The sequence below is a fragment of the Eutrigla gurnardus genome, assembly GCF_963514095.1.
Source record: "Eutrigla gurnardus genome assembly, chromosome: 4".
Classification (NCBI taxonomy): Eukaryota; Metazoa; Chordata; class Actinopteri; order Perciformes; family Triglidae; genus Eutrigla; species Eutrigla gurnardus.
The window spans coordinates 2638086-2782264 of NC_139918.1; the positions used below are offsets into that span (position 1 = coordinate 2638086).

The following is a 144179-nucleotide window of genomic DNA, read 5'->3' on the forward strand; positions in this document are numbered from 1 at the left end:
ACACTCACAATATGATGCCATGTATGAATTTCCAGGATCATAGTGAATATCGTCACGAGTTCTCTATCATAGAGAAGTGAAAAATAGAGTGATTTAAAAAGCAGGCCTCCAGGAATGCTCAGAAAAAGAAAAGACTCACACTATGTTGCTATTTCTAAAATTATATTTAGGGCCCGAGCGCCGACAACGTCGGGCTGCGAAGCCCTATTGTTATTCGAATGTTTTTTCTTATTATTATTTTTTCACATGTTCGAGCTGCGTTTTGGGAGTCTTCGCCTGAAAAAAAACTAACGCAAATTGGAGTGTCTATAGGGCCTGGCGAAAAATTTGAGAATTTGGCGTCTTCGCATTCACCCACGAAAAAGTTGCTCGCTAGCGCCACCTAGAGTGGAGAATCGCCAGCCCCGCCGCACCGTAACTCCGATTGACATGAAACTTTGCACACATGTGCAAACATGTCTCCTCTACAAAAAATCCTCTTGGAGTACCAAAGTCCGCCTAGAAAAATTTTCCGCCATCTTGGATTTTATGAAAAACAGGACGTTGCGCATTTCTCGGACACCGCAGGTCCGATTTGGACGAAATTCGGTACGCATACTCTTTAGACCTAGCTATGGTTATGGTCCCAAAAGGTTTTGGAAATATGCATTTAATCAGGAGATATCGGCCAATGAACATTAGAGGGTGTGGCTACCAAAATGCAATTAGCATAACTCTATAACCTTTGCCCCTAAAATTACCAAACTCGAAATCTATGTTGACATCGCTTGAAAGAACATGTATGTCAAGTTTCATCTAAATCGACTCATATTTGCCACTTCCAAAAAATCCCAAATATTGCCAGTTATGCCCGTTTTTGGCTGTTTTTGGCCTTTCACAGGGGTCACGCTAAATCAAAAACTGATTATACCGTTGATCCGATCGATACCAAAATTGGATATGTTGTTGGAAAGGCCTTACGGACAAAAAGTATGCCAAAGATGTCCAGAATATTTAGGGGCGTGGCCACGGCGACGCCTTGACTGCGCTACTATTTTTAACTTTCGCCATAGGCATTAAAGCTGTTATAACTTCACCGTTTCTTCTCCGATCTGCTCCAAAATATTCATGCTTGTTAACAATCACGTCCTGAACACAACTGCACTGCAATTTTAACTGACAGGTAGAGCGCCACCTAATGGCAAAATGAAATGTGACCGATTTTATGCCCATCTTCTGAGCAACAGCCCCCCCTCTAGGTAGGGCGTACACGCATGAAACATTTTTTCCTAGATAGCCCAAGTGCAGTAGTACAAAAAAGCCTCTTGGACCCACCGCCTCAAGTCATGATAAAGTAGGTAAAAAAAATGTTTTTAGCCAAGTGTGTAAATCAGCCAGGTTTTCACTCAATCTTCACTCGGGGAGCATAGAGGGGAGAGACACAGGCGCACAGCGACCACCAGATGGAGTCAGAGATCTATCAGTGACACATGGAGATCTGTGAATCTCACATGCAGCTCAATCTGCCTCACAGCAGATCAACAGCCATGCCACTTTTAATTCCTTTTTTTTAATTCCTCTCATTACAGCCTGGACACAAAGGGAGGAGGAGAGATGACACACATCTCCACATGCACCTCACACAGCTGTCAGTTGAACTCTGCCATAAACATAATAACTTCAGTGTTTCTTCTCTGATCTGCTCCAAACTTTGCACACTTGATTAGAGTTCCTTCCTGAACACATCTGCACTTTGATATTCACTCACAGTCAGAGCGCCACCTACTGGCCACAGGAAATGTCATTGATTTAGTCACTTTTCCCAAGTTAAAGCCACACCTGATTTTTTTTATAACTAATTCCTCTCATTTCAGCTTGCAAGGAGGACACAGGGGGAGGAGGAGAGGTCACACAGGGGGAGGAGGAGAGATGTCATGAAGGCAGAGACATGTGTGTGAGCTCTGTGACTGAAATGTAGTTTCACTTTGGATCACAGCAGATCAACAGCCATGCCACTTTTAATTCCTCTAATTTCAGCCTGGACACAAAGGGAGGAGGAGAGATGGCACACATCTCCACATGCATCTCACACAGCTGTCACTTGAACTCTGCCATAAACATAATAACTTCAGTGTTTCTTCTCTGATCTGCTCCAAACTGTGCACACTTGATTAGAGTTCCTTCCTGAACACATCTGCACTTTGATATACACTCACAGTCAGAGCGCCACCTACTGGCGACAGGAAATGTCATTGATTTTGTGAATTTTTCCAAGTTAAAGCCACACCTGATTCTTTTTAACTAATTCCTCTCATTTCAGCTTGCAAGGAGGACACAGGGGGAGGAGGAGAGGTCACACTAGGTGGAGGAGGAGAGATGTCAGGAAGGCATGAACATGTGTGTGAGCTCTGTGACTGAAATGTAGTTTCACTTTGGATCACACCAGATCAACAGTCATGCCACTTTTAATTCCTTTTTTTAAATTCCTGTACTTTCAGCCTGGACACAAAGGGAGGAGGAGAGATGGCACACATCTCCACATGCATCTCACACAGCTGTCACTTGAACTCTGCCATAAACATAATAACTTCAGTGTTTCTTCTCTGATCTGCTCCAAACTTTGCACACTTGATTAGAGTTCCTTCCTGAACACATCTGCACTTTGATATTCACTCACAGTCAGAGCGCCACCTACTGGCCACAGGAAATGTCATTGATTTTGTGAATTTTTCCAAGTTAAAGCCACACCTGATTTTTTTTATAACTAATTCCTCTCATTTCAGCTTGCAAGGAGGACACAGGGGGAGGAGGAGAGGTCACACTTCACATGCACCACACACAGCTGTCAGTTGAACTCTGCCATGAACATTATAACTTCAGTGTTTCTTCTCTGATCTGCTCCAAACTTTGCACACCTGATAAGAGTTCCTTCCTGAACACATCTGCACTGTGATATTCACGCACAGTCAGAGCGCCACCTACTGGTGACAGGAAATGTCATTGATTTAGTCATTTTTTCCAAGTTAAAGCCACACCTGATTTTTTTTTATAGCTAATTCCTCTCATTTCAGCTTGCAGGGAGGAGGAGAGGTCACACTAGGTGGAGGAGGAGAGATGTCAGGAAGGCATGAACATGTGTGTGAGCTCTGTGACTGAAATGTAGTTTCACTTTGGATCACACCAGATCAACAGCCATGCCACTTTTGATTCCTTTTTTTAAATTCCTCTCATTTCAGCCTGGACACAGAGAGGAGGACAGATGACACACTTTACATGCATCTCACACTGCTGTCAGCTGAACTCTGTCATTAACATCCATAATATTATAACTTCAGTGTTTGTTCTCTGATCTGCTCCAAACTTTGCACACTTGATTACAGTTCCTTCCTGAACACATCTGCACTTTCACATTCACTCTGTCAGAGCGCCACCTACTGGTGACAGGAAATGTCATTGATTTTGTGATTTTTTCCAAGTTAAAGCCACACCTGATTTTTTTTATAACTAATTCCTCTCATCTCACCTTGCAAGGAGGACACAGGGAGAGGAGGAGAGGTCACACTAGGGGGAGGAGGAAAGATGTCAGGAAGGCATGAACATGTGTGTATGTGACAGACAGATGGCTTTAAATGTCAATCGCTTGTGTCTAAACTCGCGCCACGAGGAGGTGGCTGCTGCACAGGTAGGCGGCTGCCACGCGTGTGAATGCAGGCACTCCACGACCGCACGTGACAGACGGATGCCTTTCGGTGTCAAATCGCTTGTGTCTCGACTTGCGCCAGGAGAGGCGGCCGCGCCAAGGGCAGCGTCCACGACACTGCCCTGTGACCGCAGGCACTCCACGACCGCATATAAGCTCGGGCCCGTCACGATACTGCTCGCAGTTTTAATTATACATTATTTTTTTGCCAACTGTGATGAAGTGAAGTCATTCCAGTATATTATGATGATTATCAGAATTGTGATTATTGCAATTTTTTTTGGCAGCATAATCGTGACATGACATATTCATATCATCCCATTCCTACAGGTTCTTGTTCAGACAAGCGGTTTATTTTCCATTTGGAAAGCCTTTAGAAGAAAATCATCAGCAGGGAAACTTTCTTTGCATGTGGTCATTGCTGTGTCAAATAACCTAAGAAGTCAAAGGAACACTGTTATTACTACAACAAATGAGTAAGATACAAGCGTGGAAGATGTATTCAAAAAGTTTACTTCAAATCAAAGTCCTGAATTCAAAATATTTATCTCATCCCCAATTTAACCACGTTATTAAGATGCTCTCAATCAACATACCATCAACTATTTCAAAGCAAGTTGGCGATATAATGAAAGATTAGTGGAAATGGCCAAAGATTAAATTGAGTAATTTATGAGCCCACAAGGAGAAAGGAGGGTTGGGTCTCACCGACCCTATAGTTAATCATTTAACTCAATGTTGAACATTCTTTTCCACCTAAGTCTGAACTCGAATGTACAAAGATACTCCTTATTGCGTCACAAGCCCAGCATCTGGATTGGTAACATTTTGGAAACAGTCTCGTTCTATTGCTGACTTGTTAGAAAACGGCGTGTTCCCGACATCCAATCATCTAGTACCTGGTAAGAGAAGAACCTGTCTGGAAGTACTCACAGATCAAAAGTGGTATTAAGTCAAACTCTTATCAAGTCATAAACATACTCCTCCTGGATAATGGCTGTTCATGTGAAAAGGATCTGGTATGGGTCGAAAACCGGCTGGGTGTTTCAAATATGTGAAAGAAGGGATGGACAACAGTAGAGAGGTATTTTTCAAGTCCAGAAAATCACAGTTTCATTGTATCATTCAGTTTGTTGTGAAAGCGCTCTGTGAACATGTCTCCTCTCCAGGGGCGGATTAGGGACGGGGGTGGTCCCACAAAAGGAGGCAACGTAAAAGCATCAGCATCGTCCGTCTGTATCTGTTTGCACCGCTTTCTTCATATTGTCTGGTGAATACAAGAACCTACGAAGTGCATCTGGGTGAACGATCACTGAGGCTACAAAGTGCTGTATCAAGAAGAGGCCAGAAGAACTCACGGTTGAACCCTTCTCCATGGGTGGACTGCTGCATCACCAATAGCCAGAGTTGGGTGTGGCTGCCACGGGGCCTCCTCCTCCTCCTGGTGGTGCTCCCCCAGCATGCTACTCCTGCTACTATTGGTGTATGGGCGGCAGCAAAACCCACAAAATGCTCCTCAATGGAAGCACCGATATTTGTTTCATGAACAGCTGCTCCGTATGGCATTTGCCTTTTCCCTTCTTGTTCTTTCGTAAATCTTCTTGTTGCATGTTTTGGGGGAAGCTTTTCATTTGCATGGGCCCTTTTTCTTAACAATTTAAATTGGCTTTGCATCCGTTCATTTCTCTGGCCATAATGGAGGGTCTCCACAAATCCACACTAACATTGCTGCTCTGGCTAGCAGGTTATCTGATATGACTCTGCTGGAGGGTGGTGGTCTTACTAGCAAGTGTCTATGTGTTTATTGAGGTGGTGAGCTGACTGTCGGTGTCCTTGCCCCAAACTGTTTCTAGTGGACATGGCTGATCAGCTGATGACTGTAAGTAGTGCTGGGCGGATCCATCCAAATATCGATAATATCAATACCAACGTTGGTATTGATATTGATCGACACTAGTGTAATGAGATCCATACTTTAGTTTCAGTTTGTTACAATTAGCCAAACTCACATTATCTAGTGGTACTTCCTGTTGTTCCTCCGTGGTGACTGGGTTAAAGTATTTAGTCACCAGATGGATCCAGATCCAGTAAGGTTGCTACTGGGGATGCCGCTCCAGATCCACAGTCCAAATATGGTCACTTCTTTCACTGGTTGCAAAAATTCCAAGATGGCAACGGCTGAAATGCCGAAACTCGAGGCTTCAAAACCGTAGTCCACAAACCAACAGGTCACGTCAGGATGAAAACGTCCAACTTCACCAAATGCCACTAAATGACTACGGGCTATGAGCTATGGCTCTGATGTTTAGATGCAGCTAAAGTTACAGTCATTGAATTCCAGCCTACCAGAGTTGTTCTTCGTCATCTTGTGTCTTTGTCATAGTCTTTCTCGATGTCTCTACTTGTTGGTCCTGTAGAACAATGTGGCCTATGCACGCTCTCTTTTCTTTTTTATCTTTCAATATATCATTTGCAATATAACTTTTCATTGATTTTCATTATCCTTGGCAATATTGCTTTTCAATTTTAGTTGACTTATTCTACTAAATGTATCCTGTTTCTAGAGGTACTGTTAGTCACTGGTGTTAGTGTTACCTCTTAAACACTCTATATTTGTATTCTAGTCTCATGTTTTGTGTTTTAAATGTTCTTTCTTATTCTATTTTAGTTTACTTATTTCACTTAATGTATATTACTCTGACTACTTTTTTATTTTGCACTGGTGTTACTTCTTATACACCTTATATGTATTACTTTATTGTTTGTAGTTAGAGGTTTGTTTTTTCTTATTCTTGTGTTGTAATGTTTGATCAATCAGGATATATAAAGTTCTATCTTCTCTTAAAGGCTGATGTTACCACTTATACTTCATCTACTAACAATACCCTCAGCAGGGGCTGTGATCTTAATTGTACTTCTACTGGTAATACTATTACTGCTTCGTCCTTACCTCTCCCAAAAATACTTTCATTCCAACTGGCACTACTGTCACTGTTATCAGCGCTACTACAACTATTTTGTATTGTCGTCGTCCAATTGTTTTTTTTACGCATTATTATGCGGGAAAAAAAATAAAGAAATAACATAAAGAAGATGTGTTTATCATTCTTTAATTTGAAATAAACAAAAAACAAACACTGTAGAGATGCTATGTATCTTTGGACACTAGAGGGTGGTGTTAATCTGTTTATCCTGAAGATAATGCTGAAGTGTTTCTTCGATGCCATTCTTAATATTACTTATCTATGCTCTATGGTGATCACTGTATTGTTCATCTTTGTTCTTTGTGTGACTAAAGATATTTAATGACATAAATGTATTCATGTTCAGTGTAACAGATAAACACTGAAAGGCAATGAGACAGATGGGGAAAGATATAAGGATGACATTGTCCCGTAATGACTACTCCCAATATATCATAGACATCTTTTAATTTACTTCAGACAATCTATTCAAGGTGTGAGAGTACATTTATTCATAGTGGCTTGATAATAGAATTGGTTGTAGATCGGTTAGTTTAGCCAGAAAATAAACAAATCATGGCTTTTTTTAAATTACTTTAAGAAAACGTATGAGGTATTATGTTTGTTAGAAATCTATGGAGCACCACATCTATAAGCTATGTTGGTTAGTAAAAGCATGCCAGAGATTTCAGGGTCACCGTGGTTACAGGAAGATGTTTGAATCATTAGCAACATAAAAAGTGACAAAAGCCTACAGTTCAGTTTAGACTTTTACCTGAGCCTAGACATTTAAAACACAACACAGCACAACACAACACAACACAACACAACACAACACAACACAACACAGCACAACACAACACAACACAACACAACACAACACAACACAACACAGCACAACACAACACAGCACAACACAACACAACACAACACAGCACAACACAACACAACACAACACAGCACAACACAACACAACACAGCACAACACAACACAGCACAACACAACACAACACAGCACAACACAACACAACACAACACAACACAACACAGCACAACACAACACAACACAACACAACACAGCACAGCACAACACAACACAACACAGCACAACACAACACAACACAGCACAGCACAACACAACACAACACAACACAACACAACATAGCACAACACAACACAACACAGCACAACACAACACAGCACAACACAACACAACACAGCATAACACAACACAGCACAACACAACACAACACAACACAGCACAACACAACACAGCACAACACAACACAACACAGCATAACACAACACAACACAACACAACACAGCACAACACAACACAACACAACACAGCACAACACAACACAGCACAACACAACACAACACAGCACAACACAACACAACACAACACAGCACAACACAACACAACACAGCACAACACAACACAACACAGCACAACACAACACAACACAACACAACACAACACAACACAACACAGCACAACACAACACAACACAACACAACACAACACAGCACAACACAACACAACACAACACAGCATAACACAACACAGCACAACACAACACAACACAACACAGCACAACACAACACAGCACAACACAACACAACACAGTTGTTCTTCCTAGTGTGAGTAACGTTACACATTTGAATGTGGCACCATTAGAATGACGTAGTCTTATATGTCAACAGTTATACTACAAAATGTGACTTTCTCAGCGTGTAAAATAAACTCTTAAACATCCATCCATCATCAATCACTTCTCCTGTATTCAGAGTCACGGGGGGCTGGAGACAGACAGGTCACCAGTCTATTACAGGGCCGACATGTAGAGACAGACAGGTCACCAGTCTATCACAGGGAGACATGTAGAGACAGACAGGTAACCAGTCTATCACAGGGCTGACATGTAGAGACAGACAGGTCACCAGTCTATCACAGGGAGACATGTAGAGACAGACAGGTCACCAGTCTATTACAGGGCCGACATGTAGAGACAGACAGGTCACCAGTCTATCACAGGGCTGACATGTAGAGACAGACAGGTCACCAGTCTATCACAGGGAGACATGTAGAGACAGACAGGTCACCAGTCTATCACAGGGAGACATGTAGAGACAGACAGGTAACCAGTCTATCACAGGGCTGACATGTAGAGACAGACAGGTCACCAGTCTATCACAGGGAGACATGTAGAGACAGACAGGTCACCACTCTATTACAGGGCCGACATGTAGAGACAGACAGGTCACCAGTCTATTACAGGGCCGACATGTAGAGACAGACAGGTCACCAGTTTATCACAGGGAGACATGTAGAGACAGACAGGTCACCAGTCTATTACAGGGCCGACATGTAGAGACAGACAGGTCACCAGTCTATCACAGGGCTGACATGTAGAGACAGACAGGTAACCAGTCTATCACAGGGAGACATGTAGAGACAGACAGGTAACCAGTCTATCACAGGCTGACATGTAGAGACAGACAGGTAACCAGTCTATCACAGGGCTGACATGTAGAGACAGACAGGTAACCAGTCTATCACAGGCTGACATGTAGAGACAGACAGGTAACCAGTCTATCACAGGGAGACATGTAGAGACAGACAGGTAACCAGTCTATCACAGGGAGACATGTAGAGACAGACAGGTAACCAGTCTATCACAGGGCTGACATGTAGAGACAGACAGGTAACCAGTCTATCACAGGGAGACATGTAGAGACAGACAGGTAACCAGTCTATCACAGGGCTGACATAGAGACAGACAGGTAACCAGTCTATCACAGGGCTGACATAGAGACAGACAGGTAACCAGTCTATCACAGGGCTGACATAGAGACAGACAGGTGTCTTGCCCTCCTCACTGTCTACCTGTATCCTGAACCTGAACTGTTCATTACAGTTTTCCTTGATTGTTTGCACACATTTTCTGAACGCATGCCTCATACTCTCAGAACTCTACACACAAATCAACAAACACACACACAATGGGCAAAACCCCTCAATTCTCCTGCAAAATGAAACTTTACATTCAAAACAATGTTATTTCTTCTCAAAATGGTATTTTGTTGTCAAATGACACACAAACCATCATATGAATAGACATTTATAAGAACCAGCTGAACACTGATGTGTTCAATGTAAAACACGATGAACACTTCTTCTCCATTTACCATAATGACTTAGGCCTTTTTTTGTTCAGTGTTCAGTAACACTCACTACAGACAGTACATACATACAGTTGCGTCTTCCATAGCTTGGAGAAGGGGAATACGTGTTTGTGGATTGCGGTCATACACTTTCCATCTCCAGGCAATCTAATTTAATTATAATTTATACAGTGTATAACATCAATTGTGGGATTGTATGGGACTTACTTGCACAGTTATATCGCAATTCTTTGACGCTTTCTGAATTGCGCTAAAATGGCACCGTGTAGACCTGCTTCATCCTGAGATTGTTTCTGCGCAAGACACGGTCCAGCGTTGATAAGCTTATCCTATAAATATTTTTAAATATCTCATTGTTTTCTATTATTTTCCTTTGAATTTGCTGTAATGTTATGGCGTTATTTTCTAGGACCATGTTGATGATAACAGTTTCCTGTTCAGGAGACAGAAGACGTTGCCGACCACCTTGTGTTGGTAATCTTTCAGTTCTGCAATACAAATAGTAAAATACTGTAAACACTGTGTAGGAATACAAAGTAGGAATACATTTCCCAAATACTTGAAACATACTTTATTTTTACAGTCCTACAGAATAGTCCACAGGCAATACTGTACAACTGTACTCATTGAGTACTGTATTGATATTGCGATTTTCTAGTGAGAGTAGATTTCTTACCTATTCTCATTTCGGAAAGCCAAGATGATGGATGCTCAAATTTGGCTGTACTCTTTGTACAGCCTCTCTCGTTGTTAGACCATGGTTGACCACATGGTCAACCAAAGTGGCTCGGATCTCATCAGAAATTACTGTCCTTGGCCTTCCTTGTCCTCGTCCTCGTCCTCATCCTCCCCGTCCTCCTCCTCGTACTCTCACTCCTCCTGCTCTGCCTCTGTTGCAAATGTTGGCATCCATTGCTCCAAAACAGGCTGGAGCCGATCCCAGCTTTCATTGGGCGAAGGCAGGGTTCACCCTGGACAGGTAACCAGTCCATCAAAGGGCCGACATGTAGAGACAGACAACCATTCACACTCACATTCACACCTACGGGACATTTAGAGTCATCAATGAACCTATCCCCATCCTGCATGTCTTTGGACTGTCGGAGGAAGCCGGAGAACCCGGAGAGAACCCACGCTTACACGGGGAGAACATGCAAACTCCACACAGAAGGAACCCGGGCTGACCTTTTTTTCATATCTTTAGCAATGTCCTTCCTTGCATGCAGTTTTTTTTACTTTCCTCTATAAGGCTTTGAATATACAATGGATGCTACCATTTACCCACTGGGTATACATCATTCTGCTACTTGTTATTTTGCTTTTTTTCTTCTGCCTTTTCATTACTTTATTCAGACAGTGTGGAAACAGGAAGAAGACATGCGGGAAACTGATCCCGGCCGGGAGTCGAACACAGAACCATCACGTCGAGGACGTTGAACCTCTGTACATTGGGCGGCTGCCCTAAACACTGCACCACCGGCCACCCCTGACATTTACTTTGTTGGCTGGAAACACAGTCAGAGCAGAGTTATGCGATGGTAACTTTACATTTGAAATGACTCACTCAACAAAAAGACAATCTGCCTCTACTTCATCTTCTCTCAAAGGTGACTAGCAGCCTCACACTGTGTGACATTTAGGTATCACCAGAATATAGGCCAACAGCAATGGCAGGGTTTGTTCACTGAGATGTTTGCTATAAACAGATTGGGATTAAATTGGGAACTCACAAAGATGATTAGGCTTGCAAATCTCATTCACATTTTGTCAAACTGAATAGGAGTCTCAGGAAGCAGCTGCGCCAGGGCACTGTGACTGAGGATACGTTCAACACATCAAGGAAAATATGTCGTTATCAAAGGCAAAAATAACAGTAGCGTCTCCCCTTCCACCGTCTGGCCTGACGTTTAAAAACGACTATTCGTGGTGTGATGACGCTTCCTGAAGGATGGTTGGGCCACACCTCGTTACACCCATCAACACATTCATATGCACTCACCATTGGGTTGTTCTAATATTTCCAACTGCACCTGAAGGCAGCGGGAGACAGGAGGTGGAGAGAGAGCGAGAGAGGCTGAACAACAGGGGGAGAGAAGGGGGAGATAGCAAGACGTAGCTGCTAGCGCCAGTTCAGTGGGCTTATTTACTAGAACCTAACCGCTAGTTTGCGGTTTTGGCGCAGCAGATACAACCGCACTGAGCCATGTTCTTCACTAAGATGTAACTCCACCAGCACTTCGTCGACTGTGTCCCGCAAACGGCAGGAATGTGCGGCGGCAGCTAGCTAGGTTAACGTGAAGATAAAAAGGGCATCGCTGTCTTTGACTGTGCCGCCCGATCGAAATCCTCGGATGACAGTTTCTCCGTAAACGTTGTAAACCAGCTCGGCAACCCCCCGCTGCTCAACGAGCCCACCGGCCCTGGTTACACAGCAAACGGGAGAGGTGAAACCACTAAACCGTCAAAATGAAATTCACAGAGCATCTTTCGGCCCACATCACCCCGGAGTGGAGGAAACAGTACATTCAGTATGAGGTGAGTTAGCTTCATATTAACATGTACTCTGCTAGCCACTAGCTAGCTAACTGGCAGCCAGTGACTTGTATACATATCTGCCCAGTTTCATACCGGCTATTTCTGCCCAGCACCATTTGAATATTGCTGGAGCTTCCTTGTATCTTGTCGGTCAGAAAGAGAGCAACTGCTCGGATTCCTGCTGCCGCAAACAGTCAGCTAGTTAGCTAACTAGCGAACTAGACAAGCTACGGTTGTTTGTTGCTCTGCAGGTTACCAGCTCGGTCGCATCCAGCAGCACTGAGCTGTTATCTGCACCAGCAGAGCCGTGGATGTCTGAGGTCTAAGCTGCTTGGAATGTGTTTTGGAGACAAAGGGCATTTATTTGGCTGAGTCATCATTTATTGAGCTAACGTCAGTTAATCTTGTGAACCAACCCAAATGCTGACCACGCTAAGCAGCCTTGCTGTGTTGCATTATGAGGGTGGACGGGGTCACTCTGACAGAGAGGTGCTGATAGCTCAATATGCAACCTTTGACCCATTAATGTTATTGAAATGTGCAATTCAACTCTCATCTCCATGTCGCATTGTTCGTGTAATGGGCTGTGAAGTAAACAAGAAAGCTTTTACATGTGTGCCAGTGTATTTACATTGGCATTCCAAGCATAGTTGTTAAGGTGGTATATGTGTTTGCAGTAGTTGTACAGTATACAGCAGGAACTTAATAATGAAGATAATAGCTTTATTTATATATCACACTTAAAACTAAAAGTAATAAAGTGCAGATAAATCAACATGCAGGGCAATATTACAAGAAAAAGAAAGAAAAGCCAGACGGTACTGTCGATGAATCAAGCTATCAACAATGTTATCTGGTTTTTATGTGACATTCAAAGCTGTAACCCAACTGGTCTGTGTGCTGCACAACGTTCCTTAGCAATAATCGATTTGTGATCTGCTGATAAAGTGGGTAATGTACTGTTACACAGTCAGTTGGTTAGTCGTAGGTTCAAGTGCCACACAAATGACACGCGGTCCGTACATCAGTGGGCATGAATTAGGTCAACCTAGTGTTGGGGTTTGACAGCATTTTATCCAATATCAATCCAACGGTCAGCATTTGTTTTGTTGAGCTTTAAGGATTTGGTACTTAAGTAACTAAAATAACTAACTAAAACAGAAGACAGAAAGACTACAGGTTCCAGTGGCAGCGTACTATCTGCAATTACAAGCTGTAAAGATGGGAGATCTGAATACAGGACAGTTACGTTGATACTCCTGAATACGTTTGTATGATAAGACGTAACATTTGAGAAATCCATCTATAAGATTTGACTAGAGAGCAAAACCACACAGTTCAGTTGTGATTCTAAGTATTGTTAAATAAAAACACTCCTACCCGTGTCCACGAGGGACCACAACTAAGGTCTCCATCCAAAATTCATAAGTGAAGCCATCCTTGCCTGTAGGCGCCCAGTATTATTACAGATCACACAGAGTAGTCTTTCTTTTACTTTAGTCTTTTGTTGAGTACAGACACAGGTTTGCAGAGAGCACATTGTCAGCAGACAACAGCCAAGTGTTTCTTTCACTCTTTGGAAGGTTAATTCCAGAATTAACTTTAATGAGCTAAAGCTTCTGGTGATGTTTGTCATTTCAACTGATAAACGACAGTCACGACCAGTTTAATCCCCAAAGTCTTAATACAATGCACTCAAATAGCAAAAACAACCAAAAGCAGGACTGCAGTGAAACTAAAGTGTTATTTTCTTGTTTATAAGATTGGTCTGTAAAATGTAAGTTTCTCAGAATCCAAGGTCATATCATCAAATTTCCTGGTTCGTCTGAGCAACCATCATAAAAGCAGTAAACTGAGACTTTGCTTAAAAAGATATTCATTAAAAAAACCATCATTAAAATATGCAATTATTGAGATGAGTGTACATTGTGCAGTGTTTCCCCTAGACTGTTCCAGGCCTGGTGGTTCCCACTTAGAATGGCATGTTGGGGTCGGCTTTGGTCAGAGGTGCAGCAGGCAGTCGATGTGTATTTGCGTTCAATGATTTGTTGCTCTATATATTCAAGAGAGGATGACTTATTATGCATAGGCATTTATTGCATAAAAATAAGGGAAACCTTGCAAATGATTAATGATTTCCCAATGGATATCTGGTAAGATGCACCGATAACACTTTTTATCAGACCTACAAGTACTTTCATTTCAGGTATGGCTGATACGGAGTATAGATATGATGCTTAATAATACCATTACATTACATAATAATAATTACCCGTTTAATCAGTTATACACTTAAAAGAAATATTAAAGATAAAAAAAAGCTAAGAGACCCAGAGGAGCAGCTCGTCACTTAAAGGAGACTAGTGCTGGTCCACCTTAAAGGTCAGCCCACCTTAAGTGAGCTGGAGCAGCCAGAGTGGTTGCTAACTTCGAGGCTGACCTCCTTCACATCAATTATCAGTTGGATGACAACAAGACAGGAACTTAGCTTGAGTCTAGTTGTAGCATTTATTCCCTGGCAAACACGCGGGACACACACTGACCTGCTACATTCACACTGTAATGTTACTGCTGACTTCATATTCACCTTCTCTCTCTCTCTCTCTCTTGAGCAGACATTTGCTAATGCTATGTGCTAACGGCTGTAGTACATCAGTGACATCCTGAGAGGTTCTAGCAGCAGACACACAGCTGACAACTTCCCAGCTAAATGGTGTGTGATGTGGTGGAGTCGTGGTATCAGTCCATATCACGATAATACATCAATTTTTTTCTTAAAATCTTTCTTGATATCTATCAAGACTAAAGTTTCCCTTTGGTTTAAATAGGATTTCTCTCTTAAGTTCTAATCATTATCATTATAAAGCTGAATTTCAAATAAATAAAATGACTATATATTATCAACTAAAATCTGGATTCTGACCAGTCAAGTGTTACAGAAACCATCTCACTATATACATTCCTTTGTCTAGATTAAATCTGTTTTAATTGTTGGGGAAAATAACCGTCAATAAATCAATAAATAAACAAAACCATTCTGTATATATCCTCAGTACAAATTCAAGCCATTAAAAATAATAATTGTTGACAGATTAATATTTTGATTCTATTTTGGAATTAGGAAGATTTATATTTGCTTAATGTAGGTTGTATTCATGTTAAGATGTATTTTTTGGGCATATTTAACTTCTTTTTCTTCCAAAAACGTAAAGACCCCGAGGGGGCCTGCACCCCCTGTTGAAGAGCTCTGGTCTAGAGGGACCAGGCTTTGGTCTGGGACAAACAGATTGGAGGTGTGAACCTAACTTGACGAGGCTGTCACTCTTTTCCAGCCACATGATTGGTTCGGCACAGCGCTGTTCTCCTTATCACTGGCTGTTTGTGTTGTCTCTCAAAACATGGAAGGAATGCGTTCTATCGACCCATCTTATATTTCTATTGAGGAAAAGTTATATTGCGATAATTATCTCTTAACTTTTTATTGCCCAGCCCTACTCCAGGCCTAACAGGGCTACTACAATGTTGTTCCTTAGTTAGCTCAGATGTTGGGCTTTGTAGCATACATCGGTCCTCTGCACATACCCTCTCATAGGGATTGCTCATATCGTAGCACTCCAACAATTCTGTATTCTCTTCTGTCATCCATGTGTGTCATTTTCCAGTAGCCTATTTCTCATCAAGTTGCCCTGGTTCCCCAACACCTGATTGACCTGGGAGACGTCAGAGCTGACCAAATGTACTGATAAAATCAGACTCACCATCTTTTCTCAATCTGTCCAATCATATCCTGTAATTTATCAAACACAGGCAGCAATTCTGAATCCAAGCCCTTTTCAAGCTCAACAGAAGGAAACGGCTCAATAGCCAAAAATCCAAGCCACAGGCAGCAGCAAGCAGGTTTCAGGATCCCCAAAGCTGACAAAGTCCCTTCAGCTGGTTTAATTCTGCCTCAACAAGGACTGAGACCGATCACACACTTGTATGGTTTAGGAGGAGTTGTCAACCCCAATGGCTGCACAGCACCATAGCCCTTTAAATACAAATGAAAAACCTTGAGAGCAAGTTCAGCATACAGCTCTGTTAATATAACTGCCCTGCTAAGCGTCTGACCCATACACAGCTGCTATGAGAAAACATGACATGCATGTAGCGCCCTGGTCAGCATGGCTCTGCAAACCTCCCAGGCCTGGTCTCACATCTTCACAGGACTAAAACCAACTGGGCCCAGGGCCAGATCTACAGCTGGGTGGAACAACAAGCTACATCTGGTCTGCATCCAAACACTGCAAGAGCAGGAAGACAACCAGAGTCCATTTGAAACTGCTGTGGAAATAAGCATCTAGGGATGTAATAATGAACCATTAACCCACTCGTTCTATATTATTAAACAAACACTATATTATAAAATAAACACTTTCTCATTACCCTTACGTGTTGTGCATTTAACAATAAACAAGTATTTCCTTTTTTTAAACTGTCATCTTTGTAATTTAAAAGGAAACAACATAGCTAATGATAGCCTATCAATAAGGCTTATTTAAATAGCACTTAAATCATGATAAAGTGATAAGTAATTTGCACACACACAAAAAAAACGCATATCAAACTGTTCAGCCAATCATTATCACTGTGTTATTTGAACCTTTCATTTGACCTCCATGTACTCTCTTGTCATCACAGTTTAGATTTGAACTAAGTACGAACATATCCACACTTGATAATCGACGTTCATGAACGGGATAACATAAAAGGCCGACATCGAATCAAAATGATGACAGGAGTTTTAGAGAGTTTTCCCTGATCCAAGAGGCCTCTGGAATGTGTGATTTCTATATGAAATGTGATTTAATTGAATATTTGTATAAATTATATTTTTCATTTAAATTGTATTATTTGGACAGTATTTTATGTTGTATGTCTCATATTTCATAAAAAATACAAATATTTCAGAGATTCCTCTGCATACCACTAAAGGGAGCTAGTTTGAGAATCAGTCTGCGGTCAAAGTCTTTTTCTCTTTGGGAGGTTGCTAGAGGAATAAATGACCTGGAAGTAAACAAGTGTCAGCCGCACTGAAGCGGGTCAGTGAACCAGCTGTTTATAGAACAACAACATGGGGAGAAGTGAACGATGCGCTTTTTGTAGTCCATTATTGTAGTTTCTCCACCACAGACTCACGTCACTCACTGTGTGATCATCAGTGGTCATTATAAGAGCCTACCGGCTGGTCTGCATTTCAGAGACTTTCTGATTTACCCAAGGCTATTTGGTTTAGTAATTACTGAAGCTGATTTGGTTGTCGTTTGGATCTCTGGAGCTGACCTAAGCTGGGGGAATATGAAACAGTTGGCTGACATCACACTGAACCGCACTGCTGAAGCTGCTCAACTGCATTTCTATCTGCAAAAAAGACCATAGACTCAAAGCTGAATGTCACAATGCTGGAATACAGCGCTAAAACAATGCATCTGTGCAGGGGGTGAGATCTTCTCACCTTGAGCCAGAAAACTGCTTCATACTGGCTGGGAAAACAGACAAATAATCAGTCTACATCAATAGGTGCCGCGTATAGAAATGCCAGACCTTGTTATGGCCATAACATGTCAGGTTTTGGTATGGTGACAATCTCAGTAGGGCTGAAAGAATGTCCTGCATTCACAATACGCTGGAGCAATATATGACTTTGCAGAGAAGCGGTGAGGACTTATGAGAATACTGCAACCACCAAACAATGCAGATACTGCTGCTACAGGGAGGGGGCTGGGGTGTGTGTTCCTGCTATCTGTCCACATGGCAGAGAAATAGTGTAGAATATAAGCTCTGGGTTGTGTTGAAATGGTGTTCGTGGAGTGGAACGACTGCTTTTCCTTTCAGTCCCCTTCATGTTACTGAGAAACACCATCAAATATTACTTTACAGTGTGCTCTTTGGTGAATTATGTCTTTGATATTAGGGGTGGGGGGAAAATCAATTGTCATATTAGTAAGCACGTGTATTGTTTAATGCTTTCTGTTCACTTATCCACATAGTGAACAGCAAATTAGTTTTAAAATAGTCAGGAGCTGCCATTTGGGTGCTCAGTCCTACTTGGAAAAATAACCGAGCTAACAGCTAATGATGTTCACGGAGGCTGTATTGAGTTACGTTATGATGCATTCAGGCTCCTTTCATTGACACATAGTATTGGGCAAAATAACTGTAGGAGCCAAAATGAGCTTTGCTGTGTTATTGTTTGTTCATCCTATCCATGCTCTTTTGGTGATTAACACCTGGGTGTGGTTTTCCCTTCATTTACCTGTTCAGGTGAGTGGGGCTTTTTGTTGACCATGGTGATTTTGTTTACATATACAAACATTTTCCTCATTAAATACTTGAATGAATTGATACAAGCTTGTAACAGTCAAGAGGCCGCTGAGCCTCTTAGCGGCTTTAAAAATGTAATAATAGTCACTACAATAACTTTCTCATGATGTGTTGATATGTAATCTTGCAAAATTAAGTTTTGTGGCAAGAAACTTGAATATGAAATAGATATGTAGAGGGAATGAATGAGAAAAAGTTGTGTGGAAGCATCACTAAAAATAATATTGACCAGTAGACTGATGAAGGGAGGAACTATAAAAAAGGACTGAGGACCAGAAAACAGTCTTCTTTCAAATGAGGGTTGGTCCGTTTGTGTGTAACGTAAGGTTTCTTTCCCCACCGGCTTACAGAGAAGCAGAAATACCACAGCGTGAGCCAATCAGAGGCATCGGGCCGGTCCTTAGATTCAGTCCTGGTTAGCGCTGGGTGTTAATCCACCGACTCAGTGAATGAACTCTGTTCAAAGAAGCGTCATCTCTACCAACCAGAGGCCACCACATCCAAACAGGCCAACGTACAGTATGTGTGTTCAGAAATGACCAGTGAATATGGGAACCATAAAGAACAGGTGCAGTGAAAAACGTAAATGATGTGCGTGTGCACCTCATTGGAAAAGTAAGGCGTACCAGTACGTGAAAGGTTAGTGTGGAGCCCTGGTGTGAGTTTATGGAAAGAGGGCAGTAACTATATTTCCATACTGGCCTGGGGGGTTGAAGCATGTCTTCCTACAGCTTGTATCTTTAGCTCAGATTATTGACATTTTAAGAGTGTGAAACTTGAGTTTTATCTGCAAATATGTGAGATATCATGAATCAGTCTGGACAACTGAACAGACTTTGTTTACACACCGACAGACTAGCTGCATTTCTAAATCAAAGTAGATGGCTGAAGCCTCCTTTATCAGATTCCGAGCACGATTACTTGGCAGGAACTATGACAATAAAAGTCCTGACTCTTCACTGTTCTGGTGCCTCAGTGGTAGATTGAACTCCCGACCAATGTCAGGACAGCAGGGTCACTGCTGTCTTCCACAGAAGACTTGAGACTCACCTGTTCAGACCTCACCTCCACTCTGCATAGCATGACTCACCTCCACAAAAGAAATGCACTTCTATGTTCTTACCTATAGCACTTCGATCATAGCAGTCAGATGAGGACCTAACACTTGTTTCTATTTTTTCGCTCTTACCTTTTACTTGTTTGGACAAAAGCCTTTGATAAATGACCTAAATGTAAATGTACAGAGTGGTTGTCTGTATGACTAAATGGACTCATTGACTGGATGACTGCACGTTTGCAGTCTGGCTCTGGGAGGGGTTTTAGCAGGAAGGACAGGACTTGTAGATGATGAGAATGGGGAAGGGGTGAGAACAGAAGTGTTGTTACCAACTCTTTTTTTCATTATCATTTAATTTTGCTATTATCTTCTTGCTGAATCAGTTGATTGTTTGGTCTAAAATGTGGAGAGAAAATAGAGAGAGGTGACTTCCGGGTACGAGCTACGAGCTGACAGCACTTTGACTCAAAAGTCTCGACAATACCAAGCGTTATCTTGAACTTGATCCAAGATGGTTGGTCCTGAAATAGCTTAAGGAAAGAAATCATTTGAAGAACATGGAGTCATCCATTGTGTGGAGGCTTACAATATGCCAACTTCCCAGCAGGCAATGTGAACTTGGGCCTCATACTGAATTAAGGGAGTTTAGGAATGACTAAGGCTCTGAGCTGTTTGCACCAGGAACCGGTGATTCTAAAGCCTTGGTTATGCTTCCGCGTAGTGATCACGCAATGGCCACGCAACGGCCACGCATTTGCTTGGAGACTGTGATGGTTCTGCGTTGGGTTTACGTGTTGAAATGCAATTCAATGCCACACCGGTAAAGGGCGCTATGTTTTTTGTAAAGACTGACCGACCGGCCGAGACTCTTGACGTACATCGTCGTTAGTCTCGTTATAGCCTATTTGTTTACCTTCCGGCTTTAAACAGCCACAATTTTTCAGTGTTTTATTTCTTTGTGCAAAAGCGACAAGGTGCAAATAATAAAAGTATTACAAGTTTAAATGGCGGTGTTCAGGGCTGTAAACTAGCGGTCGCCACTCGCCAAATGCGACTAAAATATTCCCCTGGCGACTTAATTTTGGAGGGATACATGCCACTGGGGCGGGTAAATGTTTGTCCCGATGGTCGTGCTCTTGCAATAAATTATGCATGATATAACAAAACATTGTAGTAGCTGTAAACTGATAAATTATGACGGTAGCAAACGTCAAGCTAAACCGGTGATTTGTTGTGTGTCACACTGAAGTAGCTCCCCCGACGTCACCGCTGTAGAAAATAGTTCCCCTGAAGCAACGTAGCGTGCGCGTCACCGCTCTTTAAAAGTTTGGCGCAGTGAGTGACGCCTGGTTCACACCGGCCGCGGAAGCGCCGCGAATAGGCGCCGCCGTCCCGCGCCGTGAAGCGATCGTTTCGGCATCTGCTCTATTTTTTACGCGTGCCGCGAGCGAACGCGCAATTCTGGCAGTAAATCACACAAAGAAACACGAGACAATCCGGTCAATCAAAATAAAAGATATTTTCAAATAAAATACTGCGATTGACAAATGCGATCATATTTGTGTATCTAAACTCGCACTGGGAAACAGGAAGAGAAAATACATTTAATAAATGTGAAGAGTAGATAAACAAATATAACGGTATATCTGCATTACCATTCTCTCTCTCTCTCTCTCTCTCTCTCTCTCTCTCTCTCTCTCTCTCTCTCTCTCTCTCTCTCTCACAGAAGAAGGTTACAGAAACATGGCGTATTAATTTTATGGGGTAATTAACTCCATAATGAACAAATAGCTCTGAATGAAAAACAGCTGAGCAGAAGCGCTTGTCGACCGTCGCGGAGAAATACGCGTCTGGTGTGAACAGGGGGGCAGATGTTTCATGTTTGAGATGAAATGAATGAAATTCAATTAATAATATTAAAATGTATTTCTTAATAATACTTTGGCCTCTTTTTGAAGCATGTACTGCTCTATAATACTGTTATCTCAATGAAAAGTACTGAAACAGATGTATATGCAACAAAAAGAGGCAATTTACTATTTGGCCGGTAAAAAATTTACTTGGCCGGTAGATTCGTTCATCTACCGGTCCCCTTGGCAGGTGAGCCAAAAAGTTAGTTTACAGCCCTGGCGGTGTTTATGAGTGGAAACCGGAAAAGCGGTCTCCAGCGGATGTAGTTAGCGGACCAATCGCAGCCAATGCCGCTGCGTCGGTGTTGCGTCGCCTCGACGCACGTCTAGGATTTTTGAGAGGTGCACGTCAGGCATGTGCGGTGGGTCCGCAAGGACGTAAAGGATCCGTAAGCCCCCTTGCGTTGTGTCAACGCGGAAGCATAACTTGGGCTTAAAGGAAAACACCACCGCATTTCCATACTGAACTATGTTCTGCTCTGATCTTAGACGAGGTGATACATACCTCCCTCTCCTCTGTGCGTGCACTCAATGGCTCTTGCGCGCACTCCGCGCAGCGCTAATTTGCTAGCATGTAGCTTGTCCCAGTATATTCCTTAGGATCCAAAGGGGGGTGAAGTTAGAAGCGACCAAGCACTTCCACGTTGTCCCTATTTAAATACGGTTACGTGAGTAGTTACACGACCCAAGTTTGGTTACACAAAATGAAACATGCCAATTTTTCTAAGCGGATAACAAGGATAACTATATAGTATGGCGGAATAACAACTGGAAGAACTTCGACGTCGGCGCAGTAATATCATCACTCAAAACATGACGGGACTATATACCTTCTGCTTGTTTTCACAACCCTGTACGATGCACGTTATAACCACGATGTTTGATTGTTCACAAACTATCTTACTACAACCTGATGCTTCCTCAACTGTGCACAAACTACTACAGGTAGTGCAGGCGACGGCGTGCAGGTCACGTAGGTTCTATTGACGGAAGTAAGAGGGGAAGCGGAGTGATGATATTACTGCGCCGACGTCGAAGTTCTTCCAGTTGTTATTCCGCCATACTATATAGTTATCCTTGTTATCCGCTTAGAAAAATTGGCACGTTTCATTTTGTGTAACCAAACTTGGGTCGTGTAACTACTCACGTAACCGTATTTAAATAGGGACAACGTGGAAGTGCTTGGTCGCTTCTAACTTCACCCCCCTTTGGATCCTAAGGAATATACTGGGACAAGCTACATGCTAGCAAATTAGCGCTGCGCGGAGTGCGCGCAAGAGCCATTGAGTGCACGCACAGAGGAGAGGGAGGTATGTATCACCTCGTCTAAGATCAGAGCAGAACATAGTTCAGTATGGAAATGCGGTGGTGTTTTCCTTTAAGTCTAGCGATGCATCTCCCCATTAATTTTCATCGTGTTCGTGACCACTTGGGTGTGTTGTTTTGTTGTGAAGTGGCGTGTATGTGGCTATCTTCCTGAACCTAACATTTGTTTTGCTGTCTAAATCTGAAGTTGTTCTGAGGGCTTTTTTTTTTACGACATTTGTTTATTGTGTTTTTCTACACAAATCAACAAATCAATACAGTGCTCATACGTGGCAGTGTCAAGAAATAACATGTAAAATAGAACAATACAATCAACAGTCAGCCTTTATGTCTGAATAAAAATTAAAAAAAAATTAAGATTGAATCTTAGCAATTAAATAAACAAAACAACAAAACGGAAAGGAAGACATGTCTCAAATTGAACAACTTCCTTTTTAGAAAAATATCTACATTTTTATTGCTATTAAATTGCATATTCTAATATTATATATTAATATTATTATAATCAAAACTAAACCCATTCAAAGCATTTAAGTGCCATATTACATTCTGGATTTTAAAGAAATCATTTTCACAAATGCAAAAAGTGTGTGTGAGTGAGCGAGTGTGTGTGCGTGTGTGCGTGTGTATGCGTGTGCGTGTGTATATGGCGTCAGAATCGTTTCATATTACTTGCGCAACTATCAACTGAACGCGTCACACCCGCGTGCTTTGACGCCTGTGCAGCACACAGCGCCTGACGTGTAATGTAGTTTCCTCATTGACTTATAATGGTCACGCGTTCACGCGTGATGGCTGCTGCACGCCTGTGATCACATTACGCGGAGTAACTACGCGTAACATTCATGCGTTTTTTAGCGAACGCACGCATTAACGCTCGCATGAAGATAATTGAACATTTTTGTCAGGCGCTCACATGTACGCGGAAACGACGTGCGCAGACTCTGTCACGCGTAACAAGAAGCGGCGTACATATGAAGCAGCGTGCGCACGTCTGTCTCTCACTGTTTGACAAATGTTTTTACGCGTTCACACGCACGTGCGGTCGCAGATTCTGATGCTGCGCGGCCGGAAGTTGATCTGCTGTGCGCACCTACTCCGCGTAACATCAGCGTGTAATGTAGTTGCCTCCCCTGGTTGACTGAAATGAACAGGCCAACTACATTACGCGTTCAAGTTACGCGGAGTAGGTGCGCACAGCAGATCAATTCCGGCCGCGCAGCATCAGAATCTGCGACCGCACGTGCGTGTGAACGCGTAACAACATTTGTCAAACAGTGAGAGACAGACGTGCGCACGCTGCTTCATATGTACGCAGCTTCTTGTTACGCGTGACATACAACCTGCGCACGACAACGCACGCACGCACGCACGCATAACAAATAACCATGCGTTCACACACACGCTGCTGCGCGTCTTTCTAAGTGTTTTGACATCGATTTACCTTCATACTGTGTGTGTGTGTGTGTGTGTGCGCGTGTGCGTGTGCGTGTCCTCAGTTCATGGGAAGTTAGTTTGCTGACCGTAGCTGGTTTCAGTTGGAGCGGGTAAGAGTATCTGACAGAAAAATAAGGGCAAATCAACAATTCTGCTTTTAGTCACTGTCCAAGTCAGCAAATATTTGGAGAAGGGTGTCTGAAACATCTACTTGACTTATTTAGTCCATTGTCATATTAAGTTGTGTAGGATTATTGTTTGTCTGTGCCCACAGAGGGTGGTTTTCTGACACCCTCAGGGTGCTGGGGCGTTTCATCTCACCACCGTTATATAATAGACTACACTGTTGTAATACATTTCAAGTTATAAATAATGTTAATCATGCTGGCATTTGGTTGATGAATTGACATAAATGAATAATCTTCAAATGACTAAACTCTCAGAAGGCGGAGTCTATGATCCGGATTGAAATAAACGTAGCTTGGCAGCAAAATCCAAAACGCAGGTTTAGAACCTGCATTCTAGTTTTCTTTTTATATATTTCAATAATATTTTCAACCTATAATACAATATAATTGGGCCTAAATCCCCAAATAGTTTAAAGAATAGCTGTCAGGTGTCAAGAATAAGTCACACCATTGTTTAGCTTTTAGTTCGCATCATATCGGTCCTTACAGGATTATGGGCCACCGACACTAAAACACTTAAACTATTATTCAAATCACCAGAAACACAAAAATAAGGAAAACCCTAGAAAAACTTGGTAGGTGTCTATAAGACACAAATGCAAGCATAATCCAGGTATGACTCATATAATCCTTCTGACGTTTGGTGTGGAGATTTAAGTGTTTGTGTCCTCGTGGGTGGTGGAGAGGGAGCAGAGAGGGGCTGAGACGGAGGGGAAGGAACGTATAAACCACAGTGAGTGGGCAGAGAGGGAGGTCGGTGTCGGTAATATTCTAACAATATAATGGAAATGAATGCAAAGGGAAGGAGAAGGAATAAAAAGAAAAGATGTGGATGAAAAAAGGAGAATAAAAGCTCAAACAGCGATGATCAGGCCCCAACATTAGGTAGAAGTCTTCCTTTACCAGTTAAGGCACTTAAATACTGCTGTTTACCTTCCACCCCTAATAAATGATGGTGATAATAATATTTGACCTTCTCCTCTGACTTTGTCTGTACTCAGCAGCTAATGAGGGAAACATTAGGAGATAATTTGTAGTTAACGATGTTGGTGCAACGATCTGAGCCTCGGGTCACAAGTCTGGATCAAGACGGCGTGTGTGAAAGTGAAGAGAAAATGCCATAACGAAGCTAACAAGCCAGCAAGGTTAAAGCTGAGAGCACAGAGAGGGGATGTCAGAGTAAGTGTGAGAGAAGAGACACAAGTAGGCTAATCTGTGAGGATAAGAGCGCTGCCCTCCTTCCTGTTGAGCTCTGGGTGTGTTTTGTTTTGGAAACTTGTGCCTGAGCACATGCTGAGCCTGCTTCTGACCACACACACACACACACACACACACACACCATGGGCCTCAGGAGGGGTGTGGGAACGCATGAACCGTTGTTGCAGTTCTCACTGGTGTGTGTGTGTGTGTGAGAGAGAGAGAGAGAGAGAGAGAGAGAGAGAGAGAGAGAGAGAGAGAGAGAGAGAGAGAGAGAGAGAGAGAGAGAGAGAGAGAGAGAGAGAGAGAGAGAGAGAGAGAGAGAGAGAGAGAGAGTGTCGGTTCAGACACCGGGCCGATACAACACACACCACATCTACACTGACCGGCTACTTTATTAGGTAAACCTTGCTAGTACCGGGTTGGACCCCCTTTTGCCTTCAGAACTGCCTTAATCCTTCGTGGCATAGATTCAACAAGGTACTGGAAACATTCCTCAGAGAGTTTGGTCCATATTGACATGATAGCATCACGCAGTTGCTGCAGATTTGTCGGCTGCACATCCATGATGGGAATCTCCCGTTCCACCACATCCCAAAGGTGCTCTATTGGATTGAGATCTGGGGACTGTGGAGGCCATTTGAGTACAGTGAACTCATTGTCATGTTCAAGAAACCAGTCTGAGATGATTCATGCTTTATGACATGATGCGTTATCCTGCTGGAAGTAGCCATCAGAAGATGGGTACACTGTGGTCATAAAAGGATGGACATGGTCAGCAACAATACTCAGGTAGGCTGTGGCGTTGACATGATGCTCAATTGGTACTAATGGGCCCAAAGTGTGCCAAGAAAATATCCCCCACACCATTACACCACCACCACCAGCCTGAACCGTTGATACAAGGCAGGATGGATCCATGCTTTCATGTTCTTGACGCCAAATTCTGACCCTACCATCCGAATGTCGCAGCAGAAATCCAGACTCATCAGACCAGGCAACGTTTTTCCAATCTTCTATTGTCCAATTTTGGTGAGCCTGTGCGAATCGTAGCCTCAGTTTCCTGTTCATAGCTGACAGGAGTGGCACCCGGTGTGGTCTTCTGCTGCTGTAGCCCATCCGCCTCAAGGTTCCACGTGTTGTGCGTTCAGAGATGCTCTTCTGCATACCTCGGTTGTAACGAGTGGTTATTTGAGTTACTGTTGCCTTTCTATCAGCTCGAACCAGTCTGGCCATTCTCCTCTGACCTCTGGCATCAACAAGGCATTTGCGCCCACAGAACTGCCGCTCACTGGATATTTTCTCTTTTTCGGACCATTCTCTGTAAACCCTAGAGATGGTTGTGCGTGAAAATCCCAGTAGATCAGCAGTTTCTGAAATACTCAGACCAGCCCGTCTGGCACCAACAACCATGCCACGTTCAAAGTCACTTAAATCACCTTTCTTCCCCATTCTGATGCTCGGTTTGAACTGCAGCAGATCCTCTTGACCATGTCTACATGCCTAAATGCATTGAGTTGCTGCCATGTGATTGGCTGATTAGACATTTGCGTTAAGGAGCAGTTGGACAGGTGTACCTAATAAAGTGGCCGGTGAGTGTATGTTTTATTCCTCACACAGCATCAGGCTGAAACCAGCCTGTACTCTTCACATGTTCCTGCTACCTGGGAATCCACTGAATCTACGTAACTCTCTGTGATAACGAAAATGTAATTTATTTTAGAGACGAAGAAGATAAATCCAAACTTTAATGTTTTTTTTAATTATATTATATATTATATTATTATATATTATTTCGAGCATTTAACACACCAGACAAAGCACACCTCTTCCCATACCCTTTAAGTTGACGAACATCATGTGTGTAATTCATGGTACAATTCAAACATAATCAAAGAATAAATCAAATGCATAATTGTAATTTCCGCTCCCCTGCTTCCAGTGAAAATGTTTATTGATTTGATAACCCTGACAGTTCTGCATGTTTATCAGCCTGTGTGGAAATTCACAACTCTTGGTTTTCGTTTTAATGTGAAAAAGACGATCACGTTCCTTTCTTTCCAGCATGTGGTGTCCCTTTCACAAAGAAATATCTTTTGACAGAAACTCCCCTGCTGAGTGCTTGATCTCTCATGTTACACTGGAAACAGTTTTGTATTGATCCTGGATTCTTTCCTCAAATTGTAACTCTATTTCTACAGTCAAAAGAAATGACGATGTATTATTATTACACAAGTTTCTCTCTGCGTCTGGGTAAAAAGTTTCCGCTGTCCCTATTTGTCCACTTTGTCACATGAATATCAGAAAAAACACAACAAACTAGAGTAGGCAAGTTCTGAAGTTGCGATTGTGAACGCTCCCTGTTGACAAGCTGAAGCCAAATGCGGATTGCTGCCTTTGAAAACTTTAAATAATGTCCAGAACACTATGAAATAATGTAGGGTTTGTTGAAAAGCTAAGTGGCCAATATTTGAACTGCGACTGTCACAGCATTCATATCATCTTTTGGCACAAAGTTGAATGAATGTGTGAAAGTCCTAGTGCGCAAGGCTGCGCTGGTCGAAACTTGCATTGCGGCGGCTCCGCCACCCTGCGCCACCCTGCGCTGCGCCACGAAACTAGGGCCCATAATCTTTGTGAATGTTACACAGTTTGAATGTTTGTATCTGGAAGTGAGAATGACTAGATGAGCTTTGAAAATGCTTGGAAAAGTGTGAATATTGAGAATTTTTTGAAGATGAATGTGGAAAAAATGGCTGAAAACGTCAAAACGTCTGAAATAATTAATGGTATCAATTAAAAAAAATAGATGCGATAGATTCCCAATTGAGATGAATATTCTGTTTGAATGGAGTTGAAAATTGTTAAGAGCCAAACTTTGTGACCAGGAAGATATAATAAGTAGAAACATAAATAAGAACACATGTTGTGAATGCCTCCTGCATTCACAACCAACAAGTTCTATTTCTAGGTGGTTGTAGTTTTCGGTCTAGTGGGCCCATGTAACTCCAGGATGGGAGTCCTCTTACTGCCCGCTCATCTCTGCTGCCATGTGTTTTGCTGTTTGTTGTCTGCGGTGTTGTTGTTGTTGACATTGGCGGTACAGTGAGTACAGCCCGGCTGTGTGGGCTGCACCATGACCTTGATATGCTCTGCTGTTTGCTGCAGAAGCTAGCTCTCTGCTAGCGGTCTGGCACACAGTGATGCCATTGTGGTCTTGTTTCGGGGTTGAAACACTGACTGACTGATCACTCTACTGTCACACCCTTGAGCGAGACCGTATGAAAGAGGGCGACTGTCTGCTCTCCTGCTAGTCCTCTGAGACTGAATGACTGTTCCACAGCAGCTCTACAGAGCATGAAGCAGACTGACTGATTACAGCACGGAGGCACAGCAACACAGGCCAAATGATACTGTTATATCCATGCAATAGAGCCCAAGTCATGTTACCCATGGGGCCCTATTTCAGAAAAAATGTGGACTGTAGTCAGTGTTGCCACAGTTACTTTGAAAAAGTAACCTGACTACTGACTACTGACTACTCCTTTAAAAAGTAACTTAGTTAAGTTACTGACGACTTGATTTAAAAAGTAACTAAGTTAGATTACAAGTTACTTTATTAGTTACATTCAACAGCTGCCAACTACCGATTTTGCCAATACTCACTTTATTGATGTGCTTTTTTAACAGTAACATCAACAATGTATCCACTGACATTTTAAGTTGCACTTGAAAACTATGTTCTGATAGAAAATACATGTTTTTATATAAAAAAATAAAGACAGTCTTTCTTGACTTCACTTAACTTAAATAATTGTTTGCATATTGTAATGGCAGCAACATCATGAATGAACATTTTATGAATATTGAACCAGCATTAGAGCAGCAAGGATTGGTTTTATGAAACAAATGAACACACAGTCCTCAAGTATGAGCGGCGTGATGACGAAGGGAGGGGGCGGGGCCAGCAAGCAGCGACACATTTCTCCACTAAACACTCTCAAGAGAGACTCCGCTCGCATTTCAGCACAGACTGAGTTAGCAGGAGCTCCGTGAAATCCAGAACTCGTCTTGTTTATTCACACGCTGCGCCTTTTCACCGTCACCGGGCGGGACCTGCTCGTTTAATGTGGTTGTGCCATGCTGTGACTCTAAATGTTTTTTCAAGTTTGACGTTGTATTCTTGAAAGTAGACAACACTTTGTTGTTAACACAGAGTGTACAACGAACCTTTATGTTGCCATCTTTTGCTGAGATGAAGTCGAAATAATGCTTGTATTTCCAGCTGGAAAATGCGTATCTCTCCCCCTCCATTGTTTACGTTTCTGCCGGTATAGCGACTACACGCGACCGTCCGTGAAGGTGTCGGCTAACCTACGTCACCCCCGAGATGCAAGAAGAAAGCAGATCCTTTTTTTTTTACTGACAAAAATAGTAACGCACCGTGTATTTGGATAAGTAACTTTAATCTGACTACTGGTTTGGCAATAGTAGCGCGTTAGACTACTCGTTACTGAAAAAAGTAGTCCAACTACAGTAACGCGTTACTAAGTAGCGCGTTAGACTACTCATTACTGAAAAAAGTAGTCCGACTACAGTAACGCGTTACTAAGTAGTAGTAGTAGTATCACTGACTGTAGTCAATGGCAACCGACATACACATTTTTGATCCTGTTCCAATTATGCCATGAATTGGTTGTGAATGCAGGGAGACATTCACACCATGTGTTCTTCTTTGTTTCAACTTATTATATCTTCCTGGTCACAAAGTTTGGCTCTTAACTCCTTCAACAGTTTTCAACATGTTCACGCCATTCAAACACAAAATATTCATCTCAATTGGGAATCAACTATCTTTAGGGCCCGAGCGCCGACACCGTCGGGCTGCGAAGCCCTATTGAAATTGTATCGTTTTTTTCTTCTTTTTCTTTCACGACTTCCGTTGCCTTTTTGGAGGCCTCATCATATTCAGAAGTTGAAAAAAATGGTCATGCACATGGGGACTGGCGAAAATTGCGACATTTTAAAGGTTTCATAATCGGCCACAAAAAAGTGGCTCTCTAGCGCCACCTAACGCGTTTTAGGCCAAAGGACACACCGTAACTCCAATTGACACAAGATTTTGCACACATGTGCAGGCAAGTGTGTTCTACAAAATTGCCATTGGGACTACTAAAGTCCGCCTACCACAATTGTCCGCCATTTTGAATTTTGTGAAAAACAAGTTTTTGCTAACGTCTCCTAAAGCGTAGATCCGATTCTCACATAAATTTCTGTGAATCGTCATTAGACCTAGCTGGTCAAGTGCTATCAAAAGCTTTGTGAAATATGGTTGCGTTCAGAAGTTATTAGCCAATGAACATCAGAGGGGCGGGGCTCTAGAAATCAATAGACATAACTCCACAAAATTTAACTCAATCATCACGAAACTTGCAGGATATGTTAACATATCTCCCTGGAACATATCCTGAAAGTAAAAAAAAAACTTAAATAGACTGGTTACCTGTCTGTCTCTACATGTCAGCCCTGTGATAGACTGGTTACCTGTCTGTCTCTACATGTCAGCCCTGTGATAGACTGGTTACCTGTCTGTCTCTACATGTCAGCCCTGTGATAGACTGGTTACCTGTCTGTCTCTACATGTCTCCCTGTGATAGACTGGTTACCTGTCTGTCTCTACATGTCAGCCCTGTGATAGACTGGTTACCTGTCTGTCTCTACATGTCTCCCTGTGATAGACTGGTTACCTGTCTGTCTCTACATGTCAGCCCTGTGATAGACTGGTTACCTGTCTGTCTCTACATGTCTCCCTGTGATAGACTGGTTACCTGTCTGTCTCTACATGTCAGCCCTGTGATAGACTGGTTACCTGTCTGTCTCTACATGTCTCCCTGTGATAGACTGGTTACCTGTCTGTCTCTACCTGTCAGCCCTGTGATAGACTGGTTACCTGTCTGTCTCTACATGTCAGCCCTGTGATAGACTGGTTACCTGTCTGTCTCTACATGTCTCCCTGTGATAGACTGGTTACCTGTCTGTCTCTACATGTCTCCCTGTGATAGACTGGTTACCTGTCTGTCTCTACCTGTCAGCCCTGTGATAGACTGATTACCTGTCTGTCTCTACATGTCTCCCTGTGATAGACTGGTTACCTGTCTGTCTCTACCTGTCAGCCCTGTGATAGACTGGTTACCTGTCTGTCTCTACATGTCTCCCTGTGATAGACTGGTTACCTGTCTGTCTCTACATGTCTCCCTGTGATAGACTGGTTACCTGTCTGTCTCTACATGTCAGCCCTGTGATAGACTGGTTACCTGTCTGTCTCTACATGTCTCCCTGTGATAGACTGGTTACCTGTCTGTCTCTACCTGTCAGCCCTGTGATAGACTGATTACCTGTCTGTCTCTACATGTCTCCCTGTGATAGACTGGTTACCTGTCTGTCTCTACCTGTCAGCCCTGTGATAGACTGGTTACCTGTCTGTCTCTACATGTCTCCCTGTGATAGACTGGTGACCTGTCCAATATTGTTTGATATGAAAAAACATTAATCCAATGGGCAAATAGTGATGGTAGATAAATAGCACACACATTTTAAACATTGTGGAGATATAATTGTTTAATATTGAATTTGAATTATCATTTCTGTCGTGTCTGCAGGCTTTCAAAGAGATGCTGTATGCTGCTCAGGACCAGGCCCCATCTATTGAAGGTATTAATTACGCACGCACGCACGCACGCACGCACGCACACACACACACACACACACACACACACACACACACACACACACACACACACACACACACACACACTCTCTCTCTCTCTCTCTCTCTCTCTCTCTCTCTCTCTCTCTCTCTCTCTCTCTCTCTCTCTCTCTCTCTCTCTCTCTCTCTCTCTCTCTCTCTCTCTCTCTCTCACACACACACACACACACACTCACATCACTATGGTCTGCTCCATTATTATTATTGTGACCTCTGAGAGCCTAAAAAGAACAAAGAATGTGCCGTTGGGGTTAGATACAGGAGTTTGGAAGGAAGCCCTATGAATGTGAAATAAATGTAAATATGCATCCTTTACCAGTGGTTTTGCCCACTAAATTCTCTCTGCTTACAAAATTTCTTTTAAGTTTCTCCTCCCTTTGTTCATTTGTCTCTAAATAGACCATCATTTACTAAATGAACATCGTGCTGGATTGGAGAAGACTTGAAACTAGTGACTGAGAGCTTAAAGTCATGGGGTTTACAATGTTTACTGAGACAATACATTCCATCCAATCTTCTAAACTTAAACTTATCTTAGCAACCAGAGGAGTCGCCGCCCAATGGCCAGTCGAGACAGCAACAAGTGTGTGTGTGTGTGTGTAGTGTGTGTAGTGTGTGTAGTGTGATGTTGCTTGCAGGTGAATGTTGTCTCCTTTTCTCTGCTTCTAGGCAACAGAGCATCTACTGTAAAGCACTGAGATGTGGTACCATTTTATTTTAGGACTTACATCATTTGTTTGGTGCCTGTTGGCACCATTTAACGATACCCATCCCTAAAAGTGGTATGTAGTTATTGTTGTAGTAGTAGTAGTGTAAAGGGCTTTGATTGGTCAAAGACTAGAAAGGCAAAATATTAGTTATTTCTGTGCACTACAGTTAGGAAATACAAATCTCAGGTCTCTAACAATGCTCATGAAATATGTTTTTAAAAAAAAGACAAATCATCAGACAAAAAATATTACAAAGTTAATATCTTGGGTTGGCATATAGATGTATAAAGTGTGATTGAAATAATATACATTTGTGGTAGAAAGGTGGGTAGTAATATGAAGAAACTGAACGTTAACAGGAATGTATAGGTCAAGTGTACATTATATCTTTTGCTATCAGAATATGCATAGGCAGTTCTTAACCTCCAGTTCCTCAATTACTGTTTATGTGGAGCTACCTCATCCTGCATCATTGCTTAATTATGTGTCTTTGCAAAAATACATGAACAACAGCCACGGTATGACCAAAATGTAAACCCTCAAAGAGTCTTGAAATGTCTTAAAAGCAGTTATTTTTCATCATATAATGACAGGCCTCTTTGTGCCCCTGCACTACACACTAGAAGCAATACAAAACAGTATGTCAACACAATATGTCTGTTCCTGGTATCTTTCACCACCAAAGGGGCCTATTTTCAGTCAGAAATATGACGCAGCAGAACAAATCAAGATCAGCCACAAAACAGTATAATTTGTAAGGTAGAGCTTCTCACAGCATCAAAACGGACAGAAGCCTAGCACACGAGCCAAACCCACGCATAAAGCTCATACTATTCAGTTGTATACACTAGGGATGCAACGGTACAGTTTTCCCACGGTTCGGTATGCATCACGGTTTTTGGGCTACGATAACGATACGGTTTCGATATTTTAATATACAACTACTCAGACTAGCAAAGGCAATATTGCAATGTAAAAATAATTAAAAGCAGCACAGATATAATCAAACCACAAACTTTATTAAAAAACAGTGATCAGATCAAATTAAACAGCAAACATAAAACCACACAAATTAAATATTAAGTTAAGTACTAAACACTACAAATACAATTAAATGTAAACATGACAAATTGTAGCATCCATTCAAAATACTTGAACAAACCTTTTACAACCTGCACACTTGAAGGCAGTACTTGCCTTGGCCTCTTGTTATGAATAATACAAAATGTAAACAACAATGTAAAGTGCAGCATCAAAAATAATTGAGCAAGAGGACTTATTACAACCTCAAAAACAGTACTTGCCTTGACCAGTTATGAAAAATATAAAATGTTAACAACAATGTAAAGTGCAGCATCCAAAATAATTGAACAAGAGGACTTAATACAACCTGCACAAGGGAAGTGCTATCCCTCAGTTATAAATAGGTAATGTGTAAACAATGTAAACAAACATTACACAAAGTGCAACATCAAGTGCACCATGAAGGTACAGACACACCAACTCCGGCAACAGACGTCAAATCAACGGATCCCATTCATTGTCTATGTAGAGCAGGAGCTCCGCATGATGGATACGGCACGTTGAGTTGGCGGCCCTGTCGCCGTATGTGAATTTGCATAAAGTTCGATAGATTGAACTTTATGCAAATGACGTCCGTCCAACGCAATGCCGCCGGCTCCAGAAACTTCGTTCAAACTATCAAACTAGGCAGTGTTGATCAAATATGAATCCAGATTCTGTTACTGCACTACACATTTCCCGCCTCAAATGTTTTCAGAAACATGCTTTAGCGTGTAGTTTAACTGTAAAATGAGATCGTTTGTGGCCCGGCCGCCATGTTGGAAACGGCAGAGCAAAACTCAAGTCCCGCCCACTTGAACACAGACCTGCCCACTCGCCGGTGCGTTCGACGGTCCGTTGCGTCCGTATCCGTCGCTGCCGGAGTTGGTGAGCCAATCAGAAGGTCCCAGGAGCCAGCCAGCGCTCCTCAGCGTTCAACATTTGCATGCAGAGCACTGATTGGCTCCTAGGGAATTCAGGGACGTTCTGATTGGCTCTGAGGCGGCATGACCAGTGCATGGCACTGAGCCTGCTTTGGCCTGAACAATGTGCTGCGGCTGCTCTCAGTGCTCCCGAGGGACAGACACAGCATGCGCGGCTGCACAATGTTTTGAAAGTTTTTTGCCAGGGAAACGTACCGAAAATACCGTTGTTTGCCGTTGTGCATTGAACCGAACAGGGCGTATTGAACGGTTCGGTAAAATACCGAATATTGTTGCATCCCTAGTATACACACTATATTGCCAAAAGTATTCACTCCCCTGCCTTGACTCGCATATGAACTTAAGTGACCTCCATTCTTAATCCATAGGGTTTAATGTGACGTCGGTCCACCCTTTGCAGCTATAACAGCTTCAACTCTTCTGGAAGGCTTTCCACACGGTTTAGGAGTGTGTTTATGGGACTTTTTGACCATTCTTACAGAAGTGTATTTGTGAGGTCACACACTGATGTTGGAGGGAAGGCCTGGCTCTCAGTCTCCACTCTAATTCATCCCAAAGGTGTTCTATCGGGTTGAGGTCAGGACTCTGTGCAGGCCAGTCAAGTTCTTTGTGCACTGGTGCACAGTCATGTTGGAACAGAAAGGGGCCGTCCCCAAACTGGTCCACAAAGTTGGGAGCATGGACTTGTCCAACATCTCTTGGTACGCTGAAGCATTCAGAGTTCCTTTCACTGGAACTAAGGGGCCAAGCCCAGCTCCTGAAAAACACCCCACACCATAATCCCCCTCCCCCAAACTTTACACGTGGCACAATGCAGCCAGACAAGTACCGTTGTACTGGCAACCACCAAACCCAGACTCGTCCATCAGATTGCCAGATGGAGAAGCGTGATTGGTCCCTCCAGAGAACGTCTCCACTGCTCTGGAGTCCAGTGGCGGCATGCTTTACACCACTGCATCTGATGTAGAGCTTAGTTCGGGCCCAGAACATCAAGCCTGACCCTACCCGAGCCTGTGCGCGTTCTGTCCGAACCCGGACTGGCCCGACACATTAACTGTTATTAAGAGCCCGAGCCCGATTTCAACCCGACAATTATTTTTCTTGCATGAGGCTGTTGTATGTGCATATCCGTGGGAAGTGGGGGTGCGGCTGCACCACTACTCAGTCACAAAGATATAGGCTACAAATAATTTTATAGGCTACGTTAGTGCCGCGATTCGGATATGACTGGACAAAGCCGACACATATGTTAGCGCCTTCTCCCACTACTCACTTGAAATGATCCCGTACCTCGGACTTTCCTGATGACTTGCTCAACTTTAATTGTCCTGTTTTTAATTCATCCTTTATGTCTCCAAGTTCCATGTTGCACTTTAGCCTAACTCCTTTATTCTTTGATTTAGCTGCACAGAGCGTTATGAATTGGTTGTGAATGCAGGTTATGAATGATGCGTGCGCACTATGTGTAGCGTCTTTTTACTTTGTACACATATCTTACGTAGACCTACTCTGCTAAACATATAACCAATAATATTTAATGTTTATGCCTAGCCTTCTCCTCAGATTAGGCCAATAGAGCAATGATAGAAAAAAAAAACACAAACGCTTGTTTAAAGGCCCGACCCGAACCGGGTCGGGCTCGGGCAGAGAAGCTAAACTCTAATCTGATGCTTTGCATTGCACTTGCTGATGTATGGCTTGGATGCAGCTGATCGCCATGGAAACCCATTCCATGAAGCTCTCTACACTGTTCTTGAGCTAATCTGAAGGCCACATGAAGTTTGGAGGTCTGTAGTGATGACTCTGCAGAAAGTTGGTGACCTCTGTGCACTATGTGCCTCAGCATCCGCTGACCCCGCTCCATTTTACGTGGTCGACCACTTGTTGGCTGAGTTACTGTCGTTCCCAATCACTTCCACTTTGTTCTAATCCCATTGACAGAGGGAGGACATTTCACGACTGGACTTGTTGCACAGGTGGCATCCTATCACAGTACCAGGATATATATATATATATATATATATTAGCGATTAATCGCAAAATAATCGCATTTTTTGGCACATTTTTTTTCTTCTTCTAAATGTACCTTAATGTATTTTTTTCATATTCTTAATACTTTTAACAACATAAGGGCAAATATACTTGATTTATGAAAATGTTTATTTAACACTTCAAATATCCCCTTACCAAAACATGGGATCAAAACAGGGTTATAAGAATATATCACAAACAATTAAAGTGAACATGTCACAGGAGATAGTGTAACAGGAGATAAGTACAGTTAGGATATAAGTGCATTGGCTTGCAAGTGATATCTCAGACTGGACGTACTTCTATGGTAGCTCATTTCATACCCACAGTACGCGCAGATGACTTTGGTCTTATCGACTGAACCATCTGGCAGTCTTTTGAAGGTGAATTTGCCGTTCACAAATCGATTTTAAACGCGTGTGGACGCGCCGCTTCCCAGTATTGCACGCTTGGTGGGCTGCCACTAGAGGATGATTGACAGGCGCTCTCCTTTAAACAACAACTTTTTGCGAGCGTTCGCGAGCGTTCCCGAGGCGGCGAGTCGAGCCCGGCGCCTCTGATTAGCATAAAGTAGATTCGACTTATACTTTAGGCAAATGAGGAGCGGCCAACTCGCGCGCCGTCTCTCGACATTCGCCGCAACGCCACCAGAATGCATTGCACGGCTTTTCACATAGACAATGAATGGGACGCGGGGAAACACCGCTGCCTGTGGACAGGCACCTTCCCTCTGGATCAAGACTACACCGACGGCCATAAATAATACAATGCGCGTTTTTTTTTTTTTTAAATACAGAGCGTTAATCGCGTGTTAAAAAAATTAACGGCGTTAAGAGGATGTTGTGTTGACAGCCCTAATATATATATATATATATATATATATATATATATATATATATATATATATATATATATGATTTTAATGATGTCCTATCCTATCACAGTACCACGCTGGAAGTCACTGAGCTCCTGAGAGCGACCCAATTCAATTCAATTCAATTTTATTTATAGTGTCAAATCACAACAGAAGTCATCTCAGGACACTTAACACATTGAGTAGGACTAGAATACGCTCAAAATTTCAAGAGTCAACACAATTTCAAATTCCCAACATCAGCCAGGGGCAAGCGTTACAGCGACAGTGGCGAGAAAAAACTGCCATACTTTGACATACTGACCCATACTTTCACAAATGTTTGTAGGAACAGCCTGCATGCCTAGGTGCTGCTTTTATACACCTGTGGCCATGGAAGTGATTGGATCACCTGATTTCAATTATTTGGAAGGGTGACTGAACACTTGGCAATATAGTGTGTATATGTGTTATTTGCTGTTAACAATGAAATGGAGGTTGCATTAGAAAACACTCAAGTTGTTAACCATGCTAGCCAGCCTGACTTCTCTTGACATCACAGGGTAAACATTGATTACCATTTAATATGGCCCAGGCATTCGTCTTTCCTTCGGGGTGAATTTAAATAACTTTGTACTAAGATGGCTCCTATACCGCCGTCATCAGGTCAGAATATTGATTTATCCACCACATTAGTTCATAACCAAACACCTGCAGACCTAATAACATTCTTATCAGCCTTAGATGTGCTTTGTATGTATTGCTAATTATTAAATGCTAGAATTATTTCATACCTGCTAAAATAAGGCTATGGAATTGTATGTATTTTATCCATATAGTGTAAGTATGTCTAGTGACTGACTAATTTGCAGCATGGCCAATAGGTTGGACACTATCCCCATCTCTGGATCTGTGTCCTACAGAAGTCTAGTCACATGTTCCCACCTCCTGTGATTCACAGCTTCCATTCTCATCGTCTGGCTCATGATTAAATCTCACACTCTTCAGCTTATTTTAAGAACCTTTCTGTGACTTGTCTTAGGGCTGAGATGTATGTGCCATGTACGTGATGTGTCATGCAGGCGGGGGAGGGCTTTGTACCATAAAGTGCAGTTGGTTATGTCAGGTTCAGTGTTGGCTATATTAACTGGTACTGAAATAATAAACTGGATTATTTTAACTACAGGATCATGGATAGACTTTCATTAGATTTTTGTGTCACCATGCCTTTGGTAGAGCTGGGTGATTCTATCGATTTTCTTTTTAAAATATCAATATATTTTCAAACACAATATAGGATAAGACAATATCTTGTGTATCAAGATTTATGTCACGTTAAAATATAAGTTTCTTTGGTGGAGCCGCCAATTGGCCTGTTTCTCCCCGTGTCCCTCACACGACTCCGCCTCGCCCCGCCTCTCTTCCTCTGTGAAACCAGTACCAGCCCCTCCCCTACCTGCTCACTCACACACAAGTCCTGCATGCAGCAACAACATGGCAGACACAGTATGGCTTGATGTTGTTTTCAGTCATCACATGAGAGAAAAACACAGAGAACACAACTGAAACTTTTCTGATGAGTCGTGTCACCGCCTATTTCTACTCGGCCTGCATCAGAGCTTTTGAGCTGAGTGTGTGCAGAGTTTTTACTATACAAGTACCGGTCGGGTTCTGCTCCGGTACTGCCGACACCACGAGCCCGCAAGCCTGGCCCAGAATCCACCTCTTCCAAGCGTGCCGGGGCCGAGGAAGCGTACCGTTGGAGCGTTCACACTAGTCAAACAATCCGGACTTTAGGCTCCATCGTGCACCCTTGTGTGCACCCTTAAACCCTCTGTCAAATATTCAGGTGCTTGGATTTTTTCTAAGTTCCTCTAAAAGCTGGCTTTTCAATTTGGAGCTGAACATAGCCTGCAGCCTGCCTCATCAAATGGCCAAGATAGGAGAAGGCCAAAGTTTAAGGAAGGAGTTTAAGTTAATATTATTTATTTTTATTTAAAAAGCAAGTCAGGGTCCGACGTTAAGGTTTTTTCCTACTTGCCCGTCGGGCAAGTACTTTTCAAATCTACTTGCCCTGCCTAAATTCTTACTTGCCCTGCCTAAATTCTTACTTGCCCTGCCTAAGAGGTTCTTTTTGTGGTGCCGCGGTGTTGTGCAAATTTTCTTCAAGACTTATATCTTACTAAAATCCATTATCTGTTGACTGTAGACGACACTACACAACACTTCTTCTGTCAGAAAGCTGTTTTTATTTTTCATTTGTCATTACATTTCATATGAAACTTCTCCCTGCTCTCTTCCAACCAATGAAAGAAATGTTGTGACATTGTATCTTGACCCGACGTCCACTCCATTTGTCGTCTGGAGATTTAGAAGAGATGCATACTGCGTGAACGGCTGCTCCGTTTTGGCGACATGATAAGCTGTCGTTAGACATTTTTTTATCTGGTTGTGGCTCTCCAGGTAGAGTCTTTGGACACAACGGTCCATCGGTCCGGGAACATTTCGGTGTTTTTTAGCCTGTACGCAGGCCAGGTGAGGAAGTGACTTGCTATGGCTGTCTAAATTTTGTTTGCGATAGCTGTCATTCCCGCGGAAGTGAAACAACGTCACCGTACGTCTGCGTCGGTACATCAATAGTCAGCACGTCAGCACAGAGGCTCGTACAGACACACCAACTCCGGCAGCAGACGTCAAGTCAACGGATCCCATTCATTGTCTATGTAGAGCAGGAGCTCCGCATGATGGATACGGCACGTCGAATTGGCTGCCCTGTCGCCGTACGTGAATTTGCATAAAGTTCGATGGATTGAACTTTATGCAAATGCCGTCCGTCGAACGCAATGCCGCCGGCTCCAGAAACTTCGTTCAAACTATCAAACTAGGCAGTGTTGATCAAATATGAATCCAGATTCTGTTACTGCACTACACATTTCCCGCCTCAAATGTTTTCAGAAACATGCTTTAGCGTGTAGTTTAACTGTAAAATGAGATCGTTTGTGGCCCGGCCGCCATGTTGGAAACGGCAGAGCAAAACTCAAGTCCCGCCCACTTCGCAGGACGTCTATCCAATTGATCCAACTTGAACACAGAACTGCCCACTCGCCGGTGCGTTCGACGGTCCGTTGCGTCGCTGCCGGAGTTGGTGTGTCTGTACCATTAGCCAATCGAAGCACACACACAAAAAAAAAAGCAGCACACTGCAACTGCCGCCGCCACAGCAGCAGACAGATGATACGAATTTGTCGGAGTTTGTGCTTGCCCGACCGGGCAAGTCTGAACAGGTTCTACCTGCCCGCCGGTTATTTTTACTTGCCCCGGGCAATCGGGCAACCGTTATTGTCGAACCCTGCAAGTACATGTTGATATTGTGTAGCCTGTTTAATAAAAGTGCCTCTGTTATATTTGGCACATTTAATAATTAATTAGTTAATTTGACTTGGATCTGACCTTGTTTTTGTTATTTCTTTATGGGAAATAATATTAAGTTATGGTTTTTGGTCCATATCAGACTGCAGCTTCGAACCGCCGATCTTCCCATTGGAGGAAGACTCTCTCCACAGCTGAGCCACAGCCGGAAAGCGGAATATGAAAATCTCCTGTAGGTGTGGCAATCAGTTAAATCTCTTGACCGAAACCGAAAACCGAAAATGAGGAAACCAAGGCCCGAAAACCGAAACACCGAAATAAATTAATATTCCAATTATTAGAACCATTGCATTTATGGCTATGACTGTGTACTAACCTCACTAAAATCAAGGCATTGCAATTCAAAGAATAAATCAATTACAAAAGTCTGAAAATATTTATTTAGCACTGACATTACAAGATTGCACAGTATATAATACAAATCAAAATAAAATGTTTAATGTCTCATCTAACAGACAACGTGGGTATATGCTAGGGCTGAACGATTTTGGGAAAAGATCTAATTGCGAGTTTTCTGACAGATATTGCGATTTCGATTTGATTCACGATTTCCTTCAAATCAAGCTTCAGTGCAATATTCACAATGGACAGTATAGTAACATTAAAACATTGAATGCTTTTACTCTAATGCAAGGACTAAAGTTAAAAATTGCTTCCAAATGAATTTATTAACAAGAAACATGCATGTTCATTCTTTAAAGTCCTTGACCAATGGCAGTTATTACAAATGAACTAAAAGAGCCATCTTTGACTGTCTTAAAATGTGCAAAAATCCTTAACTGTAATAATTTAATTGTAAATCAAATACAAAAACTGTTATTGAAATAAAATGACCCTTATAAAAAATATGTCAGACATTAAAATAGGTGGGTCATTCATTTATGGCTTACCACTTTTTCTTTACACTCCGCGTATAGCTGTGGGTCGGCAACCTGTTAGAAGTCGGTGCGGGAGGGAATCGTATATCTGTCCAGCGTGCGGAGGAGGTTTTTAAATCCGTCTTTCTGGTGTCTTCCGCTGCTCTTATCGTACGGAGTTACACTGGCAAAAGATGCTGTAATTGTAGTCTGTTTGCTACAGTGGGCCTGATCATCATAGTCACCGGACTTTTCACCGGACTTTTTCGTCATGCACGCGTCATGCAAATGTCTGAGGTGATTTTTCAAGTGCCGGTGTTGTGCCGTAATCAGCGCCCCTGCCGTGAAATGCACCCTCTCGCGGGAGATTATATCACCGGTATATATTGGTTGTGTTTCTGCTGGATGTTGCAACTTTAGCGCGACAGGTTTTGCACAGTACCCGTTTCTGGTGCACGTCTGCAGCCTCAAACCCAAAATACTCCCAAATGACGGACGTGCTGTTTTTCTTGGCGATTAAATCCCCTAACTCCGCTTCTGGTCCAGTTGAAGTAATTTCTGACTAATTACAAATACGGAGCAGGTTAATACTGATTGGTTAGCGTGACCTGTTCACGAGTAGTCTGATTGGTGAGCTTGGCAGGATGGTCGGAGGACGGCATGTATGTGTAAAATAGTTGACAACAGATCCTGGGTGAGTCAGGAGCACTGCAAAAACCGCAGCTTTGGCGATCACATGATCGCGTTGTCTGAAATCGCAATTTCGGTCAGAAAACGATAAATCGTTCAGCCCTAGTATATGCCCCTCATCTGGCGCAGAGACACGTTTTTTCTGCGCTCTGCTCTCCTTCTCCTGCACTGTGTCCACACATCCATGGCATACTGGATCACTTCTCGTGTGCGCTGCTTCAACCCAACATCCAAGTAATGATCTTTATAACATGGATCAAGCACAGTCCCGAGGAAGTGCAGAGGATCGAATAGATCTCAGTGAAACGTCAACACCACAGACATGTTGGCACTTATCCAGACAAGCGTGCGCTGGCCGCGGTTTATGTTTGCATCATTACAACTTTGTGTTTCGGCTGTGTTGTTTCGGTGATAAAAGTATTTTGGCCGAAAACCCAAAAATGCGCTGAATTTCGGCCGAAAATTTTTGGTGGCCGAATATTCGGTGCATCCCTAATGTGTGGTTCTGTAAAGAAAAGATACAGGATACAGAGAGACACTTGGCTATACCTATTAACAAATAAACCGTCCCTACATCAGGATAGGAACAATCACTCTAGCGCCCACCAGAGGTGGCGACAGCCAACATGCCCAACTCAAGGCTTCAAAGCTGTAGTCCAATAAGCAATGGTTGCATCACGATATTACACCCACTTCTGTATACAGCCAATGGGTTGCGCATGCAGCTCTGCTCCACAGGTTGATCAGCTGTTCTGCCTGATGCACTTGGCCATGGGCGCGTGTGAAGCAGCCACAGCTGTTGTAACATGTCTCAGTGTGATCGGGGTCTTTGACAGCCTAGTCTTTGTCCCAGGAGGATGACATTTAGGATGGAGGCCAAGTTTGTGGCATTGTGTGAAGGTGTGTTGATATCACGAAAATTGGCAAAAAGGGGGTGTGGCATTGAAAGTGGATTCATGTACCACGGCTAAACTCGTAGACCGTTTATTTATTTAGCTATAGTTACTTTGATTTAGATTTTCAGTTCAGCTGTTATCCAGTTTGTACCGTCTGAAGTAAAATGACAGATTGTTCATTCTGTAGATGTTTTTTCTTTGGTCTGTTTTTCAACAGGGGAGGATTATTGGTTGCTTCAGCTTTCTCCTCCCCCCGAACTACTTATTATTTTGGCCTTCAAAAGTTCTCTATCAGTCGACCTAGAACCAACTTGAATGAAATGACAATGTATGCTGTTCGCTCCCTCAAGCTACTGAACAGAATTAGAATGAGAATCTTTCATCTTTATTGGCCAAGTATGCATACAAGGAATTTCCCCCTTTACTCATCTCTTTACTCATGTACCAAACAGGTAAAGAAGTAGAACAATCTCTATCTGGAAGTCAAGTGATCTGTAAACTGTAAAGAAAACAAATTGTGTGAAAAATACATACTGAATGGAAACATTGTTATTTACAATTATAAAATATGGTTTTAATTTAGAAAACAGCAGTGGATGTTTGGTGTTAGAAGGTTATTCACAATGAACGTCGAGTGTTCATCACAGTGGAAGGTTACTGTGTTTAGGCGTACAGTGTTCGGTCGTGGTTCAAGTGCTTTTGAGCAAGACACAGAGGCCTGTTTACCTGACTGCCTTCTGAGTGTGAATGCATTTGTGTGAGAGAAAAGCAGGTTGCTGCTGAAAACTAGAGTTTAAAACATCAATTGTCAATGAAAAGTATAGCCTATTACTGGGAGACGGACATGTCATAATGATAATAATGATAATAATCATGATGACATGAGAGAAAAGAGCAGAATAAGGCCAAAAATGGATAAGGAGATTACTCTCGTGGTTGGGACACTCCAATTTAGGTAATTTGGTGTCTTGTCTGAAAGCAGTCAGTCTGAAAGCCAGTGAATCACTGAGTCTGCAGAGTCTGACTCAAAACCACCTGCCCTGTCTGTTGTTGGCTTGTTGTTGGCGTGACAGTGGCTACACGTTAGTGGTCGGACACACAGGTTCCCTCTTCCCTATTTTGATGGAAATTACAGGATGCTGTTCTGGTAAAACTATGTTTAAAAACACACAGACACATTTGACTTAATGACAGGAACAGGAATGAAACCTTTTGGCATGGTATTTAGGATACAATTAAATACACCGTTGATATCAACATAATTCTCCAACGGAGTACCAACCAGATGCCGTCACAAAAACAATCCGTAAACAGAATTGGTCCTGTGCAATTTTTTAAAAGGGGGGCAGCTTTGGTTCAGGAGGAAGTGTGTACCTTCCACTAATCAGCGGTTTGATCCCCGACCGGTTTGATCCCTGACTGGATCCTCCAGTCCACATGTCAAAGTGTCCTTGGGCAAAATATTGAACCTCAATTGTGAGTAGGTGACTGAAGTTGCACCATTGGTCAGTCGAGTGTACTACGCAACCAAGGGGCATTGTGGGAGTCCGCAGAAACAGTTGCAAGTACACGTACAGTCGTACATCACTGCTGCAGTGTTTGTAATGTGAAATGTAAAGCTGGAGAAGTCAACACGTCTGGAACTCACAGAATACGGAGGATCTACAAGCTAAAGAGTTCACGTTATCAGCACATGGAAGCCTGCAGATAGCGTTAGCATGTCTGCAGATAGCGTTAGCATGCCTGCAGATAGCGTTAGCATGCCTGCAGATAGCGTTAGCATCCCTGCAGATAGCGTTAGCATGCCTGCAGATAACGTTATCAAGCCTGCAGATAACGTCTAAACAATCTAACTTAACCCCTGTGGAGTGGAGTGGAGTGAAGTAAAGTGAAGTGTAGTGAATAAATTGGCTCGTTGGAGATTAGCATTTCTACTAGCATTAGCCAACATTCAACCACTGGCTGCACCTGAAACTCCTCACCAACATATGTAGTCCCCACTGTGTGTGTGTGTGTGTGTGTGTTTGTGTGTGTCTGACACCTTAGTATGAAACCAGTTTTCATGAATTATAGACTATTAAGGGGGAGATATTACAGTATGATGTACAGAGGTGCTAACGCAGGCGGCGGTGCTCACTGCGATCCTAACGTCATCAACGACAGAGTTGCCCCGGAGACTGACTGACAGGCTGCAGATTGTAGATGTTTGAGCCAAGAGAGACGGATTTTATTTATATTTTGGGTGGTGTTTAATCCTCAACATAGTGTTTATGTCAATACATTTTGTTGGTTTGTTTTCCAAAAGGAACATCCTACTATGTATATTGTTACACACTATTAATATGTATTCTTTTACCACACGCTCCAATGAAAAAACAGGAAATGCTTTCAGCTTCATGAGCTCATATCTTTGAACTTCATATAAACTTCATATAAACCGTATATGTAAAATATTGACTAATGAATGAACCACCATATAATGAGTGTTATTTGCTTCATTCTTAAATAAAACATCTTAAGATAGGAGTATGAAGTTTTAATCTTGTAAGTGCATTTATAACATTTGACTCAAATGGAGCTTAATCATGTCATGTGATCTGCAGTTAAACAGATGACGACATGATGTCCAGCCAGACAGCAGGTTTCACCTACTCATGTTGACAGACACCAGAAGGTTCTAATGAATGGGTGTTTATCTCACACAGTGTGATGTGAAACAAATGTACACAATCTTTGTTATTAAAAAGTTTAGTCCATCAGGTCAGTCAGGATTGGCCATTAGACTTCCCTCTGTATTTAACACATCCTAAGCAAACCATTAAACCTGTGATTTATATACATTAGAAGAATGAACGTTTCAGTCATAGATGAGGGTGGAGAAATCCAAGTGTTCATAGAAACCACAAAGGATCCAGCTTTTGAAAACTGAACCTGTGCTGTCTCACTGCTCCATCTGCTGGTCAGAGCAGAGCAGTACGGAGCTTTGATAAACAAAAGATGGAATACTTCATTCACACTTTAATCTTCTATCACCACATCTGCCTTTGCTGTCCTCTCTTCACCTGCCCTTCATCCTCTCCTCTTTGTTTCTATCTTCTTCTATCTACAGGTCCATTAAGGTGATTTAATCGTGCTATGAGACAAATACTCTTCACATAATCTAACTACTCATATCTTCTTGCAGTCACAGATGAGGACACTGTTAAGAGGTACTACGCTAAGTTTGAGGAGAAGTTCTTCCAGACATGTGAAAAAGAACTGGCCAAGATCAACACCTTCTACTCTGGTAATGACTACAACTAAAACACACAGTCGTATACTTGAGAGATAGAAACCTTTAACATCCTCTTCATCTCTTCACCCCTCCAGAAAAGCTGGCTGAGGCTCAGCGCAGGTTCGCCACGTTGCAGAACGAGCTGCAGTCGTCGCTGGACGCTCAGAGGGAGAGCTGGGCTAATGGGCGGGGCCTGAGGCGGAGGAAGACGGTGTTCGCCCTGTCGCAGCAGGAGCGATGCAAACACAGAAACATAAAGGACCTGCAGCTAGCCTTCTCCGAGTTCTACCTCAGCCTCATACTGCTGCAGAACTATCAGGTGCATGTCCAAACACGTTTTCATTTTACTGTTTACTTATTACTTTATTTGACAGGGGCAATGCTTGTGTTCTCTTCTGTTCTCCACCTGCACTGTATTTTATTTGTGTAGCAAATGGGCCTACAGACAAAATGTCATTTTGTACATTTTACAGTGACCATTACATTTCTCGGATTGAATAGCCAGCATGCTTTTTATGTTCTGTAACTGTAAGAAATTGGCAAGCTAGCTCACAGTGTCACGGTGTAGGAAAGCACATTTTTATCAGCATAATCAGTCCAGAGATGGGGGACTCTAGTCTAGTGACTTGACTCGAGTCAGACTTAAGTCGCCAGATTGAGGACTTGTGACTTGCTTGATCAACAGTGAGAAAAGACTTGACTTGACTTGGACTTGCTATCCATGACTTGAGACTTGACTTAGACTTGCATGAAATGACTCGACAAGTCATTGCTGTCTTGGTTATTTGGGAAATAATAATAAAAAATATATTTTCGATTTGATGTTTCCTGTTGCATGTGGGCGAACCTGGCAACCGGTAATCTATCTACTACGTGATGCGCCCGCCCATCTAACAGTAGAGCGGCCGGGGTTTGAAGGATGGAAGGAGGCTGTGCTACCAGTTCTGCTGCTGTCTGCACCCCCACTTTGAAACTTGTTCCGGTGCCACTCTGTCACAGCCAATGTTCCCAAAATTATAAAATTTCGATCTAAAGATATTTAACTCAACAAAACATGTAGTATATAACATTGGTCTGTGTTAAACATGTGGTCAGGGAATACATCCAATAAAAACAACAGAGGGTCCATGGGGAGGTCCATGGTCAGAATTTTTTCCAGTTCTTCTTTGGCCTTTTTCCAAAATGTTTTTATTTTCGGGCAGTCCCAGAATATGAGTATGGTCACCGATCATACCACAGTTCCTCCAGCATTTGTTGCTGGGGTTGTTTTTGGAGGCAAAAGTTGTTATCGGTGTCCTGAAGAACCTGGTTTTGACCTTCCAGTCAAATTCTTTATAGAATGGCTTCCAACCCCTCCATGCATTTAGCTCCAGTTCCCATTGCTGTTTGATATGTAGTGTATTATCCGACATATCTATCCTTAATTTATTGTACATGTGAGATATTTGTTTTTTTGTCGAGGAACCGTGTTCAGACAGGTGTATAAAATGGCTTTCTATATTTGTAGGTTCCTTTTGTAGGTGTTCCCAGTCTGTATTCTTCGTAACATAATGTCTGATTTGAAAATACCTGTATAGATCACTCGAAGGCAGGGCAAACTTATCTCTAAGTTGTGAGAAAGTTTGGAATATTTGTCCATCCAAGAGTTGGTTAATTATTATCAGACCATTCTCCGCCCATCTTTTATAGGTCCTGTCTGACATGGATGGTAAAAACTCTATGTTCCCGACTATAGGCATGGCCCGTGACAGGGTTACAACTCCTTTTAGTTGTTTTTGGACTAAATTCCAGACTTTCAGTGTATGCATGCAAGTTTTTTCTGAGATTGCTGGCTAAGAAATGGAAGACTAGACAGGGGTACCCCTGGTATGGAGTTTTGTTCAATAGAAACCCATCCGGTCTCCAGGTCCCCGACAACCCATGCCACCATCGCTCGCAGCTGAGCTGCCCAGTAATACAATTTTAGATTAGGCAGGTTTAAGCCTCCTTTCTCTTTTGCTGACATCAATACTTTCAACCGTATTCTTGGTCTTTGATTTTGCCAAATTAATTTTGATATGAATTTTTCTAATAACTTAAATATGGATTGTGGTACTAAGATAGGGAGGGACTGAAACAAGAATAGTAGTCTTGGCAGAACATTCGTTCTCACGGACTCTATTCTGCCAAAGAGTGACAAGGGGAGCACATCTATTAAAGTCCTTTTTAATTTCCCTGATCAGCTTATCGTAGTTAGAGGAGAAGAGTTGTGTGGTTTTAGGTGTAATAAAAACACCAAGATATCTGAATCCCTGATTGGATCTTCTAAAAGAGACCAGGTCATCCAACTGGGAGGGCCAGCCCCCAACAATCATCATGGCTTCAGATTTGTTCGTATTCACCTTGTACCCCGACACCTTACTGTACTCATTGAGATTATATAGAAGAGCAGGGACAGAAGTTATAGGATTTTCCAAAAATATTAATATATCGTCTGCGAAAAGTGCCAATTTATGCTGATTATTTCCTTCATCAGGTATTCCCTGAATAAGGGGGTTGGATCTTATTAATTCAACGGTTCAATGCTGAGAGCAAACAAAGAGGGTGAAAAAATTCAGAGCAGTGCCCATTTACTCTAACCCTGGATCTGGGTTTTCTATAGGAAGTTTTAATCCACCTCACAAAAATATCACTGAAGCCCATTTTACTGAGAGTCTGTTCTAAGAAGGTTCAGTCGACTCTGTCAAATGCCTTCTCAGCATCTAAGCTGAGAAGCATTGATGGCGTGTCCCTATTGGCTGCTAGTGATCGTAGGTTCAAAGCTCTTCTTACATTATCGGTTCCCTGTCTGTTGTTAATGAAACCTGTCTGATCGTGTTTTATACGTTTTCTAATATATTTTTGTATTCTATTTGCTATAATGGAGGTCAGGATTTTAAAATCTACACATAAGAGGCTGATTGGGCGATAGGATGTACATAGAGTGGGATCTTTATTGTCCTTATGAATAACACTTATCACTGCATCTGACCATGATGCAGGGGGGTGTCCTTCTGCTAGAACGTAACTATAGACTCTACACAAAACTGGAGTTAACTCATTTAGTAAGGTTTTATAATATTCTCCAGGAAGGTCGTCTACTCCTGGGGATTTGTTATTTTTAAGTCTGAGAATATTGTCTTTGATTTCTTCTTCTGTGATTGTATCTGCTTCATCCGCTGTTAATCTAGTTAAGTTGATTGAATTAAGAAAGGATTCAATCTTTTCTTTTTTATGAGGTTGGTCTTCCTCTGTACACTCTTAGAAATAAAAGTGCTAAGTAGAACCATATAAGGTTCTTCGGCTTGTCCTCATAGGAGAACCCTTTTTGGCTCCAGGTAGAACCTTTTTATAAAGGTTCCACCTGGAACCCTTTTGGAAGGTTCTACCGAGAACCCCACATAAAGGGTTATACCTAGAACTGTGTGTGTAAGGTTTCACCCAGAACCCCCCATGAGAGGTTCTACAAAGAACCCATACTGGGGGTTCCACCAAGAACCCTTTCATTTTCCAAGGGTTTCATCTAGAACCCAAACAGGGAGTTCCACCCAGAACCCCTCATTAGAGGTTCTACAAAGAACCCACGCAGGGAGTTCCACTAAGAACCCTTTCCTATTTCAAGGGTTTCATGTAGAACCTGCACAGGGAGTTCCACTAAGAACCCTTTCGTTTTTCAAGGGTTATGTCTAGAACCTACACAGGGAGTTCCACTAAGAACCCTTTCGTTTTTCAAGGGTTTTATCTAGAACCCACATAAGGAGTTCCACTAAGAACCCTTTCATATTTCAAGGGTTTCATCTAGAACCCACACAGGGAATTCCACTAAGAACCCTTTCGTTTTTCAAGGGTTTTATCTAGAACCCACACAAGGAGTTCCACTAAGAACCCTTTCATATTTCAAGGGTTTCATCTAGAACCCACACAGGGAATTCCACTAAGAACCCTCTCGTTTTTCAAGGGTTTCATCTAGAACCTACAAAAGGAGTTCCACCAAGAACCCTTTCATGTTTCAAGGGTTTCATCTAGACCTCACACAGGGGGATCTAAAAACATCCCTTTTCAAAGGTTTTCACAAATAACTGTCTTGTCCTCTGAGGGTTCTATAAAGAACCATATTGTATTCTACAGATAAGTTTAGTTCATATTATATTGTGTTCATTTATCATGTTGACATTGAACAAACATTCAAAACATTTTAATGAGAAAAACATTTATTTAAACATAGTCCAACAGAACAGGCTGTGTAGGTCCCAGGGGAGAACAGGTCAAAAGTCAGCATAGGTCCAGTGGAATCAGCAACATGACAGGCCAGACACATCATGCTGTCCTCAGTCGTGGATTTGTGTAATCTCCAGCAACGGTGACATGGCAGAAAGGGGAGACAAAAAAGAGTTTTAGTTCCATCAATCCAAGGTGCATTTACTGTGCCTTATTGTACAAACAATAAAATAATGCATGGTCCAATGAAAGGAATCAGAGTACATACTGTACGTAGTAATCGTGACAGTGGAACAGAATCATGAGAAAGTGAGGGAACCCCACAAAGTTTTCACATTGATTTAAATAATGTTAAAATACTTTTCAGTGTTATGTAACAAGTACTCAAAATGTTACGTATTGTAACAATAATGGAAATCTCAGCAAAACCCTCTTTTTCAAGCCAATGGCACACTTCGGCTTTCGTCCAAGCTGTGTAAGTCATTTCTACAAGAAAACAAACAAACAAGCAAACGAACAAAACATAACAAGAAACAAATGCTTAGTCCACCTTTCACCATAAAAGTCCTAGCTAGGGTCAAGCATGCTGAAATAAGATATTCTATTTAGCTCACCTTGATTCTCTGAAGTTTCTTCTGTTCTCTCTCTCTTCTGTTCTTCTTTGTTCTGTTCTGTTCACAGTAATCACTATTGGTATGTCACACCTGGTTTGTAAAGGGGGAGGACCAGACTATATGGTGCAATCCATGGGGCAACCAGCTCTTAACTCAGACATGACAGCCACCATTGTGCCAGCTCACAGGCCCAACACACCAAACCTCACCCTTTCCCCTGGGAGATCAAGGTTCAATTCCCGGCATCAACAAACCCTGATGTAGTAGCCCCAAAGTCAGTGTTACAATATGATTTTCTCATCAGTTAAGGCTTGGCCTCTGACATCAAAGACCTTCCTCTATCACTGAACTTATGTGCAGCTTCACAACTTGACTAAGCCAGTAAGCAGGGTACAGCAGCCATGGGATGAGGCCGATCATGGAAAAGTATGAGGAGGAGACAAATACATGAGTAAAATTGTCTGTAAAAATAAGTGTTTAATTGTCTGTCACTAATCCACACATCACCTCAGTAGGCATTAACATGGTCACTCTGTATCAACCAGGCCTTGAACTCACAACCTCAAACTGTATCTCTAGATCACGTGACTTGTAACAAACTTTCAAAAGCCTTTGTCCAGTGAGTAGTATAGCTCACTTACATGCCTAGGAAAGAGGGGTTATATCCTTGCTGTAGGGACCCAGGGTTCAATTCCCTTGGCTGCTTCCTTGCTGTGTGTCAATTTCCTCCTGAAGAAGGCAGTAGTGTAACTAAACTTTAAAAAATAAACACAATTATAGCTGCTGCGCAGCAATGGGTCGGGTCCGGACTATTTTTGGCAACTTTAGGCAATTCTGAGCAACAAACAGGAGAATAGGAAGGCAAGACAGTTGACATTGTAATGTTGTACATTTTGCAAGACAGTTGACATTGTAATGTTGCACATTTTGCACCAGTTGAGGCTGAAATCCACAATTTCTGGAACCAAAGACCATTGTCTATCACACTGAGCTAATTGGCAAATTGCAACTCAACTGTGGCTTCACAAATTGAGTAAGCCATTCACTGTCGCGCAGGCAGATTTGAAACCACTGTAAAAAAAAAAAAAAAAAAAAATCTGTTTTTGGGATAAAAATTCTGATATGTTTTGTCAAACATCATCTACCATGACTCTAAAATGTTGTACATTTGTTACACAAAGACTACCAGGTATTTTAATGTATTACCATTATCACCCTTGCTGGGGCTTGAACCCACATCGTCTGGCACCAAGAACCAGCTCCTAGCCAACTGAGCTAATTGTCTGGAAGTGCAATCAGTAAGGTATGATATCTGTCAACATGGGAATTGAACCTGCAACCTAAAAGCAGAAGTCTCACATTGTACAGACAGAGCTAAACAGACACAAGATCAGCTCCCTCTGTCAGACCACTGACATGAAGGACAACCTGGCTGTGTGAGTGAGTGTGGCGAGTCAGAGGAGTCCCTCATCTACACATTCTGCTGGATAGCTCAGTGGGTAATGGTACAGACTTTAGATTTGGAGGGTGGGGGTTAAAATCCCAGTCACAGCTAATCTTTGCCTGGGTCAACAGGATTTGCTGATGAAGGTCTTGCTTTCTTATAATTAATGGTTGTGAAAATAAATTGGTAACAGAACATTTCAGTTTCATTATTTGTATGTCTGATCAGAATGTGTAAGGTAATAGACTAGTATGGTGGACCTGATGACTCCACCCAGCTAGCAGGTTAGCTCAGTCACTACTGCCAGTGACTTTAGACTGGGTGGCAGGTGTTCAAATCCCAAGATGGGCAATTATGTTGCAGTTTGATCAACAGGATCTGGAGAAGAACAAATAAACAAAAAAAATGGATATGAAAAGTATTTGTATCAGTAGTCACAAGGAATTGTATTTTGCACCATTATTGGTAAGTGTTATCAGGAAGTATGTTCCTGGTGACACAGGATCTTATACCCATGCTTTCAACAATCCCTGAAGAACTCTTTCTTCCAAAAACGGTTCTCTGGATCAAAATAGTTCTTACTGGAACCCTTAGCGTTACCAAGAACCCTTTTAAAACCTTTTATTCAGGAAAGGGGTTTTAAAGGGTTCTCTCGATCAAAATGGTTCTTACGGGAACCATTAGTGTTACCAAGAACCCTTGAAAAACCCTTATTTCGGGAAAGGGTTTTTCAGAAGCAAATGGTTCCAGGTAGAACCTCAGCCCTTGTGAAAGAACCCTATTGGAACCCTTATTTCTAAGAATGTATACAGCTTTTGGTAATAATTAGCAAATGCCTCCGAAATATCTTTTGGTTGGGTTAGCACCTGGTTAGTATTTGGGCATTTTATTTTATGCACTACTCTATTAGATTGAGCTTTACGCAGCTTGAAGGCCAGCAAACGGCTTGCTCTATTACCGAATTCGTAGTACTTCCTATTTATAAATCGCATCGCTCCCTCTGCCTTATAAGTCAACAGATCATCCAATTTCTGTCTCTGCTCCTTTAACAATACCAAAACTTGATGTGTTTTTGATTGTTGATACTGTGTCTCTAACTTCTTAATTTCCCTTTCTAATTCAACTTGCTGAGCTAGTCTTTGCTTTTTTAATCTGGACGAAATAGCAATAATGTTGCCCCTCATCACCACCTTGGCTGCCTCCCAGAGAGTAGAAGGGGAGACTGTCATTATCATTACATTTCAAATAGTCTGTTAAGTTTTTACGGATTTCCTGTTGTATTGCTTCATCGTTCAATAATGATACATTGAGTCTCCAGTATTTAAACTGTTTCTTCGGTCCTATCTGTATCTTTACAGTGACAGGGGCATGTTCTGATATAGTTATTGGTTCTATATTGCATTCACTAGCTCTGTAAATATCCGTTCCTGATATCAACAATAAAAAGATCATACAGGTCACTAGTCTATAGATTGCAAATGGAAAACTGTTTGTGATCTTAGCCTAGCCTACTTATATTTTTACTTAGGCTATTCATTTTTAATAATAATATTAGGAATAGGCTACTATACAATTTCCCATTCATGATCTCTCATGCTGTAATGTGGGCCTTCAAACACTGTGCGTGTCCATGCTCCACCTCGACATGTCCAATTAACATGTTGACCGGCCTCCCTTTATGCAAAATGCTTCAGTAGACAATAACGCACTCCTTCGTAGAGACGTCTGTGTCGCCGTCAGTCATGAATGACGTGTACGTGGCGTTTCCAACCTCCTGTCTTGTTCTTTAGTGTCGGCATTTTTTTCATCAGAATAATTTCTGACTTAAATTTAGTGAACGGCAACTCCTCCGTTGCAATATTGTATGCAACGTTGAATTTTATAATAATTTTAGATTCCTCAGCGGACGTGATTGATACAGCCTGACGCTGAAATGCAGCTGGATGAGGGGCCACTTTATTAACACACTTATCACGGCATGTAGTATGCTTTTTGGACATATTGCGCTTTTTCAACGTCTCGATGCGAAATGTTGTTGACTCCTCCACAAACGCACTATTACCGGCCAAATTCTGACCGCACTCCCGAACAATAAATGCAGTGCATTGAGTCCCTTTCTTTATCGTACATCAGCCAGGGAAATTGCTTCAACCAGTTCTGTCTGAAGGCATATTTTTGGGCTTTTTAATTAGTCTCGGGGCGAGGCTTTATGCCTCTCTTCATTTTCAAAGAGAATCGAAGCGCTCAGAGTACCTGCTCTGCTCGCTCGCATTTTTCAAACTGACCCAATTTACAGCAGTGAAAAGGACCACAGCCAATCAGAGGCAAGGACCCGCCCGAGCTCTGTCTCTTATTGGTTTAGACCACGATACCGTCAGGAGAACACAAAGAGATGCTGCGCTTATGATTTTTTTTTTCACCCGAGCAGCATTAGGTGCACCAGTGCAACCTAAAAAAAATTTCAGTCGCACTCGTAAAAATTTTGGTCGCATATGCGACCAAAATTGTCGCACTCTGGAGCCCTGAAGAGCTATATACAGTGCGTTGAAAAAGTATTCATACCCCTTGAACTTTTTCACATTTTGTCACTCTACAACCACAAACTTAAATGTATTTTATTGAGATTTTATGTGATAGACCAACACAAAGTAACACATAATTGTGAAGTGGAACGAAAATGATACATGGTTTACAAAAATTTAAGCAAATAAAAATCTGAAAAGTGTGGTGTGCATTTGTATTCAGCCCCCCTGTGTCAATACTTTGTAAAGCCACCTTTCGCTGCAATTACAGCTGCAAGTCTTTTGGGGTATGTCTCTACCAGCTTTGCACATCTAGAGACTGAATTTTTTGCCCATTCTTCTTTGCAAAATAGCTCAAGCTCAACCAGATTGGATGGAGAGCGTCTGTGAACAGAAACTTTCAAGTCTTGCAGAGATTCTCAATTGGATTTAGGTCTGGACTTTGACCTGGCCATTCTAACACATGAATATTCTTTGATCTAAACCATTCCATTGTAGCTCTGGCTGTATGTTTAGGGTCATTGTCTTGCTGGAAGGTGAATCTCCTTCCCAGTCTCAAGTCTTTTGCAGCCTCCAACAGGTTTTCTTCCAGGATAGCCCTGTATTTAGCTCCATCCATCCTCCCATCAACTCTGACCAGCTTCCCTGTCCCTGCTGAAGAAAAGCATCCCCACAGCATGAGGCTGCCACCACCATGTTTCACAGTGGGGATGGTGTGTTCAGGGTGATGAGCAGTGTTACTTTTCCGCCACACATAGCGCTTTGCATTCAGGCCAAAAAGTTCAACTTTGGTCTCGTCTGACCAGAGCACCTTCTTCCACATGTTTGCTGTGTCCCCAACATGGCTTGTGGCGGGACTTCTTATGTCTGTTTTTCAACAATGGCTTTCTTCTTGCTACTCTTCCATAAAGGCCAGATTTGTGGAGTACACGACTTATAGTTGTCCTGTGGACAGATTCTCCCACCTGAGCTGTGGATTTCTGCAACTCCTCGAGAGTGACCATGGGCCTCTTGGCAGCTTCTCTCACCAGTGCTCTCCTCGCTCGGTCTGTCAGTTTAGGTGGACGGCCATGTCTTGGTAGGTTAGCAGTTGTGGCATACTTCTTCCATTTTTGGATGATGGATTGAACAGTGCTCCTTGAGATGTTCAAAGCTTTGGATATTTTTTTATAACCTAACCCTGCTTTAAACTTCTCCACAACTTTTTCCCTGACCTGTCTGGTGAGTTCCTTGGTCTTCATGAAGCTCTTTGTTGACTAGTGTTCTCTTACAAAGCACTGAGGCCTTCACAGAACAGTTGTATTTATACTGATACTAAATTACACACAGGTGGACTCTATTAACTAATTAGGTGACTTCTGAAGGCAACTGATTGGACTGCATTTTATTTAGGGGTATCAGAGTAGAGGGGGCTGAATACAAATGCACACCACACTTTTCAGATTTTTATTTGCTTACATTTTTGTAAACCATGTATCATTTTCGTTCCACTTCACAATTATGTGTTACTTTGTGTTGGTCTATCACATAAAATCTCAATAAAATACATTTAAGTTTGTGGTTGTAGAGTGACAAAATGTGAAAAAGTTCAAGGGGTATGAATACTTTTTCAAGGCACTGTACCTGGTCCACCCATTCTCTCCTTAATTTTAGATGCTCCTTTTGTGACAAGTGAGTCTCCTGTATCATTGCTATAGAGCAATGTAGTTTTTTAAGTTGGTTGAATATTTTTTTTCTCTTAATTATATTACAATAAATATATTATAACTAATACAGTTTAAACTATCCATATATCATTGATTTGCGTTTGTTAGTATGCTCTCCTCTCAGCAGTTTCCAAGTACACATAAAATCAAGATCAACTGAAATGATGCATAATAACAGTGACTCAAGTCCAATCTCAAGGCAGAACAGAACAAACATGAAGAAAAGAATAGAACAAAGTGGGCTTCCAAATACCCAACTGGGCTTTTCAGTGTTATTTTGTTGTTTAACTACTTCAAACCTGAACATGAACCAGTCCCTGGTGTAGCCTGGGCTGAGGAGGGTGACTGCTCCTCTGTGGGGAACACACACACAGCATCGGAGCTGCTGACGTCCGGCTGGTGAAACGGTCGTTGCTGCTCGGTATGCGGGTATTACTCGCATCTTACTGAACTCCGTCCATTGTAGTAGAACTTGATATACATCCTAACGTTGGTTGTTTTAAGCTCCCTGAAGTGAAACTCGGCATTATTCATCTCCATTGAGGAGAGCCTTGACATCCATAGCTGGTAACACCGCCAGGTCTCTCCCTCGTCCCCCTCCCGCAGTGCTCCACCTGTAGCGGGACATCTCGCTCTCCATCCGCTCCCTCTCATCCATCCGAATATGAATCCCGTGTTGCTGTAGCGCTAGGAGAGCCTGTGTTAGCGTCGAGTACGTCTTTTCACCATCACCAGTGATGATCCTTAGCTGTGCTGGGTAGATGCATTTGGCGCTGATGTTTTTCTGTTTTAACTGTTTGATAGCACCCCACACCTGGGTTCTCTTCTTTTGCAACTCTGGGGAATAATCATGGTCAAATAATATCGGTTCTGTTTTGTAGAGTAGCGGCCTTTGGCTCCAGGCTTGTCGCAGAATAGCGTCTTTTACGGAGTAGTCCAGAAACTTGACAATCAGTGATCTCGGAGCAGCAGTGGGGTTTTTCGGCTTAGCTGTCAGGGATCGGTGGGCTATTTGTAGATTTGTATCCTTTCCTTCACTCCCTTCGGGTACCCGGTAGATTCTTAAATTATTTCGTCTTGACCTGTTCTGCAGGTCTTCACACCTGGCCGTCAGGTCCATCTCCCGGTGTAGCAGGTATCGTATTGCTCTCTGGTGTCTCATCCCCGTATCCTCCGCAGCGCCAAATGTCCCTCCGCCTCCATGGTTCTTTTTTCAAGTTTAGTCATTTCATCTCTGAGTTCTTCCATGGAGGATTACATTTTGGTCAGCGACAGTCGGGTCTGCGCGTGTCCGTCTAGGTTCTCCTTCCTTAACTTCTCCAGTTCAGCTAATATTTTTGACCCAGGGTTGCCTGTGCTAGCATCCGTCGCAGCAATCGGAGCTAAAGTTAGCTGCTTCAAGTTTTCGTTTTTGTCCTTCATATGCTCCTGTTTTGAGCCTTTGCCTCTCAAAGAGGTTGCCATGTCGGGTTTATGCAAGTTTGCCGAGTTTTATGCAGTTTTGTTAGGAAATTAGTAATTAGACTGACGGAGCTTAGTTTTAGGCTGCTGCCTCCAACATGGCGTCACTGGAAGTCCCCTTAATAGGCTTTTAGGCAGAAATCTCATGCAGCCCAGACCCTTGGGTTCCAACTGCATTTGGTGTTGGTAGTATAGTAGTAGTAGCATTAACAGTAGTGGTGGTATTAACAGAAGCAATAGTATCAACAGTAGTAGTCCATGGCAGCAGGCACAGCCACACCGAGATGGATCCATCCCAACCACGTCGCCGTAGACCAAAAAGCAGGAGTAGTTGAGCAGTCACACAGCGGGCAGGTGGAGATACATATGATGTTTCCAGCGTCAGGCCAGTTAGCAGTCTGCATCGGTCAGGACCTCAGCGGACTCTGCTGGACCAGAAAGCATAGCCAGACTCCTGGGAGTGATTTAAGCCTACTCTTAAATGTGGGAACAGTGTCTGCCTCCCGAACCAGAACCGGAAGACGGTTTCACAGAAGAGGAGCTTGATGGCTGAAAGCTCTGGCCCCTGTTCTAATTTTGGAGACTTTAGGAACTACAAGTAAGCCTTTATTCTGAGAGCGTAGTGCTCTAGGAGGACAGTAGGGTTTAATGAGCTCTTTAAGATATGATGGTGCCTGTCCATTAAGAGCCTTGTAAGTGAGGAGAAGGATTTTAAATTCTATTCTGGATTTTACTGGGAGCCAGTGCAGAGAAGCTAATACAGGAGAAATGTGATCCCTTCTTCTGGTTTTAGTCAGAACACGAGCTGCAGCATTCTGGACCAGCTGGAGAGATTTAAGAGATTTATTAGAGCAGCCTGATAATAAAGAATTACAATAGTCCAGCCTTGAGGTAACAAATGCATGGACAAGTTTTTCTGCATCTTTTTGAGACAGCATTGGCCTAATTTTAGTAATGTTACGCAGGTGAAAGTAGGCTGTCCTCGTGGTTTGTTTAATATGCGAGTCAAAGGACAGGTCCCGATCAAAGATAACTCCAAGGTTTTTTATGGTAGTATTTGAGGCGATGGCAAGCCCATCAATAGTCGCTATATCTTTAGACAGCGAGCTTCGGAGGAGTTTAGGCCCAAGTACAATAACTTCCGTTTTATCGGAGTTTAACATCAGGAAATTGCAGGTCATCCAGGATTTTATGTCATCAACACAAGCCTGGAGTTTAACTAGCTGATTGGTTTCTTCAGGCTTGATTGATAGATATAATTGTGTATCATCAGCATAACATTATAACATATCATTATCCTCTAATAATGTTCCCTAAAGCAAGCATATGAGTTGAAAAGAATTGGTCCGAGCAAAGAACCTTGAGGAACACCGTATTTAACTTCAGTGTGCCTGGAGGATTTTTCATTGACATGCACAAACTGAGATCGTTTGGATAAATAGGAGTTAAACCAGCTTAATGCGGTTCCTTTGATGCCAATTAATTTTTCCAGTCTACATATTAGAATCTCATGGTTAATGGTGTCAAATGCAGCACTAAGATCTAGCAGAACAAGTACAGAAACCAGTCCTTTGTCAGAAGCAATAAGAAGGTCATTTGTAATTTTCACCAGAGCTGTCTCTGTACTATGACGTACTCTAAATCCTGACTGGAAGTCCTCAAGTAGACTGTTATTGTTGAGAAAGTCACACAGCTGATTGGCGACTACTTCCTCAAGGATCTTAGAGGGAAAAGGAAGATTTTATATTGGTCTGTAGTTTGATAAAACCCCTGGATCTAGAGTAGGCTTCTTAAGAAGAGGTTTAATTACAGCTACTTTAAATGACTGTGGCACATAGCCTGTTAATAAAGACACATTGATCATATCTAATAGCGACGCGCTAACTAAGGGTAAGACTTCTTTCAGTAGCCTGGTTGGTATCGGGTCTAGGAGACAGGTTGAAGGTTTAGAAGAAGAGATCATAGACGTTAGTTGGTTTAGGTTGATTGGAGAAAAGCAGTCTAAATATATATCAGGTCTTAATGCTAGTTCTAAAACTCCTGAGTTTGAGGGTAACCCGGTTCCAATTGAAGGCAAGATGCAAGTAATTTTGTCCCGGATTGCTAGAATTTTATCATTAAAGAAGTTCATAAAGTCGTTACTACTAAGATCTCTAGGAATGCATGGCTCAGTAGAGCTGTGACTCTTTGTCAGCCTGGCTACAGTACTGAAAAGAAATCTAGGGTTGTTTTTATTTTCCTCTATTAAAGATGAGTAGTAGGCTGCTCTGGCATTACGGAGAGCCTTCTTATACGTTTTAAGACATTCCTGCCAAACTAGGCGGGATTCTTCCAGTTTGGTGGAGCGCCAGATGGTTTCAAGTTTACGCAATTTTTGTTTTAATTTACGAGTTTGGGAGTTATACCAGGGAGCTAACTTCCTATGCTTTATAGTTTTCTGTTTTAGCGGAGCAACAGAGTCGAGAGTCGTTCGCAGTAGGCTTCCAGATTCATCTATAAGAGAATCGATCTGGGAGGGACTAAGATTAACATAGAAGTCCTCCGTTTCATTAAGACATGGAAGTGAACTCAAGATTGGTGGAATTACATCGTTAAACTTAGCTACTGCTCTCTCCGATAGACACCGAGAGTAGTAGCTTTTTCCTAGAGGAGCGAAGAAAGGCCTGTGGTTGTAATGATATGCTGGTTATAGAAAATGAGCTGATGGTAGACTGGACTGGGCCTTTCTTCCCTCTGAACTTGTTGATACTTTTTTTTTGTTTTAACATTTGAGGGACATGTTTTAATTTTCCAGGCTTGAGTCATTTATAGTTTCACATCTTTTGTGTTTGATGGTTTTGATGTGTTTTATCTGTCTTTCATTAAACACTTGTCTCTCTTTGTCTCTGTGTCTTGGCAGAACCTGAACTTCACAGGTTTCAGGAAGATCCTGAAGAAGCATGATAAGATTTTGGAGACGTCGAGGGGGGCTGACTGGAGGGTGGCCCATGTTGAAGTGGCTCCATTTTACACCTGCAAGAAGATCACACAGCTCATCTCTGAGACTGAGGTGCACACACTGGCACGCCTAACTGACAGCAATACTCTTTACTATTATACTACTATATTCAATGCATACGTGAATAGAAGTATATATGTGTATATTTATATATCTATATGTATGTACAGTATATATATACACAACATGCATAACCAGTCAAAAATGTCCTTGGTTCTAAACCATTATCCATTGACATCCCTAATGTCAATATTATAATTGAGTAATGTAAAAAAAAACTTAGCAGCCACCAATGTTCTCAGTTATTATCAGTCAGGAAGAGATCAACCCTTATTCTTGTCTCTTGTGTCTGGAAGGCATTGGTCACAACAGAGTTGGAAGGCGGTGACAGGCAGAGGGCCATGAAGAGACTGAGGGTCCCTCCCCTAGGAGCTGCACAGGTCTCTCTCACACACACACAGACACACACACACACACACACACACACACACACACACACACACACACACACACACACACACACACACACACACACACACACACACACACACTTTAATGCTGTTTCTAAACTCTGCTTCTCTTCTGTGAAAGATTAGAAAACACTCATGGGCAAATATCAGTGTCTGTCCGGCCGATCTGTCCGCATTATTGGCATTTCAGTCTTTGATTTCACAGAAAACAAGCCTCTCCTCTATTTTCTACAGTGACCTCACCAGTGCTTTTCTGAAAAGTTGAGATATTTTCAACTTGAAGAGCTCTGAGCAGCTGCAAATAATCCTCAATAGGAATAATTGAAAAAAGACGCTGGCACATAAAAACCGCTATGTGTACACAGGCCTGAACAGTTTCCCTCAAAGACTGACCAGATGTCCAGTCTAGATTGACATGATTTATAAACATTGGACCATGACACGGATGATTATTTTCCCAGAAGTTAGACACAATTTAAGTTTGAATTTCCTGGATTTCTTCTTTCAGTCATATTCATTTTTCATACAGTTCTAAAAGTTTCTAAAAGAAATGAAATGTGAAATGATGTCTCCAAATACAAAACACATTTTTTTCAAATAATGCATCATTTAGTCAATGATCTGATATTCTGCTGTATATGATGATATAATAATTAGAGAAAAGCAGCAGTGCAGCTGTAGAATTCAGACATGATCCACTCAAATAGACGACGTTATGTCTTCACAGTGATGTGTGACATCTACATTAAGAATAAGTTGTAAGTGTAGTTTCAAATTCATTATTAATTTGATAGTTTACTTATGTGTTTGTGTTGTGAACAACAATGTCTTCATGCTGATATATTGCCCAGTTATTTATGTCTTGTACATCCATCTATTATCAATAACCCTGGTATAAATACATTTCTCAGTCAGGATATACGTATTGTTATCAATATTCTAGTGTAAATCTTTACATTTGTATTTCATTACAGTGTACTGGTATTGTTTAACTTGTGTCCGTCTGTCTCCTGCAGCCTGCTCCTGCTTGGACCACTTTTCGAGTGGGACTTTACTGTGGAGTGTTCCTCGTCTTACTCGTCACTGTGGTCATTACAGGTACACACACACACACACACACACACACTCATATAATTCTCAAGCAATCTAAGAATACTCTGAACATACATACACTGAATGTAGGTGTGAAACTTTGAATCATCTAGTGACTCAGGTTTTACTTCCTGGAACATGTCTGGCGAAGGCGTGACCTGCCCTGTTCTGCCTCTGAATGCCTCTACCACGTTGTTGTGACTATATTTAAGTGTTGGAAAAACATTACAATATATTATATCACCAGATGTCAACATTGGAAAACATATTTGACAGAGATATAAGTGGTTCTTCTGTGTCAGGAGGCAAAACTTTGCAGGCGTGACAGAGAAGTACTTGTGAAGAGTAGCTGGACCCTTTCAGTTAGCCTGTGAAACACTTGTGCTAATTGCTAATGCTAATTGCTAGCATACACACATCCCAGCCTTCCATGTAAACTCAAATTCACAAATATTGTAAACTGTATTTTGTCTCTATAAAAGACCGTTAACAACACTTGTGCTAACCATAATCATAACCAGAGTGGCATGCTAGCGATTACAATTAGAGCTATTGATTAGCATATTTGAAAGGGCTGTCATGAATGGTCATTTAAAGTCCAGGTAAAGTAAGAATAAATATGTGTTCTGACCAGTGTTGGGTATAGTTACTTTGGAAAGTAGTTAATTTGGTTACAACGTTACCATCAATTAAAAGTAATCAGTTACGTTACAGCGTTACCTGTGAAGAAAAGTAACGTGTTAGAGTACTCATGCGTTACCAAAAATTAAAAGCCGTTTGCAGCGCCTCGCACATGCTGCAACTAAACCGACACACACAGCCTCCTTTAAATACACCGAGAAGTTGTGACAATGATGAGTAACGTCAGTGATCCAACCAAATTAACTCTGCAGGATAACAGTAAAGACAGTTAGCAATATGCCACATAGCGCTTTATTAATTAATATATTTTTAATCACACAACATATGAATCAAAATTCACACCTACCCAGCCCAGGTAGCCTATATACGAGCACCAAACAAGATTAGGTAACTCCTGAATTTTTTTAACCCGAATGGAGTTATGAAAGTGCGCTTACTTGTAAACACAATCTGAGGTAAACAGGTAGCAGATTCAGATCCATTTAGAAATTAACGACCAGTCAACGATCTAACAGAAATGTTAACAGGCCGAATAAAATCGCTCACTGGCACACAGGCAAATGACAAATACCCTAATAGCCGAACAAAAGTACTATTCAAGTGTCACAGGCCTAAATTCACTTTACCATCGTCCACTTACATTTACTCTTCAAAGTAGTAGGGCTGCAGCTATCGATTCTTTTTGTAATCGATTAATTTAGCACTTTATCGATCGATTAATCGAGGAATCGGATAAAAAAAAATTGCGTTTTTAAACAACCATAACAAATAATGCATAACGAAAAATGATGTGGCTGTAAAATGATCAAGCATTTCTAAAAAAAATAAACAGAGGTATTCATTCCAACTACAAAATTTGGCTCCAAAACTAAGCCCAAGTGCCAGTGAGAATTTAACAACAATACAGTTAAATCAACTTGGATAAAACATGGATAACATTTAATTTACGTTTTGTTTTGCCAGCAATGGCCCTTTCCTCTCCCTGCCCTAAATATGTGTGTATATAGTGTACTTCTTCTGTGCCATTTATGTATTTAACTTTCTCTATCACTACAATAACTGTTTGACCATTCTTTTCTCTGCTTTGAACTCCTCCGTCCATTTGGGCAAACACAACAACTCACAGCCAAGCGTAAATCAGGCTTTCCGATTGGCTGTAAAAGCTGCTACGGGAGCCAATACGAGCGTCCGATGCATAAACGTAACTCTATACGTCACTCGCAAGATGGCGGATGAGAAGTGATCGATATACAACAAAACGGATAAATGCGCCACGGAGACGAGGAGACATCTAGTCACACATTTTACAACTTTACGCATTCGTTTTGTTGTCAGAAATAAATCGCTCACATGGGCAAGCAGGGTACCGTTGTTTAGCCCCGATACTCTCTGTCATTTACGGACATTCTGAGGCTGACTTTCCGCCATCGCGCCAACTAAATTCAGAATGAATGACCGTGTATGACGCGCTGGTGTGCTTCCTGAACAACGGTCCGTGTGGAACAATCGGATCCCTGCACATAGGCGCGTCATAGGAATTTAACGAGGCTTCGAGGCAGATGTTTTGCCTCGAGGAATTTTCATAATCGAGTTAATCGAGTAACTCGATGAATCGTTGCAGCCCTACAAAGTAGTGATTAAAACGTAGCAGAAGAAGATTTTCGAAACGTCTGTCCGACAGTCGATTTCTCCTGGGAGTAAGAACGAGACTCCACGGGTGCGCTGGAGGGTGGAGGGGTATTGAAGGCTGACACAGGTAACGTAGGTCAGCAGCAAGGCACAGACGCATCACAGCGCTGCACCTCCGCTGACACATCCGCAGGTGGCACACTACTGTCTGACAAAAAGCCGGCTGCAGGCGGGATTTTCCTTTCTGTATCCGGAGAAAGTCTTAAAATAACAGATTACTTTTTGAAAAAAATAACGAAGTTACTGATTGCTTGACGAACAAAACTAACGCATTACGTTACACGACAAAAGTAATTAGAGTACTCTAAGGCGTTACTTTGTAACGCGTTACCCACAACACTGGTTCTGAGTTTGGCATACCACAGAACAGTGTGTTGTTATTCACCCTGCCAACTTTGAGAGTTTTAAAAAAATTGCCAAATATATGAAATTAGGTCTCAAAGTCATGAAAAAACAAGCACTTCTGTCTTCTCTCAAACGCTGGGGGCGTTTCACAGCTGTCCTGTCTGCTCCCGGTTTTCAAACCGACCAACATGGCGGCTCGTTTGGAAACTTTCTCTTATTTTACGACAATAGTTCACCGAAATGTGTTTCTGAAAACATTTTATGCGAGAAATAAGCTACGCAGTTGCTGAATCTGTCTTTATTTAAGATCGACAATGGTCAGTTTAAAAGATTATCGAGAGCTTGCGGGAGGCGGCGCACCGTCTTGACTCTCGCCGTCAGGTGAATGCATTGCAGGGCTTCTTACATACCATAAATCCTCCAGTGGCGTGGCGTGGGGAAAATTTCCGAGGAAGCCAAGTGAGACACAACCTCTAAGCTGTGTATGTTTTACGGGGTGGGAGCAGAAAAACGGATGATGCATGAGACTTACACACACTGAGCACCGACACACACTCTCTCTCTCTCTCTCTCTCTCTCTCTTTCTCTCTCTCTCTCTCTCTCTTATTCTTATATGATTATTCAGGGAGCAGGAATCCTTGTCAAAAAGGAGACAGGGCCAGCAGAATAGCCGTTGTAGCTTGGCGCTAACAGCTAGCCACTCAGTGTGTACGTAATTCTCCTCATTAAAAGTCCGAAAACCTTTCTTCCTCTCCGTACGGAGCTCTAGTTTTGGTGTTGGCCGGCCGTCAGATTTAATCCGGAGTTGCTGTTATTAAATTAAAAATATAAAATAAATTATTTTTTACTAAATACTCCAAATCCACCCTCCATAATCGCTCTTAAAAAATTGGCTAGCTTATCAAGAGATGAACACAAAGCAACGAATCTTCCGTTATTTCATTCATTGACGTTGTCATAACATACTGTGATTTGATTGGCCTGATGCCAACGAGTTTGTGGCTTCCCTTTACACTGTCCTGACCAATCACAGGGGAGCAGTGTCGTGACAATAGCCTCACCTGATCGGTCAATCATTCTTCTTTTTTTTTCACGAAGGCCCTCACAGACAACAGAATGCAATAACATGTTTTCAACGCTCATTCACCCCGTAACATTTAGATGCTGTTTTACACATCATGAAACGCTAAATTATTACTGAAGAGAGACGAGGAGGAGATGACAGACACATCACAGAGGGATTACGTAAACTGTTAAAAAAGTGATTTTATTAAATGGTTATATGGATGGTTATATTCTGAAAAAACTGAGGAAGCCTGGCTTCCCTTGGCCTCTGCAAGAAAACGCCACTGAAATCCTAATATAGCTTCAACCAAAATCTCTGCGACGCGAAGGTATTGCACGGCTGACAATGAATGGGAAGCGTGGAAATAACGCTGCCTGTGGACACTTGCCCCGGCCTCCATTACAGACCGGCCCTTATTTAGCTCCGCCGACAGCGAGACCCGCTAATGTTAGAGACCGGCTGGTAATAGAATACAGGCCAGTATTAGAGGATTTACGGTATGCGATTACTTAAAACATTTGCCACAGTCATGATTTTACTGGTGTTTAATTTATTTATTATAAAAGTAGCTTATACGTTGGTGTTGTCATGCACTCTTTTCCTTATATCTCTACCTGTCACTAGGAGCTGTGGTGATCCGTAGTGCTGATGTTTGGCCTATGGTCCGGATCTATAGAGGAGGCTTCCTGTTAATAGAATTCCTCTTCCTGTTAGGTATGCACACACACACACACACACACACACACACGCACAATATGATAATCAGTTGGGTGATCACGGTCATGCAGTTCAGGAAGCAGAAGAAGGAAAGAAGAAGGAAAACAAGCCTTGTTGTACCTCTGTGTGAAATGAAGAAACATGTTAATGTCATGAATGACATGAATTACAGTTTCAGTTACCTCTTTATAACACTTGCACACCAATGTGGATGGTTTGCTGTTCAAAGTAAGGAGAAGACAGTCCTCATCAGTGCCACTCTTTTTTTCTTCCAGGCATCAACACCTACGGCTGGAGGCAGGCGGGAGTTAACCATGTACTCATATTTGAACTCAACCCCAGAAACAACCTATCACATCAACATCTGTTTGAGGTCCAAGCACACACATGCACGCATTGTATGTTATGCTGTGTTCACACCAAACCCCGGCGATCTTTTCGCTGCACGATTACACACAAGTCAATGCAAAGATGCGAATGGACAGGGTGTACAGGGTACAGGGTGAATGAGGTGAATACGCAAAACTCATCATTTGGATGAATATTTCAAATCAGAAAATTTGCATGATGCAGTATTGTAAAAAGCGAGGTCTAGATAGTAGCTCACATTAGTCCAGAGACCAGACCAGACTATGTTGAGAAACCAGAGACTGTCTGTGGTCCAAACAACAAGGTCTCTGTATTTATGTCTAGATGACCTTATTTGGAGTTTTGATGGAGCGGCTACAATGCTAGCGTAGCCTAGCAGCCATCAACCAGACTCCATTCAGAAAACAAGCATTTTAGCAGTTAGCTTGAAGCCCTCCTCCACTGTGGTGCGTCTCCTGTGAGTGACGCAAATAAACAAAGGATCTCCTGGTCAAACTCATGCGTAACAGGAAGTGAAAATTCGCTTTGCGTTTGGTGGGAAAACGGAAATGGATCTGAAAATGAGATGGAAATAATCTCTCTCTCTCTCTCTCTCTCTCTCTCTCTCTCTCTCTCTCTCTCTCTCTCTGTCTCTGTCTGTGTGTGTTTGTGTGTGTGTGTGTGTGTGTGCAGATTGCAGGTCTGTTGGGGGTGCTGTGGTGTGTCAGCCTGCTGTCCTGTCTCTTCAGTGATAGCATCCTGGTACCGATGCAGGCCAACCCTCTTGCTCTCTATGGCATCTTCCTCCTCTTCCTCATCAACCCCTTCAAGACCTGCTACTACAAGTCACGCTTCTGGCTGCTCAAACTTTTGGTAGCATCACTCAATTACAAATGATTTTGTTTGTTTTCTGTTAACTTCCACCAGTGTTTTTTGCCTTTCTCTGAAAAAAAGTTACTCTGACGAGTAGTCCAGCTATACGACATGTACACATTTGGACAGCTACTACTTTACTCAGACAAGGACCTACACTTGTTTCTATGTTTTCGCTCTTACTTTATCGGCAATGCTATGTTGTGGTTTCTTTCTTTTGACAAATGTACTTATTGTAAGTGGCTTTGGACAAAAGCGTCTGCTAAATGCCCGAAATGTAAATGTGAATGTAAATGTGAATGTAAATGTGAATGTAAATGTGAATGTAAATGTGAATGTAAATGCAGAGCCACATTTAGTGTAAGTGTTTCAGCTTTGCACACTGGGACTGATTTTTCCCAGCACAACATCCTCTGTGTAATTCATGGCACAATTCAAACAGGGTCAAGAAGTGATAAGTCTCTCTCCGTTGACTACCGTACATATTTTGTGTTCCCATAGCGGTCCAGCGGAAGGGGCGGGACTTATCCTTTCTATGCTCATTAATGCAGAAACTGAAGGAAACTGCTAATAACTCCTCTGCCTGTTTCCTTTCCCAGTTTCGTGTGGTGACTGCTCCGTTTCATCACGTTGGCTTTGCAGACTTCTGGCTGGCTGACCAGCTGAACTCTCTGGGTGTGGTTCTGATGGATCTGGAGTACATGATCTGTTTCTACAGTTTTGAGCTGGACTGGAAAAAGCATGATGGACTTATCAGCAGTGAAGGTGAGACAGAACAATAAAGATTCTGATCCAATGATGAGGGCCCCACACCGTGTCACCACACTGTTTGTGTCCCCTTCTCTGCAGGTAAAGATGTGTGTAATTCCTACTCCTATGGCATCCGCGCAGTCATCCAGTGTCTTCCTGCCTGGTTCCGATTCGTCCAGTGTCTGCGACGTTACCGTGACACCAAGCGGGCCTTCCCTCACCTGGTGAACGCTGGGAAATACTCCACTTCCTTCTTTGTCGTCACCTTTGCTGCCCTTTACAGCACACATAAAGGTAGAATGGAGCTTACACATACACCTTTATTAGAATATCACACCAGGCCTGTATATCAAACACACTTTTATCAACAATTCTCCTTGTTTTCTGTATATTTTTCCATAATTTAATAAGATAAGATCTCCCTATATTCAGACCTTGTCCTGTTTCCCTCCTGTTTTGATAAACTCTACATATTGTATAACGGAGTCTTGTGATACTCAAAAAGAAAAGATCCACAGTCAGTTCATTGTTCAAGTCAAGTTCATTCCAGTCATTCAAGTATTTTATTTTATTTCAAGACAAAAAGAAAATAAACGTACAAACAACAAGAGGACAACATGGAGAGTGTATACAGACCAGCTGATGGAATTAGTCAGGGGAGTGAGCGAAAAACAAAACAAATTCTATAATGATAGAAACACTAATGATAATTATATTAATAAAAAATCGGCAGCACTGCAGCAAAGCCCACAATGTCATTGTGTAGTTAATGCTGAAGGGCTGGCTCAGAGGTAGAGCGAGCGGTCTAGATCGGTCGTTGGAATCCGGCTCTGCATTCAGTGTCCTTGGGCAAGATACTGAACCCCAAATGCCCCGATGGCATGTGGATGTGTAGCTCCTGATGTGCTCCATCAGTATGTGTGTGTGAATGGGTAAAAGAGACTGAATGGAGTGTATGAGCCTTGAGTAGTGTAAAGCATTGTAGCAATGCAGGTCCATTTACCATTTTGAAGTTTCTTTGTTTTTGTTTTGACTGGTTGGCCCTGGGTCTCCTCCAGACCCTTAAAGGACAGGGCTGGCCCTTAATTGGGCTTGACCCTTTACTGTAATTTGGTGTTAAGCCATTTTTGATATAAGTGACTCAATCAAGATTGCAGATGGCTGCCTCTTTGTTTCGCTGGCAGCAATTTGTATTGTTTTGTTTGTAAACCTAGTGCTTTGCCTAAATACCTGCAGCTCTTTCACCAGAGAAGAGCTCATGAACATTGGGGAAACAACTCCTGTGGATTGGGATCATTTTGGGATGTATGTAGGTAGCCTCTCTCCTTTAAAGTGAATAAAACAGGTGTCTGGGTTATTAAAACAAAAACAGGCAAACCTATTTGATTGACGTTTCCATATTGAAACGTATAAATGTGATGCTCTACCAGCTGTCTAACCTCCTCACCCGTCTGTCTCTCTTCCTCAGCTGAAACCCACGCTGACGCCCAGATCTTCCTCTACTTGTATATCGGCTGTTCAGTGGTCAGCTCATGTTACACGCTGATCTGGGATCTGAAGATGGACTGGGGTCTGTTTGACCACAACGCAGGAGAGAATACTTTTCTCAGAGAGGAGATCGTCTACCCACATAAGGTATTCCTGCACAAAGGGAGGGACCTGTTGGAGATGAATGGCTGATGCAGTAGTTTTACCTAGTGTTACACTGTAAACATTGCTAGAAAAGTAATGTGTTCTGATACCCCATTTTAAGTTTAAATAATGGCCGTTCCTATGAGTTGTGTGGATGTGTGTGCAGCTCTGCTAGAGGACTGAATGGATCCACAAGAGGCCGGTTTGAACTTTGCAGCAGTCAGAACGTAATCTCCAGGTCCAGGATTTAGTGAGCAGAGCTAACCACTGTAGAAGGATACATTCTGAAAAAAAGAATGTTAAAGCAGGACGAGAACAGCTGGCTAGCTGCACAGTCCTGCTCTGAGCTGGCTGCAGGACTCCCTTCAACAAACCATTGGCTCTCCTGTAATTCATCAACACATAATCCAGCAGAGAGCACATTGGAAGTCTTATTGACTGTGTTTCTCAGGAACGAGGAGTGGAGTGTAGAGAAAGCAGTCGGGGGGGATGAGTAACGTTCTCTTCATGAACAGCTTTCCCTCATCAACTTCTCACAGAACGGAATGGGAATTAATCATTGTTTTGGGGGACGCTGGATGCATCTGTTTTCTGACATGCTCATGACTCTGTTGTGTAGGGGTTTGCTTATGCTGCTCACTATTTTTACTGTTTTACAAGAAAAATTGTGTTAAAGTCCCAGTCTGCAACATTTGTTTGATCATATTCGCTGAAGCCGACACTATGCTCCGATAAAACAACATAAATCATCCGGTCTTAGAAAAAAAAAGCGCGTCTCTATGTTCACGTAGAGCCTGTTGTTTGTTTTGCAAAAAATCGACAGCGCCCGGATCATCCTGTCCAATCAGCACGCAGGGCTGTATTCGTGCACACACAGAGCCCCTCCCCCCTCGGGTCGTACCACTATCACAGGGGGGAGGTGGAGGGAAGTAGCAACAAGCTTCCAATTCCTCAGTTAAAAACCAAAACGAGGAGGTCCAAAACAACCCAGGAAAAGAAAACACCGGTGGAAAAGAAAGGAAAAAAGAAAGATTGCGACGGTGCCCGTGATAAAACCAGAGTCAACATCGGACCCGCATTTCAAAGGTGGCCTGGATTTCAAAGGGCACGGAGTCGAGGGGAAGGAGCTCAGTGGTCGAGGGGAAGGAGCTCGGTGGTCGAGGGGAAGGAGCTCGGTGGTCGAGGGGGAGGAGCTCGGTGGTCGAGGGGGAGGAGCTCGGTGGTCGTGGGGGAGGAGCTCGGTGGTCGTGGGGGAGGAGCTCGGTGGTCGTGGGGGGGGGGGGAGTGTGAGAGTTGTAAACATTAAAAATCTGACAGAGTGCCCTCCATCCGCCGGACTTGCAGACACTCCAAACGCTGCTGTGGCATGGACTGTCATTAATCACCTGATCACCTGCAGCTGGTTCACCAGCTGACGCTGCTCCCTGAGTCAGATGCTGCACCCGGCCCCTTCACAGCTTCAACGATAATAGGCCAAAATATGACGTTAACTATCAAAGAAACCACCAACATTATAATTTGGATGACAAGGAAACTAGGATTTCTAAGTAATTTAATATTCTGCCATCTATTATTCCATGACTTCCCCTGATGTTTTAGATGTTGGCCGTGGTATCGTTTCAGTATCTGTGTTGAGATATTGAGATCATATCAAAGTTATAACTAGTATGATCCTTTCAATAGTCTGTGTCCTCCCTGCTCTGTCTCTGCCTCCAGGCGTATTACTACAGTGCCATAGTGGAGGATGTGCTGCTGCGTTTTTCATGGACGTTAACGGTCACCCTCAGCACCGTCTCTGGAATTCATGGCATCTCTGACATACTGGCCACGATGCTGGCCCCGCTGGAGGTCTTCAGGTAAACACATCCACTCTATTTCTCACTCTTCTCTCCCTTTCTTCATCCCTTTGTTTTCATCTTTCCATTGTTCCCATTTTACTCCTCTTTCAACTGATTCCATAAAATGTCAGAAATAGATGCAAAATCAATTCAATTCAATGTTTATTTCTAGTGTCATATGACAACAGAAGTGAATCAAGACACTTTACACACTGAGCAGGTCTCCAACACGAGTTACAGTTTTCCTTGATTGTTTACACACATTTTCTGAACGCATGCCTCATACTCTCAGAACTCTACACACAAATCAACAAACACACACACAATGGGCAAAACCCCTCAATTCTCCTGCAAAATGAAACTTTACATTCAAAACAATGTTATTTCTTCTCAAAATGGTATTTTGTTTTCAAATGACAAACACAAACCATCATATGAATAGACATTTATAAGAACCAGTTGAACACTGATGTGCTCAATGTAAAACATGATGAACACTTCTTCTCCATTTACCATAATGACTTAGGCCTTTTTTTGTTCAGTGTTACACTCACTACAGACAGTACATACATACATGTGTTGTCAAATCTTTTAGAATATTGTTTTTAGATATTTTATTTTTCCCACAAGAATACTGTAATGTATACAGTTTTCATCCCAACCAACACAAAGTTGCATACAGTGGTCTACATACAAAACCAGAAGAATTTACTGTATACAGTTACAAAAAAACAAAAACAAAACAACAACTATCCCACATCCTCTCTTCTGTTTCGGCCACAGCACCTCATCCACATCACAGGCAATGCAAGCGATGGCCGAGCAGCGGGGGAAATATCGCCTAGCATGGCAAATCCATGCTAGGCTCCTCCTCGTACTCTCACTCCTCTGGCTCTGCCTCTGTTGCCAATGTTGGCATCCATTGCTCCAAAACAGAAGAGCTCACCTGTTGCACTTTTATGCTAATGCTCGGATTGCAAATTGTAAAACTGTGTTGCAGGTGTTTTCCCATGTGATGAGTCAGTGTGCATAGTAGGGAAATTATCTTTAGAATTTTGAATGGCAGTGTGTTCCTTGTGAGAACAAGAGATTTTCTTCATGAAAATTGTGCCAAATGCAGAGAATAGTGTGTAGTGTTTTGAAAAAAGTGTGTTTTAAAACTGCAATTTGAGTGTAAAGCAGGAATTGTGCTTGCAGTTTAGGAGAGTTAGTTCAGGGGATTGGTGTATGAGTTACATGTTGTGGTCATTGTGTCTCAAGTACCAGTATTTGTGTGTAAACAATTGAGAAAAACTGTAATGAAAGATAGAAATATTCTATTTAGTCCATTGAAACCAAAATAAAAGGGCAATGTTTGACATTTTGACCTTTTAGATAAGCAGTTAAGAGATTATAAAGATGAGACTATTCACTAGGGCTGTAGCGATGCGTCGATGACGTCGACGCGTCGACTTCAAAATATCGTCAACGTCATATTTTGTCGTTGACGCATCGCCACGCACACGTGGGTCACCCAAAACAAACAGTTCACAATCGCACTTTGCAGAATGGAGACTGAAACTGCAACCTCCTCACAGGATTGCAAACAAAGCCCTGCAAAAGCTAAAATACATACATGTAGTCCCAAGCGCAAAGGCGTCGTTATTTGCAGTGTTTGCCAAATAGAGTTGGCATACCACACCAGCACAACAGCGATGTTGGAGCATCTAAAACTGCATTTGCATATGTCGCTACTCGCCCATCGCCCCTCGCGTTCTCGCTGAATTCTACTCATAGACTCACTCACAGCGGCCTCACAGCCCCTTGTCTCTCGTCGAGTACTAACTTTGGCTAAATTAATTTGACGTTTGTGTAGTGTGTTGTGCAGCTTGAGTTCTGTGCACCTCGGTAGTGCTAGCTAACTATCTTAGCTCTCCGTGCAGTTTGTTCGTGCTTGGTTCGTTAGTAGTTAATGTGAGCTCGCTACTAACGGCTAGACAGCTGTGTGTTAGTTAACGTTTGTTAGCATTAAATGTTGGCTGGAATGGTGGGTAGCTTACGGCTGCAGAACACAGCTATCTAGCCGCTATTAACTACGCTACTAACCCGGCACGAACACACAGCACAGAGAGCTAACTCATGTTGTGGTCGTTTACGAGTCAGACATAACATAAACGTTAGCCATCTTATAGTATGTACAGTGAAGCTACGCTAATATCAACTAACGGAGCCAAGCAATGTCCAGGCCGGCGCTGCACGTAAGCTGGTGCGCAGCGGTCATGAATAAATTAATGGTTTTATGAGCATTGAAAACATTAAAATGAGCACCACATCCAAGTGTGATAGAGGTCATCAAAATGTTCACTGTGTAGATAGCGTACTCTACGGGCTTTTAGATAGTCAGTTTCATTTTGCATCAGGTTCTATGTTGGGACTGTTATTTTGTGTTAAACACTCAGGAATTTCTGTACTGTGCACGGCACAGTGTTTGTTTTTGCACTGCATTTTTTTAATCTTGTGTAATTTTGTACAGGAGAGATTTTTGTTGGACTGTAAGAGTAAACAGGCTGGTCTATTTTGTATAATTAGGGCCCGAGCGCCGACAACGTCGGGCTACGACAACGTCGGGCTACGAAGCCCTATTGAAACTGTACTTTTCATGACTTGTGTCGCTGTTTTGGAGGCCTTATCATATTCAGAAGTTGAAAAAGAATTCTGAGCTCATGGGGACTGGCGAAAAATTTGATATTTTAAAGGTTTCATAGTTGGCCACAAAAAAGTGGCTCTCTAGCGCCACCTAATGCCTTTTAGGCCACGCCCCTCACACCGTATCTCCAATTGACACAAAATTTGGCGCACATGTGCAGGCAAGTGTGCTCTACAAAATTACAATTGGGACTACTAAAGTCCGCCTACCGAAATTTTCCGCCATTTTGAATTTTGTGAAAAACACGTTTTTGCGAACTTCTCCTAAACTGTAGATCTGATTCTCACCAAAATTGCTGTGGATCATCATTAGACCAAGCTGATCAAGTGCTATCAAAGGCATTGTAAAATATCGTTTGCGTTTAGAAGTTATAAGCCAATGAACATTGGAGGGGCGGGGCTCTAAAAATTGATACACATAACTTCATAATCTCTAACCCAATCATCACAAAACTTGCAGGATATGTTGACATATCACACTGGAACATATCCTGAAAGTTTTATTAAAATTGACCACTGGGGGGCGCTACAGTCAATCAGCCATTTTAGGCCATTTTTGGCCATTTTAGCCAATTGTAGGGTTCGTATTTTAACGAACTCCTCCTACACCGTTGATCCGATTCCTGCCAAACTCGCTGAGACTGTTCTAGAGGCCTCAACGATGCAAAATCATCGAAAGGTCTTACATAAGTCAAAGGGCGTGGCCAGGACGGCGTCCTGAACATGGACGAATTTCATGCTCCTACCACAAAAATCTAAACTGTTATAACTTTAATGTACATGGTCTGATATGATCAAAACTTCACATGTTTGTCAAGAGTACCACCCTGAACACGTCTGCACTGCAATATTAACTCATTTCCAGAGCGCCACCTACTGGCAATAGAAAGTGTTACGTTTTATACTTCAGCGAACTCTTCCTAGCAGATTTATCAGATTCATCTCAAACTTAGTCATCATGTACTCAAGTCTTTACTGATGATAATTTATCAAAAGGTCTTGCATAAGTCAAAGGGCGTGGCCAGTGCGTGGTGTTTTTGCCAGTGTACAGGAAGTTGTTGTAACTCAGAATACAATGTCCAATCTGCTTGAAACTTTCAGGATATGTTGAAATTGGTCCCTGGAATCTATCCTGAAAGTTTTATTAAAAATTGACCACTCGGGGGCGCTACAGTTAATCAGCCATTTTAGGCCATTTTCCCCATTTTTTCAATTGTAGGCTTTGTATTTTAACGGACTCCTCCTACAGCGTTGATCCGATTCCTGCCAAACTCGCTGCCACTGTTCTAGAGGCCTCAACGATGCAAAATCATCGAAAGGTCTTACATAAGTCAAAGGGCGTAGCCAGGGCGGGACCATGAACACGGACAAATTTCATGCTTCGCCACAATACTGTAAACCGTTATAACTTCAGTGTCCATCATCCAATCTGGTTCAAACTTCTCATGTTTGATGAGAGTCCCACCCTGAACACGTGTCCACTGCAATATTGACATGAGTTCAGAGCGCCACCTGATGGTACCTGGAGATATCATGTTTTTACACTTTTACCGCACCTCCTAAGAGAATGATCACCTTTAGCTTTGAGGTACCTGCATGGAACTTTGTAGGTACATAGAACATGTAGAGATGTACAAAAAAGCCTCTTGGACCATACCTTAAATTCTACAGGAAGTCAGCCATTTTGAATTTCATGTGAAATTTTAACCGATATTTCGCCTTTTGTATGCAGTATTTTAACGAACTCCTCCTAGACCTTTGATCTAATTCCTACCAAACTTTGTGAGACTGTTCTAGATGCCTCAACGATTAAAAATCATCAAAAGGTCTTACATAAGTCAAAGGGCGTGGCCAGGACGGCGCCACGAGTGCGGACGAATGTCATGCTTCACAATACTCTAAACTGTTAAACCTTCAGTGTCCATTGTCTGATCTGGTTCTATTTTCTCACATTTGATGAGAGTCCAACCCTGAACGCGTCTGCACTGTAATATTGACCTGAGGTCAGAGCGCCACCTGATGGTACCTGGAAATATCATGTTTTTACACTTTTACCACTCCTTTTAAGAGATTGAACACCTTTAACTTTGACGTACCTGCATAAAACTTTGTAGGTACATCGAACATGTAGAGATGTACAAAAAAAACCTGGGGACCCATGCCCGAAAAATGTTATGCTATTTTGCATTTTATGTCAAATTTAACCAAATTTTTCGCCTTTTTCATGCAGTGTATTTCAAAGACCTGCTCCTACAGCATTGATCCAATTCCTACTACACTTTGCGAGCCAGTTTTCGAGTCCTCGACGATGAAAAATCATCAAAAGGTCTTACATAGGTCAAATGGCATGGCCAGGACGGCGCCACGAACACAGACGAATTTCATGCTTTGCCACAATACTCTAAACTGTTATAACTTCAGTGTCCATTGTCTGATCTGGTTCAAACTTCTCAAGTTTGATAAGAGTCCCACCCTGAACGTATCTGCACTGCAATATTGACCCGAGGTTAGAGCGCCACCTGATGGTATCTCGAAATATCATGTTTTTACACTTTTACAGCTCATTTTAAGAGATTGAACACCTTTAACTTTGACGTACCTGCATGAAACTTTGTAGGTACATACAAAGTAGAGCATGTAGAAATGTACAAAAAACCCTCTTGGACCCATGCCCTAAACCCAACAGGAAGTCAGCCATTTTGCATTATATGTGCAATTTAAGCGATTTTTCACCTTTTTCATGCAGTATATTTTAATGAACTCCTCCTACAGGGTTGTTCTGATTCCTACCAAACTTTGTGGGCCTGTTCTAGTGGCCTCAACAATTAAAAATCATCAAAAGGTCTTACATAAGTCAAAGGGCGTGGCAAGGACGATGCAACAAACATGGATGAATTTCATGCTTCAAAACAATCTAAACTGTTATAACTTCAGTGTCCATTGTCCGATCTGGTTCAAACTTCTCACGTTTGATGAGAGTCCCACCTTGAACGCGTCTGCACTGCAATTTTGACTGCCAATCAGAGCGCCACCTAATGGCGACATGAAATGTCATGTTTTTACGCTCGTATAAGGTCCCAGTGTCGTGGAACTTTGCATCCCAGTCGAGCGTGACGACTTCAACCGTCTGATACGCTGATCGACGCGACGATTCAGGCAAGGGATGACCGCCAACGTGGCGGTGGCCGGGGACGACCCGCGCCGTGGCGTTGGCCAGGCGGTCCGACACGTCAGGCGGTCGTAGCACTAACCGAGTTACGTGCCATGCGAGGGCCTGTTCATCACTGCTCGCAGTTTTAATTTTATTCTATATTTTTTATTTTGCTGTGCAAAACGGGGTCGTTTAATAAACTATATTATTAAGATCTTTTTGGTATTTATTTGAGATACATTATGGTTTTTATTAATCAAACAACAAAAAAATAATCGTTAGACTAATCGTCCAATCAGTCGTTAGATTAGTCGACCGATTAATCGAAAAATAATCGTTTACCCCCAGCCCTACTATTCAGTGAATTGTTTCAGCACTACTGGGATTCAAATGATGCTGAGGTGAAGCAGCTAGCTGGTGATTTTACAGTGTACTGGTTTGTGCTGATGCACCATTGCTCACTCTACTTCAGCAGACAGAACATGTATGCATGCTGACACAGCATTAGCCGACATAAGGATTCGGACCATTGTTTTTAATATTTATTATGTGAAGTACAGTATGTTATTCAAATTGGCTTCTAACATGCAGCGTTTCTCCTTCATAGACGCTTTGTGTGGAACTTCTTCCGATTAGAGAACGAACACCTGAATAACTGTGGTGAGTTCAGGGCCGTCAGAGACATAAGCGTTGCGCCGCTCAACGCTGATGACCAGACACTGCTGGAGCAGATGATGGACCAGGAGGACGGAGTCAGGAACCGGCAGGGCAAGAAGAGCTGGAAGAGGAGCTACAGCATGAGTCTACGCAGGCCCCGGCTGGCCTCACAGTGAGTCCTGTGTTGTGGGAACATGTGACGGTGATGAATCGCTGATGATTGGGCTTGGAGGCCACAAATGTAAAGCCTGTATTACAACTTGGGGTGTGCTGTTTGAAAGAAGTTTGAATTAGGCAGGCAGGAAATGTCAAGTTTCCTCATGGAAAACAAAGGATCTCGTTCTGGAGCTTCAAAGAGACTTAAAGTCGGGACGCGTCAGCCCTTTTTTATCATCTCATCTCTTTTAATGACCCACAGAAAAGATGTGTTTAGATTAATATGATTTATTCATTCCGACTTTATTTTAAATTGGGAGTACATTGAGGCAGAGACCTCCATTACAATATACCCAAGTAAAAAACATGCGTGAGTAGTGGGAGACCACGGGATCATTTCACTCGCACTAGATGCAGCAGAGAGGAGGCGGGGCTTCCCTCCACGTAGACCCCAACCAGGTTTATCCATCATTATAGCTGCTTTGTACATGTTCATCCACCAGGAAACCAATCACCATCCTGTCTGAGTTCATGACATCATCCAGAGGTGCTCGGTGGATTTCACCAAGCTGGATTCACAGGATCTAGCAAAACACATCAGCAGGTTTACCACAGCTGGAGGAACCCAGAATAAAGTATTTAGCTGTGATTTAATATCAATAACCAGATTAAAAGGATGCTGAAATAACTCCATAATGATGGTGATCAGTATGAAGTCTGAAGTCATGCTTTGTTAGGTCTGTAAAATGCTTGTTTTAAGAATTTATAGAATTAAATTTATAGAATGAAATGTCAGTGGAGATGGTTGATTTGTCTCTTAGTGTTCCGTTTCGTAACGACGTTACTAGACTAAAAGCTCTCCTCAGTGAGTCCGCCACTTAACGTCCCTTTCTATGTATGCAGTCCTTAAAAGAAGTGGAAGTGGGTTGATAATCAGGGACACATGCTTCAATGGACACCAGTACTAAATGATTCAAGACCAGAGGCTTGTTTAGGTTCAAAATGATCGGTTCTTTTATTTATTTATTTATTTTAACGCATATTGATACAAACAACCCAAAGCAAAAGCGCTCTGTAAGTGGTAACTCTTGAGCATATTTCCAGTAGCCTGCTGGAGGTCATGTTGGAGGGTTCTGGTAGTCCTCCTGGTCCTCCTCGCACAAAGGAGCAGATACCCTCCTGCTGCTGGGTTGATGCCTTCTACGGTCCTGTCCACATCTCCTGGTTTACTGGCTGGTCTCCTGGTCCTCCTCCAGGCTCTTGAGACTGTACAGACACGGCAAGCAGCTGTGTGTGGCCTCCACATCAGATCCTCCTCGTTGTCTTGGTGTCGCCTCCATTGCTCCTGTTGTCGCTTTCATTTGCACCAAAGCAGCTGAAACTTCACCTGAGCTTCCTAAATGGACAAAAGTGCATTTCCTGTAGTTGAACTAACTTGGTGTAAGACGTAATTTGAGCAGTGTATATATAAGTAGTTAGTTTGTCATCAGAAGTGGTTGGAGTATGGATAAGGAACTGGGATATCGATAAGAGTAGTCTTATCAATGAAACCTTGACGATGCCCATCCCTATCTGTAAGTGACCTCAGCATGCTAACCTCTGCTGTTATCCTCCATAGGGTGATTCAGAACTGTGAACACTTTATTCTTTTTCTCTATTTCAGGTCCAAGACCCGTGACACCAAGGTTCTGATCGAGGACACTGATGACGACTCCTGACATCAGGCCAAGCCCCTCGCCTGGGTCCAGAATTTATTCAAAGGAGGGAACTCAACCTCCTAACCGAGGAATTACCCAGCGAGTCGGGCGCTGAACTCTCAGTCAAGGACAGGTTTTAAACTCTCATGCCTACGTAATCCTTTCTCCAATGCATGAGCCTCTACGCAGGCTCAGAACTATTTCAAGGGAGGAGCAAACAACCCAGCAACATGGCCATCAACCCCTATCTTCAATAGTAATAATCAGGGTCAGGCTTATCACTTCAACTCTACCTTACCCAAGCAGGGGGTGTCATCCACAGCCAGCCAGAGTTGGACTCTTTTACTTTACTGTTACTTGGGCTCACCTAAAAGCATCAGCTTAGCATGAACAACACAGTTACCTGGAATGCAAGCTGACCACCCCTGACCCGATGTGTCCCTGCTCCTCTCACTGCCACTCGGCTCCCACACAGGGAGAGGCTGGAACCTTCAGGCTGTTGGGGCCCAGATGGTTTTATCTCCGCCGTTAGCTATTAGCCTACAGCTACCCCACACTTCAAGCCAACTTTAATTTGGACCTCAGAATGAACCCCATTGTTCCAACGCGAGACGAAAAAGGAGTGAAAGTGTCCTCCTCCTTTCTGTGACTTTTTAGGCCTTGTGACCTTGACCTTGACCTTTTTGCAGAAACAGACTAAGCTGATGAGCATTTGGTAAATGCCAATCAGTCACTGGCTTGACTCCCTCAGTCTTCAGCTTTCCCCTTCCAATCATCACAGAGCTGCCTACCTGCACCTTACACGCTTTAGAATCACACAAACACGCACTTTGTAGGAGTGAACCCCAGTGGGATGCCTATTGTGTGTTCTCACACACAAACAGTGATTTAGTATGTTTGATTGTTCATGGAGGTGTAACATGTTACCATTATTCTCTTTCAGACCCTGGGAACTAAAAAAAAACACATAGACTAGTGTTTATTTATAATGTGGTTGTAATGATGAGATGGACCAAAGTAGGAGATGATGTGAAAATACACGCAACTTTTTTTAAAGTGCTGAATTCCGACTGCATGGAACAGCAGCTGGAATGACTGTTCAGCTGTGGAGCTGAGATGGACACATTCATTTTGTTTCCGGAAAAAGATGAAGATCACCTTAAACATCCTGCGGTAACTCTCCAAAATGTCCTCCCTGTGGAAATGGTCTTACTGAATGTATGCCAACTCATTTATGTATGTATGAGTGGAGAGAGGCTGAAATGCCACCAGTCAACCCATTTAGACCCATCACTTTTAAACTTAAAATCAGAGTTGAGGTCCAAGGAGTATTTATTTTGTCCCTGGAAACTTGATTGAAGACTTTTGGTTTATGAAACAGCCATTCTCGTATGTTAAACGTGTTCTCTGCAATGTTACAAGGCTGAAAAGAGGGGAGGTCACCTGTCTGTCAAATAGTAGCTCAAAGTGTCACAATGGTGTTGATGAACTTGAATCTGGAGGAACCATGTTGGAGTGAAAGTGGCTGTTTACACTCATGAGATGCATGTTGTCATAACCCAGCTTCCATACTTAGGTTGAAATAAATAACATGTTTGTGTTGAGACATTTATGTGTATGTTCAGTATTCATGTTCAGTATAGTACTATTCATCACATTTTGTGGGTCTATCCTAAATGCCTTTAGATTGTATTTTTATATCAAACTACTATATTTTTTTCTTCCTGAAAAACAAAATATAATGCATGCTTACATCAGCTAGTACCTACCATTTTGAACCAATAACATCATGACATTCATCCATCAATCAATCTGAGCTAGAGAAGGTGGTAAACTAATCTACTCAACCATCATATTCACCCCGACGTTATGTCCCGCCTCCTATCCTGCTTCACTGGGAAATATGTCTCCATAAGGAAGATGGATTGTCTGCAAATGATGGTTTAGCTCAACTTCATGGGTCAGAGCAGCGGAGTAGAGATGGCTCATTTCATTCCTCTCAATGTGTTAACTTGTTCATGCTGGCCATGCTTCGGCCATTATTTGGTTTTGTATGATCATTTATGGTTTTTGAGAACTGGTAGTAAAGGGCTTGCTGGGGTTTGGTGAGTTCAGCCTTTGTTGTTCGACAAAAGTCTCGGTAAAAGTGCGAACGTTTTCGCACAATCACCATCACATCATCTGCATATCGGCAAACTCATGTCAGAGGCACAATGTCATTTTGGCCCCCTGCAGGTCGATGTGCTCACTAATCATTGGAGTTACACAATCAAAACAGGTAGTCGTGGTTACACTGGAGAACATGGTTCCTAAATATTCCTTTTGTTGCTTGTTCACATTCCCAAAGTGGTTGATGCACGTATGCACTTATTTGAGGACTGATTGAGTAAAGCATCAGTGTTTTCAATGCATGTTTCATTTCGGTCTCCATAATGAGATAATCCACTCATATTGAGCTCTAGCTAGCGGGGATCGCAGATATTGCCAGTTTTGCAGATTAGACATGCTAGTTGAAAGAACAAATCATTTGTTGATGATAATTTTTTTTGTGTCAAAATGTAATGTGTGTCTTCCTGAGCTGAGTGTGTGGAGATTTCACTATTTCAGTTTCATTTTTTTATCTTGTTAGTTTTCAGTTGTTTGTTTGTCAGCAGGAATGGAGAGAAAACTACTGACCCATTTTTCATGAAAGTTGGTGAAAAGGTGTGAACCCATAGAATAGAATAGAATAGAATAGAAAAGAAAAGAATAGAAAAGAATGAACCCATAATATTTCATATAATCTGAATTACAGGGCGGATGCACACATTATTCTTCACTTTCTTTAACATTGCCAGATGGAGGTTTGGCAGAGGCATGCGCTCTCCGAGTGCCCTTCTGTTTGTTACGTGTCTTTGATTTTTGCTGTTTAGTAACAGCAGAGACTGACAAATATGTGACTTTGAGCTGACATTGTAAGCCATAAGTAATACATATATGATGTATCCTAAAATAGGAGGGAAGTAGCAAAAGAAAAGAAGCAGTATTGATGTTTTGAAGTGGTAGCTTTTTGCTGAGTGTCTGTTTGGCTGACAGGATGCTGGAGGGTTGAGGCAACACGCCTCACTGCTTGCATTTCCACTTGTTGGACAGTAGGAATAATAATAATAATAATCACACTTCCTAGTAACCAATCAAAGTGGATACTTACCTGACAAGTTCCACTGGTGTGCAAGTAAATCATTAATATGACATCATATTGAAATCTCAGCCATATAATCTGTGGTGGTTGCAGAAGTCTACAAAGATCCAAACAGCAGTGGATGAGTCGTTTTTATTTCACCGTTCCTTCAATGTTCTGTTTTTGTTGCACCTTGAAACCTTCATAATCTGCTATTCCTGAAAGCCACTTGGATCAAATATGATTCAACCCAGTCTTGCAGCAGATTGTGAAATAGTGACGACATTGAAATCTAGTGATTCATGTACATGGAATTCTATATTTTTCATTCACTCAGCCCGAAAACAACGCCAATGGAAAGTGAATTAGGATTTATTTTTAGTTGTTGTGGACGAACACACAAATGAAGCGCATCCATGTGACGATGTGAAGTCCAGAGATAGTGACATAGTCTTAAATACACTCCATGTCCCAGAGGAAGTGACACCTTGGTGGTGCTCTTCCTAAACCCGACGTTGGCTTCGTAGCGTGATGTCATCCTGACTGACGGAAACAAACATGGCGTAGGCATGAACGTGCCACCCTAAACCCAAGCTTGGAAGCTCAAAGAGCTTTTTTCGTCGTTCTCCGTAACTTTTCATTGGACTAAATAGTGAACTATGGTGACCAAAAAGATGTCAGGGCTAGAACCAATCTTAGATATGATGGCATCACCACACTTAAGTCACAATACGATCTTATTGCCATATACAGTAATTATTATATATTACCTTTTTTCAACCGTAAATTTTACACTTTTTGCACTTTGTCTGTTTTATCTAATAAGAAAAAGTTTTCACTCGGTTCATCTTCAGTCGTTTGTCAGTCAAGCAGATAAACTGACCAACACTCATCTTTGTTTTGACCAACTTCCTGTCAATCAGCTGACTTCACTGATGACCACAGCACCATCTGGTGGACTGAAGAAGCAATTGTTACCAAAAGGTTGAACTTGTATTTGCAATATTAATAGTTATACTTGATACTGTGTATATAGAGATACAATGCTACCCCCCCCCCCCCCCCCCCCCCCTTTTTTTGGAAGAGTAGTACGATAAGAAAAGTCGTGGCAGTAATTAGGTCCGAGTATCGCTAGCTCACCTGGCTACTGTGTCAGTGATTATCTTAACTGTCCATGCAGCGCACGCACAATCATTCCATCCACAACCACAGCTCAGTTTATTCATATTAGTCTCTCTGTTCAGGGCTTTTATTCACTATTTACTCCGGCTCAGGTTCTGGAACGGCAGGAGGCTGGGAGGTGAGCCGTGATGACATTTGAGCACATTTGCACCACGACCTTCTAATTCAGAAGCTTGCCGTCACCCGGCCGTTCTTTCTCTCTTTATATTTTCTGAAAGGATGCTTCTATGAACACCGGCGAGCAGAGGAGCCTCTAGAGAGTCATTGTTTTAGGTTGTTTGGGTTTTTATTTATTTGAATCAGTACAATGCCAAATAGGATGACGTGTTTCATGTTTCACCTGTTATGATTGTGAACATTGGAAGGTTTCAGCTGCAGGCACGCTGACTGCGCTGAAATCTCTTCCTACATTCCAGACAGTGACACACACTCCCGAAGAACCACACTGCTTCTATGTGAACACGTTTGACGCTGTGACAGACGGGTGACTCCCTTTTTTCCCCCCAAGTCAATCACATGTGATCCACCCGTGGAGAGAAGTGCTGGGTATGCATCCAGTTTTTGATCTTGTTTAATTATTTGATCAGATTCATATTTCAAATAGGGATGCACCGATATCTAATAACAAATTACTGGATATGTTATGACAATCAGGCTTATCTATTATAGTTTATATTCTATAGAGAGGCTAAGTCCCGCCCCTTAACATCTATGTACGGTAGTCTAGTGTGAAACGGCTCAGTGAATTACGTCGCCGTGGGAACCGTCAGTCTCCCCACCATTCCATTATTAAACATTCTCCACGCATCACTATGCATCGCTATTTAGATTTAAATATGAGAATTCAAATCTTTCCAACCAATTCTTATTTGAACAGATGATCTGTTACATTACTTATATAAAATGTACTTTTAAATAGGGATCATGTATAATTCATGGTACAAAAAACCGGATCATAAAAAGGTTAGACCAATTTGTTGCTGCATTCACATTATTTTCATTTGAATATGAAGATTAATTTACCCATTTGCTGGCATACAATTGATTTATTTAATAATAAATCATTCAGAAAATGCAACTTTTATAGATTTTATTCTATTTTCTTTTTTAAAGTCAAGGAAGGAATGTTTATGATGTTGGTTTCCACATAAAGAACGATCCCAGTTCACACAGTGAGGCTTCCAGCCTATTCATGAATCCCTGGATCAGTCAGCTGATGCTCAGAGCAGATCCAGGTTTTGGTATCAGGACTGTTGACGTTGTATCGGTGCATCCCTCATTTCAACCAACGGGACGCATGCTTGTGTTCAGACAACATTCATTCTTTTGTCAAATTTCTGTGTAAATGTCCCAATGTCTTAGGAATGTTAACTGTCTGTTTCCAACAAGCTGACTTTTCACATTGTACCAGTTTCTGACCAAGATCTCACACAGCAGAGCTCCTCCATGGGCCTCACACGGTGACGTTTCCTTTTCTTATCCTTTTTCTGAAGTTTTCTTGCAAAGGTGTTCTAAGTCATATTCGCCAAACAAAACCTTCCTGTAAATCACTGTTTTTAACTTGATAAATGTGACCTGTAATGAGGAGATGACTTTGTGAGATGTGATCATTAATGTAATTAATGAGCGTGGAGCCGTCAACCACAGTGAGACATGTTGCAGCAAAGTGCATCTGTAAAGACATGGGATAGTCTGTGACATTGATGAGTGGCATGGCTCTGCGCCTGCAGAAAAAAAAGTTGACAATATTTCATTTTATGTGCATCTAAAAGATGTGCAGTGCTGCGTTTGGGTGTGATCGCTCCCTCACGCTGCCTTCTCCATCTGTGACCTCCAAGTCCTGTTTTACCAATCCAGCAGGAACAAAGAATGTTCCTGGCGCTATGGACGATGTGCTGTCGGAGCAGCAGCGTGCTGGGAATGATCAACATGAAGTCACATGCTTCTAAAGCAAAACGTCATGACTCTTCTCCTCCGTGGAGAGAGACCAACATCCGTCCGAGACGAGAATCACGGCTCTTTAAAACCCATGTGTCTGTACGGGTGCGTATTGCATGAGGCCCGATGTCTTATTTTCCATGAGAGTCCATGAATGCACCAGAAACCGGACAAACATAATGTGGCTGTTCTATATCTGGTTCAGACTCCAGGATCAGTGTCGGTTCACTGGTCACCATGCCAGATCAGTCATAAAGACAGAGACGCGTCCCCGACCAATCACGGCTGCTCGTCTTTCTCCACGTGTGTGATGTCATCCCTGCTCACTAGTTACTGAAGTACTTCTGCTGTTTCTTTCTTCACTCTGTCCTGATCGTCCCTCAATGATGAAAGAAGCTGTTGCCACAAATGTTTCCTCCTCTTCGCCGTTGTTAACAGTCCTGCAGCTCGTTCTGGGCTCCTATTGGTCAAAGTGACGGCCATGATGGAACATGTCTTCAAAGGCGAACAACAAAAAGCACTGAAGCATCCATTGTCGTGCCTGACATCGGGCTGATGTGGTGTCGTCTGAACAAGTCAACTCGGTCCAGTCTTCAGGTCCAGCACGCTCCAGTTGCTCTAAAAGCCTCGAACCAAGTGAAGGCTGGTGAATTGTGGTCTTTGATGTTTGGTGGTCTCCGCTGTTAGCCCACCTGTTGGACAGCAGTCCTCGTCCTCCAGTAGGCTACTCTGTAAACCTCTAGGCCTGGAGGAGGGAGCTGCTCAGAACTCCAGCCCAGGACATGAAGCAATACCACAACCTGCTTTCTTTTATAGTGGCTTGGTAACCGACTCGGCTGAGATGCTCCGTGCAGACTGGCCCAAAGCTTCCTCTCCGTGTGTTGAAGAAACCTACATCAAAAATCATTGACATCCAGTCTAATTCAAACTTGAATAAAGTGTAGCCAAAAGCAGCTGTTTACTTTCCATTTACCAGAACATTTGTATGATTGAAAACCCGGAGAGCATTTTGTTCCATGTTCTGACCCCACTATGGTGTTGATTATACAATACATTATATATTGATGAATATATTGATTAGAAGCATTGTATAATCGTGACTGTGCTGTGGGTGTTGTCTTGTATGTACAGTAGCAGCGTGACGCTACAGAGGTGCCTGGTTCACTGACCCCTGTTACAGTTTTTCAGTAAAAACCACCGGAGCTCAAAGAGGTGTTTGTGAATGGAAGTCTTATTTCTGATGTCTTTGTGTCTGTTTACTACATACAGGAGTAATCCAGTCCAGCTGCTCAATGTCAATAGCTGGGTTTCAAACAGTAGAGGGCAGTCACTAAGTATAATTCTGACACAATGGGCCCTAGTTTCGTGGCGCAGGGCTGCGCAGGGCGGCGCAGGGTGGCGGAGCCGGCATAATGCAAGTTTCGACCCGCGCAGCCTTGCGCACGGTCAGTTTGGCAGTTTGGTGGATCGCCTGCGCCAAGATGGATGTGGCGGCGCAGCAGGGGGAGGCGTCACAGATTCAGCTTGGTGCAGCGGAAGTTTCGTGGCAAAAAGCCTCGCTGAGACTGCGCTGAAAGCCCGCCAGCTCCAACCTGGTCTACTCTTGGCGTAAGGTGCAAGGCGTAAATAAAGTCCATTCATTCAAGGCGAATCACAGCTGGCGGAGTGGAAGTTTGGCTGACGGCGCGCAGTGCGCACACGTCACCGAGACCTCACAGGCAGGTTTCCACAGTTCCAGGCACATTTAAATGCAATAAATAATCACAACAAACAATATTTAATGCAACTAATTGAATCAACACGTGAATTGGCACGGCGGATGGCACGCGTAACGGAAACTCAGCCTGACTGAATTAAAGGAGAAATCCGGTCATTTTTGACCCCATTTCCGTTGTCCTCAGGGTCATCCCGACTTATTAGAAGCAAAAAACCCGCCTGTCGTCCCTCCCAGTCACCGCAGAAACGAAAACGTTTTCCTCGTAGTTTTGATTTTGTATCCATAAAGACTGGGAGGGACGACAGGCGCTCGGCTATCTACTGCTAATGTCTACTCTACGGGGTGATTTGAGGTGAGTAACTTCATGCTAAAACACACATATTTATGTCGTTTTGCAACACTATTTGAGCTAAATGAGCGCCGTGGTGTCTCGTACGGACCCAACCTGTGTTGCATAGGTCTTGGAATTGTTTTCTGAGGCCCAGGAAAGCAGATATAACGTGCCCCAATGGGTTAGCATTGGAGCGAGTCTGGAAGGCTGCCAGGCAGGTACAGATCTCGGGCTAGGCAACGTCAATTTTTGTCAGATTTTTTGCTTCGAATAAGTCGGGAAGACCCTGAGGACAACGGAAATGGGGTCAAAAATGACCGGATTTCTCCTTTAACACAGCTGAAACTTGGACCTCTCAGACCAAAACATCAGTTTCATCCTGGGAAAAGTTTGGCCGTCTGGCGCTGCTGCTGCTGTCTTCTGTCCAGCGCCACCGCTAGCCATTTTGGTGCCCTAAGCAGAATTCCTTTATGATGCCCCCCTACTCGAAAAATAGTTATTTAGCGGCGCGCAGGTGGTGGAGTGGTTAGAGCACATGCCATGTATGTATACGCATATGCTGTCGACCCCGGTTCGAATCCCGTCTGAATGTCTTCTGCTGCATGTCACATCTCTCTCTCCTGTTTTTCATATCTATCCACTGCTAATAAAATGCATCTATGCCTGAAAATACAGCAGCTCGTGCCTGGTCTCGCGCCTCGGCAGCCTGTTGTGTCCGTGGAAACGCGCAACTTTGCCGCGAGCTGGAACCGGAGTTGGGGCTGCAGCTGGTCTGAGCGGCACGCGAGGTCCCGGTGTCCCGCTGTTCTGGTGTTGGACGGGCAATCCGGTGCAGCTGTGGAGCGCAGATGATGAAGACGGTGATGATGATGATGAATGGCCCGGCCGGCTCGTGCAGGCACCGGGTTCTCGCCACCATTATGTCTACTGCTGTGCGCCCTGACCCTGTTTTGTGATAGACATGCCTGAAATGTGCCTACAATTTCTAAAGTGATATAATATCGGCATTATAATTATTATGACTATACGCACGCACAGCGCGTGATGCGCGTGGTGGGAACAGCGGTGCTGCTTCTGTCATTGGGTTGTCGAAACTTGCACTGAACCTCGCCTCGGCGCATTAAAGGTGAGGAGAGGAGCTAATTTGATTGGTGAAGATCTGAATCGGCTGTGTTAATCCCAGTCCACGCCTCGTCTCCTCCTCGTCTCCCACTCACGCCTTCTTCTCCTCCCTCTTTCCCACTTGCGCGGGTAGGAGTGACGGGAGGAGTGCCTGCGCCCGACTTCGCTGTGCACGAAACTTGCAAAGTCCAGGCGGACACACCCCGTCGGCGTGGCGCAGGTGCGCTGCGCCCCGACTGCGCCTGGTGTATGAAACTAGGGCCCAATATGTACAATTCAAATATTTTGCACTTCAATGTCAAGATTTTGCCCTCAATCAATCAACAGCACTGAATACAAGAAACACTGCTTTTCAGATGAAAAAGTGGTGGAGATTAAGTTCCTCTTTAGATTTGACCACCCATCATCAACCGCTTCTCCTGTTCAAGGTCACCAGTCTATCACAGGGCTGACACGTAGAGACAGACAGGTAACCAGTCTATCACAGGGCTGACACGTAGAGACAGACAGGTCACCAGTCTATCACAGGGCTGACACGTAGAGACAGACAGGTCACCAGTCTATCACAGGGCTGACACGTAGAGACAGACAGGTAACCAGTCTATCACAGGGCTGACACGTAGAGACAGACAGGTAACCAGTCTATCACAGGGCTGACATGTAGAGACAGACAGGTCACCAGTCTATCACAGGGCTGACATGTAGAGACAGACAGGTCACCAGTCTATCACAGGGCTGACATGTAGAGACAGACAGGTCACCAGTCTATCACTGGGCTGACACGTAGAGACAGACAGGTAACCAGTCTATCACAGGGAGACATGTAGAGACGGACAGGTAACCAGTCTATCACAGGGCTGATATGTAGAGACAGACAGGTAACCAGTCTATCACAGGGCCTTGAAACATTAACGTCATCACATTAATCTGCTATCTTAAACTTTGCCCAGATTGTTAGCAGTCCTTTAGGAAGGGCAGTCTTTGTAAATACCGGGTAATATATAATTAGAATATATAATATAATTAGGTGCACTTATCCTCCCATCATTTTGCGGGGAACTCCCATTTTCCCCTTGATCCTCCCACGAGCGCAGATTGAAAGCTCTACTTCCTTTTTTCTGCTCATGTGGCAATCTGCGCTTTCACCCAAGTGCCCGTTTGTATATACTGGTCCATGTTTTTACGCGCTAGTTGTGAAAGTATTGGGCCTCAAGTAGGCGCAAATGTGTTAGTAAATCTGGCCCAGAGTGCCTTTCCACGTCTCCCCAGCTGGCAGCCCTCAGATGAGCTATAAGAGCATGGCCCTCACCTTCCAGCAGCCAAAGGGTTCAGCTCGGGTTTAATCCAAGCACAGGCCCACACTTTGGTGGAGTGTGGGAGAGAGATCCACTTCGTCAAGGCCCGTCACACTCTAAGAGAGGGCAACATATGAAGGGAGAGGCGGACAAGGTTTTACCAGTACAAAAGTTGGTTTTATTTTCCCACTTTCAACATGCGCAACTATTAGTACAATCGGCACAAAACTTATGCGCCATTCTAAACAACAAATAAGCAAAAGGAAGAAACAAAAGGACAAACGGAGCGTCGCCAGGTCGTCGGCCCTCCACACGAAGGCCCGACCACAACCCAGCTGCCAGTGTGCCGGTGTGTGGCTCTGCTGCTCGCCCCCGATGGGCGGAGTGAAGGATGGATTTGCGCCCAATCAGCCTAATGATCAACACCTTTAAAGACACAAGAAACAACAGGCATTAATATACAGCAGAAATAAGGCCAGAGGGCTGTCACAACCGCGTGAAAGTTCCAGAAGAAGTCCTTCTTACCCTGCTGCTGGAGGTTGAGGTAATCCTGACCCATTCTGGTCCAGATTCTTCAGAGAATCCCTCCCTGGCTTGCAGATCTGGCAGAAATGGCACTCATCTTCTCCCGACCTTCTGGTGAAAGCAGCAGCTGCCTCAGGCCCTGTGGCCCATTGGACATGGTCAAGAGTCACGGCAGTGTTGATGGCTACTTCAGGTCTGCTGACGTGAACATCGGAGGCCATGTCTACATCCGACCAGTAGTTAGGTTGGTGATATTACCTGCTCGTCTTTCTGGGGAAAGATATTCCTACTGAGCCGGACCTGCTGGGCCGAACCGACTGGCCCTTTATTGAACATACATGCCCTGTACATTTGGGGGCGGCTGTATGAAAGGATCAGTGTGTGTGTGTGTGTAGTGTTCATGCTTTAGTTGGCCTGCCTCCACTGAGTTGTGTGTCCCTGTGCGGCCAGCCACAGTGTCCCAAAGAACTAGTTATTTCTGTTGGGATGTATTTACGTGTAGCTGAACATATCTTTGTTAGGTCTTTTAGACTGTTGTCCATGGACACCATTGGTGGCTATGATGGAGGAACCAGACTCCTCCCTCCTGTATTCTTCTAGATACACATGCTGAAACACACAAGCTAATCCCGCTAACTCCTTTGCACCATCGTAGACTGATAATCCGCCGATAGGAATGTCTACAGTTCCAGAACATGAAAACCACCACATGAACTGCTGGGCTTGGTCTCCATTGCTTTAACATGTAGCTGGACTTCACTGTTTTATCTTACAGTTCATGATGGGAAATCAGTTTCCATTCTCTGGTAGTAAATGGACCAGCATTTATACAGCACCTTTCTAGCTCACTAGCTCCTCAAGGCGCTTCACGCTTCATTGAGTTACTTTCACCCGTTCACACACATCCATTCACTGATGGCAGAGGAGCCGCCTGCACGTCAGGATCTAACTCATTCATACACATTCACGTGTGCGGCCATATATTCATATCATATATTCTCTGGTAGTATATTCATATCATATATACTTGGTAGAATATTCATATCATATATACTCTGGTAGTATATTCATATCATATATACTCTGGTAGTATATTCATATAATATATTCTCTGGTAGTATATTCATATCATATATACTCTGGTAGTATATTCATATAATATATTCTCTGGTAGTATATTCATATCATATATTCTCTGGTAGTATATTCATATAATATATTCTCTGGTAGTATATAAATATCATATATTATCTGGTAATATATTCATATAATATATTCTCTGGTAGTATATTCATATCATATATACTCTGGTAGTATATCCATCCATCCATTTTCTACCGCTTATCCTGTATTGAGGGTCACGGGGGGGGCTGGAGCCAATCCCAGCTATCATTGGGCGAAGGCAGGGTACACCCTGGACAGGACGCCAGTCTATCACAGGGCCGACATGGAGAGACAGACAACCATTCACACTCACATTCACACCTACGGGCAATTTAGAGTCACCAATTAACCTATCCCCATCCTGCATGTCTTTGGACTGTGGGAGGAAGCCGGAGAACCCGGAGAGAACCCACGCTTACACGGGGAGAACATGCAAACTCCACACAGAAGGAACCCGGGCCGACCCGGGAATCGAACCCAGGACCCTCTTGCTGTGAGGCGAGAGTGCTACCCACTACACCACCGTGCAGCCCCTCTGGTAGTATATAAATATCATATATTATCTGGTAATATATTCATATCATATATTATCTGGTAGTATATTCATATCATATACTCTGGTAGTATATTCATATCATATATGGAACATACTAAATAAGGTGATAAAGAACAGACCAAGACAGGACAGTCATCCAAAATATTTTTTTGTGAATGACAAAGAAAACTATAACATGATGACTGATGTTGTCACAGCAGTAAAAGAAAAAGAAGTATTAGATACTGTCAATGGATGTAAAAACAAAAAACCAACAGACTGTGATCACATCAATATGACCATAGTAAAAAGTGTAATTGAGGGTATTTCAAAACCATTAACATACAGCAACTTATCATTTAAAACTGGTATATTTCCTAATAAAATGAAAATTGCAAAAGTCATACCTTTATACAAATCTGGGAACAAACACCACTTTACAAATTATAGACCTGTCTCTTTGCTTGAAAAACTTTTCACAAAACGGCTGGACAACTTCATAGACAAACACAAACTTCTCACTGACAGTCAGCATGGATTCAGGGCAAACAGATCAACGGCATTGGCACTAATGGATTCAGTAGAGGAAATATCAAATTCTGTAGATCAAAAACAGCATGTACTAGGAAAATTTCTCGACTTAAAGAAAGCATTTGATACAATTAACCATAAAATATTATTCAATAAATAAGAACAGTATGGAATCAGGGGTTTAAGTTTACAGTGGACTAATACAGTGCTATTTGGATGACAGAAAGCAATTCGTAAAACTGGGTGATTTTTGTTCCAAATCCTTACAAATTACCTGTGGTGTCCCCCAGGGGTCAGTGTTGGGATCAAAATTATTTATACTTTATAATGATTTATGCAATGCGTCTAAAATATTAAAACCTGTACTATTTGCAGATGATACAAATGCGTTTTGCTCTGGAAATGATTTGCAGCAATTAATGCTTAATATCACCACAGAATTGGAAAAACTAAATCTATGGTTTAATGAAAATAAACATCATTAAACTTGAACAAAACAAAAATAATGCATTTTGGTAACCGGAAGAATGATATACAGATAAAAGTTTTATTAGATGGTGTTGAGATTGAAAGGGTAAATTAAATGAAATTTCTTGGGGTGACAATAGATGAAAAAAATTACTGGAAATCCCACATCAAGCACGTACAACAAAAAGTCTCAAAGACCACTGCAGTTTTAAACAGAGCAAGACAGGTTTTGGATCATAAAGCACTTCACACCTTATACGGTTCCCTAGCCCTGCCATATCTTACCTATTGTGCTGAAATCTGGGGCAATAACTACAAAAGCAGGTTACACCCACTGGTCATACTTCAAAAGAGAGCAATACGATACATTCATAAAGCTGGATATCGGGATCATACTAATTCATTATTCCTACAGTAAAAACTACTAAAATTCATAGACCAAGTGGCATTTCAAACAGCACAAGTAATATTTAAGGCAAAAAACATCTATTATCGGAAAAACTTCAAAAAACTATTCACAGAAAGGGAAGGGGGTTATCATTTAAGGGGAAAATATAATTTTAAAACTTTGAGGGTGCGCACCACAATGAGAAGTTTTTGTGTTTCTGTTGCTGGTGTAAGTCTATGGAACAGTATGAATGTGGAGTTAAAAGAATGCACAACCATAAAACAGTTCAAAAAGAAATACAAGGAAAATATTTGTATACAATATAGGAGTGAGGAAGGTGTTTAAAGGTACAATATGTAAGAAATCTAAAGCAACTGGCTGTAAAATCATCCTAATATATCATAGAGACTCAGGAATAATGATCATATAACATACTGAACTCACCAACAACAACAGAACAGCCAAAATATTCGCATTTAAAAAAATATTTTGCGGACCGCAAATCATGTTTATGTTTTGAAAACATGTTTTGGCACGTGGCGCCACCCACTGGCATCTACAAATCATTGCAGTCAGTAGAGTATCAGCTGCCGAGCAACCACGGGTTGCCAGTTTAGACTGAGCTACGATGGCCGAGGCAACGAAACCCAAAAGAGCTCGTTATGATTCACAAAAACGCTAAGATAAAAACCGAGGCAAAGCGAGGGTCTATATAGGGGATGCATTTGAAGGGTGGAGACAGTTGAAAGACAGGTAAGTTGAGCTTGGCTAACTAAGTTAGTATCATAGCTTGACGGGGATGGACATTTTGAATACTTTGAACTGTTGAGTAACAACGTTATTCATTTCGATCATGGAAACAAACGTTAGCGGCATAGACGTCGGAACTAGGGGTGCGGCCGCACCGCCCCCCATCAGCCTCCCCGCGGCATTCGAGCGCTCTTTCCCAGCCTTGCGCAGGTTGAAAACCTGGCTGTGCAACACTAGGAAGCAGGAAAAACTCACGGAGCGGCTCCCGGTCGGTCAGAGCGCAGACCCTAAATAAGAACAACTTTCCATTTGTTCACTTGCTTTAATGAACGACAGCAGTGAAATGACAATAACCAAACATGTTATGAGCAGCTGAAAGTGCCGGTAGGTTTACATCCAAACAGGGTCGTTAACTTCCTGTTCCGCTATGTGCAACAACATAGAGGTCCGTAGTGCAACAACATAAGAGGACCGTAGTGCAATATTCCCTATCTCCCCCTGAGCCTTTAACACTCTAACACAAAGGCTGATAAAAACAGAAAGGAAAAAACAAAAACAGCATCAAATGAACGGTCGTATGCACTATGTGCCATAAAAACGAGCGGAAAGTCCAACATGAACACAATGCCCACAAAACCCATCAAAGACTACCCCACAGCAAAGTCCTTATGCCAGGCAGGCACACCGGCCTTCCTGGTGGACCGGCGCAAGCCTGTCGCCGGCGACACGTCGGGCGGCGGTGGGAGAGGGGCCACAGGGGCCACAGAGGCTGGCGGCGGCGTACGAGGGACGCACTGGGCCGGCACCACTGGCACGATAGAGGCGGGCTGCATCCCGCGCCGGGGAGAGCCTGCAGGTGGCAGCTCCGGTGGTGGAGTCACGGGCCTCACTTGGCCGCTCGCAAGACCAGGCAGCTGCGGCGTCGTACTAAGTGCTGGTACAGCGACACGAGACGCCAGATCGTCATAGATCGATCGAGGTGGGGGCCGTTCGCCGTGGACCGGGTAGAACTTGCGCGGGAATCTGCGGTTCCGAGCTGGGACCCTGCCCGACCCGTCAATCTTGACCACGTACTGATCATGCTGGCGCACCTCAACGACACTGCCCGTCCTGTCCCACTACGCGGACAAAGTCCCCCACCTCGAGAGGTGGGAGGCGTTTGGTGTGCTCCGCCCAAGTGCCAGCCGTGCGGATGTGGCGTTTGCGGAGGGCCTCCTCCCTCGCCGTCAGCGTCTCACGCCATGTCACGTGCGGCCTATACCTCCCAGGGGGAATCGGGATGAAGTTGCGGATGGGCCGGCCGAAGACACACATCGCCGGGGATTGCTTTGTGTCAGGGTCCGGCGTATTACGGTATTGGAGTATCGCCCTCTGCACAGCGTCGGTGTCGAGTTCGCCCTTCGGGCCTGTATTGTCAGTGATGAGCCGCTTCATCGTCTTCACCCCGATCTCCGCGCGGAAGTTGCTGTGGGGGAAGGCCACCGATGAGAGGCGGTGGTGCACGCCCCATCTGCGAAGGAAAGACCTGGTCTCGGTGGAGGTGAACTCTGGTCCCCCATCCGATGCAAGCTCCTCCGGAGTCCCGTACATGGCAAAGGCACGGCGTAGGTGGCATATGAGGTCCGCGGCGCCACCCGTCGACCTTGAGATGATTGGCCAATTCGAGTAGCGGTCAACTATTACAAGATAGTGCACGCCCCTGTGCATGAAAAAGTCTGAACACACGGCCTGGAAGGGGTAAATGGCCATGACAGGCGGGGTCGGCGGCGCCGCGGGCTGAGAGGGCGCCATCCGGTGGCAGTGTTCACAGTCATTCCGAGTGGCGCAGATGTCAGCCGACATGCCTGGCCAGAACACAGACGATTCCGCGCGGGCGGTCATCATGGAGACGCCCTGGTGGGCAGCGTGCAGGGCGCTCAGCACTTCGCCACGGAGTGAGGGTGGTATGACTACCCTATCCTTGTACAGGACCACCCCATCAGCTGATGTGATGTCCTCCCGGTACTGATGGAAGCCACGAATCGCCACCGGCATCCCAGCCCTTGACTCGGGGAAGCCATCCGCTGCCATCTCCTCCAACGTGTGCATATCGTCGCTGCTGCCCATGGCCTCCCTGACGCGGTCCCATGTCACGGACCGCAGCGATTCAAGCCCCGCAGCGCACCAGGCCAGGTCGCCCTCCTCAACATCATCGGCCACCGGCCCTGCCCACCGTATCAGAGACAGCACATCAGAGTGTGCGCTGGGTGGGAGGTGGGTCACCATGGCGGCATTGTCGTCTGGAAGATCCATGGGCGACGGGCACGGTGTGCCGACCGGCCTGCGCGACATGGCATCTGCAGCCCTGTTCTTCATTCCGGGGACATGCATGATGCGGAAACGATAGCGCAGGGTTTTCTCCTTGAGGTTCCTGAGTCGGGGGTTGGGTATGTCGTCAAGTGCTCTGTCGCCAAGGAGTTTGAGCAATGGCTTGTGGTCGACCGCCACAATCAGGTCCCTGCAGCCCAACAAGAAGTAGCGCGCTTTGTCTAAGGCGTCAGCGACTGCAAGCGCCTCGCCCTCCACAGGCGCGTATCTGGACTCGGCCGCGTGTGTGAACCTGCTGCCAACCAGGGTCACCTTCCATCCATCAGCGCAGCAGAAGGGCCTGACCGGCGCGCACTGACAGTGCTTCTGGAACAGCCAGAAGCCAACGCCCTCTTTTGACCAGTCCGTGGCGAGGCATGTCGGCTTGGACTTGTCAAAGATGTGGACGCCGCGCTCGATCTCCTGGACGATCTCCTCCTTTGATTCGCGGAAAACGTTCTCCAATTCCGGAGACCACTCGAAGCGTACCCCATGCAGTAGGAGTTTCCGGAACGGTTGCATGCGCTCGGCCATACTGAAGGCGTAGGCCACTTGGTTGACCAGTCCGAACCAGGACCTGACGTCAGTGACATTGCGGGGTCGCGGGAAGTCTCGGATAGCCTCCAGGTAACGGCTGCATGGCCGTACGTCGGACATGGTGATTGTGAAGCCCGCAAAGTCCACCGAGGGTGCGGCAGAGACAAATTTATCCGGGTTGAGGATGATGCCGTTCCTGCCACAAACGTCCAGCCATTGTGCCGCCTGGAAGTAGCTCTCCTCAACTGTATCAGCCCACAGGAGTGTGTCGTCCACACATTTGGTCTTGTTGCCGATGTCCGCAACCACCTCATCATAGCGCCGTGAGTAACCGTCTCCCGACGCCATGTACCCTTGTGGCGCTGAAAGGTACCGGTAGCGCCCCCATGGTGTGATGAACGTCGTCTTGTGGCGGTCATCTTCATGCAGTGGGATGCTGTGGTAGCCATTCCAGGCGTCGAATACATTTCCCACTGGGCACCTGTCTCGCCTGGTGGAAGGGAGATTGCGTGTGGTGGGTCTCACGGAGCGCATGCTTGTTCAGTGCTTGGAAATCAACGGTGCGTCGTGGCTTGCCGTTCTTCTTTGCGCAGATAACCATGCGGTGACACCACGTCACCGGCGTGCCAATGGGCACTTCCTCCAGCAAGCCAAGACGAACGTCCTGGTCAAGGCCCGCTTTCACCTCACCTTGCCAGTGTATGGCGACTGGGATGGGGGTGTGGCAGGCGACCGGCGTTGCATTCTCATTGAGCATGAGACGAAGCGGTGGACCAGACATCCTCGGCAAGGGCTGGTGGGTATTGAAAGTGCTCTGAGCGTATAGTCCAAGTAAGTGTCTCCGTAGAGCCTCCCTGTTAGCCTCCGTGGCCGGCATCGGGAGCGTGGTTGGCCTGGTTGGAGGATCCGCACGCCGCGGGCAGTCACATGGGTCTGAGGTCGCGAGGTTGACCTCCCCGAGTGTTGGGAACCTGTCCACACAGGCTGCACGAGACAGGAATATACGGTCTGAGGTGTCAGTCACGTACGCGATCTGGCGCGTCTCCATCCTTCGAGCGTCGCTACTGTTACCAGCGAACCTGACGACAGCGGCCCCGAGAATCCGTATGCCTTCATTATTCGCGGCCTTCATGGTCATAGATACGGGAATGAGGTCGTCCGTGCTCAGGCCCATCTGTTGGGCGACCTTGACGCCGATCAGGCAGCTCTGGCACCCTGTGTCAGCCATGGCAGGCAGAGTCACAGTGCGGGTGCGCTTCCGGAGGTCGAGGCCCAGTGCTTTGTAACCCTCGTTTTCAATCGTGAGTGTGAGGTGGATGTATGGCTGCGAGTTGGACGGACGCTTCATCCACTTGTCGCACATATCATCATACAGGTGGTGAGCAAGGGGGAGTGTGCGTACCATGTCGGCGGTGCTGGTGAGTGTGCACAGCTCGCCAAAGGCGGTCGTCTGCTGTTCATCGCACACCCCATCAGCCTCCCCCGGTGCGGGCCCAGATGATCGGCTACCCAGGCAGACCTTGTCGAGGTGGTTCTGACGGTTGCATTTCCGGCACGTCTTGCCATACGCGGGGCACTCGGCGCGCCTGGTGCGCCACTGAGGTGTTTTGCCGTGGCCTGCCTCGCCGCAGTAGATGCACGTCCCCTCGGCCTTGACCTTGGGTTTCTCCGCTCTGGCGCCTGTCCTGGCGCGGACGTCCTGCTGCTTCCCCCGTCGATATGAGCTGCTGATAGCGTCCGTGCTCTGAGGGTCAAGCAGGCGTGACGCTGAGCGCTTTCCTGACTCTTTGGCTTCGATGTACTCTATCATGTCCTTCAGTGGCATATCCTGATTCTTTTCGCCAAGCAGATCGAGCTGTATTTCTTGGTCTGCTATGCCGCGGGCGATCACATCGCGCAATATTTCCTCTGTGAAGTCGTTGACTTGGTCACACCCCTCCTTAGTGCATTTCATTTCGTATTTACACGTGCCTGCCCGCCCCTTTAAGCGAGCATGAAATGATCGGATGGGCTCTTCGTGTCCCTGTCGCATGTTAGACAGGGCCACTCGAGCTACCATTGTGTTTTCTGCACGGACAGCGAGCGCCCTCATGGCAGAGAGAACGTCCTTTTCATCACTGTCCACTAGGCTTTTGCCTGCAGCACGGGTGAGGTCTTTTCTCAGATCCTCCTCACAGCACTCCAGCAGTTGTGTGACAACATCTGATCCAATTAGTTTAGTGCCCCTCTTGTACTCGCCCCAGCGGGTTAGGAAATACGACCAGGTCTCGGCTGTTCCAGCCAACGCTATGGACGGGCGCCTTAGTTTCTCCATTTTGGCATTTGCGCGCGGTTCCCTAGGGGCTGCAGCGTGTGTGGTCGCGTGTATGTTCAGCATGGCCACGACCACTGCTGCTTCAGCATGTGCAGCCACATAGTCACACTCCTCGATAGGGCAAGGCACATTCATCCTTGGTCTCACAGTTTTGTATTTTCGTTTCTTTGTTTTCAAAGATGTGCTCGTATATCCGGGTTCCCGGGCGACGTCAGTTGAAAATACACTCCCGGTCCGACCACTCGTATGATCGCATTCTTTCGCGACGTTGGAGATGTCTGCTTGGCTTAATCCAGATGTTTGGTTATAAATAAGAACAACTTTCCATTTGTTCACTTGCTTTAATGAAAGACAGCAGTGAAATGACAACAACCAAACATGTTATGAGCAGCTGAAAGTGCCGGTAGGTTTACATCCAAACAGGGTCGTTAACTTCCTGTTCCGCTATGTGCAACAACATAGAGGTCCGTAGTGCAACAACATAAGAGGACCGTAGTGCAATATTCCGAAGACCCCGGCAGTCACCGAGGATCAACGATGGTGGCGGCGAAGAGGCGGCGGCTCCGCTTTTATGTCCGCGTCATAACGCTTTTGGTGCGTGTTTAAAACAGTAGGTTTACTTCAAAAGGCGAGCGTCAGACGCTGTCAGAGCGGTTATGAACAGTGTTTAACAGCTCCCTCTAAATGTCTCAAAGTAGGCTTTCAGGTAATTTCGCGGCATAAACACAGCGCCTTCCGGGTAAAAAAGACGTACGGCAAAATCTGGAATGAAAAATGGCACTGTTATTTCATCCCCGAATCTCATTCACAAAAAGAATATCTAATATCAGTTAACGAGTCGTTTTCCGTTTTTAAAACGAATAACGGGATACGAGTCATTTTTCCGTTTTTCGTTCTTTTATTTTGAAGCGAAAAACGGGAAACGACTCGTTATCCGTTTTGCGATTGTTGATTTCAAAACGAAAGTTGGATGGCCGCAACGTACACGGACTGTTTATCCACTTAATCATTGTGTGCGTCTCTTCCCTGGCCGCCGTCCAGCTTGCTGACGGAGGATACGCCAACAGCTCTGGCAACCTCGAGTCTGGAGGGGAGGCGGTGGAGGGGGAGGCGGATACGACTCGCTGCAGTGTTTTGAATTTGAGTGTCTTACCGTTTTGGCCACATTCTTACATATGGCGCCTTTAAATATTACCAGCTGTTCATTGTTTCATGTGTGTATGTAGGCGTATATGTATATGTGTATGTATATGCTTGTATATCGGGTGTTGTATGTGGGTATGTATGTGTGCGTGGATGTATTCATTGAGTTTAAATTTTGCACTGAGAAAAAAAAACAATAATAATAATTATAACAATAAAATATAAAGTGTGAGTATATGTGCATATATGTATGTGTATGTGTGTATATGTGTATGTATATATGTGCATATGTATATATGTGTATATATATGTATGTATGTATATGTATGTGTATGAATATGTTAAAATCCAGATGAAATGGGTATTTAAAGTGGGTGACAGGGGGTAGGAGTTAATACGTTTTACACTTCTTCCTACTCCTTTTTGGACATGTTATTTAATTTAATTTCAGCATTATTATTATTTGAGTATTAGAATGTGTGTATCATGACTTCTGTGACTTGTCATGAATGTCTTTTATTTTTGATAATGCTTTTTTTTCTATTTCTTTTACATGTTCAAAATAAATAAACTAAACTAAACTAAATATGTTCTCTAGTAGTATATTCATATCATATATTCTCTGGTAGTATATTCATATCATATATACTTGGTAGAATATTCATATCATATTTACTCTGGTAGTATATTCATATCATATTTACTCTGGTAGTATATTCATATCATATACACTCTGGTAGTATATTCATATCATATTTACTCTGGTAGTATATTCATATCATATACTCTCTGGTAGTATATTCATATCATATATACTCTGGTAGGATATTCATATCATATATACTTGGTAGAATATTCATATCATATATTCTCTGGTAGGATATTCATATCATATTTACTCTGGTAGTATATTCATATCATATACACTCTGGTAGTATATTCATATCATATTTACTCTGGTAGTATATTCATAGCATATCCACTCTGGTAGTATATTCATATCATATATTCTCTGGTAGGATATTCATATCATATATACTTGGTAGAATATTCATATCATATATTCTCTGGTAGTATATTCATATCATATACACTCTGGTAGTATATAAATATCATATCTTATCTGGTGTATATTCATATCATATTTTCTCTGGTAGTATAATTATATCATTCTATTCATATCATATTTTCTCTGGTAGTATATTCATATCATATATTGTCTGGTAGTATATTCACATATTCTCTTTTAAGAGTCATGTCTAAGTCACACCTCCTTGCCTACCGGTACTTTTATCTTGCTGTGGTTATTATAAGACATGAAACATTCTTGTCACTTTGAATTATGGAAATTGAAAATGAATTATATATTTTTTTAATTTGCTCCGAGTCTGTTTCACATCACTGGGGTTGAAGGCTGAAAGAATATGTCTAAAATTGTCCTACAAGCCATCATTTCTAAAAGGGGTGTGAATATAGTATCTTCTATTCTATAATGCATACAAGCACCACATTGAATATAATCCACATCTATCTACTGTTGGGACCTCACTAGAAGGACTACACAATGCGGCCTACAGAAGCCTACACATGCGGCCAGGACAATAGGACAAAGGGGATTAAAAACTACACCGCCATTTTAGTTTCACATCTCACCCAGGTGAGAGATGCGACGCCACACAACTGATGCCTATTGGCTGACAATCTTCAGGGAACCCCGGGGGGTCCCCTGGAGCGGCCCGAGCTTTATAAACCGAAGCCGCCTGGAGAACGCTCTTACTCACTCTTACTCCGACTCCTACTCTGGCGTCTCTTCCTACAACCGGCGCAACACCACGTTGCAACGGGAGGCGACCCCCTCCTGCAGCGCACCGCTGCAACAAGAGGAACCAAGCCGGTTCCTGCCGTCCAGCTACCAGACGCTGTCTGAAGTAAGCTGACTAAATCGCCAAGCCGCGATTATATCGCCGCTCGTGGAAGGAGGAAACACCAACTGTTTTCTTTATTTGAGTTTGATCAACGAGAGGAAACCCGCTCCGCTCTCGTCTGGACGAAGCCGACTCATCACGTCCCCCGCTGACGCCGGGGACTCACGAACTACCGCCGTTACAGAACGCCGTCATCGTCTTACGCAACGATACCAGTAAGAGGCTATCAGTCTGGGCAGAGACACAAGTGATAGTGTAGGATATGCTTGTAATTCTTGTTAATGTGTTCTAAGTTCTGATCGCGGACCGCCGAGTCCGTTGGTTCATGTGCTGCTGTATTTGAATACTGATTGTGTACCACGCAGCTGGGTTGATTTCTGTAACAGTGTTTGCGACTCACCTCCGCCATATTCGCGAGCTCAGAAAGCCTCTACTATCAGTTAAAAGACCGGTCTCACGGAATAAACGCCAGTTTATTCACTCGAGCCCGTGTGATAGCAGCACGGCTTCTGGGCCTCTGAATATCGCTCGCGCATTTTCTCTCTCTTTGTTTGTGACCCGCTAACACACACACACACATACACGCCGCACACACGTGTCCTAAGCCAGCTGTTCCCGGCGGACGCTAGGGACATAGCTACATCTGGTGGCTACATACGGCTCTCTCTCTCTCTCTCTCTCTCTCTCTCTCTCTCTCGACACACGCACACGCACGCACGCACACGCACGCACACACATACGCACACACACACACTCCGAGTGTGTCTCTCCCTTTGTTTAAGCTTAGCTTTGTGTGTTAGGTAGTTAGGTAATAAGGCTTTGTTAATTGCAGTGTTATTGATTGTGATCATTATTACTGATTTTAATAAATCTTATTATATTATAACTAGCGGTCTCTTGTGCTTGTTGTGTATATGTCACTGGATAACAGCAGGTTGTGAAGGCTAGTGCTTGAATTTCACGCCCTTCTTAATTGTTAGATTGTTTTTGTGCTTCCATGCCAACGATCACGATGATTGGCATGTGAGTATAAAACCTTTATATTGAGACTGAATACAGTTTTAGGTTATCTTTTCCCTGATCCCAGGGTGGTGCCCCGTTTATTCATGATTATATCATGATAATATATTAAATATAATTATTAATACCGATAATCATATTGATATTGATAGTTAACTGTTGATAACCAAATCTGCTCCTGCTACAACCCCAACACTACCGTGCTCTACAGAGGCAGTGATGTCACTGTTTCTAGACTGTTCCAGGCCTGATGGTTCCCACTTACGATGGCATGTTGGAGGTCGGCTTCTGTCTGAGGTGCAGCAGGCAGTCGATGTGTATTTGCATATAAATGTTTGTTAATTCTATTTATAAATGACTTGAAACAAATTGAACACAAGGAGAGGATGACTTATTAAGTATATGCATTTATTGCATAATATTAAGGGAAACTTGCAGAGGATCCCACAAATTATTATTGATTTCCAAATGGATATTTGGGAGGAATGCACCCTTTTTCAAGGAAAAATACTTTCAATACTTGCCGACACTGAGGAGTGATATGAGTACTTAATTATACCATTACAGTTCTAACAAATACTTTGAAAACAACTTTGTGTTTTCCTGATACAAACAGAGCAGAGTTTGTAGGTAGAGATATTAATATTTAACTGTTTATCCTGCTATCAGTTACACAGTTAAAATAAATATTAAAGCTCAAAAAGCTCAGAGACTCAGAGGAGCAGCTTATCACCTAAAGGACAATAGTGCTAGTCCACCTTATATACCTTGTATCTGAGTATTTTGAGTACAAGTATGAGTACATGCGATAGTATCCAAGATTGCAGATAATGGGCCCTAGTTTCGTGGCGCAGCGCAGGGCTGCGCAGGGTGGCGGAGCCGGCGTAATGCAAGTTTCGACCCGCACAGCCTTGCGCACGGTCAGTTTGGCAGTTTGGTGGATCGCCTGCGCCAAGATGGATGTGGCGGCACAGCAGGGGGAGGCGTCACAGATTCAGCTTGGCGTAGCGGAAGTTTCGTGACAAAAAGCCTCGCTGAGACTGCGCTGAAAGCCTGCCAGCTCCAACCTGGTCTACTCTTGGCGTAAGGCGCAAATAAAGTCCATTCATTCAAGGCGAATCACAGCTGGCGGAGTGGAAGTTTGGCTGACGGCGCGCAGTGCGCACACGTCACCGAGACCTCACAGGCAGATTTCCACAGTTCCAGGCACATTTAAATGCAATAAACAATCACAACAAACACTATTTAATGCAACTAATTGAATCAACACGTGAATTTATATCTATATAGATTGTCCCGTCACATCTGACGTCAGATCAAAGGCGGATGGCACGCATAACGGAAACTCAGCCTCTCGGACCAAAACATCTCCCTCTCTCTCTCCTGGTTTTTATAATATCAGTATTTTTATTATTATGATACGCACGCACAGCGCGTGATGCGCGTGGTGGGAGCGGCGGCGCTGCTTCTGTCATCGGGTTGTCAAGTGACGGAACTTGCACTGAACCTCCCCTAACGCATTAAAGGAGAGCAGAGGAGCTCATTTGATTGGTGAAGATCTGAATCGGCTGTGTTAATCCCAGTCCACGCCTCGTCTCCTCCTCGTCTCCCACTCACGCCTTCTTCTCCTCCCTCTTTCCCACTTGCGCGGGTGGGCGAGACGGGAGGTGTGCCTGCGCGAGCCTGCGCGGTGCACGAAACTTGCAAAGTCCAGGCGGACACACGCCGTCGGCGCGGCGCAGGTGCGCTGAGTGCTGACTACGCCTAGTCTACGAAACTAGGGCCCAAAGTGTTAACTGAACAATTAACTGACTTTTTAAACTAGCAAATGGCGAATTGCTACTTCTTTGAGAAAATCTAATTCAAACTAGACAGTGGCAGTGTGGTGGGAGCTGTATTTATAAATCACAATTTTCTTCTCTCAAAACTGTCCAATTTTAAAGATCCCATATTATACTGTTTTTCCTCAATTCCACACAGCTGTCAGAGGTCCAACAATACTGTATTCGATATGCATTGCCCCAAACCCATCCATGCTCCTGAATTTCAGCTGTCTAAAAGTTGCTCAAATGAGCTCTCCTGAGAACAGGCTGTTTCTGTGCCTGCACCTTTAAATGCTAATGAGCTCCGTCTATCATCGCCTACTTGGAGAGAGACAAAGAGGATGCCGCTTACACTAGCGGTAGCATGAACCAATGTTTACGTGGATGTATCGCTATGGCTCGCTTATGTGTCTCTGGTGAAGTTGCTGGGTCCAGTATGGTTGGGACAGATCCTTTTACGAGGGTCAGTGTCGAGGCAAAGCCAGCTTTGTACTGACCCTCGTTACTGAAGCAGTCCGATGTGAAGTGGTTAGCACACACATACAAGCAAACACGGACCGTAGACGTAAAAATTAAACGCTAGAGACCAGACCCGGGCCATCATGCACGGCACTTTGTTAGACACGGGCCCCTGGGTTCCGTCCGACCGGACCTGTTGCCCATTATCCTTCTGTGTATTTAAGTCCACGTCTCCCCTTGTCTTGTGTAAGTGCGTCTCGTCTCTTTGTCCTGTCCAGAACCTCCAGCCTTGCAACAGAATCTCCGTCACGTTGGTATTTTTGCGTTCTTTTGTTCAAGTGCATTTAATTTCATAGCCTTGTTGTTTTTCCTCCCTGTTGAGCGATCTTTTGTTTGTACTTTTTTTATTCAGAATAGTGTTGTTGTTTAAGTTTATAGCCAAGTTGTTTTTTTTCACTCATACTCAAGTAATTCTCAAATAAAAGCCTGTTTAACCTGCCTCTGCCTTGTATCTGAGTCCTCCTCCTTGTCCAAGCCTGACACCGCGTCTGTCAACTCTCTCCATCCACGCTGTCGGGCTGGCTCTCCGCGCTGTGTTGCGAAACGCCCCCTTTCGGATATCTCCTATCATCGTGCAGAGGAGTTCGGCCTATGCAAATTACTCCTTTTGTTACGTAACAAAGAGAGCTGACTCTGAAAAGCCTGTAGGAGCACCGTTTTACCGGAGGGTGGGCTGCAGAGACAATTCAGGAATTGCTTGTTTTCCTCATTCTGGGAGTTGACAGGCTCAGGGAGGACCAGTTTATAGGTGTAGAGACCAGAGAAAACCTGTTTTTCATAATATAGCCCCTTTAATTTATCTGTGGACGTAATCAAATGGGTGGGGTCTCATGAGTTGAAAACAAGACTTCATCGTTTGTTGATTGCACTGTTGGTGTCCCACAAGGCTCAATTCTAGGACCTCTTCTATTCAGCTTATATGTGAAGGACCTGCCATTTGTATGCCCTGAAATCGAGACCCAAATGTATGCGGATGACACTGTCAATTTTTGCACATGGTAAAGACAGACGAAGTGGCAGCTAAATTAACATCAGCAATGGCCAAAATTTCCGATTGGCTTTAACGTGAGTAAAACTGCTTGTATGTACTTTTATATAAGGAAAAGTGGAGGTCAACCAGATATCATTATAAAGGGTGAATGGAAAGTCTTATTGACTCTCAACTGTTCTTTAAGAAGCAGTAGAGCACTTCGCTCCTCTACTTCAGCTGGCCGGCTGGTACCACCATCGCTGAAATCAAACAAATGTCGCTCAGCAAAGTCCAGACTCTTCTCTGTTCTGGCGCCTCAGTGGTGGAACGAACTCCCGACTAATGTCAGGACAGCAGAGTCATTTGCCATTTTCCAAAAAAGGCTCAAGACTCACCTGTTCAGACTTCACCTCGACTCTACATAGCATGACCCACTAACACCCCCCCCCCAAAAAAAAAAACCTTACCTATAGCACTCTGATCGTAGCACTGTTGCTCTTGAAGTACTAGTTTACTCAGATGAGGACCTAACACTTGTTCTATTTTTAGCTCTTACTTTATCAGCAATGATACGTTGTGGTTTCTTTGTTTCCTTCTTTTGACAAATGTACTTATTGTAAGTCGCTTTGGACAAAAGCGTCTGCTAAATTACCTAAATGTAAATGTAAGAAACATGTGAAGCAGGTTTGTAACACTGCAAAATTAAATCTCAGGAACATTCAGTTTCTCTGAAACCAGCTACCCTTAGAAGCAGCAAAGCGGTACATTACTTTTTCATAAATCTCATACTGTATCTCATACTGGTCACATGCTGGAAAAACAACTCTTGCTCCACTGCTAACACTTTACAAACAAACTCTCAAGGCACTGGACAAAAAGTCGTCAAGTTACCATCATTGCAACATCATTCAGAATGATGTTGCAATGATCATTCCAAGAGTTCATATCACTGCTCTCTGATAATGGGAGGACGACAAACAGAGGTGACTGTGTGATCCACCACAGATCCACGGAGTTTGGCCGATCAGTCTACTCTATTAGAGCAACAAACTTTTGGAGCTCAGTAGCAAGTCATATAAGAGAGTGCTGCAGCTTTACTGATTTTAAATCCAAGATAAAATCATGACTAAAACCAAATCAATCATGTATTTTCGACACATAAGTGTGTCTTAATGTTGTGATATCTTGTCGTTGTTTCTGATGTTGTTGTACAGTCAATATATACTGTCTTGTAATAGTGTTTTTTTTTTACTACAGTGTTAATTTTCTCTGGTGTTCTCTGTTTCCTGTGCAGGGACAACAGACGTAAATTACAGACCAGTGGTGGGACCCACTGAGACTACAGACCTGTTACAGACCAGTGGTGGGACCCACTGATACTACAGACCTGTTACAGACCAGTGGTGGGACCCACTGAGACTACAGACTTATTACAGACCAGTGGTGGGACCCACTGAGGCTAGAGACTTATTACAGACCAGTGGTAGGACCCACTGAGACTACAGACCTGTTACAGACCAGTGGTGGGACCCACTGAGACTACAGACCTGTTACAGACCAGTGGTGGGACCCACTGAGACTACAGACCTGTTACAGACCAGTGGTGGGACCCACTGAGACTACAGACCTGTTACAGACCAGTGGTGGGACCCACCGAGACTACAGACCTGTTACAGACCAGTGGTGGGACCCACTGAGGCTACAGACTTATTACAGACCAGTGGTGGGACCCACTTAGACTACAGACCTGTTACAGACCAGTGGTGGGACCCACTGAGACTACATACCTGTTACAGACCAGTGGTGGGACCCACCGAGACTACAGACCTGTTACAGACCAGTGGTGGGACCCACTGAGGCTACAGACTTATTACAGACCAGTGGTGGGACCCACTTAGACTACAGACCTATTACAGACCAGTGGTGGGACCCACTGAGGCTACAGACCTTGTCTTCAATCTACCCAAATTCTCCCATGTGACCCCCCTCCTCCGTGACCTCCACTGGCTCCCTGTTGCAGCACGCATCCAATTCAAGACGATGGCACTGGCCTTCAGGGCCATCAATGGAACGGCACCCATCTACCTTCAAACACTGGTCAAACCTCATGCCCCGAAGCGAGCACTCCGCTCCTCTACTTCAGCTGGCCGGCTGGTACCACCATCGCTGAAATCAAACAAATGTTGCTCAGTAAAGTCCAGACTCTTCTCTGTTCTGGCGCCTCAGTGGTGGAACGAACTCCCGACTAATGTCAGGACAGCGGAGTCACTGCCATCTTCTGAAAAAGGCTCAAGACTCACCTGTTCAGACTTCACCTCGACTCTACATAGCAACAGCACTAGCACTGTTGTTCTTAAGGTATGTTTGCTGAACAGCTACTACTTTACTCAGACGAGGATCTAACACTTGTTCTATTTTACCAGGACTGCCTGTTTTCACCTCAAGAACATTGCCCGTCTCCGCCCATCACTCACCTTCTCTGCTGCCGAAACTTTGATTCATGCATTCATCACATCCAGAATAGACTACTGCAATAGCATCCTCTACGGTTCACCTGCCAAAATCCTCGACAAACTGCAATACATACAAAACTCTGCTGCCCGCCTCCTCACCCAGACCTGCTCCCGTGACCACATCACCCCTGTTCTACAAAATCTCCACTGGCTCCCTGTTCCCCAACGCATTGAATACAAAGTACTCCTCCTCACCCACAAAGCCCTCCACAACCAGGCCCCTTCCTACCTCACCGACCTGCTCCACCATCACTCTCCCCCCCGTAACCTTTGCTCCTCCAACACAAACCTCCTCTCCCCACCTGTCAGGACCAAACACCGTACCTGGGGCGACAGAGCTTTCTCAATTGCTGCCCCCTCCCTCTGGAACTCACTACCCCCACACATCCGAGCCTGCACCGACCAGACCACCTTCAAATCACTCATCAAAACCCACCTCTTCAGAATTGCCTTCAACCCCCAATAATTCACTATTTCATTTAATCTGTATTGCATCACAAACTTGTTTTTAAATGTGCCTGTTTTAAACCGTTTTATAACTTCACAGTACATCTTTTTAACGCAACTTATTTTTTAAGAATAGCCTGCTTGCTTTTAATGCACTCACTTGTAGCCTGCCTGTTTTTAATTTGTTGTTAATGTATTGATTTTTTATTGTATATGTAAAGTGTCTTTGAGAATCTTTGAAAAGCCTATACAAATAAAATGTATTATTATTATAATTATTATCTTCAACTCTTACTTTATCGGCAATGATATGTTGTGGTTTCTTTGTTTCCTTCTTTTGACAAATGTACTTATTGTAAGTCACTTTGGACAAAAGCGTCTGCTAAATGACCTAAATGTAAATGTAAATGTACAGACCTATTACAGACTGGTTACCTGTCTGTCTCTACATGTCTCCCTGTAATAGACTGGTTACCTGTCTGTCTCTACATGTCTCCCTGTGATAGACTGGTTACCTGTCTGTCTCTACATGTCAGCCCTGTGATAGACTGGTTACCTGTCTGTCTCTACATGTCTCCCTGTGATAGACTGGTCACCTGTCTGTCTCTACATGTCAGCCCTGTGATAGACTGGTTACCTGTCTGTCTCTACATGTCTCCCTGTGATAGACTGGTTACCTGTCTGTCTCTACATGTCAGTCCTGTGATAGACTGGTTACTTGTCTGTCTCTACATGTCAGCCCTGTGATAGACTGGTTACCTGTCTGTCTCTACATGTCAGCCCTGTGATAGACTGGTTACCTGTCTGTCTCTACATGTCTCCCTGTGATAGACTGGTTACCTGTCTGTCTCTACATGTCAGCCCTGTGATAGACTGGTTACCTGTCTGTCTCTACATGTCAGCCCTGTGATAGACTGGTTACCTGTCTGTCTCTACATGTCATATTTAGATGATAATGTATTACTGCAGAGGACGAGGCCATGTGTTTGAAGCTGCTTGTGTCCAGCAGGGGGAGTTATTGGAGCCTTTTGTTCATCTAGAAACATATTCTATAAGTATGACACTTACATTTTCTCAAGTAAACACTAGAAAATAATAAATAACTGTATGACAACACCTGAAGCGTATATGACTTTTGGACATAGGTCTGTTTAGTGATACAATGCCACTGAACTTCACCAACTGTGGATATTTAGTCCGTTTTGTCTTGTCATGGTAGATGTACAATAAGTAATGATCTACTCTAACCTTACATTGTAAGACATGTATAAATACAAATAAGTGAACTTACAAACAGTAAAGGGAGATGGGATAGGATTGGAAAACATAAGAGAAAACGCTTGAAAAAGTTAAAAATAAACAAATAAGTGAGAACGGTATGTTCTCTCTCTCTCCCTCCCTCCTCCCCTCCTACATTGCAGCCAGTCCAGCCTCTTTCTTCCGTCCCCTCTCCTCCGGCAGTAGCAGCCCGCCGGCAGTGAAATGTGTCCGGACCTTTGAGCGACATGAGCGGGACTCGGGTCAGCGAGCTCCCGGACGACTCGGAGCAGCTCAGTCCGTATGTGAGCGGTCTGAGGCGGGGAGCCCTGCAGAGCAGCGAGCTGTCCGGGGTCAGGACGTTCTCCCGGCAGTTTCTCATCAAGTTTCTGCGGGCCAGAGACTTCGACGTGGAGCTCAGTCTGAAGGTAGATCCGCGGATGTATCCGCAGGGAGAGCAGTGGGCAGGGTATAGTGAGATATTATAGTGAGATTTATATATCACGGTGATGTTTACTGACTGCGCATGACGGAAGTGGTTTTCTTTCACTTTTCATTTTCATTACGGTATATTATCATTCATTAACCTGAACAAAGCAGACCTTGGATCAGCTTCGTCACGAAGCTGTTTTTCTATGACGATCTTATAGTATGACGAGTAGATTAAACCAGTTAGAAACCTACACCATACATGTTAATGCAGCAGTATCCAGAAACAAGTAATAAAACACTTATGGGACATGTTACTGCACTATGCGTACTTTTAATAGGCTACTTTAAGTACATGTTGTTGTAATACTGACTTATTGCTTTATGCAAGAATGCGAGAGTTTTACATGTTCTTTAAAATCGCTCCACTCCTGATCACTGTAAGGCTACAGACTTTCACGGGATCAGCTAGTAACCAGCTCTGTGAGACTGTTACCTCGGTCGATGTGGAGGATGACAGTAGAAGTAGATTTAACAGGGGAAACTTAATAGTTTCTAAAACTGTCTTCAATAATATACCCAGATGCATATCATGATTACAGGTCACTAATCACTATCACAAAAACAAAACACCAATAGAAGCCATATTAACATACAATAGGTCAGCTACGCAGTGTGAGCTACAGTGTATAACAGTTTTCATAAACGTTGGTTCTTCAGCGAAACGAACCCTGCAAGATATGAGGAAAATCTGCCATGTGTGATAACATTGTTCAATAATGTGATATGACAATATGACTTCTATAAACAAATATTGAAGTGTGCATATTAGAAATTAGAAATTAAAGTTTTCTGTCTCCTGTTCTGTGATGAGGTAGAGTTTCTTTCAGAGTATCATCTGCTTCAAGGGGCCTGTTCCAGAAAGCAGGTTCAACCAACTCTGAACCTAACCCTAAACTCTGAGTCAACCAACTCTGAGATGGGCAACTCTGAGTTTTCGGTTCCAGAAAGAGTTCAATCAACTCTGAGTATGTAAACTCTGAGTTACGCGCGTGCCTGCCGACTCTACAAAGCCATCATCAATGGAGCTCCGATACTACGATTCACCATGGCAACGGGGAGAGAGTTATTTGATATTACTGAGTGTTTATGTAGAAAACGAGCTCCTCCTTAGAAAGCGGACCAACGTAACCGCAGCAAAGTAGAGATAGTTGGCGTGACAGACATTTACAGCCCGACTTAATGCGTATAACTGACTGAAACAGACGATTGGTCTAAAGGTGATATGTCTTTATTTTCAGCCAAGCAGAGCGACGCTGTGGTGTAATGGTTAGCAACGCTGCTTACGGTGCAGGGGACAGGGGTTTCGACTCCCGTGGTTTACGAAGTAGCGCAATGAACAAATAGTCATTTTCATATAGGTGTAATCCCCGCAGGCACAAAAACAGATTGGTGGTGTTAGCTGACTTTGTGGAAACATGCTTTCCACACAGTTTGCAGTGAACACTACTCTGCTTCTTATCGGACATTAAATGTCCAAAATATTTTCACACTAGCAAATTTCTCGGACCCGTCTTTTCAACAATGTTCATTGGGTTTTTTTTTCTTCGGTAACGCTCGATAAGCATTTTCTGACTTCTCTTTTCCTTTGAATTGGCTGATATGCACCGCTGTAAACATTAGCGTGCCGGCTGCTTTCCCCCGCTCTGCGCTGTGTGCATCAACCTAACTTGACATGGCTGTAACCCTATTCCAGCCATGGCGCTGTTGTCCTTATCATTGGCTGCTTGTGTTGTCTGTCCAAACATGGAAGGAATGAGTTCTATCAAAGTTCTATCACCAGTCTATCACCATTCTATTAACGCTCTATCTATATTCTATTACCAGTGTATTGACGTTCTATCACCGGTGTATTGACGTTCTATCACCAGTGTATTGACGTTCTATCACCGGTGTATTGACGTTCTATCACCGGTGTATTGACGTTCTATCACTGGTGTATTGACGTTCCATCATCGGTGTATTGACGTTCTATCACCGGTGTATTGACATTCTATCACCAGTGTATTCACGTTCTATCACCAGTGTATTCACGTTCTATCACCGTTCTATCATCAGTGTATTGACGTTCTATTATCGGTGTATTGACGTTCTATCACCGGTGTATTGACATTCTATCACCGGTGTATTGACGTTCTATTACCAGTGTTTAGACGTTCTATCACCAGTGTATTGACGTTATATCACCGTTCTATCACCAGTGTATAGAGGTTCTATCACCAGTGTATTGACGTTCTATCACCGGTGCATTGATGTTCTATCACCGGTGTATTGACGTTCTATCATCGGTGTATTGACGTTCTATCACCGGTGTATTGACGTTCTATCACCGGTGTATTGACGTTCTATCACCGGTGTATTGACGTTCTATCATCGGTGTATTGACGTTCTATCACCGGTGTATTGACGTTCTATCATCGGTGTATTGACATTCTATCACCGGTGTATTGATGTTCTATCACCGGTGTATTGACGTTCTATCACCGGTGTATTGACGTTCTATCACCGGTGTATTGACGTTCTATCAATGGTGTATTGACGTTCTATCATCGGTGTATTGATGTTCTATCACCGGTGTATTGACGTTCTATCACCAGTGTATTCACGTTCTATCACCAGTGTATTCACGTTCTATCACCGTTCTATCATCAGTGTATTGACGTTCTATTATCGGTGTATTGACGTTCTATCACCGGTGTATTGACATTCTATCACCGGTGTATTGACGTCCTATTACCAGTGTTTAGACGTTCTATCACCAGTGTATTGACGTTATATCACCGTTCTATCACCAGTGTATAGACGTTCTATCACCAGTGTATTGACGTTCTATCACCGGTGCATTGATATTCTATCACCGGTGTATTGACGTTCTATCATCGGTGTATTGATGTTCTATCACCGGTGTATTGACGTTCTATCACCGGTGTATTGACGTTCTATCACCGGTGTATTGACGTTCTATCATCGGTGTATTGACGTTCTATCACCGGTGTATTGACGTTCTATCATCGGTGTATTGATGTTCTATCACCGGTGTATTGACGTTCTATCACCGGTGTATTGACGTTCTATCATCGGTGTATTGATGTTCTATCACCGGTGTATTGACGTTCTATCACCGGTGTATTGACGTTCTATCACCGGTGTATTGACGTTCTATCAATGGTGTATTGACGTTCTATCAATGGTGTATTGACGTTCTATCATCAGTGTATTGACGTTCTATCACCGGTGTATTGACGTTCTATTACCAGTGTTTAGACGTTCTATCACCAGTGTATTGACGTTATATCACCGTTCTATCACCAGTGTATAGACGTTCTATCACCAGTGTATTGATGTTCTATCACCGGTGTATTGACGTTCTATCACCGGTGTATTGACGTTCTATCACCGGTGTATTGACGTTCTATCAATGGTGTATTGACGTTCTATCAATGGTGTATTGACGTTCTATCATCGGTGTATTGACGTTCTATCACCGGTGTATTGACGTTCTATTACCAGTGTTTAGACGTTCTATCACCAGTGTATTGACGTTATATCACCGTTCTATCACCAGTGTATAGACGTTCTATCAGCAGTGTATTGACGTTCTATCACCGGTGCATTGATGTTCTATCACCGGTGTATTGACGTTCTATCATCGGTGTATTGATGTTCTATCACCGGTGTATTGACGTTCTATCACCGGTGTATTGACGTTCTATCACCGGTGTATTGACGTTCTATCATCGGTGTATTGACGTTCTATCATCGGTGTATTGATGTTCTATCACCGGTGTATTGACGTTCTATCATCGGTGTATTGATGTTCTATCACCGGTGTATTGACATTCTATCACCGGTGTATTGATGTTCTATCACCGGTGTATTGACGTTCTATCACCGGTGTATTGACGTTCTATCAATGGTGTATTGACGTTCTATCATCGGTGTATTGACGTTCTATCACCGGTGTATTGACGTTCTATCAATGGTGTATTGACGTTCTATCATCGGTGTATTGACGTTCTATCACCGGTGTATTGACGTTCTATCACCAGTGTATTGACGTTCTATCACCAGTGTATTGACTTTCTATCACCGGTGTATTGACGTTCTATCACCAGTGTATTGACGTTCTATCATCGGTGTATTGATGTTCTATCACCGGTGTATTGACGTTCTATCACCGGTGTATTGACGTTCTATCACCAACGTATTGACGTTCTATCACCAACGTATTGACGTTCTATCACCGGTGTATTGACGTTCTATCACCGGTGTATTAGCGTTCTATCACCAACGTATTGACGTTCTATCACCGGTGTATTGACGTTCGATCACCAGTGAATTCACGTTCTATCACCGTTCTATCATCAGTGTATTGACATTCTATCACCGGTGTATTGACGTTCTATCAATGGTGTATTGACGTTCTATCATCGGTGTATTGACGTTCTATCACCGGTGTATTGACGTTCTATCACCAGTGTATTGACGTTCTATCACCAGTGTATTGACTTTCTATCACCGGTGTATTGACGTTCTATCACCAGTGTATTGACGTTCTATCATCGGTGTATTGATGTTCTATCACCGGTGTATTGACGTTCTATCACCGGTGTATTGACGTTCTATCACCAACGTATTGACGTTCTATCACCAACGTATTGACGTTCTATCACCGGTGTATTGACGTTCTATCACCGGTGTATTAGCGTTCTATCACCAACGTATTGACGTTCTATCACCGGTGTATTGACGTTCGATCACCAGTGAATTCACGTTCTATCACCGTTCTATCATCAGTGTATTGACATTCTATCACCGGTGTATTGATGTTTTATTGGCGCTCTATGTCTCAACCTAACTAACAGATTTTGTCTAAACCAGTAGATTTCAATGTTTCGACTATTTCCTCGTTGAAATACTGGTACACATACTTAATGCTATTCAGCTACGCCTAGTCAGCGTATCATGTAAGAATGTCATGTCCATTCAGAAATGTATGATGAAGTTCTGGTTCTAGTTCTAATACAGTACTAAAAAGATGTTTCTCCTGGGGGCTAATGTCACTACAACTTAAAGACCGTGAGGGGGGGGGGGGGGGGGGGGGGGGCTGTCTTTAAATCGTAGTGACATCCCTGCTAAAGGTTAATCTTCCAGCAGCAACTCTTCCTCCTACAAAATTACATTCCTACACTACTAAACTACACTCAAAAATCGTGCTGCAGCAGATATTCTGCTCCTCTGTACAACGCCGTATTAGGGCCACTGTATGAAAAAAAAAGGAGCATAGCAATATTCAGAGAAAAAGTCACAGATATGCTACTTTATTATGACCCTTACAAACAACCGGCATTTATGCTAGCTAACGTCCCATGAATGTACGTATATTTATTTTTCAAATTAATCCATTCCAACGTGTGACAAGGCCTCGTTACGGTCCTTAGGGTGATGGCTGTTGATAGTTATTGTTGGTTTTATTTTTACAGGCCAAATTGTCATCTTATGGGTGTTTATTGATCGGGTGGTTAGGCTAAGATGTAGCCGTAGTTTCACTCGTTGTCAGAGCAACGGCAAACATCCGGTCAAGCAACGGGCTACTTCCTCAATGACCGCTATAATAAAGTAGCAAATTTGTTGCAAAATTGCTACTTTATAAATTTGCGACTTTTTTCTCTGAATATTGCACACCTTTCTCGACTCTGTTTTTTTTTTTTACTACAGTTTAACTACAGATACGCCGTCGCACCTCTGCCACTATGCTGAAGGATTACGGACAGCTTGTATACAGCGCAAGCAAGCAGCATGGAGGACACGGAGGAGTTGGTCCCTAAAAATAATTCGCTATTCATAGTGTTGTTTCACCTTTTCAAATTTTTGTTGAATGTTCATACCTTGCAGAATTGCACTTGCAAATCTGATTAAAATCTGTTTGAAAAGGTACTTGGCCTAAATGGTTTGTTATTCTTTCAGTTTTGTTACCTTGTAGGGCTATATTTTTTTAAATAGGAAAATAGTTTCATTGTACTGTTCAGTAACTTGCAAAATAGTCTTACAAACCAACATGAAAAAGAATCGTGATTAGATCGTGGATCGGGATCCTGTCTGAAAAAAATTGTGATATGATATTTTTGCCATATTGCCCACCCCTAGTTCCACTGCAGGAAAGGTTTAGGACACTCCATTTTTAATTTTATCGAGGCAGGAAAATAATACAGGAGGGGTTTAAATGGACATACAGTTGCACATCATCTGCATAGCAGTGGAAATCAATGTCATGTTAAAACATTATGTGATTATTTCAATTTGCTTTTGTTACAACCTCATATGGTTCATGTTTTTATTTCCTGTTTCATCTCCTGCAAAAGGAGTGTTTACTGTGGGGGTGTGGCACACATAACAAAGTAGCATATTCAACCATTTGATCAGTGGCAACTCCCGGCTTGTACACACATATCTGCTTTAATGCATCAGTATTTCAACTGCAGTCACGTGAAGATGATACCGTAGAATCCGATGAATCCTCTCAATGCCCTGATGCCCCTGAATGTTGCATGTGTTCTGCAGCTCTTACTGAACTACCAGCGGTGGCGGAGGGAGAGCCCTGAGATCAGCGCCTGTCTGTCTCCCTCCTCAGTGCTGGGCCTCCTCCAGACAACGTACCATGCCGTCCTCCCACAGCGGGACCACACGGGCAGCAGGGTGCTCATCTACAGGATCGGTCGGTTCATGTGTGTGTGGGGGGGTGTGTGTCTACGTGTTTGTTTATGTGTGTGTGTGTGTTTGTTTATGTGTGTCTGCGTGTTTGTGTGTGTGTGTCTACGTGTTTGTGTTGTGTGTGTGTTTGTTTGTGTTTGCGTGTTTGTTTGTGTGTGTCTTCGTGTTTGTTTGTGTGTCTGCATGTTTGTGTGTGTGTCTACGTGTTTGTTTGTGTGTCTGCATGTTTGTGTGTGTGTCTACGTGTTTGTTTGTGTGTGTGTGTCTTTGTGTTTGTTTGTTTGTGTGTCTGCATGTTTGTGTGTGTGTCTACGTGTTTGTTTGTGTGTGTGTGTCTGCGTGTTTGTGTGTGTGTCTGTGTTTGTCTGTGTGTGTGCGTGTGTTTGTGTGTGTTGTGTGTGTGATTGAGTGTGTATTTGTGTGCGTGTGTGTGTGCGTGTGTGTGTGTTTATGTGCGTGTGTGTGTGTGGTAAGGTGTGTGTGTGTGTGTGTGTGGTAATTGAATGTGTAAACATCTGACGTCTGTTGATCAATTCTATAATAAGAGGTTTTTGGTGAAACAGTGCCCCAGCCAGCACATCAGTAATAGATCAGGTGGAGAGTGGTACTGCACAAATACACACTCAATGAAGTTCTGTAAGAAGTTGATGAGGAAACACTGCTAAAATCAGGAAGACACCACAGTCACCGTAGAAAGCTCTGTGTTGAAGTGGTGTTTGTGTCGTCCACTTCACGTTACTGAGAAACACGATAAAATACGACTTCCAATGTGCTCTTTGGTGGATTATGTGTTGATGAATTACAGGAGCTGCTCGGTCAGATTCAGAAATATGTTGGGTCTCATTTTATCAGAACATTTGGTCCCTAATTAGAGTTGCGTTGTTATTTTTGGTGCCGACCTCATCTACTGTAGGTGACTTACTGACTATGGATAAGTACCTCTTACAACCCCACTTCAACAACCCAAACTGTCCCTAAAGACCGATTACTCTATGAAAGCACAGTAACAAGTCTATCTTCTCTGTCTGCAGGCCAGTGGATCCCAAAAGACTGGTCAGCCATCCAGGTTTTCGGGGTCAGTCTGATGACATCAGAAATCCTCTCCACTGAGACAGAGACCCAGAGACGCGGTCTGAAGGCAATATTTGACCTACAGGGATGGAGTTTTGGCCACGCCCTGCAGATTAACCCTTCCCTTGCCCAAAAGATCTCCTCTGTACTTTCGGTAGGCCCTCAATCATGGTTCATTTTTGATTTGCTGTAAATTCTAATATGGGCTTAAAGGCTGGACATTTACCACTTCATATTCTCTGGTACTATGCTTCATTCATGATAACTTTTGTATCACTGTGCAGATGACACCCACCATTTTAACAGGTTCTATCAAAAAAGGAGAACTTCAGGTCTTAACTCACCACATTATGACATGTTACACCACAGGAAGGACATTACCGTAACTTTCCGGCCACATAGAAACAACGCAGCTAAAAAGAGAGCTACGAATGTAACAACGGTTCTATGAATTCTAGATGACCGCCATTTGTAATATGCGCGAACCGAGTCATACCACCAAAGATGGTAGGGCTTTGCATGTCCAAGTACAAAGCCCTACCATCATCAGTAAACAGTAATCTGTTCCTACTGAATCGTCTTGCCTAGATTCCAAGTGACAGATAACTCATAGAACCGTATTTACTTTCTATTTCATTCTTCCTGACTGCCAATGGTGGTGGTACATCACTGGATGACTTATACCAGCAATAGTACTTACTAAGGAAGGGGAGGGAGCCATAAAATGTACACAAATATTACCGAAACTCATATAAATATTGAAGTTATAATTATGTTCTACAACATCATTGATTTAATGACTGATTGTGAGAAGATGCAGCCCCTGATTACCACAGATACCTGTGTGAGTGGAGAATGGACATGGAGTCGGGTAGCAGGTCATGTATTATTTAGTCTTTATTCAGTTTTGCGGTTCCAGTCACAGTTGGGTTGAATTATAGCATCAGGCAAGTTCAGGTCACTCATGAAAGGACCTACAAATCACTGGCGCAGACACAAAGAGCTCAATACCAAATTCAAATGTCATGGCATTACAGAGACTCTTGATGGTCTAAGCCTCTGTGGATCCTTTTACAACTAACTAACCAGATAGTGTGACCTCACTCTCACATGACCTGCTGAAATGGAAGCTGGATATACTTTCAACATCAATTCACATCTACCACAATCCGCAAATTCCTGCAGGAAATCACAGAATTCATTTTTATAACAATGTTTAATGTCCCGCCTGGGAAAATACTTCCTCCAATTACCGTAGAGGGACCTAGTGGAGGGAGCTGTCAAACAGTGTGGATCACTGAGAGTGGGCAGTAGAGACAGACAGGTAACTAGTGTTGTTTTTGGCGGCCTGTTTTACTTTTAGTTTTAGTCTAGTCTTTGTCTCAAGCTATCATTTTAGTTTTTATCAGTTTTAGTCATGTTCATCCTATTTTTAGTCTAGTCAAGTTTCAGTCGACTAAAAGTCTGAGCATTTTAGTATTATTTTAGTCAGAATTGTCCATGACTATTTTAGTCTAGTTTTAGTCGACGAAAACTGATGACATTCTAGTCTAGTTTTAGTCAAAGATTGTATTTAGCCAAACCCATTTCACAATTCAAACAAGGTTATCTTATTATATTATTATGACCTTATGCACTCAAGAATACATCCATTCCAGACACAGAAGACGCTCTGATTTGAATTTACAACACATTATTTTACTAACCAAAAATGTTATCGTCACATGACCAGCATTTTGGCATCTCGTCTTGTTTTCCTCATATAAAGGATAAAGGTTCGTTGACGACTATATTAAGTCATGATTTTCATTAACGAAAGCAACACTACCCAGATAAACATTTAATACAGTATAACTGTCAAAAAATAATGCCAATAAATATTACTAATATTTATTGCCATTATTTTATACTTTATATTTTCATACTTATTTGACTCTCTTTCTTCTCTTTCTCTTATAACTGCAGCTGTATAACTTCCCGAGGGATTACTTAAGTATTCTGATTCTGATTTCCACAGATATTTATGAACAAATATAAATAAATGCGAATGAGGTCGCAAACTACAAATAGCCTACAGATCGCGTCTAACAGGATGTAACTTTTTCTATGACTTCCTGTCAAATCTTCGAAGGCCGATGGAAACTGTCCGACCGGAGCGCAGAGTTTAGGCTCCGCCTCCTGCTGCTCCGCTGATCTCGTCTGCTTTCCAGGCGAGGCGCAGTTCATCTCGAATGAGTAGACTGATAATAACGCGACTTAACGAGACGAAACAACGTTACAACATTTCGTCTCGCCTCGTTTTGTTCAACGAAAATGAAGAGATATTTTAGCATAGTTTTTATTTTGTAAACCACATTTAGTCTCGTTTTTATTCGTCTACGATATTGCATTATATATTTAATTATCGTTATCGTCACATGACCAGCAATTTCGTTGTGTCTCGTCTCGTTTTCCTCACGTGATAAAGGTTCGTTGACGACGATATTTCGTCATTATTTTCATTAACGAAAGCAACACTACAGGTAACCAGTCTATCACAGGGAGACATGTAGAGACAGACAGGTAACCAGTCTATCACAGGGCTGACATGTAGAGACAGACAGGTAACCAGTCTATCACAGAGCTGATATGTAGAGACAGACAGGTAACCAGTCTATCACAGAGCTGATATGTAGAGACAGACAGGTAACCAGTCTATCACAGAGCTGATATGTAGAGACAGACAGGTAACCAGTCTATCACAGAGCTGATATGTAGAGACAGACAGGTAACCAGTCTATCACAGAGCTGATATGTAGAGACAGACAGGTAACCAGTCTATCACAGGGCTGATATGTAGAGACAGACAGGTAACCAGTCTATCACAGGGCTGACATGTAGAGACAGACAGGTAACTAGTCTATCACAGGGCTGACATGTAGAGACAGACAGGTAACCAGTCTATCACAGGGCTGACATGTAGAGACAGACAGGTAACCAGTCTATCACAGAGCTGATATGTAGAGACAGACAGGTAACCAGTCTATCACAGAGCTGATATGTAGAGACAGACAGGTAACCAGTCTATCACAGAGCTGATATGTAGAGACAGACAGGTAACCAGTCTATCACAGGGAGACATGTAGAGACAGACAGGTAACCAGTCTATCACAGGGCTGACATGTAGAGACAGACAGGTAACCAGTCTATAACAGGGCTGACATGTAGAGACAGACAGGTAACCAGTCTATCACAGGGCTGACATGTAGAGACAGACAGGTAACTAGTCTATCACAGGGCTGACATGTAGAGACAGACAGGTAACCAGTCTATCACAGGACTGACATGTAGAGACAGACAGGTAACCAGTCTATCACAGGGCTGACATGTAGAGACAGACAGGTAACCAGTCTATCACAGGGCTGACATGTAGAGACAGACAGGTAACCAGTCTATCACAGGGAGACATGTAGAGACAGACAGGTAACCAGTCTATCACAGAGCTGATATGTAGAGACAGACAGGTAACCAGTCTATCACAGAGCTGACATGTAGAGACAGACAGGTAACCAGTCTATCACAGGGCTGACATGTAGAGACAGACAGGTAACCAGTCTATCACAGGGCTGACATGTAGAGACAGACAGGTAACCAGTCTATCACAGGGAGACATGTAGAGACAGACAGGTAACCAGTCTATCACATGGCTGACATGTAGAGACAGACAGGTAACCCGTCTATCACAGGGCTGACATGTAGAGACAGACAGGTAACCAGTCTATCACAGGGCGACATGTAGAGACAGACAGTTAACCAGTCTATCACAGGGCTGACATGTAGAGACAGACAGGTAACCAGTCTATCACAGGGCTGACATGTAGAGACAGACAGGTAACCAGTCTATCACAGGGCTGACATGTAGAGACAGACAGGTAACCAGTCTATCACAGGGCTGACATGTAGAGACAGACAGGTAACCAGTCTATCACAGGACTGACATGTAGAGACAGACAGGAAACCAGTCTATCACAGGGCTGACATGTAGAGACAGACAGGTAACCAGTCTATCACAGGGAGACATGTAGAGACAGACAGGTAACCAGTCTATCACAGGGCTGACATATAGAGACAGACAGGTAACCAGTCTATCACAGGGCTGACATGTAGAGACAGACAGGTAACCAGTCTATCACAGGGAGACATGTAGAGACAGACAGGTAACCAGTCTATCACAGGGCTGACATGTAGAGACAGACAGGTCCCCATCCTGCATGTCTTTGGACTGTGGGAGGAAGCCGGAGAACCCAGAGAGAACCCACACTTACACGGGGAGAACATGCCATCTCCACACAGAAGGAACCTGAACCTGGATTCAAACCCGGGTCCCTCTTGCTGGCAGTGTTTGTGAATGATAGATAGTGTAACTCTGGTCACATCACTATGGGTTCAATGTCCTTGCAGCACAGCACTGCTGCAAGGACATTGAACGGTGGTGGTGGTGAACAGGCTGCAGACAGCACCCACAGGCTCTCCTTCTCATCTCTGATGACTTCGATCATGCCTCTCCATCCTCTGCTCTGCCTACCCTCAACCTGTAAGTCAGGAAACACGAGGAGATGAAGGCTGTGCAGAAGGAGCTGAGGAAGAGGATCAGGGAGAAGCAGAACAGCTCCAAGAGGAAGATTGAGGATCAGAGTCTGGAGATCCACCGTCTGGTCCTCCCCCAGCCCAGTCTGCCCTGCTGCAACCCCCCTCATCTGCATCTCCAGTATTCTTCCCCACCCCCTTTCCCATGACACTCAGCTCACAGACTACTTGAGGACCCGGGACTGTGTCAGACAGCGCTGCACGGAACGTTTCGGGCTCCGTTCCTCTTCACCCTCTACACTGCAGACTTCTACAATTCTCCCTCCTGTCATCTGCAAAAGTTCAGAGAGTACAGAGAACTGACCCAGGACTTTGTGGACTGGTGCCTGCGGAACCGCCTCCTGATCAACGTGGGCAAAACCAAGGAAGTGGTGGACCTGACCTATGAAGTGAACTGGACTAACAGGAAGGGTCAGAGCAGGCTCTATCTGTTCAGGAGACTGAGGGTGCACTCACAATAGGGCCAGTTGATTTGTACGCTGCCGAGACATGATTGTCCCTCGTCCCCAGTCCCCCGCCGGCCTGCACTCACACTGCTCCAAGCCCTACTCCAAGAGGTCTTTCCTTCCTGCTGCAGTCAGACTGTACAACCAGCTCTGCTCTCAGTAGACCACACACAGTAGAACTAACAATAGACTGCACTCTCTTGAGCACCTTATCTGTACAGATCATAATGGCATTTTTTTCTCCCTCATTTGGTGCAATGATGTTCCGTTTTGCTGCCATTAACACACAGGTACGATGAAGTGATCTTACGCAGATGCAAACAGATGTTCCAGATGTTATTGCAGTTGTTTGTTTATTGGTGTTTGTAGACGGACATGGACGTACCAGGTTTTCCAATGCAGTATGGTGTTACTCTGTTCCCGTCTGGTGTGAACTGTTGTGCTGCCCAACCCCTTCCTGTTGCCATGCAACTATGTTGCATGGCAACCCCTTCCTGTTGCCATGCAACTATGTTGCATGGGTGACATGTCCGGTGAGTATGCTGGCCATGCAAGAACTGGGACATTTTCAGCTTCCAAGAATTGTGTACAGATCCTTGCAACATGGGGCCGTGCATTATCTTGCTGAAACATGAGGTGATGTTCATGGATGTATGGCACAACAATGGGCCTCAGGATCTCATCACGGTATCTCTGTGCATTCAAAATGCCATCAATAAAATGCACCTGTGTTCTTCGTCCATAACAGATGCCTGCCCATACCATAACCCCACCACCACCATGGGCCACTCGATCCACAACATTGACATCAGCAAAGCGCTCACCCACACGACGCCACACACGCTGTCTGCCATCTGCCCTGAACAATGTAAACCGAGATTCATCCGTGAAGAGAACACCTCTCCAACGTGCCAGACGCCATCGAATGTGAGCATTTGCCCACTCAAGTCTGTTACGGCGACGAGCTGGAGTCAGGTCAAGACCCCGATGAGGACGACGAGCATGCAGTTGAGCTTCCCTGAGACGGTTTCTGACAGTTTGTGCAGAAATTGTTTGGTTATGCAAACCAATTGTTTCAGCAGCTGTCTGAGTGGCTGGTCTCAGACGATCTTGGAGGTGAACCTGCTGGATGTGGAGGTCCTGGGCTGGTGTGGTTACACGTGGTCTGCGGTTGTGAGGCCGGTTGGACGTACTGCCATATTCTCTGAAACGCCTTTGGAGACGGCTTATGGTGGAGAAATGAACATTCAATGCACGAGCAACAGATCTGGTTGACATTCCTGCTGTCAGCATGCCAATTGCACGCTCCCTCAATGCTTGTGGCATCTGTGGCATTTTGCTGTGAGACAAAACTGCACATTTCAGAGTGGCCTTTTATTGTGGGCAGTATAAGGTACACCTGTGCACTAATCATGATGTCAGATCAGCATCTTGATGTGGCACACCTGTGAGGTGGGATGGATTATCTCAGCAAAGCAGAAGTGCTCACTATCACACATTTAGACAGATTTGTGAACAATGTTTGAGAGAAATGGTAATATTGTGTATCTGGAATGAATTTTAGATCTTTAAGTCCATCTCATGAAAAATGGGAGCAAAAACAAAAGTGTTGCGTTTATATTTTTGTTGAGTGTATATATATCCTGTGCCTCTAATGCTAATGAAAGTGTCCAAAAAGTCATACAATTGATATCTAAAGAAAATAATATAACATGCCAACAATAAACATAAATGTCTCCTACACATATGATTGATACTGTTTTTATTGATTGCTTGTTTAAAGTGTCTATCTCAAAATCCCTCTGTGGGACTGATAAAGGATTATTTAATCTTATGTGATCTTATCTTGTCCTTGTATGTGTGTGTTTGCATGTTCAGGACTCTTTTCCACTGAAGGTTCGTGGAATCCATCTGGTTAACGAGCCAGTGTTGTTCCGGCCAGCCTTCGCCATGATCCGTCCCTTCCTGCCAGATAAGATCAAAAAGAGGGTCAGCAGCCAGTTTATCACACTAGCCCCTTCTAAGGCGCCTTTTCCTTGTGGGAGTATCGTTCCTTTTCTCCGCACCGTTGTCATTACAATAGGTACAGAGACAGAAAGGGGTGTCAGGATCGTTCCTCCTCTGAGACGCCAGGGGAGGTCGTCACAGAGCCGCATCCAGCAACTTCACTTGCTGTGCATCAGCTTGAAGAGTCGTGTAAATGTGCACCTTCTATTGTTGTTCCGGTACGCTCGAGATAATCGCATTTCCAACGCTTATTTAATATGTCACACTACCATCGACGTGTTACGTCACAGCCTCTCTATATCCATGCGACTGCGGCGTACCCAGGGCTCTCTACGATAAATCGCTGTGTAAAAACACCTACTGATCATACTTCATTGCAAAGATACCCATCTCTGTGAAGCAGCGTGATTGCATATTTGTCATTGCATATTTGTCATTGCATATTTGTCATTGCATATAAAGTCATTGCATATAAAGTCATTGCAAAATGTGAATCGACATGACGCGAATGAGGCAAATACGCAAAATGTTATTTCAACTCTTGCGAAATTTGTGCGTCGCTAAATCCTATCAGCTTTGGGATTTTCCTCCTGTCATCTCTGATGTTCTGAAGCTGTTGAATCAGTAATGGAGGAAACCTGATCTCCCAGAGGTCTACGATAGTAGCTCACATTAGTCCAGAGACCAGACCAGACTCTGTGGAGAAACCAGAGACTGCCCGTGGTCACCCAGAGGTCTACGATAGTAGCTCACATTAGTCTAGAGACCAGACCAGACTATGTGGAGAAACCAGAGACTGTCTGTGGTCCCCCAGAGGTCTAGATAGTAGCTCACATTAGTCCAGAGACCAGACCAGACTATGTGGAGAAACCAGAGACTGTCTGTGGTCCCCCAGAGGTCTACGATAGTAGCTCATCTTAGTGCAGAGACCAGACCACAATATGGAGAAACCAGACTGTCGGTGGTCCCCCAGAGGTCTACGATAGTAGCTCATCTTAGTGCAGAGACCAGACCACAATATGGAGAAACCAGACTGTCGGTGGTCCAACAACAAGGTCTCTGCCGTATTTATGTCTACATGACCTTATTTGGAGTGTTGATGGAGCAGCTACAATGTTAGCATAGCTTAGCACCTTAGCACCCATCAACCAGACTCCATTCAGAAGACAAGCATTTAAAAGTTGTTTGCTTGTCATCTTACAGACAGACCTAACAAAGCATGCCTACAGAGCAGGAATAGTGGGTATTACAGCCATGATTTATGAATCGTTCTTGGTGTCTACATGAAGTAAGCTCCACCCCTCTCCGGCGTTTTTCACGAAGTGACACGAATAAACCCAAATGACTCCGTGGTCAAACTTGCGAGTAACATGAGGCGAAAATTTGCTTTATGATTGGTGTAAACACGGTATTAGTCTTTCTTTTCTTTATTAGCTTTTAAAAGCAAGTTCCTTCTCTTTCCACTGTAGATCCATATGCATGGTGCTGATTTCCATGACACTTTAAGCGACTTCTTCTCACTGCACATCCTGCCACCAGAATATGGAGGAGAGGGGCCTGGCATAGAGGGGGCATGTCAGGATTGGACCAATCAGCTACTTCAATCAGAGGAGCTCCTGCAGCAGATTGCTACTCACCCAACAGGTGACATCAGCATTACTCCTGAAGACTCCTTGATCTCAGAGGAAGTGAAGACTGAGCAACTCGTAGAGGGATGATGTTGGATAGCACATAACCACTGCTGGGTTTTTTTTACTCTGGATCAGAACAACCTTACAGTGTAGCATGGCTCTGGCAGCCATTTTGAGGCCTTAACTCATGAATATTCACACAAGTTGTTGGCAGCATCATGAGAACACAAAACAGTTCAGCGCTGGTCCATCTGAATGATTCTGTATTTATAGGATTTTTGCCTGTTACAATGATTGTTTTTGTACATTGCTCATTGAAATATGACCAAAGGGAGATATTCTAATTGTTTTACTGATATTGAAATACACATATTTGAATTGGAGCTGAAACCTCATATCCACAGTCTTCGTATGGTGTATTTCCCAGGGAAACAGGATAGGAAGCGGGCCACAACGTTGAGAGGGATTATTGGTTGAAACGATTAGCTCACAACCTTCTCTAGCTTGAGTTAGGTTAGCTAGTTAGCTAGGTATATTTTCCTTCTCCAGAGCGACAGGGTGAAAGCTGGAGGGACCATTAGACCCAGCACTGCTGCTTTTCACTCGCTTGCTGCTCAGCTCATCGTCTCATTTAACCAATGTAGCGTTTAAGGACGACAGAATTAGCCAGCTAGGTAACTAACCGGCTTTCTTCTAGTTAGCTAGCTAGCTTGCAAATTCCAGTGCTTTAATGTTGTACTTGTTACAGAAAATGATCTGAACAAAGTGGTCACTCATCTGACAAGATCAGTGTTAATACCTACAGTGTGGATGAAGCATTAAGTTGTTACATTTTACTTATTTAGTCTCTCTCTGCGCCATAACGTTACAACTCCGATAGCTGTTACTGGAAAAACTCATCTCAGTGAGTCAGACAATTGACGTGATTCAGTTTACTTTAAAAAGAAGTGACCCGCTACAACGGTTGCAATGGCAACACATAAAAAACGGCCGCCGCTCTAACAATCCTGCTATATTGATTTGATTAGAAATTTCCCTTACTCCTATTTTATTTCTATGCGTTTCCAGCTCTGTACTTGAATCACAAACCAGGAAGTGGTAACACTCTGTGAATGTAATTGAAATGTATCTGCAAGGTGTGCACGGTGGTGTAGTGGTTAGCAATATCGCCTCACAGCAAGAGAGGCCCTGGATCAAATCTGGGTTCCTTCTGTCTGGTTTTCATGTTCTCCCCATGTTAGCGTGGGTTCTCTCCGGGTTTCCTCCCTCAGCAGAGAGCAGGATAGGTTCATTGATTCTAAATGTCCGTATGTGAGCAGGAATAGTTGTCTGTCTCTACATGTCAGCCCTGTGTAAATCTGACAACATGTCCAGTGTGAACCCTGCCTTCACTCAATGTGACCCTGAACAGGATAAGCGGTTACAGATAATGAATTAATGGATTTAAACCTAGTGCTGTAAAACTCTGTGAACTCTATCTAAGCAACACCGTGAGAGCTTGATGCTTTATAAAATGCCTGGAAGCCAAACAGTTTTCACAACAGCATATGTTTTCATGTCACTGTGACCAGCAATGCTGTCGCAGATCATGAACCCTCCAACTTGTCACTCAGTCCAATCATTCAGCTTATCAGCCAGCCAGACCAGTTAAAGTTAAAGTGTAGCAAGAGTGTAAGACAAAGTCCACCACTGCAGCATTTTAAAAAATGCTAAAAAGTGGACAAGGAGCTGAGAGATTAAAACACACGCACCTCCATATGACGAAAGTCTTAATGCAGCATCAGTTTTAAACAGTTCGCAATACAGGGTTAAAGAACAAAACATGCTACAAAACTACATAGTTAGGTTTACTAAAAATAAACTAGTGCTGTCAATCGATTAAAAAAATTAACTAATTAATCGCACAATTTGCCGTAATTAATCGCAATTAATTGCTTTCTTTCTTCTTAAGAATAAAGTATGTTATAATGGATATTTAAATGTAAAATGATGGAATTTATGTAGAATCAACACAAAGGAAGTATTTAAATTCAAATACTATTGTTGAATAGCAGCTTTTTTAACTTTAAGCACAGATTCTCTCATGTGAACTACAGATTTCCAAAGAAACCATCAAGGCCATAAAAAATTAACGGTCAGCTTGAAAAAGGCCTATTTCTTATATGCACTAACAGAACATTTCAAAAAGGTCCACAATAGAACATGCAAATATGGAAAAAAGAACAAGGAAATATTCTGCTGTGAAGTCAGAATGATAAATCCTTTTCACTCCATAGAACAACAGGTCAGCTTAGTCCTCCTTTACATTCAGCCCGTTACTGAGACAGACCAGTCTGTTTACATTGTCAGAGGACAAAGCAGCACACGCCACATCTAGTGTTTCTCACGCAGACAAATTACCGGGATAATAAAAAAAAACTGCTCGGCGATCGCTCGCAACGAAAGAAACCCCTAAAAGTACTTGGCTATGTTCAGGCGACTGATGTTAATGTCCTGTTAGAACCATGTCGTTTTGTCACGTTTTTGTTTTGTTCCGTTGCCAAACCATGATCTTTTTACGACTCCTAACCAAGTAGTTCTGCTTTTTGGCTGCAGTGCCCAGAACTGCAGTTCCTTAAATGGCCACTTGAGGCTGGCTACAAAAGAGAGTCCATCCATCCATCGTCTACCGCTTTATCCTGTATTCAGGATCGCGGGGGGGCTGGAGCCGATCCCAGCTGTCATTCGGCGAAGGCAGGGTACATCCTGGACAGATCGCCAGTGCATCGCAGTCCAAAAGAAAGTCAATCCAGTTAACTTGCTCAACCTTACAGCAGAAATAAACATGTTAACAGCCTGGTACAAAACGGTTTCGGTCTTTATAGCTGAAACTCAGTTTATGAAAATTGTACGTTGGGTGAATTTTTATATGTATCTTCACAGTGATTCTCCTGAAACCTATGGGTGCTGACACGGAGACTATGTCCATATTTTACAAGTCAAGTTTATTTGTGTAGCACCTTTAATACACAAGGCAATTCAAAGTGCTCTACAGAAGTACTACAGTTTTACGTACAATTAAAATAGAATAAAAACAGTAAAAGTGCTATTTAGGAACAATAAAACAAGTAGCAGAAATAGATAAGCTATCTTTTAAATGTATGAGAAAGCTGCAGTACAGTCAAATCAACTGGTTGATCTTTCCCAGAATTGACCTCACAAGATTAGGACTGGTTTAAGGGAAGAAATGTCAATATGAACATCAGCAGTGATGTGTTGCATCACGGTACAGTCACTTGATTACATTTATAGCTTAAAAACACATTTTGAAAGTGTGCAGCACCTCTTTAATAGTGGATCACTGGATGAAAAGTCTACATTTGACAATGTTAGGACCAATATTATGCACATATCCCATGTACCTAGGTAAAACCTAGAATAGGTTGATTATTTTGTGTTTATTTATTCATGTATTTCTGGATGTTTCTGAGCACATGGAATTGTATTGTTTGAAAATTACATTAAAGAAAAGCAAACATACTCAAGTTATGATCATTTGTACTAAATTGGCCTGTACTGTATTATTGAAGTTATTTTTGAAACTCGAAAGTTCTTATTAATACACTCAACAAAAATATAAACGCAACACTTTTGTTTTTGCTCCCATTTTTCATGAGATGGACTTAAAGATCTAAAATTCATTCCAGATACACAATATTACCATTTCTCTCAAACATTGTTCACAAATCTGTCTAAATGTGTGATAGTGAGCACTTCTGCTTTGCTGAGATAATCCATCCCACCTCACAGGTGTGCCACATCAAGATGCTGATCTGACATCATGATTAGTGCACAGGTGTACCTTATACTGCCCACAATAAAAGGCCACTCTGAAATGTGCAGTTTTGTCTCACAGCAAAATGCCACAGATGCCACAAGCATTGAGGGAGCGTGCAATTGGCATGCTGACAGCAGGAATGTCAACCAGATCTGTTGCTCGTGCATTGAATGTTCATTTCTCCACCATAAGCCGTCTCCAAAGGCGTTTCAGAGAATATGGCAGTACATCCAACCGGCCTAACAACCGCAGACCACGTGTAACCACACCAGCCCAGGACCTCCACATCCAGCAGGTTCACCTCCAAGATCGTCTGAGACCAGCCACTCAGACAGCTGCTGAAACAATTGGTTTGCATAACCAAACAATTTCTGCACAAACTGTCAGAAACCGTCTCAGGGAAGCTCAACTGCATGCTCGTCGTCCTCATCGGGGTCTTGACCTGACTCCAGCTCGTTGCCGTAACAGACTTGAGTGGGCAAATGCTCACATTCGATGGCGTCTGGCACGTTGGAGAGGTGTTCTCTTCACGGATGAATCTCGGTTTACATTGTTCAGGGCAGATGGCAGACAGCGTGTGTGGCGTCGTGTGGGTGAGCGCTTTGCTGATGTCAATGTTGTGGATCGAGTGGCCCATGGTGGTGGTGGGGTTATGGCAGGGGTGCCCAACTCCCGTCCTGGAGAGCCACTGTCCTGCATGCTTTAGGTTTCTCCCTGCTCCAACACACCTGATTCTAATGATGTGCTTGTTATCAAGCAATTGAAGCTTGTCACAGGTTTGAAAATCGTTCGACTCAGGTGTGTTAGAGCAGGGAGAAACCTAAAACATGCAGGACAGTGGCTCTCCAGGACCGGAGTTGGGCACCCCTGGGTTATGGTATGGGCAGGCATCTGTTATGGACGAAGAACACAGGTGCATTTTATTGATGGCATTTTGAATGCACAGAGATACCGTGATGAGATCCTGAGGCCCATTGTTGTGCCATACATCCATGAACATCACCTCATGTTTCAGCAAGATAATGCACGGCCCCATGTTGCAAGGATCTGTACACAATTCTTGGAAGCTGAAAATGTCCCAGTTCTTGCATGGCCAGCATACTCACCGGACATGTCACCCATTGAGCATGTTTGGGATGTGCTTGACCGGCGTATACGACAGCGTGTACCAGTTCCCACTAATATCCAGGAACTTCGCACAGCCATTGAAGAGGAGTGGACCAACATTCCACAGGCCACAATTGACAATCTGATAAACTCTATGCGAAGAAGATGTGTTGCACTGCATGAGGCAAATGGTGGTCACACCAGATACTGACTGGTTCTGAGTCCCCAGACCCCCAATAAAGCAAAAAAAAAATGCACATTTCAGGGTGGCCTTTTATTGTGGACAGTCTAAGGCACACCTGTGCACTAATCATGATGTCAGATCAGCATCTTGATGTGGCACACCTGTGAGGTGGGATGGATTATCTCAGCAAAGCAGAAGTGCTCACTATCACACATTTAGACTGATTTGTGAACAATGTTTGAGAGAAATGGTAATATTGTGTATCTGGAATGAATTTTAGATCTTTAAGTCCATCTTATGAAAAATGGGAGCAAAAACAAAAGTGTTGCGTTTATATTTTTGTTGAGTGTATTTGAAGCAAATATCAATTTGTATTGTTGTACGTCTGTTAATAAGTAGACAGGCAAGATTTATGCATTTTAATGGGCTGATGAAAAAAAGGTTTACAATGTTGTAAATAAATGGAACTTATCTGTGGCTCTTGTCCTTCAATTCTGTACCTGCTACAGCACAGTCACATCTCAGCTCAACAGCTCTGTGAACGTGCAACACAGTCTCACAGCAGGTTGTCAAATAGCCACAAAATGGAAATGTACAGATTTGTGTACATGGACATGAATTTTAATTTTTTTCTTGTTGCTTAGCATGCACTCTTAAACGGAAGTATTTGAGTTGGATGTATAGTTCATGGGGCTGCATGGTGGAGTAGTGGTTAGCACAGTCACCTCACAACCTGTCTAGGTGAACGTGCCTTCACCCAATGTTAATCAGCTCCAGCCCCCCCATGACCCTGAACACAGTAAGTGGTGATTGATAATGGATGTATGCACTTTGTTTGTTTTCTGTCAGTTGTGACAAAATGATGCTATGAAACCAACGTTAGGTTTAGACAACTGTAGAAGAAAATGTGTTACCTCACAGTTTTATTTTAATCTCATCCTAATATTTCTTTCTCTTGTACTGGTCAAATGCCATGTTGCTCCTATTTGATTGTGGTTCACTTTTGTTATCCTGATTAGAAGAAGTAATTCTAGTTGATCTTGAGAGAAAAGATCTTTTGGTCTTTCCCCTTCCTGGACCGACTACGAAACATCTTATCTCACATTGATTGATCAAGGCCCGATGAATGGCCCCTGTTGTGACATTGTGTAGAGAAACCAGTCTGCCCCAAGACCAGCCACACCTTTGACTTCTCAGAAAGTCTCTTTCTCTTGGAAGCAGACGTGTCAATGCAAATCCACTCATCACACCTTCCTCCATGTTCTCCGTAACTCTGTATAAAACTGTGACTAGCCTCACACTCGACAGAAAGATTTTATGGCAACACTGTGACTTCCTTTTTCCCCTGTCAGTGATTATACCTCATCTGAACCAGTTGGACCTGAAGAGTTTTCTTCCACACAACAAATCCACTGAGTTGGGCGAGGAAAACTAAAGCTTCAATTCACAACAACACTTTGGGACACGTCATGTCCAACACATAGACACATCCACCACTGTCACTGTACAGACCTTTGATCAGTGTTCGCAGCTCAGTAAACATGTTTATCAGGGCTCAACACAGAACTTTAAACCACAAGACCGGTGTTCGAAACCACGTGTCCCAGAGTCATTTTTAAAGTGACCTAGTGTTGGTTCTGTTGTCTAAACCTAACGTTGGTTCTGTTGTCTAAACCTAACGTTGGTTTTGTTGTCTAAACCTAACGTTGGTTTTGTTGTCTAAACTTTACGCTGGTTTTGTTGTCTAAACCTAACGTTGGTTTTGTTGTCTAAAGCTAATGTTGGTTTTGTTGTCTAAACTTTACATTGGTTTTGTTGTCTAAACTTAATGTTGATTTTGTTGTCTAAACTTTACGTTGGTTTTGTTGTCTAAACCTAACGTTGGTTTTGTTGTCTAAAGCTAATGTTGGTTTTGTTGTCTAAACTTAATGTTGATTTTGTTGTCTAAACTTAATGTTGGTTTTGTTACCTAAACCTAACGTTGGTTTTGTTGTCTAAACCTAATGTTGGTTTTGTTATCTAAACCTAACGTTGGTTTTGTTGTCTAAACCTAATGTTGGTTTTGTTGTCTAAACCTAATGTTGGTTTTGTTATCTAAACCTAACGTTGGTTTTGTTGTCTAAACCTAACGTTGGTTTTGTTGTCTAAACTTCATGTTGTTTTTTTTGTCTAAAGCTAACATTGGTTTTGTTGTCTAAACCTAACGTTGGTTTTGTTATCTATACCTAACATTGGTTTTGTTGTCTAAACCTTATGTTGCTTTTGTTGTCTAAACCTCATGTTGTTGTTTTTTTGTCTAAACCTAACATTGGTTTTGTTGTCTAAAGCTAACGTTGGTTTTGTTGTCTAAACCTAACGTTGGTTTTGTTATCTATACCTAACGTTGGTTTTGTTGTCTAAACCTTACGTTGGTTTTGTTGTCTAAACCTCATGTTGTTGTTTTTTTGTCTAAACCTAACATTGGTTTTGTTGTCTAAAGCTAATGTTGGTTTTGTTGTCTAAAGCTAACGTTGGTTTTGTTGTCTAAACTTCATGTTGTTTTTTTTGTCTAAAGCTAACGTTGGTTTTGTTTTCTAAATGTAAATTATACGCCCAAATTATATTTTCCTCAACTGAAGAGGATTTCTTGCCTAAAACTAGTTTTGTTGAGTAATGTTATCATGACTGAAAAAAAACGGGTGCACGAACAATACTTCCATTTGTCTAAACCTAACGTTGGTTTTGTTGTCTAAACCTAACGTTGGTTTTGTTGTCTAAAGCTAATGTTGGTTTTGTTGTCTAAACTTAATGTTGATTTTGTTGTCTAAACTTAATGTTGGTTTTGTTACCTAAACCTAACGTTGGTTTTGTTGTCTAAACCTAATGTTGGTTTTGTTATCTAAACCTAACGTTGGTTTTGTTGTCTAAACCTAATGTTGGTTTTGTTATCTAAACCTAACGTTGGTTTTGTTGTCTAAACCTAACGTTGGTTTTGTTATCTATACCTAACATTGGTTTTGTTGTCTAAACCTTATGTTGCTTTTGTTGTCTAAACCTCATGTTGTTGTTTTTTTGTCTAAACCTAACATTGGTTTTGTTGTCTAAAGCTAACGTTGGTTTTGTTGTCTAAACCTAACGTTGGTTTTGTTATCTATACCTAACGTTGGTTTTGTTGTCTAAACCTTACGTTGGTTTTGTTGTCTAAACCTCATGTTGTTGTTTTTTTGTCTAAACCTAACATTGGTTTTGTTGTCTAAAGCTAACGTTGGTTTTGTTGTCTAAACTTCATGTTGTTTTTTTTGTCTAAAGCTAACGTTGGTTTTGTTTTCTAAATGTAAATTATACGCCCAACTATTATATTTTCCTCAACTGAAGAGGATTTCTTGCCTAAAACTAGTTTTGTTGAGTAATGTTATCATGACTGAAAAAAAACGGGTGCACGAACAATACTTCCATTTTAAATACATTCGTCTGAAAGTCGTGCTGATCAACAAGAAAAAAGATGACAATTTGTGTGACAAAGTGTTGCCCAAAGTGTTGCCCAAAGTGTTGCCCAATCATGTTTCAGTTGCACAAATATATCTTCCATCATCTCTCCAATACACACTTCTCCTTGATGCAATGTTGCAGTAGTGTTGGGTTGACATTACAAAACCCGCCGTACATAAACAACTCCCTGAAATAGGTGAAATGCAACCTTTCAGCTGCAGGAACAAGAATTGAGTCTGTGTAGTCTGATTTATAATATGGAGGATACCTTTCTCTACATCCTGATTGTTGGTGTGGTTTGATTTTATTTTACAAACCTCACCCTGTTGCATAACATTATGGTACTTTATGAACCAGTGAAAAATGAGAATGAGTTTTTCAAACCACAGTAAAGAGAAAAGAGAAAGACATGAACAGAATCTGAAAGAAACCCCTTCAATAAACTAACTAACAGTGATGGAAGAAGAACTCAGATCTCTACTTAAGGAAAAGTAGTAATAGTACAGTGTAAAATACTGTATTATGAGTAAAAGTCCTTCATTTAAAATATATGTATTATATCATTGTATTTTAATGATTGATGATGCGTTAGTGTGTTCATCATTTTAATGTTGCAGCTTTTCACGGTGGAACTCATTTGAACTACTTTATATACTGGTATGTACTGGTTGGTATTTTCATCTTACATCATCATTTATAAGTTGATTGACCTAAATCTGTAGAGTTGTCAGAAAAAGGACAATACTAACTAACGTAGAGAAAAAGTATAAATGAGCATAAAATGAAAGTACTTCAACATACTTAAATACAGTAATTGAATAAAAGTATTGTTACATTCCACCACTGTTAACAGACAGTTTGGTCAATGCAATAATAATTATACAAAACTACTAATATTTTTAACACCACAATTCATTGATAATATGGAAACTAAACAACCATTTTTGTGGTGCATACTTCATATTCAGCTATTAACACTTATACTTTGAGTGTAAATAAGGTGCCAAATTGCATAAAAAAGCATCAAAATAGAGCTTGTTTCACAATGTTTTCCCCCAAACCCCCTACAGAGGTCTGGACTAAGCCCTGACTGTGCTCTAGTCCTCGCCTCTACACTGCATTACATTACATTTGGAGAGAATCTCACAAAACACGGGCTTCACATGTGCGTCTTTCATAAAACGTTTGTTGTTGTTGTTGTTGTTGTACATGCGTTTGAGCAGAGTAGTAAGTTTAACAGACTGCAGGGAAGTGATTTGTCACTATAATCTGTTGATGTGGTGCAAATAGACTTGATGAAATGTTGATCAACAGCTTCCTGTGTCCACAAGTTCCTCTTAAAGGCAGGCAGCAGTGACGCTACCTGAGTTAACTATTACAAGGACACACCAACCAATTCTTTTTTTTACTGTAATACAATTCTAGTCATTAATCTCACACATTCTTTGTACAATTTGAGTGCATGCATGTTTTTTTTTTTTTTTATTAAATTAAAAGAAAAATGATGGTAAGCCAGTGGGGGGGATCCAGAGAGAACAATAAAGTGGGTCAGGGAAATTCAGGCCATTCACAAAGACTGGATGTTATGTGGTCTGTCAGCAGGGGGCAAAAGAGCGCTGCTGGAGAGTGAGGCAGGTGAGTCATCACGGTATAGACCCAGAACACACATCCACACATCCCAATGCCAATTGTCATGTTGGAGTTTACGATCACTTCACACTGTTATGTTCGGATATGGTCTCGTATTGTAGAGACAAGATTGGAGTTTGTATCAACAGTGAAATGTTCTGAGACACGGCATAATTTATTCCTCCTAGAGAAGTGTGTTAATGCTAGTTAGAGTGCAGCCGGCTGGCAACACAGTGGCTGTGGCTACGAGCCAGGAATGCATTCTGACTTGTTGTTGCGTCGGCATTCCTGTAATGAGCTTCCATTCATTGCTGAGTGTGAGGAAGGAAACTTTGTTAGAGCTTGATGTACTTCCTGTCAAAGCCTTGTAATGATAGACGCAGCACGATAGGGGGTTTTGTTTGATCAACTCCCTCCATTTCACTGTAGAAGTCGAGATCTGCCCTTTGCTCTATACAGAAACTGCACCCACCCAACCACCATCATCAGCAAGCAGATAGCGAGCCCATGAGGTGATTGCCTGTGCTGCCGTATCTTGCTGTCTGAACTAACGTACCTACAAACAACAGCAGGAGTGTGCATTCTGTCTGTGTTACATCATAGTTCACAGTTCCTCCACTCAACATGCTGTTAGCCAGTATTTTGTGAACTTGGAAATACCAATCTAATTAAAAACAATTGGCAGAACAATTTATAATGAAAATAATATTTACTTAGCCCACATGTATTAAAATGTAGCTGACTGTTAAAGTCCCAGTCGGCAAGTCCAGCTGATCGAGGGCAACTCTCTTGCTCCTCCCCCACAACCACCGAGCTCCCACCCCTCTATTTCGTGCCCTTTGAAATCCCTTAGGTCACGCCACCTTTGAAACGCGGGTCCGATGTTGACTCTGGTATTATCACGGGCACCGTCGCAATCTTTCTTTTTTTCCTTCTTTTCTACCGGTGTTATTTTTTTCTTTGGTTGTTTTGGAACGCCTCGTTTCAGTTTTTAACCAAGGAATTGGAAGCTTGTTGCTACTCCCCTCCGCCATCACGCTACAAACAATTAAACGCAATGCATGTGCCTGTGATATTGGAACGACCCGAGGGGGAGGGGCTCTGTGTGTGCACGAACACAGCCCTGCGTGCTGATTGGACAGGATAATCCGGGCGCTGTCGATCTTTGCAAAACAAATAACACGTAGAGGCGCGTTTTTTTTCTAAAACCGGATTATTTATGTTTTTCTATCGGAGCATAGTGTCGGCTTCAGTGAATATGATCCAAAAAATTTTGCCGACTGGGGCTTTAACTGGCCACTATGGCTGGGATTGTAAAACCTATCCACTATGGATAGGTTTTACATTTATACTGGAATGAACACATTGGTTCTACGAAGTGACTGAGATACAGGATCAGATTGATAGATCCTGGATCTTAGCCTGGTCTGGAGCAGGCTAGCTCCACAGGATAAATCTCCATGATGACTTACATAACATGAGACATGCTTTCATGTAACCCGATCATGGCTAACTTCAGCCAGGATGAAGGGAAGTCTAGATCTTGTCCAATAGCCCCCAGAGGTCTGTACTAGGAAGCAGGATTTGGGCTTAGTGAGGTAACTTCAGGGTTAACTCTGGGTTTTCCATCCAACAACGCTGGTTCACTTCTTACCAGGGTAGATCGCCATGGTAACTTACGCTGCAGAGCTAACCTGCTCCAGAGCAGGTTATGTTCCTGATAAGAGATCAACGTGGAGAAAAGCACCGCCTACTGACCAATCAGCTCTCTTGGAAGATCCCGTGGTGCTCGGTGGATCGTAAGAGGGTCTCTTAAGCCCAAGTTATGCTTCCGTGTCGACACAACGCAAGGGGGCTTGCGGACCCCTTACGTCCTTGCGGACCCCCCTTACGTCCAAGTTCTTGTGGATGTTTAAAGCCGGAAAGTAAACAAATAGGCTATAACGAGGCTAACGACGATATACGTCAAGAGTCTCGGTCGGTCGGTCAGTCTTTACAAAAAACATAGCACCCTTTACTGGTGTGGCATTGAATTGCATTTCGACACGTAAACCCAACGCAGAACCATCACGGTCTCCCAGCAACTGCATGGCCATTGCGTGGCCATTGCGTGATCACTACGCGGAAGCATAACCGAGCCTTTAGGAGAGCTAGAGTGTTCAGAGACCAGCAAAACCCTTCGTCTTTCTCTGTCGATCTGTATATGAGAGATACAGATTCTTATTGGAGGGAATGACTTATCTGTGTCAGCTCCTCGAGCCGTATGTTGCCGGGGTGACAGACTGTATGCATTGCATTGTGTTACTTTGCCACGGGTACTTTTATGTATGCTGTCAATTATGTTTTTATATTTATTTTTTACACCACTGGGATTGCAGCTGAAAGAATGAAGCTGATATTTTCATACACCACGCCATAAGAATATATCTAAGCAACACATACAAGTGATTTTCTGGGACATTTTTGAGAGAGGACAGCATGAAAAGGGCCTCACACCAGCGGCGCCGGAACAAGTTTGAAAGTGGGCTGGGTTCCCTGAGACAATTTTGAAAATTCCAGAGGCCAACTAGCATTCATGCACGTTTTCATGTGAGATATTACGATATAAGATAATAATAAAATATGTTAGGTGCGTGACTGTATTTGGAAGGAACCTCACACCTGATAGCCTAACTAGATGTAGCATGTAGGAACTAGGGCAGAGTACCTTGTTTGTCTGTTGTCTTTTTCCCCCTTTTCCTTGTGTATGTTCATACTCCCTTTAACGTCATTAATGGGGATGCGATTGGTCCGCGATTACGAGACCGGCACGTGTATAGGCACCTGGGGTCCTTAGCCAGGTACCTTTCCCCTGCTGCTAGCTCAGAGGAGCGTGTGTTGTGGAGTTTTGGGTGGTGTTCCCATGTTAAGGATCCACCGGAGGGAGTG

At 43.2% G+C, this 144179-nt stretch overlaps 2 protein-coding genes across 3 annotated transcripts; both read left to right on the forward strand.

Annotated features, from left to right (window-relative positions):
* Positions 1 to 11848: 11848 nt before the first annotated feature.
* LOC311012787 (xenotropic and polytropic retrovirus receptor 1 homolog) lies at positions 11849 to 82256 on the forward strand. The gene is made up of 16 exons (XM_084008435.1): positions 11849 to 12366; positions 32504 to 32555; positions 47267 to 47368; positions 47452 to 47675; positions 62239 to 62388; positions 62694 to 62777; positions 63824 to 63905; positions 68266 to 68355; positions 68634 to 68731; positions 69400 to 69579; positions 70179 to 70344; positions 70429 to 70623; positions 71798 to 71964; positions 73678 to 73817; positions 80243 to 80464; positions 82112 to 82256. The coding sequence occupies exons 1-16, from the start codon at positions 12298 to 12300 to the stop codon at positions 82164 to 82166; spliced, it is 2076 nt and encodes a 691-aa protein (XP_083864561.1). The 5' UTR covers positions 11849 to 12297; the 3' UTR covers positions 82167 to 82256.
* A 31798-nt stretch (positions 82257 to 114054) lies between these two features.
* Positions 114055 to 131136, forward strand: ttpa (tocopherol (alpha) transfer protein). 2 transcript variants are annotated; one of them, XM_084008515.1, is made up of 5 exons: positions 114265 to 114493; positions 121116 to 121269; positions 122297 to 122490; positions 129287 to 129397; positions 130885 to 131136. In XM_084008515.1, the coding sequence occupies exons 1-5, from the start codon at positions 114314 to 114316 to the stop codon at positions 131131 to 131133; spliced, it is 888 nt and encodes a 295-aa protein (XP_083864641.1). In that variant the 5' UTR covers positions 114265 to 114313; the 3' UTR covers positions 131134 to 131136. The 2 variants fall into 2 exon arrangements, with proteins under 2 accessions (XP_083864642.1, XP_083864641.1); XM_084008516.1 differs by lacking the exons at positions 129287 to 129397; positions 130885 to 131136 and adding an exon at positions 128157 to 129242 and having other exon boundaries at positions 114055 to 114493.
* Positions 131137 to 144179: the final 13043 nt, after the last annotated feature.

What these genes read in the sequence shown, in the direction of transcription:
- ttpa (XM_084008515.1), top strand. Translation starts at nt 114,314, where the DNA reads ATGAGCGGGACTCGGGTCAGCGAGCTCCCGGACGACTCGGAGCAGCTC. An exon ending in ACGTGGAGCTCAGTCTGAAG is followed by an intron (nt 114,494 to 121,115) that starts GTAGATCCGCGG and finishes TGTGTTCTGCAG; the next exon opens with CTCTTACTGAACTACCAGCG. An exon ending in CAGATAAGATCAAAAAGAGG is followed by an intron (nt 129,398 to 130,884) that starts GTCAGCAGCCAG and finishes TTTCCACTGTAG; the next exon opens with ATCCATATGCATGGTGCTGA.
- LOC311012787 (XM_084008435.1), top strand. Translation starts at nt 12,298, where the DNA reads ATGAAATTCACAGAGCATCTTTCGGCCCACATCACCCCGGAGTGGAGG. An exon ending in GATCAACACCTTCTACTCTG is followed by an intron (nt 47,369 to 47,451) that starts GTAATGACTACA and finishes TCACCCCTCCAG; the next exon opens with AAAAGCTGGCTGAGGCTCAG. An exon ending in AGAATTCCTCTTCCTGTTAG is followed by an intron (nt 68,356 to 68,633) that starts GTATGCACACAC and finishes TTTTTCTTCCAG; the next exon opens with GCATCAACACCTACGGCTGG.